The 142,301-nt window shown below is 34.9% G+C and overlaps 14 protein-coding genes and 2 pseudogenes across 20 annotated transcripts; 7 read left to right on the forward strand and 9 right to left on the reverse strand.

The window, feature by feature from the left end:
• Positions 1-4,308: 4,308 nt before the first annotated feature.
• LOC110696043 (photosystem II 5 kDa protein, chloroplastic-like) lies at positions 4,309-4,856 on the reverse strand. Its single transcript, XM_021873309.1, has one exon. It carries the CDS (start codon positions 4,747-4,749, stop codon positions 4,441-4,443), a length of 309 nt encoding a protein of 102 aa, XP_021729001.1. The 5' UTR covers positions 4,750-4,856; the 3' UTR covers positions 4,309-4,440.
• A 24,231-nt stretch (positions 4,857-29,087) lies between these two features.
• LOC110696044 (myosin-11-like) lies at positions 29,088-33,627 on the forward strand. The gene is made up of 5 exons (XM_021873310.1): positions 29,088-30,729; positions 31,171-31,485; positions 31,860-32,042; positions 32,340-32,558; positions 32,758-33,627. Exons 1-5 carry the CDS (start codon positions 30,307-30,309, stop codon positions 33,160-33,162), a joined length of 1,545 nt encoding a protein of 514 aa, XP_021729002.1. The 5' UTR covers positions 29,088-30,306; the 3' UTR covers positions 33,163-33,627.
• Positions 33,628-33,719: 92 nt separating this feature from the next.
• On the reverse strand, positions 33,720-36,358 carry LOC110696045. The gene is made up of 6 exons (XM_021873311.1): positions 36,227-36,358; positions 36,093-36,129; positions 34,744-34,804; positions 34,509-34,652; positions 34,321-34,394; positions 33,720-34,238 (listed from the first exon to the last, which is right to left on the reverse strand). Exons 3-6 carry the CDS (start codon positions 34,789-34,791, stop codon positions 34,103-34,105), a joined length of 402 nt encoding a protein of 133 aa, XP_021729003.1. The 5' UTR covers positions 34,792-34,804; positions 36,093-36,129; positions 36,227-36,358; the 3' UTR covers positions 33,720-34,102.
• A 1,810-nt stretch (positions 36,359-38,168) lies between these two features.
• On the forward strand, positions 38,169-44,754 carry LOC110696046 (protein OBERON 4-like). Of its 2 annotated transcripts, XM_021873313.1 has the most exons (3): positions 38,169-38,471; positions 38,963-42,212; positions 43,816-44,754. In XM_021873313.1, exons 2-3 carry the CDS (start codon positions 38,993-38,995, stop codon positions 44,385-44,387), a joined length of 3,792 nt encoding a protein of 1,263 aa, XP_021729005.1. In that variant the 5' UTR covers positions 38,169-38,471; positions 38,963-38,992; the 3' UTR covers positions 44,388-44,754. The 2 variants fall into 2 exon arrangements, with proteins under 2 accessions (XP_021729005.1, XP_021729004.1); XM_021873312.1 differs by having other exon boundaries at positions 38,170-42,212.
• A 596-nt stretch (positions 44,755-45,350) lies between these two features.
• LOC110696048 lies at positions 45,351-46,216 on the forward strand. 2 transcript variants are annotated; one of them, XM_021873314.1, is made up of 3 exons: positions 45,351-45,480; positions 45,655-45,763; positions 45,876-46,216. In XM_021873314.1, the coding sequence occupies exons 2-3, from the start codon at positions 45,670-45,672 to the stop codon at positions 46,019-46,021; spliced, it is 240 nt and encodes a 79-aa protein (XP_021729006.1). In that variant the 5' UTR covers positions 45,351-45,480; positions 45,655-45,669; the 3' UTR covers positions 46,022-46,216. The 2 variants fall into 2 exon arrangements, with proteins under 2 accessions (XP_021729006.1, XP_021729007.1); XM_021873315.1 differs by having other exon boundaries at positions 45,382-45,480; positions 45,608-45,763.
• Positions 46,217-52,031: 5,815 nt separating this feature from the next.
• On the reverse strand, positions 52,032-55,488 carry LOC110696051 (cinnamoyl-CoA reductase 1-like). The gene is made up of 6 exons (XM_021873319.1): positions 55,184-55,488; positions 53,329-53,498; positions 53,002-53,196; positions 52,743-52,905; positions 52,440-52,626; positions 52,032-52,355 (listed from the first exon to the last, which is right to left on the reverse strand). Exons 1-6 carry the CDS (start codon positions 55,308-55,310, stop codon positions 52,211-52,213), a joined length of 987 nt encoding a protein of 328 aa, XP_021729011.1. The 5' UTR covers positions 55,311-55,488; the 3' UTR covers positions 52,032-52,210.
• Positions 55,489-56,863: 1,375 nt separating this feature from the next.
• LOC110696049 lies at positions 56,864-59,641 on the reverse strand (annotated as a pseudogene).
• A 6,005-nt stretch (positions 59,642-65,646) lies between these two features.
• Positions 65,647-71,795, reverse strand: LOC110696050 (tetraketide alpha-pyrone reductase 1-like). 2 transcript variants are annotated; one of them, XM_021873318.1, is made up of 6 exons: positions 71,411-71,795; positions 67,648-67,817; positions 67,277-67,471; positions 66,657-66,819; positions 66,174-66,342; positions 65,647-65,962 (listed from the first exon to the last, which is right to left on the reverse strand). In XM_021873318.1, the coding sequence occupies exons 1-6, from the start codon at positions 71,532-71,534 to the stop codon at positions 65,815-65,817; spliced, it is 969 nt and encodes a 322-aa protein (XP_021729010.1). In that variant the 5' UTR covers positions 71,535-71,795; the 3' UTR covers positions 65,647-65,814. The 2 variants fall into 2 exon arrangements, with proteins under 2 accessions (XP_021729010.1, XP_021729009.1); XM_021873317.1 differs by having other exon boundaries at positions 66,174-66,360; positions 71,411-71,791.
• A 699-nt stretch (positions 71,796-72,494) lies between these two features.
• LOC110696170 lies at positions 72,495-79,367 on the reverse strand. Its single transcript, XM_021873458.1, has 13 exons — positions 79,134-79,367; positions 78,057-78,101; positions 77,494-77,663; positions 76,747-76,938; positions 76,204-76,363; positions 75,919-76,105; positions 75,663-75,804; positions 74,433-74,604; positions 74,071-74,240; positions 73,411-73,602; positions 73,047-73,209; positions 72,755-72,944; positions 72,495-72,639 (listed from the first exon to the last, which is right to left on the reverse strand). The coding sequence occupies exons 1-13, from the start codon at positions 79,249-79,251 to the stop codon at positions 72,495-72,497; spliced, it is 2,046 nt and encodes a 681-aa protein (XP_021729150.1). The 5' UTR covers positions 79,252-79,367.
• Positions 79,368-80,218: 851 nt separating this feature from the next.
• Positions 80,219-82,314, reverse strand: LOC110696052 (annotated as a pseudogene).
• A 952-nt stretch (positions 82,315-83,266) lies between these two features.
• Positions 83,267-84,858, forward strand: LOC110696197 (lamin-like protein). Its single transcript, XM_021873481.1, has 2 exons — positions 83,267-83,428; positions 84,364-84,858. The coding sequence occupies exons 1-2, from the start codon at positions 83,284-83,286 to the stop codon at positions 84,693-84,695; spliced, it is 477 nt and encodes a 158-aa protein (XP_021729173.1). The 5' UTR covers positions 83,267-83,283; the 3' UTR covers positions 84,696-84,858.
• Positions 84,859-85,640: 782 nt separating this feature from the next.
• Positions 85,641-96,976, forward strand: LOC110696053 (phospholipase A1-Igamma3, chloroplastic-like). 3 transcript variants are annotated; one of them, XM_021873322.1, is made up of 5 exons: positions 85,641-85,735; positions 86,800-86,860; positions 87,886-87,959; positions 94,607-95,087; positions 95,538-96,976. In XM_021873322.1, exons 4-5 carry the CDS (start codon positions 94,609-94,611, stop codon positions 96,628-96,630), a joined length of 1,572 nt encoding a protein of 523 aa, XP_021729014.1. In that variant the 5' UTR covers positions 85,641-85,735; positions 86,800-86,860; positions 87,886-87,959; positions 94,607-94,608; the 3' UTR covers positions 96,631-96,976. The 3 variants fall into 3 exon arrangements, with proteins under 3 accessions (XP_021729014.1, XP_021729013.1, XP_021729012.1); XM_021873321.1 differs by lacking the exons at positions 85,641-85,735; positions 86,800-86,860; positions 87,886-87,959 and adding an exon at positions 93,265-93,289; XM_021873320.1 differs by lacking the exons at positions 85,641-85,735; positions 86,800-86,860; positions 87,886-87,959 and having other exon boundaries at positions 94,418-95,087.
• A 3,867-nt stretch (positions 96,977-100,843) lies between these two features.
• Positions 100,844-105,701, forward strand: LOC110696054 (protein RETICULATA-RELATED 4, chloroplastic-like). The gene is made up of 9 exons (XM_021873323.1): positions 100,844-101,553; positions 102,840-102,908; positions 103,459-103,590; positions 103,670-103,723; positions 103,839-103,883; positions 104,345-104,484; positions 104,767-104,892; positions 105,018-105,141; positions 105,238-105,701. The coding sequence occupies exons 1-8, from the start codon at positions 101,002-101,004 to the stop codon at positions 105,076-105,078; spliced, it is 1,179 nt and encodes a 392-aa protein (XP_021729015.1). The 5' UTR covers positions 100,844-101,001; the 3' UTR covers positions 105,079-105,141; positions 105,238-105,701.
• Positions 105,702-113,474: 7,773 nt separating this feature from the next.
• Positions 113,475-119,556, reverse strand: LOC110696056 (NAD(H) kinase 1-like). 2 transcript variants are annotated; one of them, XM_021873325.1, is made up of 11 exons: positions 119,342-119,556; positions 118,246-118,396; positions 118,016-118,135; positions 117,246-117,439; positions 116,918-117,031; positions 116,546-116,640; positions 116,265-116,371; positions 115,946-116,016; positions 115,301-115,379; positions 114,195-114,502; positions 113,475-114,026 (listed from the first exon to the last, which is right to left on the reverse strand). In XM_021873325.1, exons 1-11 carry the CDS (start codon positions 119,357-119,359, stop codon positions 113,715-113,717), a joined length of 1,569 nt encoding a protein of 522 aa, XP_021729017.1. In that variant the 5' UTR covers positions 119,360-119,556; the 3' UTR covers positions 113,475-113,714. The 2 variants fall into 2 exon arrangements, with proteins under 2 accessions (XP_021729017.1, XP_021729016.1); XM_021873324.1 differs by having other exon boundaries at positions 117,246-117,442.
• A 9,123-nt stretch (positions 119,557-128,679) lies between these two features.
• Positions 128,680-132,229, forward strand: LOC110696057 (protein TRAUCO-like). Its single transcript, XM_021873326.1, has 2 exons — positions 128,680-129,941; positions 131,764-132,229. The coding sequence occupies exons 1-2, from the start codon at positions 128,798-128,800 to the stop codon at positions 132,027-132,029; spliced, it is 1,410 nt and encodes a 469-aa protein (XP_021729018.1). The 5' UTR covers positions 128,680-128,797; the 3' UTR covers positions 132,030-132,229.
• A 1,424-nt stretch (positions 132,230-133,653) lies between these two features.
• Positions 133,654-139,207, reverse strand: LOC110696058 (ABC transporter G family member 15-like). Its single transcript, XM_021873327.1, has 9 exons — positions 138,554-139,207; positions 136,578-136,657; positions 136,028-136,492; positions 135,797-135,919; positions 135,564-135,695; positions 135,138-135,422; positions 134,782-135,054; positions 134,591-134,698; positions 133,654-134,399 (listed from the first exon to the last, which is right to left on the reverse strand). The coding sequence occupies exons 1-9, from the start codon at positions 138,900-138,902 to the stop codon at positions 134,046-134,048; spliced, it is 2,169 nt and encodes a 722-aa protein (XP_021729019.1). The 5' UTR covers positions 138,903-139,207; the 3' UTR covers positions 133,654-134,045.
• Between the last annotated feature and the right edge of the window lie 3,094 nt (positions 139,208-142,301).

Raw genomic sequence — 142,301 nt, forward strand, 5'->3', positions numbered from 1 at the left:
AAAATTGCTGAAATTTTTACCATGTTCCCTAATACCTTCCGAGAGTCCAATTGGGGTGGTGGAACCATCCTATTTGCCTTTAAATTGCCAATTTACTAATTTACAACTTGCACCGATTTCATTAATTCAAGTCTACCACGAACATTTGTGAAAACATATAATGATTATATATGGTTCCAAATGGCATTATATGACCCCAAGATGTATCCCCTAAAATCTCGAGTCTTTTCGATGACGGGCCTCGAAACCTACAAAATTTCTCAAAAAACGTGGATATTAGACTTCAATTTTGTAATTTTTTTACTTTTTTCGCCTGAAAATAAAAATTGAAGAAATGTTTATCATGGTCCCCAATACTCTCTGAGAGTCCAATTGGGTGGGTGGAACCATCTAATTTGCCTTTAAACGACCAATTTACCGGTTTACAACTTGCACCGATTTCATTAACTCAAGACTACCACAAACATTTATGACAACAAATAATGATAATATATGGTTCCAAACGGCATTAAATGACCCTGAGATATATCCCGTAGAATTTAAAGACTTTTCGACAGCGGGCCCAAAACCTCCAAAATTTCTCAAAAAGTGTGGATATTAGCCTTCAATTTTTGAATTTTTTGACTTTTTTTCACCGAAAATAAAAATTGCCGAATTGTTTACCATGGTCTCTAATACCCTCGGGAGTCCAATTAAGTTGATGGAACCATCCAATTTGTCTTTAAACGACCAATTTACCGGTATACAAATTGCATCGATTTCATTAATTCAATCCTGCCACGAACATTTATGACAACATATAATGATTATATATGATTATAAACGGAATTATATAACCCCGAGATGTATTCCTTAAATTTTCGAGGCTTTTTGACTCCGGGACTCGAAATCTCCAAAATTTCTCAAAAAGCGTGGATAGCCTTCAATTTTGGATTTTTTCAACTTTTTTCGCCGAAAATAAAACTTGCCAAAATGTTTACCATGGTCACTAATACCTTCCGGGAGTCCAATTGGGTGAGTGGAACCATCCAATTTGCCTTTAAAGGGCCAATTTATCGATTTACAACTTGCACTAATTTCATTAACTCAAGCCTACCACGAACATTATGACAACATATAATGATCATATATGGTTCCAAACGTCATTATATGACCCCGAAATGTATTCTCTAAAATCTCAAGACTTTTTGACACCGTGACCCGAAACCTCAAAAATTTCTAAAAAAGCGTGGATATTAGCGTTCAATTTTTGAATTTTTGACTTTTTTTCGCCCGCAAATAAAAACTGTCGAAATTTTTAATATGGTTCCGAATACCCTCCAGGAGTCCAATTGGGTGGGTTGAACTATTCAATTTGCCTTTAAACAACCAATTTACTGGTTTACAACTTGCACCGATTTCATTAAATTAAGCTTACCACGAACATTTATGACAACATATAATGATCATAAATGGTTCCGAACGACATTATATGAGCCTGAGATATATCCCCTAAAATTTAAAGGCTTTTCGACATCGGGCCTCGAAAGTTGCAAAATTTCTGAAAAACGTGGATATAGCCTTCAATTTTGGAATTTTTTGATTTTTTTTTCGTCCGGAAATAAAAATTGCCGAAATGTTTACCATGATCCCTAATATATTTCAGGAGTCCTATTGGGTGTGTGGAACCATCCAATTTGTTGTTAAACGACCAATTTACCGATTTACAACTCGCACCGATTTCATTAATTCAAGCCTACCACGAACATTTATGGCAACAAATAATGATCATATATGGTTCTAAATGGCATTATATGACCCCGAGATGTATCCCATAGAATTTCAAGACTTTTCGACACCGGGCCCTGAAACCTCCAAAATTTCTCAAAAAGCGTGGATAGGGGTGAAAGTAGTTTGGATAAAAACCGAAAACCGAACCAAACCGAACCGAATAAGCAATTCGGTTCGGTTTTATTCGGTTTTCGGTTTGGATCGGTTTGAGAAAATGAAAACCGAATTATATCGGTTTGGATTCGGTTTTGGGATTTTAAAAACCGAAAATCGAACACCGAACCGAAATTTATAAGCCCAATTATCTCAGCCCATTTTCCTACATATATATACCCAAACCCTAAATAATTTCCCTCTTTTCCCTTTTCCCTTTCAGAGTTTCAGTCAGCCGTTTCTCTTTCCCTCACTAAAACCCTAGATTTTCCCTCATCTCTCCCTCTCACCACCTCGCTCCGTTCGTCCACCACCACCAATCCACCACCTCACTACTTCCTGCTTTCCTACTTACCACCTGTGTTCCGTTCGAGTGTTCCAACGCCGGCCGCCGCTGACCACCTGTTCGAGTGTTCCGGTATGCTTTAATTTCAATATTTCATATTTCACTTCTCTTTTCCTGCTCGAATTGCATGTTTTCTTTGTTATTTTGAATTTCAGATTTCACTTGCACTTCTCTTTTCCTGCTCGAATTGCATGTTTTCTTTGTTATTTTCGAATTGGTGATAGATTGTTTTCTTTGAATAGTTATTATGCTCGAATTGTATTATGCTCGAATTGCTGATATTCCTTCAGAGTTCAGAATATATGTTGTTCTATTATAGTATTATGCTCGAATTGCATGTTTTCTTTTTGATAGATTGATTGTTTTTCATAGATTTGCATAAAAATTGTTGGTTATTGAGTGTAATCCAAACCGAATACCGAATTTTCACCCCTAAGCGTGGATATTAGCCTTCAATTTTGGAATTTTTTGACTTTTGTCCGGAAATAAAAATTACCGAAATGTTAACCATGGTCCTTAATACCCTAGAGTCCAATTAGGTGTGTGAAACCATCCAAATTGCTGTTAAACGGCCAATTTACCGGTTTACAACTTGTACCGATTTACCGGTTTATAACGGCCAATTTAATTAACTTGCACCGAACCCGACTTGTACTGAAATTGACCCTAACCCATTTTAACCCGTTAAAACCCGAATTTAATCCGACTTGTTACTAACCTGCCCAGAATTCAGCCCGACCCGTTTCTAACCCGACCTGAACTTAACCCAACTTGTTACCAACCGGACCGAATCAACCCGACTTGTTGTTGACCTGACCCAAATTCTACCCGACTTGTTGTTAACCCGACCCGAATTTTACCAGACTTATTACTTATCCGACCCAAAAATTCAACCCGATTTGTTACTAACCCGACTCGAAATTAACACGACTTGTTATTGACCCGACCTAAATTCAACCCAAATTGTTCTTGTCTAGATTTCAAATCACCTTAAATGCAATTTAGACCACTTTATTATTGTTGATCAAGCATTATGTCTAGGGAGACCAATTCGGTCTAGGCTAGCAAGAGAAAGGAGCATTCATCATCCTCAAATTTATGAGTTAAATATAGTACATATTTGTCGTATGGTCAAAGGAGATAATTATCTTCCTAAATTATAGACTATAGTTCCCTAGTCTATTGTCATAAATATTATAGTCAAAGGAAATAATTAGCTTGATAAAAATGATAATTATCTATTTATAGTTAGATGAACCCGAATATGACGTGACTTGGAAATGACCTGACCTAATTGTAACCTGCAAATTATTGCCTTGAACATAGATCGACTTGTATCCGAGAATGACCCAACCTGATTATAACCCGCAAATTATTGACTTAAACCCGAACCCGACTTGAACCCGAGAATGACCCGACTTGATTATAATCCGCAAATTATTGACTTGAACCGAACCCGATTCAAACCGAGAATGATCCGACCTGATTCTAACCCGCACATTATTGACTTGAACCGAACCCAACTCGAACCCGAGAATTACCCTAACCTGTATTAAACCCAACCTATTGTTCACCCGACCCGAATGTAACCTAACCTTTTATTAAACCGACCTATACCCAATAAGAAGTATGACCCGGCGTTTCCCGACTCAAGCATGACCCAACCCAAACCCGACCCGCATAGGTTATGGAATTAATCCGAATCAACCCGACCCGAGTTGACCCGACCCGAACCCGACCTGTTTATCCAAATTGATAGCTCTAGTTATATGCAAACTACTGCTAAATTATGTCAATTCCCTTTTATGAAGGGGGGACACACGAAAAAGAAAGAATTGAGCTAATTCCTCCTTTCTTTTTTGAAAAGCCAAATGGCCTCTAATCTTCATTTTCTCGTCTCAACTACTGTAATTAAGGTCTAGCAAAAGACAGGCTTAGTCTTCATAGCTGCTAAACCTGTGTAATTAAATGTAGAACTAAAATGGCGAAGTATGTAACCATTGATTTCTCATCGATCGTTCTTTCAAACAAACAGTAGATTAGGAAAAAGATGAACTGTTTGCAAAAATAAAAGATAACTATAGCATTAAGGTAGCATAAGTTTTACAGAAGATTACAATTATAATATTAACATAGTTTAGCTTTTGCTACAGATGAAATAACAGAACTCCTCACTTGTAACAGATCTTCGCTGTTGGCATAGTGACACAGATGGGTGCATACTTCTTCTTAGCTTCTGGTGTTCCTCGTTTTGGTTCCTCTTCTGCCATGGCAATTTTTGCAATGGAGCATGCCGCGGCAGCTGCAGCAGCAAACACCAAGTCCCTTCTCTTTGAATTGGTATCTTCCTTGGTGGTGTTGCAGTTTTCCGACCCCCTCATGGCCTTGGCCATCACGACACCACGACGGGCATGGGTGGAAGACTGTTTCGACATGGTGTTAGTGCCGAGGAATGAAGCTGTCATAGTTATGGAAGCCATGGCTCACTCTGTCTTTCCTCTGCTGTTTGTTTCACCTGCACAAAAGTTGGTTAGTCTTGCATGCCAAGTTTAGAAAGGGAAGAACTTTTTATGTTGTACTGCTAATACAACAAAAGGTGATGATTGTATAACACAATATCCATTTTCTTATCCCAACAAAAAGATGTGGCCAAATGGGTGATTACCACGTGTTCACATTTTATCTTTTTCTAGGAATTGGTGGCTCCCAAGCTCTTGGCCAGAATAAGCTATAAACTTTCTTTGGCCTTCAGTGAATGTGGCTTATTCTCAGTTGCTATGAAATCAATTGTACTTGGCTATTTTTCCAGGATCTGATACTACCAATTAAATGTTAAAACCAATACTCTGTGTCTTTACTTCATAAAACCTCCGAAATTATACAAAGTATTCGTAAATGGTAGCTATAATAAAGAGCGCGTTCTCCACAATTTTGGTGACTTATGAGTAAACAGATTGGAGGAGGGAAAGATTAACGACAGCTTTACCCTCAGCCCAAAATTTTAAAATTACCTTTCATTTATTTCCAATGCCAAGCCTGCATCAAAAAAGGAGTGTTGCAGTAGTCAGTAGGTAGTCTACACTCTACGGCCAGCATAAAACTTTGTCCAGTCTTCCTGCATTGACTGAGAAATTAGCCGAACCTGTCGTCATGGATTCTACTCTGATATTGTTGTTGATATGATCATTCTGCACGCAAACTAAATTAAATAAAATTATTAGCTGCCTTATCGAACACCATAAAAGGGTGTTCTACTAACCATAGATTAAGGTGAAATGGGCCTAGACTGGCCTATGCAGAACTCTTTTTCCCTATCCAACACACTATATCACTAGAGCTCCCTCTATTTTCCAGATCTTTTAAAACAGAGGGATAGGAAAGATCACACTTTGCCCAGAAAAATCCTGTCTCACTATATTACATACAGGTTGAATACCATGGAGAAGCCAGAACAAAGGAATATCATTTGAATAAAATTCGTCTATTATGATGTTCCACACACTAATGCAAACATACTATCAATGACAAAACAGTACATGGAGCTCATGTAAAAGATATGAGTGAGAGGACATCTGTCATAAGCGATTAGTACAACATAATGCGTGAATTTTAAAATCAAACTTTTACAATACTAAGAATGTCGTGGATCTCAAAAGACACCAAATGAACCATCAGGTTGGACACAAGACTCTTGCATTCAGCCTTTCTTTTTTTTTTTAGCCAAGCATCAGATGCACTATCTATTATCTCCAGTAACTGCAAAATAAATGCTTCCAACAAATATAGTCGCTACTATACAGGAGAAAACAACTTAACCTATGATTTATCTAACTCCTATGAGCAGCTACACAAGCCAACAAGAACAAACACGAATGTTCACTGAGTAAACATTACATGGAAGTTTCAAGCTAATTTATAAGTTCCAATTCAGTCTATGGCTTCCTGGGACCAGTCACATAAACAACTTAAATCAAATGCACATTCCTATTGAGTTTCATACAAAACCATTCAACAGCATAAATGATGCCAACTGCAAATGCCACCAAATGATGATATGAATCACCATTTCAGCTTTTTGATGGAGTTGGAGAAATTACAAGAATAAATAAAACATACATATTGTCTTACTCTGGTAATAGCAAGGTAGTTGATTGCAATAAACCCCATTAAAAAATATACAAACAATCCTAGGCAGTAACTAAACAACTACAACAACAACAAAAAAAAAAGGACAGATTTTCCTTATTATTCGATAATCCATAACGAGCTGCATTACCCCCCCCCCCCCCCCGCGCCGCTTCACTGACATAACACCGTCTCCAAAGAAGGCAGGGTAGAAAGATTATTACACTTAGTAACTTGAAACCTTTACAGGAACAAGCAATCTCATGAAAATATATAAGCAGCCCTTAGCTTAATTTAAACATGGTTATGAAGCCACTGTTGTAAGCTTGTGATCACTACAAGAACAAAGATAGTGCAACACACCAACCTCCCAAGCCACCTATCCTGCACACGTACAGCAGAAGAGGACAGCCACAGAGGGGCGTTCACAAGCCACCAGACAGCCAACAACAATCTCAAGCAAGGGCAGGGGACAACTAAAGTACTTTTCAGCAATTCTCTTGGCAGCTTATGGCATGAAGACAAAAGTAGTTATGATAGTAATTAAAGCTAAGTCACATGTAGTGAATTATAAGAAGTTAAATAGTAAGTTTGTAGGAAGAAAAGATCATTCAGAAAGTTTGTGATAGCTTAGTAGCCTTAGTTGTGTAGTTTACTCTCTAAGCCTTTCAGCTATATCAATTCAATCAACCGTCTTCTGCCCTATTTCTCTTCTCTTTTGCTTGAATTTGCTGTGTTAGTGCGCTGTCCGTTGCAAGTGGTATCAGAGCAGGCATGGCTCCGGCACCGAACACTCAGCGAATTGAAGCCCTTGAGGGTCACGTGTTGGACATGGTCTCAAAGGTGGGTGACGGAGAAAACTCCAATCAGGCCATCCTGACCAAAACCATCACGGAGAGCATGGAGGCACTCCAGAAATCCTTGACAGAGCAGTTTAACAAGCAGCAGAACACCGAGGCTCAGCCTATTGAGGGGAGGATCGACCGATTCCGGGATGACCACACCCAACAAGTCGCCTTGGTGAGGCACGACCAGGATAACTTTTTTGAGGAAATGCGTGGAGCCATTGAGTCCTTACGTGCTGGACAGAAACCACCGGTTCCATTGGAGGACGAGGCGGCAGCGTTCGGCGCCGGTGGGTCTCCCCGGAGGCCATTTGGTCTGAACAACGGCGACAACCAGAACAGAGAACCGCCCTTTCAGACGTTTAGGGGGTATGATCAGGGTGACAATTACAGAAGCCGAGGTAATTGGAAGTTTCGGAAGTTGGACATGCCCATTTTTTCCGGCAACGACCCAGATGGGTGGTTGTTGAGGGCGGAGCAATATTTTCAATTTTTATCAATTATCAGAGCAGCTTCAAGCCGCTATGGTGTCAATGGAGGGAGACGGGTTGAAATGGTACCAATGGGAGAATCGTCGGCGGCCATTGCGGGGGTGGGAGGATCTGAAGCACCGCATACTCACTCAGTTTCGGCCGACCAACGTGGAGTCACTGCACGAGCAGTGGTTGGAGGTTGAACACACCTCTACAGTGGCGGAGTACCGGAGGGAATTTATCGAGAAGGCCGCGCCGCTTTCCGATGTGCCGGGCCGGAGAGTCTAATGAAGGGGAAGTTTTTGAATGGACTGAAGGAGGACATACGAGCTGAAGTACGGATGTTAAACCCGTTTACCTTGGAGCAGGCTATGGACTTGGCCACTAGGGTGGAGGAAAGAAATCGGGTCCATGGGTAAAAAAAATCGAATGGGGCTTTCTCCAAACCCAGCCCATACTCGTACTTTAACAAGAGCCCATCCAACACCATTTTAGGAGGAGGTGGGCCGGCCCAATCCTCTTCTTTTCAACACAGCCCGTCAGGAAGTAAGGCTCCCCAAAGTTCAGTTGGATCTATTGGGTCCACTGGTTCAACCCCAAGCAAAATCACTCCTAGCTATTCTCGTTTTACTGGTGGAGTAAGGAGATTGACAGAAAGGGAGATTCAAAACAAGAAGGCTAAAGGCCTTTGTTTCAAGCGTGATGGGAAGTGGGACTTCAACCATCTGTGCTAAGGAGTTTAGTGTGTTACTAGTAGACGAAGAGGACGAGGAAGATGAAGGGCATGAGTTTGCTGCCATCGAAGCTCCTCTAAGTGAAAGTGTCGAGGTTCCTCCTTCAATTTCGATGAATTCATTAGTAGGGATTACTAATCCTAAGACACTGAAGTTAATCGGTGAGATTAACGGTGAAAAGGTGGTAGTGATGATAGACCCGGGTGCTACGCATAATTTTATTTCCTTGCATACGGCAGAGAAGTTGGGAATTGTGATAGAAGGGAATGGTACTTTTGGCGTTTCGATAGGAAATGGCGAGACGGTAAGGGGGCAAGGCTTGTGTATGGGCGTACACCTCAAGTTGGGCGACAAGGTGGAGATAGTGGAGGACTTTCTACCCCTTCAATTGAGGAACTACGAGGTAATCCTTGGCGTCCAATGGCTTCGGAGAAATTGGGAACGGTTCTCACAAATTGGAAGACTCAACAGATGAGCTTCACGGTGAATGGCCAAACCACGTGTGTTAAGGGAGACCCATCCTTAGCACGCACCGAAGTTACTCTCAAAGCCATGGTAAAGTCGTTGCGCAAGGAGAAGGGCGGCTTCTTGGTGGAATTTAGCCACATGGAGGGCGTGAGCAGTGAGTTAGGAGAGGAAATTCCAGATTTTCTAAGGTCCGAAATTGAGCAGTTTGCGAGGGTTTTCGAGAGCCCTAAGGGGTTACCTCCAAGTCGTGGGCGTGATCATACCATTGTTCTTTGGTCAAGAACAAAGATGGCTCTTGGTGGTTTTGCATGGATTATAGGGCATTTAACAAAGAAACCGTGCCACATAAATACCCTATCCCGGTCATCGATGAACTCCTTGATGAGTTATATGGGGCACAAGTGTTCTCCAAACTTGATCTCAAAGCCGGCTATCACCAAATTTTGGTGAAACCCGATGACACTCACAAGACGTCGTTTCGCACTCACGAGGGTCACTATGAATTTTAGGTTATGCCATTCGGCCTAACTAATGCTCCTGCGACCTTCCAATCGCTCATTAATGAGGTAGTTCTAGTAAGGAAGCTCATGTCAAGCATTTGCAAGTGGTCTTAGCTACGTTGAGGGATCACATATTGTATGCCAATAAGAAAAAATGTGAGTTTGGAAAAGAAGAAGTTGCTTACTTGGGCCATATAATTTCTAAGCATGGGGTGGCAGTGGACCAAGAAAAGGTAAGGTCCATGCTCACTTGGCCCATTCCCAAGACCTTAAGAGAGCTGAGAGGTTTTTTGGGCCTAACGGGCTATTATAGAAAGTTTATATATCGATATGCACATATTGCCCATCCCCTCACAGACCAACTTAAAAAAGACAACTTTAAGTGGTCAGTGGAGGCGACTCACGCATTTGAGAAGCTCAAGCAAGCCATGGCTGAAGCTCCAGTATTAGCTATGCCCGACTTCCACAAGGTATTCATTGTGGAAACCAATGCCTCGGGGTTTGGCCTCGGGGCCGTTTTATGCAAGAGGGCCGACCAATTGCGTTCTACAGCAAGGTTCTAGGGCCTACGAGTCGCGGAAAATCAGTGTACGAAAAGGAGTTGATGGCGGTTTGCCTAGCGGTGCAAAAATGGAAACATTATCTCTTGGGCCGTCGATTTGTGGTGCGAAGTGAGTGGCAGAGTTTGAGATTCATCACCCAACAGCATGAAGTGGCCATGGAATACCAAAAGTGGCTCCGCAAATTAATTGGGTTTGATTTTGACTTGCAATATAAACCCGGCACGGCAAATCGGGTTGCAAATGCCCTTTCAAGGCGTGGTGAAGATGAGGTGGAGTTCCGTGCTCTAGGTAGTACGCAAGGGGTGAATTGGGATTCTCTAGAAGCCGAAGTCGAGGGAGATGCAGTACTGAAATCGATTAAAGGCACAATTTTAGAAGGAACAGGGGTTGCGGGTTACTGTATTGAAGGCGAGAGGCTGCTGTACAGAGGAAGGGTGGTGATACCCAAAAATTCCGGCATAAAAATCTCCTTATTACGGGCTTATCATGACTCCGTGGAAGGGGGACACGCAGGGGAGACGAAAACATTCTTGAGGATGGCGGGGGAATGGTTTTGGCAAGGGATGAGGTGTGACGTCGCAAAGTACGTGAGGGCTTGTGATGTCTACCAAAGAAACAAACTATCACCACAGAATCTGGGCAGATTATTGCAACCATTACCGATTCCGAGTGCGGTTTGGGAAGACATAACCATGGACTTCATAGAGGGCCTTCCGCGCTCTAAGGGATCGATACAATTTTGGTGGTGGTGGACCGATTGTCCAAGTATGCGCATTTCATTGGGTTGCGCCACCCATTCTTGAGCGTGGCGGAAGCATTTGTGAGGGAGGTGGTTAGGCTGCATGGGTTTCCGGGAAGTATTGTGTCGGATAGGGACAGGGTGTTCTTGAGTTCGTTTGGAGGGAGTTATTCCGGTTACAGGGGACTGACTTGAAAAGGAGTATCTCGTACCACCCCCAAACGGACGGTCAAACGGAGGTGGTCAACAAGGGGCTTGAAACTTATCTCCGATATTTCGTTGGGGATCATCCGAAAGCATGGGCTAATTGGCTACCTTGGGCCGAATTCTCATATAATATGGCTGTCCACTCTTCCACCCAGATGTCGCCCTTTCAGGTGTTGTATGGTAGGGATCCGCCTAAGTTAATTAAGGTGGGCACGAGTTGTTCTTATGTAGAGTCGTTAGATGAATTATTCAGGAGCGTGATTTAATGCTAGACGAGCTCAAGCTGAATTTCATTCGAGCTCAGCTGAAAATGAAAAAGAATGTGGATGCTAAGCGGAGGGATGAAGAGATCCAGGTGGGGGATTTTGTGTTCCTGAAATTGAGACCATATTGGCAACGCTCTCTAGCTAAGAAGCCCTTTGAGAAACTCGTTGCACGTTTCTATAGGCCATATGAAGTCGTGCAATGCGTGGGTAAGGTGGCCTATAAATTGGCGCTACCAGATGAGTGCTGCATTCATCCAGTCTTCCATGTGTCTCAACTCAAGAGGGTCGTGGGCAATTTGCCAAGTTCACCCACCATTCCGAATCAGATTACCCTGGAGTTGGAATTGGTGGTGGAACCAGAGACGGTGCTGGACAGCCGGATCATTCAAGGGAAATCCACCGTTCAAGAAGTCTTAGTTAAGTGGCGTGGGCTGCCCGAGTTCGAAGCCACTTGGGAGGAGGATACCTCGATCTTAAGCCGCTTTCCTGAGTTCCACCTTGAGGACAAGGTGGTGCTTTTGGGGGGAGTATTGCAACACACCAACCTCCCAAGCCACCTATCCGGCACACGTACAGCAGAAGAGGACAGCCACAGAGGGGCGTTCACAAGCCACCAGACAGCCAACAACAATCTCAAGCAAGGGCAGGGGACAACTAAAGTACTTTTCAGCAATTCTCTTGGCAGCTTATGGCATGAAGACAAAAGTAGTTATGATAGTAATTAAAGCTAAGTCACATGTAGTGAATTGTAAGAAGTTAAATAGTAAGTTTGTAGGAAGAAAAGATCATTCAGAAAGTTTGTGATAGCTTAGTAGCCTTAGTTGTGTAGTTTACTCTCTAAGCCTTTTGGCTATATCAATTCAATCAACCGTCTTCTGCCCTATTTCTCTTCTCTTTTGCTTGAATTTGCTGTGTTAGCGCTGTCCGTTGCAGATAGCAACTACACCTTCATGGCCAAGAGAATATACAATGCCAAATCATCAACTCCAAAACAACACCAGTGCTATGATGCTTCTCTTGTTTCTACTATAGATGCATAACATGTGCATCAAAGATTGAAAAAACCATAGAACTTCACATGAGTAATGCATCAACAGCCGAAAAGCTTAAATGATCATTATGCAACAAACTACAGCAAAGTCAATGTGTTACTGATAAATTCAAGCTGTAAACATAAATCTAGGTTACAATGAGGATAAATTCAAAGTAAGCTCTAACATAATATTCAAATTTCACTCAATCTGATTTTGTGTATAAACACCCTATTCAACAATTAATAAAAAGATCACATATATTAGTCTACAGACTACAATAAAGCAATTATGAAAATACAACAGAATTAATATCACAGAGTATATATTGATGAGTGAATTATTATAAGATGTGGCTTAATAAAACGGATAAACATAATCCTGGATCCTAAGGTTTTTCTAGTTGCTAAAGATCGGAGCGCTCTGACTGTATCTTCTTACAGACCCCACATATGGCGAAGCTAATTAAGGGAAACCCATATTGGAAGCAAGGATCTCATAACACCAATTACTTTGCGGACAAAGTCCTGAACTTTTCAATAACTGGATCAAGTTGTTCAGGGTTGCTAGATGAGATTAGAAAGTCTGCAATGGATAAATTGGCTTCACTTTCAACAGAATTGTTGTGGGAATAACCAGAAGAAACCCCATGACATTCGGCATTCTTGACTTCAACAGGCTGAAGGCCAAAACTTTTCTGATAGTTCATGAGAACATCAACATTTGGTTTGACAGAAGAATGACCAAAAGAATTATCTGTAAGCCCCAAGAAAAATGGTTCCACAAGCGGAATTGACAGCTTGCTCATCACTTCAGATATGCAGGAATCATCAAGTATAGCAGTGGGGTATGGCTCTAGTTCTATTTTGTCAGAAACGTTAGGATAGACAGCAAAATCTTCCAACAACCGCGGGCTAGATAGGTCAGGGAGTATAAATTCTTTCCCAGGAAGGCCAAGATCTTCAAAAAAACTGTCATCAAGTGGCTGTGAATCATCAGCCATGGGGAGAACAAAAAAAATGCAGGAGAAAAAAAAGGGCTTTTAGAGTTGATTAGCTGGGACAAATGCTCTTGGGTTATAAGATGAGGTTCTGTGGAAGGACTGGACCTCCTTCAAATTTACACAAGAATTATTAAAATTACCAAAAAAAACTTTGTCAAATGATTCTAGGCGCGGGATAAGAATGGTGACACAGCAGCGAATAATTAAATACAATGTTTTTGCAGATACGCTCTCCTGTAATGAAAACCTTTCCTACATTGAAGAGATTTGCCAAATCCCAAAGCATTCGATCAAACTGCCACGTTGTTTCCAATCAATTCATTTTTGGCTTTCAATATTCACTTATGCCCTTAACTTGTAGCTCAAAATCACCAATTGGATACTGGTATAAGGAACTATAGAACTAATGAAAGGCAATGGATATGCCATCATCATCTAATGCTAAAGAAACACATTCTGGCTATTTGAAATCTATAAATATATTTTCCTAATTACCGTTCCTAGGTTAAAAATATGAATTAGGGTCTGTTCTGTTCACCTTATTTTCACTTAATTCAGGTTTAATAAGTTCAGATAAGTTCAGATAAGGGTTAATAAGTTCAGGGTTAATAAGTTCTAAATTAACGTTCTCCTCACCTTATTTCCACTTATTATATTTATATAGAGTTATTACTAATCAAGATTGCTTTTCACTTTTTTTTTGTAAAATTTTATGTGTTTTATTATCATGATTTCATATAAGAATAAAGTAACATTTGCATAAAAAATAAAATTAAAGTAACGTTATACTCATAAGTTATTACAACATACACTTTTGCTTGTTTCAGTGTTTATTTTTTTTAATATTTGAAATCATCAAAATGCTAATATTTTCATATTTTATTGCTTTTATTTTAATATATTGTTATATATATACTCATATTACCAATATGTTACACAATATGTTTCAAGAATGACAAATAAAGTCTTATAAGTGTTAATAAGGTTTAATAAGGTCAAATAAGTGAAAATAAGTGTTAATAAGGTGTAATAAGTTCAGATAAGGGTTGATAAGTTCAGATAAGTAAAAATCAGGTGAATAGAACACACCCTTACATGAAAAATCACACCAATATATTGTAAATAATCACATAACATATCATGACCATTCTGATTTACAGAAACATGCACAGTACTGTATTATGTAGCAACTATTTTCTATTTTATTTAAATTATTTTCAACATAAATGCATACGTGTAAATGTCGGTAAAGTTTCCTTACCTTCAAAGATGCGCACCCTCGGTTTACCAGTTTTGCCCATAAAAAACAATCCTAGTAATCTTACTAGAAAACTCCTCCACCAAAGGGCAAAAGACAAAGGTCATTTACAAGTGCAAAGTGCAAATTGTCCAGGAGATATGACCAACTTCCTCTTTTCTTTTTCGGTTGCAACATATCCTACTTCAGAAGTTTATATCAACAGCAATATATCTTATTTTGGTAGTTTTTGACTCCTGAAGTTACTTTCTTGAGTATCTTGACCTTACTACCTATACTCTCCCGACTCCCCACATGGATCAAAGGAATCACTCCCATCCCTTTTCCTTAATAGCACAAATGTTGCAACAAATAAAGAACAAAGGAAGTACATTATATCATAATGCAACAATAGACAACTGAAAGAAAATCATTATCTGTGAATCTCGTGAAGAATCAAAACGAAATGAAAAAACATAGTGGAGCAGTTCTATATTGTAAATATCAAAGGAAAATCAGGCTTAGATGCTAAATAATTGCATTACATAAAGTCAATAAATGTTGCCAGCCTCCTCTAATTGCTACAACAACAGGGAAAAAAAAGTATCAATACTAGACATGTGACAACAGAATGAACAGATATCAATAAGTGCATTTAGGAAGCAGATTTCCATCCTAGCAGTCTATTGCTGATATGCCATGCATAAATGCAGAATGAAACAGTGTACAAACAAAATCAAACTAATTTGTCTTTCACAAGCTATGCTATTTAGTAACAGGTAATTCTATATTTCTATGGCCATAAAGAGGGAAAAGGAAAGATATAAAGCCATTTCCATGATCCAGAATCCTGATAATTGAATGTTAAGTATAATTTACTGGAAATGGCATTGGCAACTATACTCCAGTGTACTCACAGAAAGCATCCTCAAACTTTCCATGCCAGTAAGTTAACATTTAAACACAACATAATTACCACTATTTCATCATTGATCTCCTTACAATAGAGGAAGAAGATTAAGCCAATGAAACTTAAAAAAAAAACATCCACACCCCACCATATACTCTGCGACCTCCCCACATATCAAAGCAATATCATTCTACAAAGAAAACATGTCTGTGCAAATGACTTAGAACAGAAAAACAATTCAAAAACTGCAAACTGGGAGCTTCATTAATAGGAGGAAGACATGTACATTCATTGCACAAAAAATGTAACAAAACACCCAACAGCATGAGAGAGTTACAGTTTTCTATTTAGAAAATAACATATGGTACATACCTCATAAATGACAATGGGTTCGAGATCGACCAAGGTGGCATGGGGGACATGCGTTCCTGCACTGATCTCGCAAAAGAATGTGTAAAAGCAATATGTCCAACTCCAATTATGCTGTCACTGGTATAACAAATTAATAAATACTGGCCCTGTAATTTAAATCACAATTTACAATTAGTATGCTTCACACTAGATTACCAAATGGGTGGGTGCCTGGGTGGAAAAAATATCATACTTTTAAAAAATAAATTTTAAATAAGAAAAGAAAAGAATAGTTTTGATCACTCGGGAAATGAACTTAAGTCAGATTCAATAAAATAGGTAAGCCCTACTCAAAATAGCCAAAAGAAGACCACAGGGAACAAAGGAAAGGATATCATTTGTGACATAAATTATTTAAACACCAATGATAAAGCACTAATTTGTTTTCATATGAAAGGGTTGAGAGTTATGAGGCAATCTCTACTGTAAGCAAAACCACGACACAATGCATAACCATAACCAACTTTCATACCAAAAGTCTTACAATACCAGCAATGGTGTGATCACCAAAGATACCATATAAGAAGATTTTGTATTTAGCCTTTTTTGAACATGAATATATTGACTACCATACTAGCAGTAGAAAACAACTTAGCCTTTTAATTATTATCTAATACAATCTTTAAGCAACTCCAATAACCCCCAAACACCCCCCCCCAAAAAAAAAAAAAAAAAAAAAAAAAAAAAAAAAAAAAAAAAAAAAAAAAAAAAAAAACTGCTACACAAGCAAAACAGAACAAATAATGATATATCCAATAAAGCCTATGGTCTCCAATAAACGACTACAATTAGAATGCACAATCCCTGTAAGCATTCATATGAAGCAGCTAACTGATAGCTCTCTGCAAAGGTGAAGTTCCTAAGCTGCCAACATTGACTTGTGAAGAGATTGAAGCTCACCTTACAATACCAATAAAGATGTCAAACTCTAAATGGTACCCATGAGGCCATAATCCACCACCACTTCACCTTTTTTTTTTTTTTTTTTGTGGGGGGGGGGGGGGGGGTGGAGAAGTACAGAGATAAGATACATGCACATTATTAATACCATAGCAAAAGTTGTAGCTTACAATAAACCTTGAAAATATAACTATCTTTTTTTTTTATCTGAAGGGTGTGGGGGGTGGGGGTGGGGGGAGCTGCCCATTAACTCAATACTTAGCAACAGATTAAAACACACACACACACACAACAACAACAACAACTTTGATAGGTTTTTCTTCCACTTATTAGAGAATTACAGTCATAACAAATTGGATTAACCTTCTAACACAATCATCATCAGCAAGACAAGCAATAAACATTACTCCAATATCTCCAAAAAGTGACAGGATTTAAGGGGGCTTTGATGAGCCTTATTTACTTGCTATAACAGCAATATTAAATGCTTTCGATTCACATCCTAAGACTCAATAACTGATTCACGGATGCACTTTCACCATGTAAAATTCATTAAATAAATATATGTGGGCCGAAAAACCAGAAAAGTACCAAAAGAAGGCGAACCTCATATTAGTTGAAGCATAATGGTAAGTGAGAATATACTTTGACATAGAAATTTGAGTTTACATTCTTAACAGAAAAACAAAGAGCATGCGTAAATGAATATTATTTTTAACCAACAACTTCTCATTAAGGTCATTTATATATCCCCTTAAGAGCTTTCATATGCTACAATAGCCATTAACTCTTACAATCTATACTTCGCTAGACAACCCATCTTCAATCATGGAAAAGGTGAATAAGGCTGCTAGGATTTGAATAATGACATGCAGTCAATGAAACGAAGAACAAAATTATGAAGCACAACTGCACAATCAACATTGATCATACAGCACTTCTAGTGCACAAATAAGCAGGAAGAAGGTGAATCTCAATAAAAAGAAAGTGCATCATAAAGGTACTGATAAGCATTCAGTAGCTTTAAGACCATAAAATTAAGAAATCTCATGAAAATATAAAAACAGTTCTTCACTCTATCTAAAAGAGATGTAAAGCAAGCCACAGTTGTGACCACCTAAAACACGGAAAATAGAAACAAGACCTAAATGGAAAAGAGGATACACTCTATTCTACTCCAAAACACCACCAGTGTTACAAGTATTTTTCCTGCATTCCCTTTTTTTTTAAGAACATTTTTCCTGCATTCCTTATGACATGGAAAGCAAAGAATTAAAATTTCAAAAACCACGTTCACTTTAATAAACAAAGTAACCTAGATGGATAAAAAGCTTCAATTATCACTATGCAATAAAAAGAGAAATCAATGCATCAATGGTGAGTCGAAAACATAAACAATTTAACACAAACAATGGTGTCGGGGATGGAACAAGACGATAAATCTTTTGGGTGCACTTGACAAGAGATTCATGCAATTTGACCAAAGGTACAGCTGAAATTTCCAATATCACCAAGAACGTATTTTTCTATTGTTAAGAAGAACAATCATAAATATCATATTCTCATTAAAGGAACAAGAAAATAAATATTAAGTAAAATCTAATAAAAGATTCGGACAATTGGAATAAAAGCTACCATTTAAATTATAAAAAAAAAAAAAAAAAAAAAAAAAAAAAAAAAAAAAAAAAAATTAAAAATAAAACTTCTCCCTTATTCAATAGAAAAACCAGTCTATAGTTGAAAGACTCTACACTAGAGCAAGATTGACAATAATACTATTTAAATTTACTGATCATAAGCATTCCTTAAACTAGGATGCACTTCTATGTGGATATAATAGGATGTACTACAATGTGGATCTCTATTATATATGGCTTAATAAAACAGAAAAACCTAGACTCGATTCCTAAGGTTTCTCTAGTATGCTAGAGAACAGAGCATTACATCATAACGAACAAGAAGACCTCTCCATTACATCGATTACTTTGCTGACAGTCGTCAATTGTTCAATACCTGTCCACCTGGCACTGGTAATCGATCATTCACTAAGGATGGCTGAGGGTTGGTAGATGAGAATTGTGAATCTGGAGTGGATGCATTGGCATCACTTTGAGCAGTCTGGTTTTTGGAGGAATCGGCAGAAAATTGAAAACATTCTTCATTCTCAATTCTGACAGGCGGAAGGCCATGACTTTCCTGATCGTTCAAAGGAGCATCATCATTTGGTTCGACAGGAGAACGACCAAAAGGGTTATCTATCTTCCCCAAAAAAAAAATGCTTCCACTGATTTCACAAGTGGAATTGATGGCTTGATCATGACTTCAAATACACAGGAATCATCAAGTATAGTATTAGGGTATGTCTCCTGTTTCATCTGGTTAGAAACATCAGGATAGACAACAAATTCTTTCGACAATGATGGAGAGGAGGTGTTTGGGAGGTTGAATTCTTTCCCCTGCAGCTTGAGACGAAAAAATGCTCTGTCAATATGTCTACGTTTGCTACGAGCACGTCTCTGAGGTATAGGGGCCATGAAAAGAGCCAAGGGTTTTTGTGCAGAAGAAAACAAAAGGCTTTTTAGAGTTAATTAGATTTGGAAAAGAAATTCTTTAGGATTGATAGATGAGGTTATGCTACAGGACTGGACCCTTCTTTTTAATATATATATAAAAAAAATAAAATAAAAAAATAAAATAAAATTAATGTTTTCAAAATGACTCTAGGTGCTGGATAATATTGATGACACAGCACCAAATAACCAAATACAGTGTCTTAACAGATGCTGCTATCCTGAATGGAGACCTTTCCATATGTGTTTAGGTGCAAATGCAACCTACATTAAAGATATTAAGTAAAATAAAATCCCAAATCATATGGTCAACTTGCCAGATCTTTTCTGATTACCTCAGCCTTGATTGTAATAATTCAATCATCGTATCACAATTGGAATACAGAATCACTAGTTTGATAGTGGTATAAGGAGGTGTAAGCATAATAGATAACAATAATTTGGTTATGTATCCCAATTTCCAAAGAAACAAATTTTGGATATTTGAAATCCACAAGGATATATCCCACAAATACAATCCCTTGATTAGATATATGCAATATGAGTAATATTTGTACACATAGTCATGAGTAAACCATGTTGATCCATTGTACAAAAATCACATAAGATAATACTCATGACCACTAAGATTTGTGGTACCATGCACCATACTGTATTATACTACAATTATAATTTTAATTCTATTCTAGAAGTTTCAGTAAACCATATGCAGTCTCAGGAGTCAGAAAACATTCATCCCCTTCACAGATCCTCACCCTAAGTTACCTTTTATAAAGATATATTACTCTATATGTTCCCCTAGACCCTAGTAATCTTCCAAGAATATTCTTTCACCAGTGGCAAAATAGAGGGAAATTCTTGTAAGTGCAAAGTGGAAACTGCTCTGGCTGTAGAATATACATGAAAGAAATTAATTATCCCTGAACCTCATGAAGTTGCAAAAGGCATTCTTAATATGTAATATGTTTTACCAGACCCTTTTTCCACATAAGAAAACCAAAAATACAAACAAGGACCAGCTAAATATAGTTTTTAATTGTCATTATCAAAGGGAAAACGAACTTATAAGCTGAAAAATAACACCGTAAATTCAAGAAAGTGTTGGTAACCTCCTCTAATTGATACAAGAGCAGGAAGAAAAAAATAACAAATGGGCACTTCTCATGTAAGAAGTTGACAACTGATGCCTAGCAGTGCAAGCAAGAAAAAGCTGGAAACAGAACTCCATCCTTACAATCTATTCCTGACATTTACAATTTACATGCACAACAGAATGCACCAAAGAAAAAAAAAACACACACACACACTAACATCCCTCCCATGATCAGCTCTTCAGTAACAGACAAATTTACGAACATAAAGTTTGCGTAGGAAAGATTAAGTTTAGTATAATTAATCTTCAGGGAGATGAACAGGTAACTAGGTAAGTGGCATTGGCAACTTAGATTCCGGTGTGACCAATGAAAATATTTTACAACTTTACAACCAAAATGAACTAACAATCAAATAACATGTAAGTATCACTATTCCATCAATAAAAAGAAAAACAAGGGTAGTTTGAGAACAATCATGACCACCCTGCCTACCTCCCACCACTTCCTCACAGGCCAGTATTTTCCCATTCTACAAAAAAGTTTCTGCAAAATACTCAGAACAGAAATCCAATTCAACGACTGTAACCTGAAAGCTTAGTCAAAAGCATAAAGCTAAAAGCATAGATACACATTGCACACCAAAGATACCATATCACCATATGTGAGCGCACACAAACACACACGAGTTCAAATCACTAAACATAGACCAGTATGAATCCCATGGAAAAATAATCACAAATCGACATTCCAATTATATGACTCAGTTATAGTTACTGATATCAACACATTATAAAACAAATAACATCATGCCAAAGCAATATATGAGTCAATCTAATAACTTGGGTTATAATTATAATACATTCTTCATTATACTGAAGCTTTAATAAAATAAACAACACAATCACAATATATATCTATATATTCATCATAATTTACCTGTAATTAGAAACAGTTGATTCACATTTTAATCAGGTAGCTTAATTTCTGATCCTCGTTGTAGAGTTCACCTGAAAAAGAAACTAAGTGCGCATTAATAATGAGGAGGTTTAAAAAGGAAGAAATAAGAAATTGAGGATTAAGCTGGAATCAAAAACCAAAAATTAAAACGGATTTTTGTTTTGTTTTTGGCTTTTTTTTTCTTGGATTAATATAAAAATCAAACAATGAAGCTCAAAGTACGCAGAAAGTAATAAAGAAACATCTACACGGCTTACTACCACTATATAACAATGATTATTGCCATAAAAAAAAAAATTTGTGACTTTCGGAAAATACAATTTCGAATGCTAATTACTTGAATGAACTCAAATTACAATACCAAAGAATAAGATAGCAACGGTGGCAGCGGCGGCAACAACCAAAGGTGGTAATTTTGAGTGTTGGCAAAAAGAAATTTACATAAAGGAAGGTAAATTAGATTTGGAAAACAACTAACATCATCTCATTTAGAAAATATGGGTCAACCTGTTAATAATTATCATAAATATAATTCATGCTTCATAATACTGTATCTTTAACAAAAATTAAACAACGAAATCATAGCATATAACTATATGTTCATCTTGATTTACTTGTATATTATTAAAACTAGTTTAAAATATGGATCAATCTGATAATAATTAATAATTACCATAATTATAATACATACTTCATAATATTGTAACTTTAACAAAAATTAAACAAACGAAATCATAGTATATAACTATATATTCATCTTATTTACCTGTATATCATTAAAACTAGTTTAAAATATGGATCAATCTAATAATAATTAACAGTTATCATACTTATAATACATGCTTCATAATATTGTAACTTAAACAAAAATTAAACAACGAAATCATAGTATATAGCTATATATTCATCTTAATTTACCTGTTTGTAAACAATGAATTCACATGCTTAACTTCAGATTCTTCGTAGTAGAATTCACCTGAAATAGAAATAAATTGCACATTAAATAATAATTTTTTTGAAGAAAAATACAGAAAATGGAGATTGAGATGAATCAAATACCTAAATCTTTGCAATGCATTGATAAATTTCGCTCCATTAATCGAAAAAATAATTTAAGAAATTGATTTTCTGGAATTTGATTGTGAATTTTTAGTATGTGGTTGATTGGTTGTGGCAGAAATTAATGGAAATTTTGGACGATTTTAACGTTCGGCACTAGACGGTGTCGGTTCACAATTTGATCAGTAGTATGGGCCTGGGCCTTAGCCCAAGGAATTAGCTAAACTTCATTTTGGGCTTTATAGTCTAGTTGGAGCGTAACATCAAACTCATGAATTTACTTCATAGTTCATAATTTCAGTAGCCGTTTGGTTCGCACGGGGTAATCGGAATGGAATGAAAATACCTAAAATTTGGGGTGTTGTTTGTTTTAAAAACAAAGAGAATGAGACCCACCTATCCCACCACCACACAACCACCAGTAACATTCATTCTCTAACATTCTAACCACCGAACCACCACCAAACCAGTCGCCGCACCTCCCTCACCCTTCGCCTCCCTTCTCCTGCCATCCCCGCCCCTCGCAAAACCTTCCATGGCCCCGAAAAAACCCTAATCGAAAAAAACCTAGATCGACGAGGGGTTTAGGAAGTGGCGGAGGAATGCTTTTGCGGGGAAGGGGACAGGTGGCGAGGCTCGGGGAAGGGTCGGCGATGGTGGTGGGAGGGCTGGGCGGCGGTTTTACGGGGATAGGGAGGGGTTTTGCGGGGGTTGTGGGATATTTTGCGGGGTAGGGGAAGGCGGCGAGGGTCGGGGGAGGGACAGCGGTGGTCGGGGGGAGGGGGGCGGTGGTCGGGGTAGTGTCGGCGGTGGTAAGGTGGGCTGGTTTCCGGTGGTGTTGGTAGGTGTGAAGGTGGTGATGTGGTGGTGTGAAGGTGGGTAGGGAATGGAATGGAAATACCTAGGGGGGGTGGGGAATGGAGTTAGAGGGATTTGGGGGGAATGAAGGGGGTAAAGGAAATGAAAGAAAGTGCTTAACAAACAACAACAAAGGGAATCGGGGTGATTGATTCCAATTCCCTTTCCTGAATACCCCCAACGAAACGGCCCCTCATATCTTATAGAGTCATAGTGGTCATTGTTAGGCGCACTTTGGGGCGGAGATTCCTTGTTCTTCTCCTCACTTTTAAAGTGTATAATCTATTATTTGGAATGTATTTTCAAGATACTGTTATATGTTGGTAAATTGATATTGCTAACACAAAAAAAATGTGTTTTTCAATTCAATTTTGTAGTATGTTGCACAAACGAACTAATGACTTAATGAGTAGTTCGTATAGTTATATGTCACTTGGTAGTTTGTAGTCCTTAATAGTCATGGACTAATGGTAATAGTAGTAGTAAGTAGTAAGACTAGTAACACTGGTTGGTTTAAGTGTTAAATATGGAGTCATTTGTATAGTTGTATACTTCTATGTAGTATTTCCGTAAGGCAACTTGTATTTTGTTGTTTTCTTAGACAAACTATAAATCAAAATTTTAATTTGAACTTTAATAATATAATGTTGTTAACTGTGCTTTTTATTTGAAAAGAAATCTACGTAGTAGATGTACAAGTAGTTTGCTAGTCAAATGACATTCTCTCGGTAGAAATATATACACAATATAAACTAAGGCTAATAATTTTCTCATAAATCTAAACTATCATCAAAATAATAATATTTTTCCGAATGAAAAGTATTCAAATATGAATATACTTTATAGCACCACTTAAATAACAAAAATAACCTTGATATGATATAGTCCAATATAAAATACCTAATGGCTAATAAAAAAGTATATAATGTCTCCATTTTAATTAATCCATTTTAAACCTTCAATTTGACATTTAAAAAACCTCCACGTGTGTTGCATTAAGCTAAGTACGTACAATCACATACGGCCAAATCATTTCTTTAGATTAGGTGGAATCATAATCATAATCTACATACCTAAGGTCAAGCAATAGCTCCCATCATATAAGTCACTACCATATTTTATCCTTCCATTATTAAAAAAAATCAATTTGATGAGTACTTTAATTTTTGTTTTGTACCTTGACTTATTGACTTAATACTCCTTCCGTCCCTAAATTACATTCCTCTTTCTCTTTATTATGTGAGGAATAAATGTTAGAAAGAGGAATGTAATTTAGGGATGGAGGGAGTAATATTTACAAAGTTTTCCCCTTAAAAACAATTTTTGATTTATTTTATTTTTACTATTTTATTGCCAAATTAAATTATAAATTAAGGAAATAAAGTAAAAATAGATTTAAAATTACCAAAATTTTAGGAGCATTAAAAAAAGGTCATGGGAAATTGTAGTACATGAAATTCACCTACCTAGCAAGTGAGTGGGACCCAAAAAACGGTAAATTCTTTAAAATGATGATGATTGGGGTGTAAAGAAATTAACCTAACCTAATATTGTCCTTTTAACTGGTTGTTGTGCTAGAACTTGAGTCGTCTGCTTTCACTTGGTAAGTAGTGTAGCTAGCTAATAAGTAGCTAGGACATTTTTGTTGCTAGCAACTTAACATTATGCCATTATGTTGTGCCTATTATTGGTATAGCATTTACCACTATAGATCTTGATTAGTTGTACTATGGAATAAGTTTTTATGTTTGTATGCTAAGTGGCCCATCGTTGACTGCGACCGTAGCTAGCTAGTTATTTTGAAAACTCTTGCATTCCACGGAGTATAGCGTTAATGATACTTCAATTCGTATTTGTACTACGGAGTTTATAAGTAGCTAAGATTAAATACGGAGTATAGTTAAATACAGTATACGATGTATCTCAAATCACTGTACCTTTTACTCTTTTATGCATTGTTCTTTTCGCTACAAAGAAATATGGTATTTGGGTTTGAATTTTCTGAAGGTTGGATTGGTCTGAGTTCTTTCTCATCTGGTTTGATTTTATTGAACATAAACGTTATCGACTTATCGATTGTATACTACTCCCTTCGTTTTTAAATACTTGCTCCATTTCTATTGGACACGCATGCCGATGCTAATTTTTGATTATTGATATATTTAATTATCAATAGGTATAACTTCTAACAATTGAAAATTAATAATCTATTCATTGAGATGATTCCAACAGGTACCCACACGACTATATTTTTTCTTATGTATAAATCACAAACATTAGTCAAAGTAGGATAAATGAATAGTGCAAAAGATAGAAATAGAGCAAGTATTTAAAAACAAAGAGAGTAGTACATAAGGAAAGACATAAATTATCATGTGATATCTTATTAAATTCGCCTTATTAGCTATTTTTCGAATAAGATGGAAAGAGCAAATTTGGGTTGATATTATGTGGATTATTAGTACATATATAGTCGGGTATATGGCTCATGCATGTATGAGTTAGCTAAGGCATATGAACTTGCCAATAAGTTGGTTAGTACATGTTTTTTTAAGCTAACAATTACACTAGTACACTACTTTTATAAGAGATATTAAATTATAATCTTACAAAATCCTTTTTAGTTTAATAATATTGAAAAAATTCTACTGAATTAATAATTTAAGTTGATTTTGGAAGAAGTACATCTATCAATTTGAATTTCAAAAGAAAGAAGAAAGGTATTATCGATCACGATTGATCCATGCATGTGCGCGGTGCGGACATGCAGTAGAAGTCCATTGCTTCGTTTGTTACCAAATCACCAAGCATAGCATGATAGCATGGACCACGGCACATTAATGAAATACAGTGTATGGTACGATTTATCCCCAGCCTATTCATAACTCATAAATTAAACTACTTATCTATCTTAGTATGGACCATAATTCTTTTTGAAATTTTCATTTATGATATACTCCTAAATTATTACTCGTATATAGTATCAGATGTATTATGTATACGCTTGTAATGTGAATATTAACGTCGACTAACTCATAGAGCCATAGTATATTCTATTAAGTAAAATTAGTTATATATGTACACAGTGGCGGATCCAGGATTTCTAATCTATAAGGTCGGGGGGGGGGGAAAGAGTTATATATTCTATAAATTATTACTTTTGTTTGTACTCCGTATTTACTACTCATAAGGTTAAAAACTACGAAGTATATGGTAATTTGTACGGGTATATTATAAATATAAAGATATTATTACTGATATAAAATTAAACTGAATGAGAATAAATATATTACGACTTATCAAACATGTGCATTGAAAAGTGCAATTAAAATGAGAAAAATTTCTTCTAATGTAAATAGTATTAAATAAAAAGATATCATTACTCATTTTTCTATTTTTATCTTTATATTTAATTGGTACTCGTATCATGTACGATATTTAGAAAATGGTTAAAGTTTGAATATAAATTTATATTTACAAGTATTATTATTTAAAAATCATAGATTCTACTTAAATGAGAGACTTTAGGAGAAAAATAGATGAATACAAATTAATAATGCACATGCACACATCAAAACATACAACTATATAAGTAGAAGAAAAAGTATAAAAAATAGTCAAAAGAAAATGTTTAAAAAAAATAACCTAAGAAACCTGTTTTTATACATAAGTACATAACAGGTCTTTAAAAGAGGAGCAGCGCAGGTTAGTATTAGTTTGCTATGGCGTCATCAAAGAGACCAGTTATTTCAAAAAACAGGTCTCTTTGGATTACCTTTTTTTTTCTTTTTTTTTTTTTTTTCTTCCTTCAGGGGTAGCAAGTGCTGCCCCTTGTGACTATGTAGGTCCGCCACTGTATGTACACATATTCGAGTATTAACATTGAAATTGTTTATAACAGCTTATTATATTACCACTAAGCTATATGAAAATTTTACAAAATTAATTCTGCATCCGTCTAGATAATATGACTTTTCTTAAGTAAGAATGCGAATGTATCATATGTAGTTCAGTTTTATAAGGATATATACGGTGATACCATACAGAGTATATTAATTCGATTAATACGAATGATTACACGCGTACGTGGGCCAAGAAATTCAAACATGTATTACTCTACAAACCATGCATAGTTAGTTAGCTAGCAAGCTAGCTATTTTTCATCATGTGGTACTTTACCCTACAATTAATAAAATTTATGTCTTGTTGTATGCAGTGAATACATAATATATTCATTTATAGCATTAAAATGTTGCACCCCAAGTGTTATGTGATTTTGTTGCAGCCTCAAAAAATGGAAATAGCATCACAAATTGGACGTGATTGACCAATATTTAAAGAGATTCCTCACCCCATTCATATTTAAAGAGAGAGAAAGTAAGAGGATTGGGGAATGATTAGTAGTTGTATTTGCCAGATTATAAAAATGCATGTGGTCTGCAAATAATTAATTTAAATACCACTAATATAATTGTGTATTACTATATGTCAAATTAAATGTGTGACATAATAATTATAATAGTTAGAATGTGCTTCTACGGCACGTACATTTTGATTATGAAGTCTCAATTAATGTATTAATTAGCTCTAATTTGTAATCAATGTTGTAGAAAAAATCACTGAAAGATAGAGGACAGATTTAGAGCACCACCTTGTCAACCATGAGCTTAGATATACGTATCTAAGCTACAAGGATTAAATCTTTCAATGCACCGGCAAAATACTAAATTATCATACGGAGCATAATTTAAAATGTTAACTGTATAAGATATACGAGTATTAATCGCAGAAAAAAGTTCAATGCGACAATCAATCTTGTGTGAAAGTGTGGAAGTATACATATAAAAGGATTAACTATCTTGATAAAATATGTGATACTGCTTGACTACTTGTATGACTTTGCCTTAACTTACCATGACATTTGAGTCCATCACAAGTCATAGATGGAAATCATAAATCATAAAGTAAACATGTGAATAGTATTTATTTCTTATTCTTGTGTCCATACAAATTTTTTAGTAAAAACCAACATAAATTTAGAATTTTTCTGAAAAGTAATAAACCAAATAATATAAAATGAAAGATAATACAAGTATGCTTCAAAGCCTCATACTTAATTACAATAATTATTTATCAAACGTCAAATTAGACATTATCACTAATATATGTAATTACTTTAAATTATCTCAACACAAAATTTTATGATTGAAAATCTTCGAGTAGAATTGAATTGTTTGCATATGTCCCTCAAAGCCCCTTATCCATAAGCATTACAACACACATTTTGTGTCGTCGTAGCAAGGCTAGCTATAGTAATAATTTTAATGTATGTAAAAGGTTTTGATGAGACTTGCCTACAACAAACACACATTGTTAAATGCTACTCGTATTAAATACGAGTATTTACTTTCATTCTACTAATTGTAAGGTTAATACCTTAATATCAAATCATTTTTTCAAACATAACTTTAAACTCACCCCATTATTATAAATCAATTAGTGTCAACTATCAATACTTAAAGTTGCTTAATATAGTATTGACTTCCAAACTCCAAAGTAAAGAAGTAGACAGAGCATAGAACTAAAGTTACCCAAAATTGGGTAGGGGTGTGTTGGGGCAGGGTCTTACAAAAAAGCATCATCGAACACCAAAATCTAGGAAGAACAAAGATCTAGGTACTCTTCTTCTAATTATTATAAATTCAATTATTTTTATTATTACAAAAAAATAAAATAAAAAATAAAATAAAATTGAAGGGAATCCATTTATTGCATTGCTTGCATTTCAAATCTCTGTTCTTTCGTGGAATCGAGGCTGCACGCCTCTCACTCATTTTTTGCGTTATTTTTTGAAATTTTGAGGGGAAAATGTGTAGTTGTGGACTAAAAAACAAATTGAATGTCTAGTAATTATATTGATCATTAGTACTAAAATAAGTACTAGCTTGATATATTAATTTCTAATGGGTGATTATTACGAGAATTTGTTTTCCTAATCAAGGATGTAATAATATTAGCCAGCTAGGTCAGTCATATGTTTGATTTTTATAACACAATACTAAGAATTGCATAGATAATAGAGATTTGAATGTATATAAGATATACAAGTAATGCATGGATTTTTTTTTAATATTTCTTTTTTGACGAAAATGTATGAATTAATCTACATAATATTTAATCATAAAATTTGAGTAACTCGTTAAAATAAAGTTTGAAAAAAAATCATGTTACATCCCTAACTATTCAAGACATATCAAATCTATTGTGATTTTGTAATAGTCTACTTGTCCATTATAATTCATGCAAGTGGTTCAAAATCACACTATCATAATTTGCTTATTGGCATATAGCCAATATCTTTACCTAGGGTCAATACTCAATTATAACTTAATAAGTACACCACTATACAAGATCAATATAATTATATAATTCAAGCTTATAAATCATAATAATAAAAATAAAATAAAAATAAAAACAAAAGATATCAAATTGAATTAATATAAAATGTTACGAACCTTACAGTATCTAAATATATTTTAAAAATTTTAAACTCTACCTACATAAACTAACTCGACACAAAATTAAAATTCAAAGTTCATGTCAATGAATTTACAACTAAAATGCCCGCAAAACCACCAATAAATTACAAAGTATGATTCTTGATTTGAAGTAACTTGACATTTTGACAATAGATTATAATTCAAAGTTCATGTCAATTAATTTATAACTACAGTACCCATAAATCCGACCATCAATAAATTACGAAGTATGATTCTAGATTTGAACTAGCTCGAGGCTCAACTCGTAGTCATACGTAGTATATGGTTCGTTAAAACTCTCTCAGCTATTACTCTAATACTGCATGCACTGCAGCTTGTACATTCGCTAACCCTCCCCTTTCATATGTTCGTTATGGCCCATCATTCGTAAAGTGGACCCCACTTTCCCGTACCGTTATATCCCTTCTTTTCAAATTTTTCTCTCTCCTCAATTTTCACCCACACTACAAAAACGGGGCACTAAACACAACACAACAAAAGCCTCAAAATAAAATCAAACAAAACAAAAACAGAGGAAAAGAGAACACATGACCACGGTGAGGCGACCAAAATGGCACCCACAACCACCGCAAACACCTAGAATCCTCCACCTTCCACGGCGGACTACTCGCCGGAAAATACCCACAAAAAACGTCCCTGTTAAATCGACTTCCGATGTAAGCTCGTCATTTCTCAGACGATCACAAAAGGGTAAACTAGAGAATTTATTTGACCAAGAAAGGTCATTTTCTTACACCATTCCTCCGGTTGTTTTACTGAACTCTAGCGAGAGGGGTAAATACGATAATGTACCCGAGAGCGAGGAGGAGAAATGGAGGTTTCAAGCTGATATGTTGAGGGCAGAGTGTAATTTCTTGAGGATGGAGAGAGAAATTGCTGTTAAGAAGTTGGAGAAAGAAAGGGTAGTTTTGGAAAAGAGTTTGAAGTCTGCTGTTCATACCCTTCTCTCTGTTAGTTCCTTAATCTCCTTTTTTTTATTGAAATTGATTCATTTTTAGTTCAGTATTAAGGATAATTACCTTATTATTAGCTTACAAAACAGAAATTTATTTGTCTTACAAACATTTTGCTTTAATACCAATATGACAAAAAATATACTCCGTACATTTATTTGAATTTATGTCAATATTACAATGAAAGTAAAACTTTGTAAGATGAAATTAATTTCATTTGTCTTATATTATTGGTAATATGTTTAGTTGTCCTATTATGCACTGTACTTTTAATCACTTGGTATTTGAAAGGACATGTTTTTTTTTTTTTTTGAAAATTGATTGTCTTTTCCTGCAATGCTACTGTTTCTGTCATTCTGTTTGTTTTAGCCTAATTCATAGTTTCACTAATTTGAGTATTAATTTTTAATTATTGGATTAATTATTGATCAATGATAGGGAAAGAAGAAAATCCGGGAGGGCGAAAGCGGAAATCCAACGTTAGAGGAGGAGATTGAGGAGTTAGCAAAGAAGCTTGTAGAGCTACAAAGGAACTCAAAGTTGAAAACCCCTGAAATTCATAATTGCAACTGTAACTTTGATAAGCAAGCGTCTTTGCTTCAGAAACAACTCGAAAAATACAGTGAAATACAGGATGAATGTTGTGTGAAGGAGATATCAGAAGTAACTTCTGTTAGCCTTCCAATCAATTCTTCAAAGGATGCAAACATCAAAGGGCATGGTTCCTGTCGTCGGTCCACCAGGTTTACTGATGTAAGAGCTATTCTTTGCTTGTTTTTATCGTGATTTTTTTATAGATTTTGTGCTAAGCTATCATCTACCTTGCACAAGAGGGCTCTAGAAGTTGGTACATTATTGAATTGTGTTGAAATTTAGTTACCTTGTACAAGATTTTTCGCTTATATAGGAAGACTTTTGATTCTTGCTTAAGTAGATTTAGAGAACATGCTACAATGTTGATATGTATGTTATAACATAATTCCCTTGCAATAATAGTATGGAACTTAGTTTGATCTACATTGTTAGCTAGAATGAACCAATGAAGTGTAAATTTTCATTACTGTTGTATAGTAAATTTGAATTTTTGAGCAATGAAGATAATTATGGAGTGAATATATGATTTGCAGGTGGAGACTTTGAGAAGAAAAATGGAGGGGTTATCAAAGGGAAAATTACTTAAGAGAATGGAAGAAGAGTATGGATACATGTTGTCAGCAACAACTAACTATTCTGTCCCCAGTTCAGCTTCTACTTCAAAACGACATGACCTAGCCGAATCATCTTCCTTTCCATTTCAACAATCCTCACAGGTATGTTCATTCCTCTTCGGTGATCGCCAATAGCCAGACCTTAAATTTGTGTATAAGCTTCTGAATTCCCTCATATGTTGTTTACTTGTTATTCTATACTAGTACTGATCTTTGTTCAGTGGATCAGAGTTTTGAGGCTGTGTTTGGTTCGAAGAAAAACACTCTGAATGAAACTATATTTTCTTAAGAATAGATTCCTACATAAATCAACTAGACCTGTGTTTTTTACCTGAAACTTTTAGTGTACTTGTTTCATTGGATAGCTTACTAGTTTTGTGCTAAAAAAATGATCTCCAGGAGGCAAAATCAGGGGAGGTAAAAATGTGCTCAGGTCGTTGTAAAGCTATAGTAAGGAGGATTATGGAACAGGTAAAGGCTGAGACAGAACAATGGTCTCAGATGCAAGAAATGCTAGGGAAAGTAAGGGAAGAGATGGAAGAAGTGCAGGCTTCTCGCAATTTCTGGGAAGAGCAAGCACTTGAATCTGAGCACAAAATCCACAAACTAGATTCTGAGGTAAGGCTTTTAACCAATGTTCATCTTCTCCAAAGTCCTTCAGTTTTGACAAGGATAACTTAAAAAGACAGTCTGATCTAATAATCTAATATTGCCTGTTATGTAGGATGAAAAGAGCATAGTTTAGATGTATGCTGACATGCTGTTGCATTCTTTGGATATAGATTAGTGCTGATGAATTTGAAATGCTTATGATTAGGTTGAAGAATGGAAACAGAAGACAGTTTCTCTTGAGAAGAAGGAAAATCAGCTGCAAAAACAGGTACAAGAACTGCAGCAGGAGCTTGAAAAATTCAAGGTTGAAAAAAGATGTGAGTATGATGTGAAAGCGAGTAAAGATATAGCACCAGTATCACTTGGAGCTCAGCTTGCAAGAGAAAAGCGAATGCTAATGTGTCGTGTTAAAGGAAGCAATCAAACAAATGAAAATGCTGAGAACAAAGAGATTGATTTCAGTGACGCAAAGAAAACAGAGCAGAAAACTAGTAGCAGACTAGGATCGTTGAATCGACATCCATTCAAGGAAATAAGTAATTTGTCATCACCTCTTGTGAGGCAGAACAGTAGAAGATATGTATACCCTTTGCATAGTCCTAACTCCTAACTCCTAAAAATTTCTCAGGTAGACCTTTGAGAATGTTACTAATGAGGCTTAGAAATAAAGTCTTTTTTCTCATGATAAAAAGAGTGAAGTTTGGTCATTTGAATGTGATCAATTTTGTCTAGACTGTCAACAATGGCTTAGGAATAAGCTTTAGGCCTATTTATGGCAATTTAAGTACGAAACACCAAAATTATTGCATTACATGATCAAGAATGAAAATACGCAAATTTTATCACTAATAAATCCATATAAATTGTCCACTTTATTATTAAGGATTGAGAACATAATATGTTATACAGAGTAGTATTTATAAAACATGAGACGACCCCATTAATCACCTTGATAATTGGTGTTGGCTTATTGGGTAAGGACAACCTTTGTGATGGAGAAATATTTGCCTCTTTTATTCAAATTGGGCTCGATCTAGGCCCAATTCAAAATCCTTTTTTCAAGGGGGTGATTTTAGGCTCAAAAGCCCAAATTTACATGGCCTAATTACACATTAAAAACAAAAACAAAACAAAACAAAAAAAAAAAAAACCAATATGGACATCAGATTTTGGATTTGTGCAGTTCAATCTCTCGGCTTGCAATTACACATTTAAGTCAACATGATTCTTCAAAGTGAAGTACTAACTCCATTCCAGGAAAAAAAAAAATTGTATATTGAAGAGGTAGCAGACTCGCAGTTATGAGAACAGGATTACCCATACTTCTTTATCGGTAATCTAAGGTGGAGCAACTATAACTAGATCAACCTTTACAATAAAAGCGGTCTTTCAATTAATGATGCATATATATATAGAAGTAAGAGAGTGCACAAAATTTGGCAGATATACCTGCACTTGTAAACAGCTTTGGTTGTCCTCAGGCAAATCCATGATTCACAGCAGAAAAAGCAACGGATCAAGGTCTAATTAGCAGTTGAAATGCTGAATCTTCATTGGCCGATAGGAACAGTTTGAAGTAGGCATTTGACATTATTAAGGCGATCATTCATTTCCTCATTAGTTGCATCGATCACCCTCAGCTCCTTCATCTCTTCCTGCCATTTCTCAATCTGCTCCTTGTGGATCCTATAACAACCAATATATTAGGGGAACAATGTAAGCTTCCCATCTGTATGTAATCAAGTAATATTCGCATTTAATAGCTTACATGAGAACTCGCTCTTCATAATCCTGGCTTAGCTTGTTGAACAGTGACTTTCCAGATTCCAGCATCTCAGAAACCTGAAAGAATTGTCAAATTATTTACTTCTGATTTTCTGAATACTTGAACAGTGAACTTGGGCACTATAACTCTACAAATGCAAGGGATGCATAACATTATTCTAGCATGATTACCAGTTGATTATATGCCTCAACTTTCTCATGAAGGCGAGCAATGCCAAGCCTCATTTCTTCTGATCCAGAGAAGTTCATCTCACTCTCTTCTTCCCCATTTTCTTCATTTAATTCACCTCTGTCCTCACTTCTTTCATGCTCCATCTAGCGAAAGTTGATGAGATATTAGCTGAATGTAAAGAATTAATCTAACAGCTAACAAAATTGTATTACTTATTAATCTTCTACTGCATACATCATTTATCTTGCGCTTTCTGGCTATTTGGGTGTCTTGCTCTTCCATGTTGATTACTATTCTGCATCCACATGTACAGAATTAATTATAAGAGAGCCCAATTTTCAGGCACAAATCAGGCAAGTCTTCGAGCAGGACGCTATAAGAGCAAGAACAAAAGAAACCAGTGTACAACATGTTAAGGTCGAAACTAAGTTACTAACACATGAACATATAGTATCATGCTAGATTGCTGGTTCAAGACATCAGACAGCATAAAGCATGGAGGCCACAAAATAAGACCATTTATTGCCTGATAAAGATTTCAGAACAGATTTCTATGAAGGAAACAGTTGCTGTCCACGTAAAACCCGAAGATAAAAGGTAATCAATAATCATGTTTGGTTGATCAACCTCTCGAACATGCCATTTTCATACATGCGCACAAGAGCTGTTATGGAACATGCACAGCACAGCCGCACACTGACACCAGGTAATGATCATGAATGCAGAGAAGTCCTAATATCAATTAACAGCCAACCATACAAGTATATTGTAAAGACACTTAATAGTTAATACTCGCACAAAAGATTAATTACCCTAAAAATTGTCAATAACATTACTGGCACATTTTTTTTGCTGTTTTGCATTCAATAATTTGTTATTGCACAAGGACAACAATCAAATTCATTCTACACCATAATTTAGAGTTCAAATTTCAGATGAGCACGAAACACGAGTAAAACGGTCTTCTCGAACTTGATCTCCATTTTAGACAATAAACGCATTTGTATAAGAAACAGGTTTTCTTGAATTAACACTGAATTCAAAAAGGAATCAAAGCAATTAGGTCACATAAGCAAGCGATGAAAATTTCAGTACCAAAGATCGCCATTAACAATTCCTTCATTAAGTGAAAACTAAATTCCTTCCATCAACTATCATCGTATCATGCTAGCTAATGATTTTTATAAATAAAAATATATGGCATAAATTTCGCACCAAACATTTAAAAATTTGAGCTCAACTAGGAATTTATCGCCAAACTTTTGACACTTAATGAAATTACCAAATTAAATCAAGCATTTCATGATAACTGCAATCGATTTCATACTTTGATTATGAGCAACAATCACAAACAAGCTGAAGTGAAAATCATGAACCTAAATCAGTTGAACATCGATTTGAAGACGTATCCAAAACCACAATTTAGCAATTCGACAAATAGAGCAAAAATAATAATCAAATATTCTATCAAACTAGGTTTTCCTTTAATTGATAATTTAACATGATCAAATAGATAATTCAAAACAATAACCTAAAATCCAGATATTCGAGAGTTTAAATTGCTTGAGTAAGTATGAATTTACCTTCAATTGCACTGAATTGAGCCTTAGAATTCAACAGCTGCAGAAAAATGCATCAGAAAATCGAGATTAGCGAAATCATGTATTAGAAATGGCGAATTTAGGGGATGATAATAGAGAAATTGTAGAGAGAGAACCTGTTGTTTGCTGATGTTGGGAGCGCGAAATTTGAATCAGAGAAAGTAGCAGTGTTGGTTTCGGGAATTTGAGGTTTATATGGGTTGGACGCCTTGCCTTATAAGGCTCAAGGTTATCATCAAACCAAAGCCAAAGGTCCAAATAGACCCACAACCGCACTCATATAGTCATATGGTTCGTTTTTCTGAGGGTTAAAGTCGTGATAGGTGGAACCCAAAAAATATGACGTAAAATTATAGGTTCGTTAATATGATGTGTTGTACAGGACTAAAGGCAATTTAATGAGGCATTAGACTTCCTTGCTATGTCATTTGCTAGTGGCATGATTTTACTAAGCTCGACATAACATGGTGATTAAGGACACAATATACTTGCCACTATTAGGAACTTAGCGTACACTCATTATTTAGACTATATACACAGTGACATCATATAGCATACTCCATAATTAAAATAATGTGAACTACAACCATCTAATCTGTTGTAATGACCATGCTTACTTTTTATTACTGGGATGATTGAAGCATTATGGTAAATTAGGAACTATGTTTCTTCTTTAAATCTCCATTATGATACCTACAAACAAAATCAAGGTGAGTTATACATCTTAGAAATAGCTTATTTCCAATTAACTCTTTGATTGCGGTTTGGCCATCTTATTTGTTGTTTTTGCTACTTGAGATAACTTCATGTGAACTTGCTTGGGATTAAATGGTGATGAGAAGGAATCACTACATGACCTGCATAGAGATACAGTATGATGTGTTTCACATCTTAGTGCTATCTCATTGTTTTCGAATAGGATATCTCAATATCACTCCGCTTAGAACCCTTTTTGACCTGCTTATTTCCATGAGGTGTTAGTGATGACACTAGCCCACTCACTATGTTGCTTTTGGTCAATTATGACTGGTCAAATTTAGTCACAGATTGCGTTGCCATTTAAAATCCAACATAACTACATGTATTTCATGCTCAACAACCATAGTGTTCCATATAACACATTTCGAGCATATAATTTGAACATTTAAACACGATAGCATATATGACTATTATGTTACCGGAACTATCAAGTAATAACCCCGACCCAAGAACAACCCAATCAAATCCAAAACTAAATAAACAGAATGCAATTTAAATCAGTGCAGTGATATAAAATAACTTATACTCCGTATCCAAAATGGCTTGACCTAACCCGACTATTCTAGATCAAACTCAACCCCCCCCCCACACGTTAACTTAAAAAAAAAGGTACTCTCCTCTTCCCTCGCACTAGAGATGGCAATGGATCGGATTCGGATCGGGTGGAGCTTCACCCGCATCCATCCATTACTCTAATCGCTCCATCCACATCCATCCATCATCCGCTTCACCCATCATCTTATCCATCCGTCCATCATCCGCGGATGAAACGGGTGGAGCGGATGACTAATGGATGAGTATTAAAGTTGAAAAAAACTCACATAACTTTAATTTTCGGTTATTTGTACAATAGTTTTATTAATTTTATTAATTAAAAAGGAAACAATAACAATATATTGTTTGAAAAATTAATTTGCAACAAAAAAATACATATAATTTTCTTGCACATTTCAGATTTTATTATTAAAATTCTTAGATTAAAAAATTAATATATGTTAAACGGGTGGGTGGATGATTAGCGGGTGAAAAAAGTATCATCCATATCCGATCTAATCCATCATCCGCTTCATCCGTCACCCGCTTTTCATCCATTTAATTCGGGTTTTCATCCATTTATTTATTGCGGGTGGAGCGGGTTAGTGGATATCCACTTAATATTGACATCCCTACCTCGCACCCTCCTATCTCTTTCAACATTCGTCAATAGTCAACGACTCTGCATAAAAGTAAAGTAACCCCTCACCCACTATACGCATTTATCAGTCTAATTCCTCCATACTCCACGTGTCAACATCACATGCGTTTTTCACACGTACCACTCCCTGATAATTTTTCTATCTTACGTCTACTCACGTGCACCACACACCAGTTTTCAAACCCTCACCACTTGGCGTTGACTGTTGTAACTCTCTTTTCTTCTTCGCTAATCTCACCTCCTGTCACCTTTTCTGCGTCACCGATTCCTTCCTATTGGCTCAAATTATGGTCCCCCACTAAGCTGTGACTCTTTTTCACAGAGATTGATTCAACCAAACCTTCTCTTCTTCCCATGTTTTCCCCATTTTCTCTCGAATGGATTGCAGTCGCCCAGATTTGTAGTCGGTAATTTTTTCCGCTTAATTCATTTTTTTTTTTTTTATAATTACTAAGCTCTTATTTCTGTAAATTATCTGTTAATTTTTCAGAAATTAAGGTGTTATAGATTTAGAAAAGAGGGGAATACAAATCGAGGGTTTATAATTTTATATGTCAAATTTATACTATTGATTATATTTTGTGGGGGTTGTTCACTTGTTGTACTTCTTTAATCATCAATATCTTTAATTCCGTGTTATTGGGTTTTTTTAGAAAGTTATTGTTTGTATAAATTGAGACGAGTCTAAAAAGATCTCACACGGGTATGTAATTTGTTGCATGTTGGTTAGAATTCGTGGCCAATGCTAGTAGAGAGTATGATGAGCTTAGAGTGTGGATTGAGGAGTTTCCTCCTAGTGTAGCTGCTGCCATTGCTTTTGATGTACCTTAATTTTTCTATTAAAAAAAAATTAACTGATATAATTGTGTTTGGGTACATTATTTGGAAACGGAGGCAGTATGTGTAATTAGAAATAAAGGGTTAGATAATGAAGAGGTTAAGATCGTATGGTGATGATTTGGGGTCGGTTGGGGAGAAGGAGGTTGACCGAACGACACTGGGATGGTCATCGCATCATCGGAGATATTACTCTAAAGGGACAGAAAATGGTTGGAGTAGACCGTCTCCGGTGATTGATGATGATAGAGAGCGAGAGGGGTCAATGTCGAGGTGGGTTAGTTTGAGGAAGAGGGTGGATCATGATTTCGATGGGTTTGATGAGTGGGAGGGTTCAAGAGGGTTTAGGAAGAGAGGGGAGCATGAGTTTTCTGGGGGTTTTGAAGAGAGGGAGGGATTTAGAGGGGTGAGGAAGAGATTGGAGCATGAGAATGATGGATTTGATAGGAGAAAAGGGTTTGATAGGTATAGGGATCGAGATGGGATGGTGGGTTCATCGATGGTGTCTCCACGAGGTAGTGGGTATGTGCCGGAGAGGGATAGGGAGAGAGATATAGATAGAGATAGAGATAGGGATAGGGATAGGGAAAAGGAGAGGATTCATCGGTCCGAGAGCTTTTGTGTTTCGAGGAGGGATCATCCGAAAGGGTTTAGGTCGGCGAGGCATTGGTCAAGGAGGGAGGATGGGGGTTCGTCTTCCTGGAGGAGGTTTGATAGTAGGGGCAAGAAGGATGTTGAGGAAGATGTTAAGAGTTCACCGGTTGAAAAGGGTGGGAGCAGTAGTAGTAAAGGTGGGAGAGCGGATAGTGGTGGTGTTAGCAGTAGCAAAGAGAATATGAGGTATCCTCGAGGAATTAAAGATGTCAAGTCACCCACCTGGTCCAAAGATTCAATGAAAGATTCAAAGAAGTCAATCGGCGATGAGCCCTTGAAGAACACCAAGAAGAAAGAGAGTATGGTAGCAGATAGTGGTGGATTTGCTAGTGCCATTGGAAGTGGAACTGAGATGGAGGAAGGAGAGCTTCAACCAGAATCGAATCAGATTCAAGCACCGGAAGATTACGTTGTTTCTGAGCCAAAGGTGGAAAATGTCAATCAACATGCTAAGGATCCTCAAGTAGACAGAGATGTTGGGAATAAGCTACATGAGCTTGAAATTAGTGAAGTGGTCAAGTTCAGAGTTGCTGATTCAGTTGTCACTGACAGAAATTTGGCTCTAGTAGACGAACAAGCATCAGGTGTAGGCGCTGCTGACAGGAAACAGATGACTGGTAAAAAATTAGCAATCAACGAGACCGTGGAAGGATTAGAAATGTGCTCAACTATCCAAAATGATTATGTGAATAAGGTTTCTGTTTCTGAAGAAACTAAACCTACAGTGTGTACAGGTATTGTTCTTGCTAATGATGAAAGATTGAGAGAAAATCAATTTGAGCTGTCTGCCCCTGGAAACAGCAGCCTTGATAGTCAGGTAAATGTGGAAGATCATAATTCTAGAAGTGTGGAAAAGCCATCACCGGTGAATAAGAATTCGAAAAATAATTTTAACCTCGATTTTGGTTTGGGTGAGTCAAATAAAGCAATTGTAGAAGTTCCTAAAGAGCCCAAACCATCTGTCCCTGTCCTGAAAGACAAAGGGAAAGGTGTGGCTGTCAGCTCTTCTTGTGAGGATAGTCTTAGAGAAAATAGTTTGCTGGTCGAAAGGAATTTCATTGCTTGCCAAGATGATGCCATGGAAGGCCCTAGTGTGAGAGGCTTTGAGCTCCTTTCTAGCTCTGCTGGAGTCAAAGTGATGTGTGTCAACAGTAATGGATCTAAATCTGAAGCTGAGAAGCTAAAGTTGGAACCTCTAGATCTCTCTCTTGGCCTGCCTAATGTTTCAGTTCCTGCTACTTCCCACAGTGCTGCTGCACCCCCAATCTCCCCTCCACGTGCAAGGAGTGTTCAATCATTTGGCACCACTCTCAGAACTGGTTCAGATTGTTTCACGACATCAATTTCATTCTCTGGGTTGCAGTTCATTCATAATCCGAGTTGTTCACTGACTCATAATTCAGTTGATTATGACTTTGAGCAATCTGTCAAAAGTCGTCCTTTATTTCAAGGTGTTAATTGGCAGGCATTAAGTGCTAATGATTCTCTGCCTAAGGAAATACTTGTGAATTCTAAATCAGTTTCAAACGGTCATGTTAACGGGTCTCTACATTTTACGAAGTCATCCCAAGGCATTTTGAATGGTCGAGCTATACAACAACAAGCAGTGCCTGTTCGAGTGGATCGTTCTGACAGTCTTCAGAAACAGCCCTCTGGAAAGATACGATATCAAGACGATTTTAGGTCTCCTGCTCAGAGTGCTGGATCTCATGATAATAGATCGGAATTTGGGAAAAGTGAGAGGCGGGTGACCAGGGAAGAAAGTGTAGGAAGGCTCTTCAGGAGCAGCAGTCAAAGAGAGATGGAACAGGGACTTGCTGGAGAAAGAGATCTTGTGGAGAGGCTAATTTATTTAATTGCTTCAGAACACATCCAAACCATGGCTCAGAGGCTTAATGAAATGCCAGAGCGTTTAATTGCTTTCTTGAAGGACAGTGTATGTGAAGTTATTTTGAAAGAAGACAATCATAGAAAGCTACGTGTCCTTCAGGATGTGCTGCGAAAAAGGCCTGATCTTAATTTGGAGACTCTGTTAAAGTGTCATCGTGTTCAGTTGCAGACTTTGGTGGCTCTTAAGACTGGTCTTCCAGATTTTATCCAGCGAACTGACAGTATTTCTTCTAGTGATCTGGCAGAGATATTTCTGAGTCTGAAGTGTAGAAATGTTAATTGTCGTAGTGCATTGCCTGTGGATGAGTGTGATTGTAAATTTTGCTCCAAGAAAGATGGTTATTGTAGTTCTTGTATGTGTCTTGTTTGTTCCAAGTTTGATACTGCCTCCAACACATGTGGTTGGGTTGGGTGTGATGTTTGCAACCATTGGTGCCATACTGATTGTGGTTCGCTGAAATCTTATATTAGAAATGGTCGAAGTACGGTTGGGGCTCAGGGGGTATCTGAAATGCAATTTTATTGTCTTGCCTGTGATCATCCATCTGAAATGTTTGGCTTCGTGAAGGATGTTTTCAAAACTTGTGCTACCGAATGGAAAGCTGAGACATTTCTCAGGGAACTTGAGTATGTGAGGAGGATATTTAGTGCGAGCAATGATTACAGAGGAAAAGTATTGCATGATGCTGCTAAGCAGCTGATTGGTAGGTTGCAAAGTGGGGCCAAAACTGTGGAGATCTGTAATCAAATAATGGCGTTCCTAAATGGTAAGTCATACAAAAAAATTTCCTCTCAACAGATTGTTATTTAGGATTAATTGTTTGCTGCATGGTTTCCTTATAACTTTTGTTTCTCTACTCATCATAAATTGAGGATGTTATTATCTGTTTATAATTGTAGAATGGAAACCAATACTAAAATATTTCTTTTTCTAATAATATAAACTAGAAACTTTAGGTGATTTACTTTCATGTAGTTACTACTTTGCTATAATTATACAAGGACTTGAATGGATAAAGAGTAGTATATTTTGTGATTGCTGTAGCAGATGTCTTGGCCTAGTCATGAAATGTCATCGGCTGTAATTCACTCAACTCAGTTCACAAGGTCTCTTTGATGTGGTTTGTATGATTTATCTTCTTAAGACAATAGTTTTCTTGTCTGATGACCTTATTTCAGTTCAAAAAGGGATGCATTTGAACAATGTCTCTGCAGGCATTGGTTCTCCGGAGACATTGTGTTCCCAAACATCCATGTAGACATAGTATTTGTCTCATTTAAGAAACAAAGTGAATTTTGCACAGAGCGCCTTTACTCTTATCACTTTATAGATTTTGTCATCTGATTGATCTGAGGTTTGCAGAGTGGCTAAGCCTCATCTGCCACAGGCTTGTCATGGTAAAAATACTTTGGCACAAGATTTTTTTGTAGATGATATCCAACTCCAGTTTGATTACTTCTCTTAGTTGCTTGTTAATATTTGAACTCTTCACACAGTCATTAGAACTTCTTGGCTATAAGGATGGTGTTTTTGGGCAGCTCTATAATTCTCTTGGTGCATTTTTTTTTGGTGGTCATATGAATATTTAACTACTCGTTGCTTGCAGTCTTGTCATGTCTGCAAAGTATTCTAATGCTAATATTCCTTATATTTTGTTGCGGGTTTGGGGTGGGGGGAAGGGAGAAGATTTTAGTAAACTTTCTATTGCCCTCTCATAAAAGTATTAATTTATGCTTTTAATCATAGGCGAGGGTGAATTAGAAAGAGAGATTCATTTATGTGTGTAGTAGCTACTACTGGCCTGTTGCTGTTTTTGTTGAGAAAATTTGTGTTGCTATCTTTTTAACTCTAAAATGTAGAATGCGATGGATCAGATGACCACTTGTCTGTCTTGCTACTATAAATTTCTCAGTAATCTAACCATGAGATAAATATATTTGTATTTGTTGGCATTGTATCATACTACTTCACTATTCACAGCACAACCTGTTTCTGTTGAGAAATATTCTACGTAGTATTATCTTTCTGACTTTAAAATGCAGAATGTGATGAATAAGATGAAGCACATTTCTGTCTCGCACTCTCGCTACTATCACATTCTCAGTAATTTAACCATGAGATGATTATACTTTTGTTGGCATTGTATCATACCACTTATAGAGCACACTTCGCAGCACCACCTGTTCTTAATTCTTATGTTAGGCATAGTATTTATTTTCTGCAGCTTCATTTTATGTATTAAGGGAATAATACAAACCATTTGATTGCTGGCCTATTCCATTTGCTTTTCTGTCTTTTTTTGGTTTTCACTTTTGCAATGTTCATTTTTATCCTGATGGCCTGACACTTGAGTGTGTCCGGTATTGCAGAGGGTGATGCTAAGCTTGCCAATGCAGTAGGATCTTCTGGAAGAGATCAAGTCCAACCTAAGCCTCTTGAGAATAACGTCCAAGATGGGGCAAATGTACTCGGTCATGAACCTATTTGGTCAAAATCCAATTCTGCCAAGGAATTCTCCCAAATGCAAAATATTGGAAATACCCTTCCAAGTATTGAAGGGAGATCAGTTGGTGGTGGTTCGTTGAGTACTGAGATGCTGATGGGCATGAGCTCCAAGACTGGAGATGAGCTAGATATTGTTAAGCTTAAGCTAGCAGAAGCTCAGTTATTCCAAAAACGCGCTGATGCTGCTCGTGCAGAGGCTGAAGGCCTTCAACGCATAGCGATCGCCAAGAATGAAAAAGCGGAAGAAGAGTATATGAGCAGGATTGCAAAATTGCGCCTGTCAGAGGTAGAGGAGAGGCGCAGGCTTAAGCATGAAGAACTGCAAATGCTGGAAAGAAGTCATCGTGAATACTTTCACATGAAAACTAGGATGGAAACCGACATCAAGGATTTATTGATTAAAATGGAAGCAACAAGACGGAATCTCAGTACCTAATATACTTTCTAAAGATGATTGTTATGTAGATAATTACCAAGGCAGCTTAGTTTTTGTCGATGTTGCCTCACACCTGTATTCATAAACCACGAGCACTGATATTGGCAGATAGTGATGGTAGTATAGAGGTGTATGTATTTTTCAATTGGCTTACTGATCTCAGTTAATTATAAATTTAAGGTTGAGATCTTTAAGAGCCTTGTTCCGTAGAAACTGGCTTACTAATCTCAGTTAATTATTAACTAGAGCATGTACAGAAATAGCTTCTAGCTTCACCCTCCTGTCACAAACTGTTGGCAACTATTAATCTCTACTGAAGGAGTTCTCTCTTTCCAATGTATTGCATCTGTCACAAATATTTGGCATATAATTGACTTTTGTATACTTCCTATAACATAAGCTAGTAAGCTACAATATTGTTATTCGAACTACATGATTCACAGTGATTGATTTTACTTACAAAATAAGTATACTTTGATTTGGGTTATACAAGTACTGATTTGAAAATGCCTTGTGTTTGTACAATGTTAAAGTTAACAAGGAGGAAAAGATTTATACAAGTAGTATCCTTTATTTCCAAAAAATTTAGTTTTGCCATGTATAATTATTTATTTTCCAAATTAAACAACTGTTACACCAAACTTAATACAAGTATATATATATATAAACACAATGCTCTGTAGCTAGAAAAACAGGTTAGAAGTCGGGTTCGTGTATCTTCTCATGTTAATTTTGGGTTGTTTTCTAAACATATAAAAAAAAAGTGTGTAAAAATTAATATAATTGTATAATATGACAATTTTTTATTTTTATTTTTGGCGAGAACAAAATAATCTATTTGTTTGGTTTAATATTATTTCGTGTACATATCATGTCGTATTTGAAATTCTAATGTAACTTTGAGTCGGGTTCTTGTCGTGTTTGGGATCGCCAGGCCTAGCACTATCATTGATCCATTATAGCCCAAAATTGACCTTTATCATGAGAAGTGAGAAGCCCAGTAACGCGCTCTTGTTCATCGCACGGTAGCACCTGAACCCCCCTTTCTCCCTCTCTCTCTAGAAAGTTGCCCTACCTTACTTCTCTCTCTTCGGTAAGTTTCTCTCTCCTCTAAATTCATCAATTTCCCTTTCAATTCGATTTTTCAGATGATTGAATTCATAATCTGCGTTTAATTTCGAGCTGAATCGCCTCTCAATTTCTTCACAATTTTTTTTCAGATCGATCTAAAATTTAATTTCTCTAATTTTCGACGCATTTTTTCCAGCTTTGAAGGTCAACAATGGCGGGTAAATACATCGTCGGCTCACTCGTTGGATCCTTTTTCGTTGCTTATGCTTGCGATTACATAATGTCTGATCAGAAGATTTTCGGAGGTAAAATTTCTCAAAAAATTCACAAATTTATTTCCAGTTTTTATTGAATTAATTAATTTTTTTCGATCCAGAGAAAATTGCATAAAATTAATTCGAAATTTGAATATTGTAGGAAGTACGCCATCAACTGTATCAAACAAAGAATGGTTCCAGGAAACTGACAAAAGAATGCAGGCATGGCCTCGTACTGCTGGACCTCCAGTGGTGATGAACCCTATCAGTCGTCAGAACTTCATCATCAAGACTACTGAATCTTGAAGGTTCTTAGTTTCATGATTTGATTTACGTTTTTTTTTGTCGATTGTTATTATCTTTAATTGGAACAACAACAGGATGAAAATTGTATTGATGTTTTGATTAGTAGAGTGGAACTCGTTCTAATGGATTTGAAAATAATAATGTTATGAAACCAAACATGTTCTTACTTAAGAGATTCTATTGCCTTTGTTTTCTGCCGGTTTTCGGAAGTGGATTTGTTGTTAATATGGCGATTGTTTTTGTTATCTGTGTGAAATTTGGTTGTTATGCTGGAAATTTGAGTCTGTTGTTTGATTGGATGTTCGATTGTTGTGAATCAGTGAATGGAAAGTAGGGTGAATAGAATTTGTGTTTTGTGAAATGGTGTATTCTTGTAGGTGGTGATGATTTGTATGTGGCAGCTGTTGACGTTTATGTGAATTTTGCTGGTTGGTTTGAAGTTTTGTTGTTTGATTGGAGTTGAATGGAATCGTAGGTGAATTCTGTATGCAGTGTCATGTCGAATGGTGGTTTTCTTGTAATTTATATGTTGCTAGTATTTTGGAAGCTGGAATGAATGAATGCTAGGATGAGTTATATTTGAAGTTGGATGTGATTCTGTGTTTGGGTTTTGGATTATTTGCTATCACTTGTATGGAAATATGGAAAGGTGTGGTGAGTTTTTGGACAGTTTTATTATGTGTTTGGAACCCTATTAGTATTAGTCATCCGAGCTTCATTTCAAGTCGATGGAATTAGAAGGTTCTTCTTTGTTTTATGTTATTCTCTTTTTTTGATTGCTATCATAAGTGAACAAAAAGGTACCAAGTAGGAATATGTATTGATGTTTTGGTGGGTAGCATGGTTTTCTCTCTATTAGATATGAATTAACAATGTAATGAAACATGTTTTCTATGTTTATGTGAATCTTGGTTGTTAGTTTGAAATTTATTTTGTTGATTGATAAAAATTGAGTTAAAGCTAGGATTATCTTTGTTTAGGGCCATGTGGTATGGTGATCTTCTAGCAAATTTTACTTAGTATATCAGTACCGTTGGTGTTTCTATGTGAATCTTGGTAGTTTGCTTGAAATTTGATTATGTTGTTTGACTTGAAGTTTAAGTGGAATTGTGGAAATGAATGGATGCCTTGATGAGTTGCATATGAGTCGGGCTGTGACATTGTGTTTGGTTTTTGGATTATTTGAAATGTCCCTGATCAAATGATAATAGAAGTTGTGTCTGTTGAACATCTTATCATCCTTGTGTACTGTGTTAATATGGTTATCTTCTTCGTCGCAATGAGTTTCTGAATATAAATTGTGCCTGTGGACGTATCAGAAAGTCTGCATCATACCTTAGATGATCTAAACAATAGAAATGTGAGTTTTATGCTTTTGATATTTGATAGAAAGCCATGAGATTTGGCGAAGTAGAGGAGAGTTTATTGGCAGACTGAGATAAGGGCAAGCTAAGTATGAGTGTATAATGTGTTTGGATAGGAAGATTTGGAGGGAAAGTGAGGGATACAATTTCCCTTGTTAAAATAAGAATAGGGCAAGAGAAGAGAAATGGATGGGTGGGATCGATTTTCCTTTTCCTTTTATGAACCAAATCCTCCCTCCCTACCCTTTAATAATCAAAATTCTTCTATGTTAAAGAAATTTAAAAGGGAAAAAAAAAGTCACTCCTTCGCTTCCCTCCCCTCACTTCCTTCCCTTTATCTTCCATCCTTTTCCTTCCCCTCTCTTTCTCTTACCCAAACATAGTTGGCATAGGATATCACCTACGAGTTGAAATTTCACGCAACCATTTTAACAGTACCTATGTAACTCCATTAGTTGCATATAACTAGATCATTTTAACCTTTTGCATTAATTTTATATCAATTTTGATTGTGTCTTCTTACTAATTTGCATAGACAAATGTTATTATATGAATGCTGTTATGCAATGAAAAATGTTGAATTGGTTTTATTTCCAAGTTCAAGTTATAATCTTTTTAAAATTTACTAATAAATAATTAAAGACTGAAAAAAAGGTGCAACTTATTTAAAAATAGAGGAAATAGTTATATAGAAAAAGCTAACGAGCGCCCATAGTTAAGAGAAAAAGGAGGGGAAGGTAGGGAAGGGAAAGGGAAGTGATGGAGGGAGGAGGAGACCTTCCATTTTCCTTCCTAAAATTTCCAACAATGGAGGGCCCTTTATTAAAAGGGGAAAGAAAATGGATCTTTCCAATTTCCTCCTCTTCCCTCCTTGCATTAGATAACCAAATAAAAAATGATGCATATCCCTTATTAAGTATTCTCTTCTCTTCCTTCCCTCCATTTCTTTCTATCCAAACATAATGAAGCTACAAAGTCGGGGTTTCATTTTATAGTTAGTTTTAAAATGGGCTTAAAGAAATATTATTTCCATTTTCCAACTTGCTGACGTAAAGTTGCACAAGCCCTGGATACATCTTCCCTCCAAAGCCTTTGAAAAAAAGGGACCTAAACCCTGATAATACTCCATTGGATGCCATTGTACAACCTAAATTGTGATTGGAGGCAACAATCTTTTTAAAGGTAAAAGATAAGGGTAAGAAACCCACTTGTCATGCATCTTTATTAGTAGACACATGTTATGCATTGACCGTTTCTGTTGATTTGTACTTAAGAATCAACATAGTTATGTGGATCTAATTAGATGTGTTATATAACATGCTCTGTACTTTTTAAATATCAATATTTTTTTTATCTTTAACTTCTTGATGTTTAGTATTATTATGGTTAAAGCTAAACATTAACAAATGTTAAAGTATAAAGGTTGTAACTAGAAAGGAGAAATTATCTCCCAACTTAAATGTTACAGTCTTGGGATGGCCCATTTGCTATGACTTATGAGGTCTTCCCTCATTATATTCCTAACTTGTCACATGGGCCATGACCATTATAAAAGTAACCATTACTTAGCTTTCCTCTTACAATCCTTCCAATTTGCATAGCTCCATTCTAATCACAACCCTCTTTCTCTCCCTTCTTCTTCTACTTTTCATTACACCATCTCTTTTATGGGGAAATTTTTTGTTAGAAGACTTGTAGGCTGCTTTTGGTGTGATGCCTGTTGGCAAGGGTATACACTATATGGTTGATTTGTTGAGTATCATGTTACATACCTTCCTTGGGATGGGGGGTCTTGGGAATTTAACTTTGAGCTATCTTATATATGGGACATCATAACTTCTGATAGAACCTAATGTGGTTCACTCGGAGGTTAGCTGGTTTTCCTATGTAGTTTTGGATGGCTCAAGGGTACATATTAAATTTTTTTTTTATTTTAAGTGATGGGATACAAGATGCAAAATGCATGACTTGATGCAATATATTCTTAAAAGTATATTGCAAAATGCACGATTTAGTGCATGATCTTGTAATTCCATCACATGAAATGCACTATTTAGTGTAAGATATGCTGGTGTATGCAGTGTAAAATGCATGATTTGATTCAATACCTTCAAATTTATAGCATGAAATACACGATTCAAGCATATGTAAAATTTATGTTCTCATATAAGGTCATCTTCTTATTATTAGGACGTGTAACGTGTGTGATCTGATCTAATCCAAGAGATTTTATGTTCATTGATATTTTTCATTATGAGATTATTGTTAAATGTAAATGTAATCTGATTGTTGTACGGAAATTTGTATTTTTAATCAAATAATCACACTTTGATTATTTAAGTCTTCTGGTGTTGTTTAAAAGTCATGAATGCATGATCTGTGGCTGGATATAAATTTGCTCCAAGGGATATGTAATTCAGTTCTTTTACTTGGGAGTGGTATATCTGCCGTTCTTGATTAAACCCTTGGCTAAAAGCAACCTGTGAAGCTAGCCATAAGCCAATATATCAATAATACAACTCCCACTTGTTAATTGCTATACTCTATGTCCGACATTGACACGTGTAAAGTGACTGGCTAAATCAATAATGCCACACATTACATGAAATTACTAGAGTGCTACACAATGTGTTGTGTGGTGTGGTGTGGTGTGGTGAGAAATATGTGGCTAAAGTTTCACATGCATTGCAATCACCACTGTAAAGTATTGGACCCATTCCAATTGAGAGGGACTAATGCCTTGTGCTTTTATTTCAAAATATTCTTGGTTTATAAGTTTATAATTGTAGGGAGTACGTTGTAACATGAGCCTATTTGAGGGCCAATTTTGGAATTTAATTTTCGTTGAACATAATTTTTCATATTTTTTACATATTTAAAACCAATATATGTATACACTTCACGTATATATTACATGATGATGGAGATTGAATCAGTATTGAGTATCGACTCCTTAGCGATATTATTTATAACCCTTATTGTTATCACAAAAATTTAAGACATAATAGCGACTTTGTTTAAAGGGATAAGGGGTTTGGATACCAAATACTATTCTAAAAACTGAACATGTTTCTTACTTTTATTTGTGGGATTGAAATGAGGATTAAAGTCCAATTTATCAAACCAAAGTAAAGGTGTAGACGTAGACCAATTTGTGTGGACTATGATTCTATGAACAAGAGTTTATACCACTAGATTCAATTATGTACCAAAAGAACACATTTGTCTATTATTAAAAAGTCATGTCTTGATAAAATAACATGAGATTTTCGAAGCTTTAAATTTTGTTTCCTTCGTAGTATGATCGATTAGAAATGAAATACATATTTTAAACATAACTCGTGTTCTATTATTATAATTTTATGTTATTAAATCGAATCATTTGTGTTCTTTTTGGGTGCACACACAATGCAATCATGTCAAAAATGACTATACCTACTCTAGAGTTATGTATGTTACTAAATCAGGTCAATAAGGCAGGTGAAGAATCCAAAACAATGGGATGAAAAGTCTAATAGTGTGAAGAAGAAGATATCCAAAAACATGAATAGTGTATATACACGTGTAATTGGGTAGTAGTGGGCAACCAACTGAAACCCTAGCTGAACATGAAGTGGAGTATATATTAATCTCCTCAAACTGCAGCCGCAACATTCCATTTCATTTTTGGGAGTAATTCATGAGAGTCATCTTTGTTGATCAGTTTCTTAAATGCTTTGTTATTTTGTTTGAATCTTTCCATTTGGTATGAGGGATCTTGGGAATGCGGCCACTGGGTTGTTGACAACTATGGTCGCTTGCTAGCGCACATGGCAATCAGAATTATCGAAAACTCGATATAAATGAAGCTACGATACATTGTTCAATTATATGTTACATGTTTATGCCTTTGATTAAGAGGTATCTTAAATGTTTAGATATCGTCTTTTAATGTGGTATTTGTTTGACTGATTTTAGTTCTGGGTTAAGTAGGAGGTTGTTCGTAGTGGAATGAATTTTTATTTTAGCATAATTATGCTCTTCACTAAGAATTTGATCTCTGAGCAACTATGTGTTCTATCTGGTTATTAGCTTGACATTGTTACATAAAACACTAACCCGTGCACGGGCGAATGCATTATCTCAAGGTTAATTTGCAAACAGTACCATCTCTTCGTGGCATTTAGCGTAATTTTTTCACTAGAGACTGAGTTGGTCTCTAAAGGGATAATTTTGGGAGAGCTGTAGAAGGGCGTAACATTCAAATCTCCATGATTAAAGGAAACAAAATGTTCGTAAACCATTAACTTTATGAAAGATTGTTGCAAAAAAGCAAATGTAGCAACATGGCCAATAAAGTTGTTGCTAAATGAAGGATAACATGTAGACCTTTTTTTACCTCTTCTGGCATGAAAAACCTTTACAAAGATTTTAGCCTTAAAAAAGAAATAAAGATGACCACTCTTTTTTCTTTTTGGCGTTTTGAGACATTCTAGTCATTCTACACTAACATTACAAATGAAAGATAGTTGTAAAGTATTATCAAGTTTCTACACCAAGCGTCACAAGTAATAACAAAGTACTTTGTATTTTTTCGTCTTCAGATGATTTTTGGTAAATGGAATTCGAAGTTGATTTTGATAAGCTTTGTGTTCAGCTCTCTTTACTTCTAAAAACTCCTTCAGATGTCAATATATATAGAGGAAATCTGGGATATAAGGCATTAATACAAATTGCAGTTGCTACATTATATATAGACGCGATTGTAGATGTAATACATAAAAAATATGACAGTAGATTAGATGATCAGATTTACTCATTTACAGAACAGCTTAAAATGGCAGAATCAAACACTAATGAACTTCTTTTCGATCAAGCATTCAACAGTGTCTTTGAGGCTGGTTTTCAGGGGAGTGTATTTGATGCCTAAGCTTTCAACCTTTTTCTTACAAACCTTGTATGTTGGATCAAAAGGCTTGTCATCTGCAGGCCTGAAATCGTTCACAGGGTTTTTTTAGCAGTGAATAATGAGGGATACTAAGCTCTGAAATACGTAGAAGAATGAACAAACTTACTTGGTTGGGAGTTTGAGATCAGGGTAAAGCTCTTTTAAGATTTTTACAACTTCTGAAACATGATTAACACTTTCGTTTAACAGATATCTCCCATTTGCTGAAGGAACCTCGAAAGCTAGAATATGTGCTTCAGCTACATCTTTGACATGAACCCATCCAAAGGTTACATTCTGGTAGGTTTCTGATCCTGAAATAACTCAAAAACAGTTGAATATATTCCAATAAGTTTCATACAAGAGCTATTCAAGTCCAATTAAGTTCAAAGTGTAAAGCTTTTCATGCCAATAAACGAGATGGTCATACCGTTTACCAAGATTAACACAGCAAAAGAACTAGCATTAACTGTTGGCTGCAGCAAAGGGCCTATTACGACTGCAGGGTTTATCGACACCATATCGAGGCCATATTCTTTGGCAAAGTTCCACGCAGCTTCTTCTGCCAATGTCTTTGACAGAAGATACCACTTCTGCATAATAAAACCAAGTTTCAGTTGGTCATTTTCCATCTTCTATACCAATTAGAATATAAATTCTGATCAGAATTTTATGGTGAGTATGCAAACCATTTGTAGTTTCTCGCAGACTTCTGGGACAGAAAACCATGTTTCATCAACTACAGTTTCAGGAGTCAGAGGTCTACCAGTGAGCAGAACAGCAGCCATTGAAGATGTTAAAACAACGCGTTTAATGGTTGGAATCCTAGCACAGGTTTCTAGAACATTCAGTGTTCCATTTAATGCTGGATCAATTAGTTCAGCCTGAAAAAAGATCAGGAATAATAATGGTTCCTTAGAACTGCTAATTGCTATAGTTTATGCATTTCAAGTTTTGTAAACAAAGACAGATGGTATTATCAAAGTGAAGCAAGCTCCAAGTGATTAAGGGATTACTTGAGGATTCGGAACATCAAGTTTAACAGGAGATGCAGTATGGAAAACACCGTCACATCCATGAATGGCAGCATCAAAGGAGCCTTCCTCCAAGAGATTAGCCTCGAATAAGTTAAGTCTATCCTTTGCTCCATCCAATGCAATCAAGTGATCTACCTTCTTTGGATCATCTGTACATTAGAACAAAACAATGGTAGAATTAGGATAAAACTACTTGTATATACTACTACACTATGTAACGAGGGATACCCAGTCAATTCCCCAGATAAACAAAAGGGGTATAATTGTCTTTTCAAGTAGCAGTGGAGGGGTATATGCGTCTTTTCATGTACTAGTTGAGGGGGTACATGTGAAATTTCCTCACCAAACAGTAAAAGCAAAAAGCAAAAAGCAAACATTATTTGGACAGCTCATCAAAAGTACTGAATAAATGACCCTGCTTTTTCAATATATTTACAAAAATGCCATCAGATTAACAAAAATTCGTTTATTTGGCAGATTAACTTATATTTTCCCCTATATAACTAAGACTTGGAAACAACACATCTCAATCAAACATGGGATTCAGGGTTCATGTCCAAGTATCATATTCGATTATTTTATAGTAAAAAATATGCTTTTTTGGTCCAAATTTAGTGTCACATAACCAAAGTTGATGACATTTAATGGCTGAAGTTTATGCATACAGGTAATTCAGAATGTATCATGCATCTGTCTAGCTCTGGCAAAATTTATTCATATTGAAAACTTTGGATCTTGAACACAATAACTTAATCATGAAATTGGAAATTAAAATAACAAGAAATTAAACAACTAACTGAAAATGGTTGACATGTCTTTAACCCAATGCTTAAACAACAGCTGAACTAAACCCGACCTGATCGAGTGATCGACCAATTTGACAAGTCTAGCTAGCTATATATGTCTCATGACACTCAATTCTAAACCAAAACACTTAGATTGTTAGATACATCGTATTCATTCGATGCTGAACCACTTGTGAAAAATAAAATCGACAAATTGTAGATATTTTTGCTAGTGATTGTCAAATTCAATCCATTTTTGAACACCCATTAGGCAATTATTTTCCTCTGTCCATAACCAAGGTAAGAAAAGTTCGTTACAACAAGTAAATTTCCAGCTAGAAACTTCTTGGGATCATCAATCAATTAACAAAAGAAAGATGATTATTGCCATAAAATACCACTATACTCAACCAAAATTCCAAAAAAATGAAACAATACTATATATATTATATACTAATTAAATTCAACAAATTATATTTGAACTACTTCAGTTGTAACAAATTATATTTGAACTACGTACCGCACGAGGAGTGTTTTCTTTTTTTTTTTTTAGAGGATCCTCTTCGATTAGTGAACCATCTAATTAATTACGAGATGATGAAGAGATTAAGACTTAAAAAGAAAAGTCCGTATATTCCTAAAATTTCACTTTTAAAATTGGATGGTCTAGTAGTTGATGAGCTAATGAGCATATAAAATTAAAATAATAAAAGAATCTCGTTTTTTTTAACGAGCATATTAAATTCATAACTCATGTCTCAAATTTAACCCTTCAATCCTTGATCACCACAATATATATCAAATGTACAAAAAGACACTTAGCCTATAGGGAAAACATCTAAAAATATTTTTACACACGAAAAAAAAAGGAAATAGATACCAATGTAACATACTCCCTCCGTTACATATTACTCGCAACAAAGGGGTATTATTTGTGAGACATAAAATATTCTTTTGTTGCAAGTAATATGTAACAGAGGGAGTACATTTATTGATTCTACTTCTACCTACCAAACGGACCGTAAGAGTAAATTAACATACGTACTTACTTAAACTACGAACAGTGGCATTAACTGAGTAACCGCGATCAAGCAAGAGTTTGACAATCCAAGAAGCAATGTAGCCTGAAGCACCTGTAACACATACTTTCTTCCCTTCTCCTGATTTAGAATTCATGATTAATTGATTTAACAAGCAATTATCTTCAATTTAATTATTTTTCTCCTCACTTTATAAACCTTTTTTTTCCCTTTTAATGTGAAGTATGAAAACACGAGTTTATGTATAAACAAAAGAAGGAGAAGAAGACGTTTGTTTATATAGGAAAAATCGAAAAGGTTGTATTGAAATATTATACGTACCAAAAAAAGAGAAATAATATTCGTACTATGCATGCACCCAACTACTAAAAGGTATCAAGCATTGAATAATTTTCTAACAAATAACGGCGTTTAAAATTTGATAACTGCGTCGAAATTGATGGAATTCATGTATTGAAATGATATTTGTACTATGAATGGGAAGGAGTTGAAAATTTGAGAGTGACATGGGATTAATGAGAAAAAAAGGAACATCTTTTGAATAGGAAAACATACTTTTTTCGTCTTAAATTTACCTTGTATTTCTTTTGTTGGGTACGATAATAATAATAACATAAACACATGTTTTTTTTTTTGTTTATTAATCGATACATTAATGCATGATCTGTACAGCCGAGTGCACCATGCACATGAGTATTACGAAGTATTTGACAATCTTAATCTTGTTTAAAAAATATTTGATTCAATTGTTAAAAAAATAAAAAAAATATAAAAAATCAACTGATTTTTTCTTTCAAATTTGATCTCTATTGTATATGTTGTATGAGTTAATTAATAAAATAAATTTACAATTGTTCAAATAGACTTCGTTTTATATAACAGGATGTACGTATTAAGAGATAGGTACACCCAAAAAGTTTTTTAACACTACAGACGAAGTTTTCTTCAAAGTAACACATCTTGGGTAAATTAATTCTACTATTAAGACTCATAAACACTTGTATTATAAACAATGAATAATGCTCCATAACTCCCTTCAGCACTTAATCTGTATTATTATTATTATTATTATTATATTATTATTATTATTATTATTATTATTATTATTACAGAATTATTTTTTGACAAGCACTTATTATGGTGATATAGACAATGAATGTGACACCTTTATTTTATTAAAGAAAAGTTAGGAAAAATTAGTGGATTTTTTCGTAGAGTCGTGTAATGCTGGTAGAAAGCCAAGAAAGGTGATATCTGAAACAAGTAGGTTTGCGTGCACTTTCAAACTCACAGAGTAACAGAAGCTTTTAATGTATTACGATGATTAACAAATACACACCAAAAAAAAAAAAAAAAAAAAACAAAATAAAATACTAGTACATTTTTTTTTTTTTTTTTCCAAAAACTGCAATGATTTTACAACTCTTCCCTCTTCAGAGTTGAGTTCTGCCACAATATAAAGGTCCAAGTACTAAACACGAGATTCTTGTTTATCTTTTTTTTAGTTGCACGGCATCTTAACACAAGTACTACAAGGTGCGAGTAATCTTTTCAGGAGTTCCAATAAGCCACAAGAGCAATTACACATTATTAATCCGTGAATTAAAATAGAGGACATTCAAACTTGTAACATTAATGGTATAAGCAGGTTTAACGGAATCTCATGTCACTAAAGTAAAGATGATAAGGAGTAACGAAAGACAACAAACAACTTAAAACTTTTCAATTATTGTCCATACTACTAGCGTTTTCTTCGTGCATTAGCCTTTTCCCGGGCTCGCTTCAGATCTTGACACTAGTACTCATCTTATTGGCTAGAAGTATAAGCAAAATTATCATATAGAGTAATTATAGCAAGTATGCTTTTATGTTCTAAGGCCCAAAATTCAATCATTGAATTTAATTACCATTCTCAAACAATCAGGCCCATCTCACATTATTACAGTAGATAATATCACTATCATAGCTACCAATTTTACAATCAATTATAACAACACTAAGAAAGGCACTCCTTTATTGTTGCAAAAACCATTCACCCTCAGCTGTGGTTGTAATGTTGAACTTCTCCTTTAAGCACTCGACGGTCTCCTTGAGCGCGATTTTTAAGGGAATGAACTCAATCCCTAAGGTTTTAACTTTTTCATTCGAAATCTTGTAAGTCGCCTCAAGTGGCTCATCGTCTGCACACCTGAAAACAAGAAATGTAGGTTCATATTGCACAAACTAATTAACCTCAGGATAACAATTGTGCTTGTTATTTGGATTATAACCGAGCAAGCTCTTTACTTTATCTTTCAATATAGGACAATTAATTCGATAACTCACTCATATTTGTACCTAGCAAGTGACAGCACTAGTCACAAAATTTGAGGAAAACATGAACTTACTTGTTAGGGAGTTTAAGATTTGGGTATAGCTCGCGTAACAACTTGACTAAATCTGCAAAATGTGCAACAGTTTCGCTCAATATGTACCTCCCATTAGCAGTAGGGATCTCAAAGGCTCGAATATGTGCTTCAGCAACATCCTTGACATGAACCCACCCAAAAGTAGCATTTGAATATGTTTCCGACCCTGAATCAACTATAATATTAGAAGCAATCTAACATTGAATCAAAGTTCTTACAACACAAACTCAGAAAATGACACTTAAATAGCAAGGTAAAGAAGTTATCATACCATTAATCAAGCTAAAAACAAAGAAAAAGGTAGTAATATTTGTGGTTGGCTGCAACATTGGGCCGATAACAGCTGCAGGGTTCATTGATACCATGTCAATGCCATTCTCTTTGGCGAATGTCCATGCTGCATCCTCGGCTAAGGTTTTAGAGAGTAAATAACATTCCTGTAAACGACGATTAAAGAAGTACATCAGAATAAGTTCCTAGCAAATTATAATGTGTAACAGAATCATACATACCCCATTTTTGCCTTTGCAGCACTCAGGAGAAGAAAACCATGTTTCATCAACTACGGTTTCATTGGTAAGAGGTGTACCCGTGTGTGCTATTGCTGCAGTAGAAGATGTTAAGATCACTCGTTTGATAGACGGAGATTTTGCACAAGAAGCAAGAACATTAAGAGTTCCTTTCACAGCAGGATCAATCACTTCTGCCTGAAATTAATATCAGAAATCTCTTGCTAAAGAACATTCTCAACGCGTAACAAATTAACGATTACATGTTCATTAATCAAATGAAACAATAGTGACAACCACAAAGAAATTACAGGAATTACTTCTGCCTGAAATATCAGAAATTACAGAATCAAAACAGAAATAATTCTGCTTATTACTAGTAATAAATTTGTAAGTATTGTTGGTTGTGCAACATGTTTACTTGCAAAATAACATTCTCAACGCGTTCCATGTAACACTGATCAGTGTTACATGGAAATGGAACAATACTAACAAAGTAACAAGTACTCCTAAAAAAAAACTACTCATATTTTGTTAGCAATACAAAAACCAGCAATTAAGTGACTTATATCAGTGAAATTAGGAAGTAACAAGAACATGATTAAAGGCTATAGTTGAACTTGAACCTCAGGGTTTTCCGAAATAAATTTAATGGGAGTTGCAGTATGAAAAACACCGTCACATCCATATATTGCAGAATTAAAGGAACCTTCCTCGATGAGGTCTGCTTCAAACAGATGCAGCCTATGTTTAGCACCATCCAATGCAAGCAAGTGGTCCGTTTTCGTGGGATCATCTGTATGTCCAACCCCAACAACATTAAAACTTGCAACATACACATATAGTTTGGAAACTCAGCTTTCATATAATCTAACCAAATGCGTGACTTTGGGTATTTTCTGTGAGATATAAAATATTTCAAAATTTCAAAAAATATGAAATGAAGTTAATATATTTTTTATTTTTTGATGCAATTTTGAACACCAATGAATAAGGATCAACTTCTCAACACTTTATCATAGTCCTTTAATGTTTTATTAAACTCTAAATTCGAATGCAAATAAAAGTGAAAAATAATATAGCAACGATTTTCTGAAGTGGCAAAATAGCATTACACTAGTAATAGCAACAAACCCATTTTCACAGAAATAATGTCCGTCTATAAAACCTTAGCAGTACATCCTACTAATAATAATACAATAATTATTGTCAAGTAATTTTTCCTAGCTAGTTATATTTACTCGTAATAACTAAATCCGAACAGAGGTAGTCAATCAATCAAAGCCTTAATCCCATAATGGGGTCGGCTACATGAACCAAAAGTGATTATTCCGAAAAGAGGTAGTACGCACTAAAAATCAGAGAAAGGGGAAGGATAAATACTTAAATTGCGAACAGTGGCATAGGACAATATAACCTCGTTGAAGCAAGAGCTTGACAATCCAGGAAGCTATGTAACCTGAAGCACCAGTTACACACACTTTCTTTCCTTCTCCGCTCATAATTTTTTCCATTCAGATTTTTTTATTTTGTTTGTTTTATTTGGAATTTTTGGCTTTTAAAGAGCTGTTTTTTCTCCTTATCCTCATATCGCCTAGTTGTGACTTGTGATAGATGATAAGTATCGTTATTTTTAATATCAATTCATAGTTTGTAGTTTTGTACTGAGTATTAATAAACCCTTTTTATTTTTTTATTTTTTTTTTTACTAATAAAAATGTTGATCGTGTTTTTTACTACAGTAGTTATTATAATAATTTATTACTCTGTATTTAATATTGCGTTATTTTTTTTTTGTAATATATCAATATAGTAAGTGGAGTCTGGAGAAATAACTGCTTCATACTAATTTGTGGACATGACACACTAACACTAACATCAGTATCCATAGTCCATACCTATATAATTACACCATATAATACTGCACACTAAAACTTATGGAAAATCCTCTCAACCAAGGAACTTCTCTGGAAGAACGAGACCAACTGGTTCGTTCCAATAGAAAATCTAAACGGAAAATTACACATCTAATCTTCAATAATGAGAAATCAGCTTCTCAACAATTGAATCAACACAAACCGACACCCCAATTCCAACAACCTAACACCATTTCGTTTAGAGACATAATGAGATCAGATCAGATGCAGGAGAATCCCCATGCCCAGCCTATTGAACAGGAGAGTATCCATACCCAGCCTATTGATCAGATTGAAGAAGAGGAATGCTCAGATGATGATGAACCACCTGAGGGGGTAGAGGATGACCCTCATTGTCCTGTTATCCTGCTCACTAAGGAGGAAAAAATGCGAATGCGAAAGCCTTGGAAGCATACCCTCATTATCAAAATGTTCGATAGCAAATTTGGTTACATGGCCTTAATGAAAAGACTGAAGAAAAAGTGGGAATTAAAGGGTGGTCTGGTGCTCACAGATATTGGACACGATTATTTCATCGCTCGTTTCTCTTGTTTCGATGATTACAATCATGTTCTTACTCAAGGGCCATGGATGCTAGACGATAACTACCTTACCATTAGAAAATGGATTCCCAACTTCATCCCTGATGATGCCCCGCTAAGGTACCTTACTGCCTGGGTTCGTATTCCCTACCTCTCAGTGGAATACTTCGATAAGGAATTCTTGCACAAGATTGGAAACAAAATTGGTAAGGTTGTTAGAATTGATAATAACACTGCCATGGCACAAAGAGGCCAATTCACTAGGTTGAGTGTTGAATTAGATTTAACCAAGCCACTACTATCAAAGTTTTGGCTTAAAGGAAGAATCTGGCAAGTGCAATATGAGGGACTTCGACTCATATGCTTCAAATGTGGTAAGATTGGACATCAAGCTGAGAAGTGTCCTAGCCATATTAACCAAGACATGGATCAGGATTCTGAGATTGTACCTCCACACAATCAAGAGAAAACTGCCCCAAGAGTTGAAGTGGAAGACTTTGGTTCTTGGATGATGGTGAAAAAACCACCACCAAGAAAACGAACCATTAGGGTGGAGAAACCTCAAGAGGGAAACAAGCAACACCACACAGCTCTCCCCAGGCAACCCTGGCCCTGGCCCGGCAAAGCCCGTGGGTAATTCAAAAGCAAATCAACAAGGATTGTGGTTTTCAATTTTGGGTGAGGAAAATCAGGAACAAATATCCCATTTAAAGTGGGAAGTTATCACGAGAATCAAGGCCAAAAGATTGCTTTCTCTAAGAAAGGAAAAGAATAAAAAAAAAACAGAATTCTCAAGGATATTCTATCCTTAAGGATATCACTAATATCCAGTCAAAAGATCCTAGCCCAATCCTGAATCAAACACCCAAGACTCCCAGGCCTGCACCCGTGTTTCAAGCACAAAAAGAAGCCCCTACCAAGCCATCTCAAGCTATACCAGAAGAACCTTTTACAGCAACACAAAATTCCATCTCCCTAAGCCATGTCTCTGCTACTCCCATCACCGATGTTACTCCAAATCCCCCCGGACAAAATCATCTGTGCAACAGACAGATGGAGGATCCGTACATGGGGATTGCAGACCCCCTGACCCACAAATTGGAAGTGGAGATACATTCATGGTCTGTGACGAGCCAAATGATGATAGAGTTGATGGTGACCCTCAAGTTGCCCAATGAAATCAAGCAAGCCTTAAAACATCTCTTTGATGCTTACAATGCCACACATCCACAGTCTATGATGTCTATGAATAATCACAACCTTGTCACATCCAAATTCCCTATCACTTGTATGATATGGAATACTCAGGGGACTGGGAGTAGAGAGTTTATCACTGTGCTTAAAGAAATAATCAGAGTTAATAAACCTTGTGTCTTAGCACTGGTTGAGACGCACATGGGGGGTGATCAGTTACAATGGCCACACGAGAGTGGACACTCTTGGTTATAGTGGTGGTATTTGGATTTTTTGGAAACCGGAATTGGTGAATGTGGAACCGATTGTGAAACACAATCAATACATCACTATGGTAATAACAAGAACAGGTGAAGTCCCATGGTACTTCACTGCAATTTATGCAAGCCCAGATCCCTCGAAAAGAACAGAACTGTGGACTGAGTTGAGTAATTTTGCAGCAAATAATAACCAACCTTGGCTCCTTGCTGGCGATTTTAACGAGACAAGGTATAATTGGGAGAGATCTTCTAGTTGCTCTGAAACCTCTAGAAGAAGTGAGCGCTTTAATGCGTGGGTGGAGAATAATCAACTTCTAGAGATCGAGTTCTCAGGCCCCTCTCACACGTGAGCGAGAGGAAAGTCGAGTGATACTATTTACAGTGCTAGGCTTGACAGAGCCCTTTGTAACTCTGAGTGGGGGCTACGGTTTGATACATCAAGAGTAAAACACCTTCCTGCACTCCAATCAGACCACACTCCCTTATTTATCTCTCCAAGCGGGTTTGCTCCTCTGGCTGCCATTAATAAACCATTCCGCTTTCAAGCAGCTTGGTTAACTCACGAAAAGTTTGAAGAATTCATAAGGGATAAGTGGTACTTCTCCTTCTATGAGAGTATTATGTAATGGAGAAAAAACAGAGGCCTTTCATCCAACAAGAGGTATCCGTCAAGGCGATCCGCTTTCACCTTACCTATTTGTACTATGTATGGAAAGGTTAAACCAAACAATCGAAGAAGCAGTCCTTTGTGATAGGTGGAAACCGATATTTGCAAGTAGGGGTGGACCAAGTTTGTCCAACTTATTCTTTGCCGACGACATCATGCTCTTTGCTGAAGCTTCAATTGACCAGGCTGTGGTGATCCGTGACTGTCTCGACAGATTTTGTGCGGCTTCAGGGGAGAAAGTGAGCCTCCAAAAATCCCGTGTCTACTATTCGAAGAATGTTAATGCAGAACAGGGTGATCTAATCAGTGAAGCCTTGGGAATGGAATCAACCGATGATCTGGGAACATATCTTGGCATGCCAGTTCTCTCATCTAGAGTTACCAAAGAGACATTCGCTCATCTTTGTGAGAAAATTGACAGGCGTCTAACGGGATGGAAATCCAAATATTTATCCCTTGCGGGTAGAATTACTCTGACCAAATCTACTGTCACTTCCTTAGCTACTTACTCAATGCAAACCGCAAAAAATCCCAAGATCAATTTGTGACTCCATTGACAAAAAAGTCCGTAGATTTCTCTGGGGTGGTAGTGAGGAAAAAGCAAAAATCCATTTACTCTCATGGGATACGGTTCAACTCCCTCGAGACAAAAGTGGATTGGGTATAAGGTCTGCTCGTCAATCAAATTCTGCATTTCTCACAAAGTTAGGCTGGAGGGTATTAGCTGAACCTTCTGCCTTATGGTCACGGGTTATTAGAGCAAAATATTGTCGAGGCCGTTGTGACATTGACATGTTCACTCCAACTTCGAGCATGTCTAATGTATGGCGTGGCATTGTTGATAATGCTAGTTTGATAAAAAAAAGGTTCGATGGTGGCAATTGGGAATGGACAGCGTACTCTCTTTTGGGACCACTGTTGGGTCACTAACCCACCATTACGAGATCTAGCTATCCTGCCTATTCCAAATGAAATTGAAGGCGCAATTGTAAGCGAATTCTGGGATGCTGAGGCTGGATGGAAATGGGATGAGTTTGCTCATCTCTTGCCTTCAAGTGTACTTGAATTGATTGCTTCACTCAAGATAGCAGCCAACCCAGAGATAGCTGATTTAAGGTACTGGAAAGGCTCGACCACCGGAAGATTCTCTGTCAAACAGGCCATGATGCTGCTCAAAGAGAATGATTCAACCCCTAAAAACCCCAAATGGGATCTGGTATGGACTACCTTAGCTCAGCAGAGAGTGCGAGTCTTTCTCTGGCTCGTACTACATAATCGAGTTTTATGCAATGTGAATCGCCTTAGACGAGGACTTACTGATGACCCAAGGTGCTCTAGATGTAATGCTAATGCTGATGAAGATCTCATTCACACTCTAAGGGACTGCCCTGCAGCTACAGCAATCTGGAAGAGTGTAGGAGGTGCTACTAACCATCCCAGCTTTTGGTCTTCTGATTTAGAGAATTGGATGATTCAAAATCTAGAAGCTAATGGTAATTTTTATGCTGAAAACTGGGCCACTTGCTTTGCCATGACTGTTTGGTGGCAATGGAGATGGCGAAATTCTGTTACCTTTGGTAGGGAAAGCGATATCCCTGTGCATACAGGGGAGTTCATCAAAGGCCAAGTTGATGAAGTCTGGAGTGCGTTTCATGACCCTAAACGCATTATTTGTGTCAATAAATTCCAGCCTCAACCCAGAAGAGAAATTTATGTGAGATGGAAGGCTCCCCCTGCGGATTGGATTGTTCTAAATACTGATGGGGCTTCCAAAGGCTCACCAGGTCAGGCAGGTGGTGGTGGTCTGCTGAGGGACAGCTCTGGGGTCTTTTTGTGCGGATTTACTGCCAAGTTTGGAGTTTGTACTGCCTATAAAGCAGAGTTATTAGCAGCTGAACTGGGATTAGAAATGGCCATGAAGAAGTCAGTCACTAAGCTTAACTCCAGATGAACAATCAAGCGTGCATCGAGGCTTTAAAAAATCCAGATATTCAAGGAGGAGAGTGTTTTCATGTTTTAAATAATTGTCGTGAGTTGTTAAATTCTTCTAGGTGGTCAGTTCATGTTGTTCATTGTTATAGGGAGGGGAATAAAGTAGCGGATAGTCTAGCTAATTTAGGAGTCATCCAAAGGGAGAAGGTGAGCTATTTCGATGTTGCACCATTGGAAATCACCTCCCTTCTTCATGAGGATATCGTTGGGGTGGCTTTGCCACGTTTAGTTGGTTAAGTTTGCTTCTTGTATAGGTTCTTCCCTCTTTCGCATCAAAAAAAAAAAAAAAAAACACACTAACACATACTCCTTTTGATGGTAAATTGGTAATGGATAGAAGAGGTTATCATTTTATTTGTTTATTTATTTATTTTTTACTCTTACTCCTAGTAAATTTTAAATCAAATTTTCTTCACAAAAAAAAAAGTTCAAATTTTGGTCTTTTTCCCGAAAACAGGACAAATGCAAAATAATCGGTCCAATCAATTTGATCCATTTCTAGCCAATCTTCAATCTACAGGGGCTCCAGGTGAAAGCTTGAACTAGTAGGTCCAGTCTACTAGCTAACAAACCTCTATTGTTAGGAAAGATATGACTACACTAGTACTCTCTTTGTTTCAATCTTCGTAGTAATTTAATTGGAATATTAGTTAAGGTATAACTTTGACTAATAATATATCAAATTAATATCCGTCAAAAAATAAATATATATATATATATTAAATTAATATATATGAATTATAAGAAGTTGGTATTCGAAAACTATATATTGAGACTATTTCGTCGGATGTATGTAAATAGTGTAAAAGTCAAAGTAAGACATTTATTTTAAAATGGAGGGAGCATAAAAGAGTGTTCCTTCGATATTTTAGAAAATCTAATTCAAAGTTCAATTACAATATATTTTTTTCTTCGATATACTCTAGGTCTTAAAATAGGCTAAAAATCCTTTTTTTTTTTTTTTTTTTTTGCATACAATCGACATGAAGATAATAACATCTTGCATCGATACATTATATTTATAAATTATGTAGTAACATACATAGTCAAAGCTAATAAATGAATAAATAGTTCTAAATTCAAGCTATACAATTAGAAGAAAATAGAAGTAGCATAATTTATAATTGGCATCATTAATTGAAGTTTAACAAACTAAACAAATTTCAACTCCTTCAGATTTTCCACAGTCTCTTTAAGGCTTACTTCGAAAGGTATATACTCAATAATGCCCAAACTTTTGACTTTAACGTTTGAAAGTTGATAAATTGTTTTTGGTAAAGCGTCACCAACATCCACACACCTGAAAATAGTTCCAAAATTTCAAATCACATAATCTAAAAATCTAAAAATTTTAGCATCTAACCTTTAGACAAGAGGTGGTGTCTTAACAAAGCTAAAACACCCTTTTCTTGTCTAAACATTAGAATATTAGACATACAAAATTACTAAAAGTGAATAAATTTTTGAAAGATTGAAAGAATTAGGGAGTAATAAATAAATAAAAATCTCACTTATTAGGAAGCTTTATAGAGGGATAGAGCTCATGCAATATCTTCTTAACATCAGAAAAATGTAACACCCTTCCACCTAAATTATATCGTCCCTTAGCTGAAGGAATTTCAAATGCACGTATATGAGCTTCCGCGACATCTTTAACGTGTACCCATGGACATGCTAAGTCTGGATAATAATCAGACCCTTGATAATTGTCAAAAAAAAACCAATGAAAATGAGATGAAAAACTATGTCACATACATGTTTACCTTTCGATAAAATGTAAAAGTATCAATACCGATGAAATGTACAAAGAAATTAAATCCTATATGAATTTGCCTATAAGAATTTTTTTAAATACCTAAGAAATTCCAATTAGAAAGAAGGTAATTTTTCTCTTTTATCAACCAAACAACACAGGATATCGAACTTCATGCTATCTACGAGTATTTACATGTAACCATCACTTAATTAAAGAGTAGAGAGAGAGACTAACATACCATTAATTAAGTTTAATATTGAAGCTACACTATCATTAATAGTTGGCTTCAACATAGGCCCAATGACCATGGAAGGATTGATAGACACCATGTCAATGTCATTCTCTTTGGCATATTTCCAAGCCGCTTCTTCGGCTAATACTTTTGAGAGTACATAATACATCTGTACACAAAAACCAATAAGGTGGCGAAACATGATTACGAAGGGTGCAAATCATGAGACAATGAATGAATTAGATGGTTCTAATTAATTACCAAATAGGCCTCCATACCCTAAGGACCATGGTCTTATGGAAAGCATAAGAAGGATCGGACCTTGATGCCTATTTATCGGATTAAAAATGTTTTTCATAAAGGTTATAAATACATGAAATAAGACACGTTATAATGATTTTTGGGACATAACGTCAAAAAATTAAAGCATTGGTGGAAATGCATCTAGGAGTAATAAATGTTGTTTGGAACCACATACGCCAACTAGTTGCTAGCCCTGGCCAGTGACAGGGGGGGCATCTCCATGATTGGTTAAATGTTACATGCAACTTTGGTAACAGAGGTAGTATATTGATGGATTGTAGAAATAATGCACCTAAAAACAGATACAAAGGAGATAGGCTTACCATATCTGAACCCTTGCATAATTCAGGATCAGAAAACCAAGTTTCATCAACCACCACATCAGGAGTTAAGGGTCTACTAGTAAAAGTAGATGTTGCCATAGATGAAGTTAAAACCACTCGTCTTACGGCTGGAAACTTCTTACAAGATGCTAGAATATTAAGTGTTCCCTTGATGGCCGGGTCAAGTAAATCGACCTGTATAAAATTTGATCAAAATATGTTATACTCCCTCCGTCTGAAAGTAGTTGTTACGTTACAAGTTTAACATGACTATCGATCTGATTCCGAACATACTAGAGGGAGGTAAAATGCAAGTAATATATGGAGAGGAGTAGAAAATGAAAAAAAAAAAAAAAAAAAAAAAAAAGGACCTGGGGATCTTTGGGACTAAAAACAACTGGGGAAGCAGTGTGAAAAACACCTTCACATCCAACAATAGCGGAGTCAAAGGAGCCTTCTTCAATTAGATTTGCTTTGAAAAAATGTAACCTTTCTTTTGCACCTTCCAATTTCAGCAAATGCTCTGTTTTATCGGAATCATCTAAATTGGAAAGCCAAAAAAGTCAACCATACATAATGAACTAACCAAACATATTCGACATCTTGTCTAACAACCACTTATTAGCTCGTGTATGTGATTTTGTTTATAAGACAAATAAGATTTTTGTTATGTCAATAAGTGATCAAAATGTTTTGACACTTAGCTTAAAAATTGATTACTAACAATCTAACATAATATTTGCTAACGAAGGGGGCGTTGGATAAACATTTAAAATATTGTCTAAAATGCTACGGAGTATTAATTTGAAAGCATCACAAAATCACGCGTCAATCGGTGTAATTAATGTTCATTTTAATTTAATTTTTCTACTTTTAGTTTGATATATATATATATATATATATATATATATAGGGGAGGGATCATGTGAGAACCAAGGCTTATATGAGAACCCTCTTAAAATAAGAACCAATCTTGCACCATCAATTATGAGATTATGGATGACTGAGATTAATTATCACTTTCCCATGCATTTTCTTGGGAACACGCATTTCAGTCATTGGTACATGCTTTTTAATTTTTTTTCCTTATTTTCTGCATTGAAACAACGATTTATGTACTATAAAACCAAGAGATTCAGCCATTGAAGAGAGAGAAAATGGAAAATCTGGTTTCATTTTAATTTAGCCATTGAAGAGAGAGAAATGAAGGCAGATTTTAAATGAAGATTTCTCTCTCATAAAGAAAGCTTTTGAAGCGTTTTTTTTAATTTGATTATTTTTTTGTGTAGAATAAGCATACAAAATTTCATAATTTTTTGAGTTCGTTTGATATTTTTTTGGGTAGAATTTTCGAAGTAGTGCAAAAAAGGAGCAAATCTGGAAAGACAGATTTCAAATGAAGATTTATCTCTAAAAAAAACCCTTTGAAGCAATTCTTTTTTTGAATCTGCTTATTTTTTTGTGTAGAATAAGCATATAAAATTTCAGAATTTTTGGAGTTCGTTTGATTTTTTTTGGTAGAATTTTCGAAGCAGTGCAAAAAAAGAGCAAATTTGTATGTGGAATATCATCCAATTGGAACAGTATTAATTACTTATTTTATTGTATTAAAGGAATAATTTTTGAGATGTTTCAAAAGATATTATTGTTTCAAAAAAACTTGTCGCTGTTTCAATTAAAAAATGTAATGTTACATTGAATTGTGTTGTCAACGTTATGTTAAAATGTAGTTGAAGTGTACGTTAATGATGTTTCATAAAATATATTAAGTGTTTCAATTTATAATATTAATGTTTCATATATATTATTGCTTGTTTCATATAGTTGGGCTCTATATGAACTCGATTTACTGTGATTTCTTATACCTTATTGATGTGTCAAAAAACATACCTTATGTTTCATTTTATACTATTTATGATCCATAAAATATTTGTATTGTTTCATATACTAATGATATTGTTTTATACATAAAAATCATTGATGTTTCATATAATATTTCATTCGAATTTTATTTATATTGTTCCAGAAATATGAACAATTGTCCCATAAATATTATACATTGTTCATACATAAGAATTAATATGGTGAGACATATCATGTAATTGGAACTATGAGCATATCATGTAATTGGAACACTAGTTCTTATAAATGAAACAATATATAATATTTATGGGACAATAGTTCATATTTATTGAACAATATAGTTATTATTTGACAATAATGAGCATATCATCCAATTGGAACACTAGTTCATGGCTATGGAACAATAGACCATATGTGTGGTACATTATTTCAAATTTATGGAACAATGTATAATATTTATGGGACAATAGTTCATATTTTTGAAACAAAATAAATAATATTCGAATGAAATATTATATGAAACATCAATGATTTTTATGTATAAAACAATATCATTAGTATATGAAACAATACATATATTTTATGGAACATTAGTAGTATAAAATGAAACATAAGGTATGTTTTTTGAAACATCAATAAGGTATAAGAAATCACAGTAAACCTAGTTCATATAGAGCTCAACTATATGAAACAAGCAATAATATATATGAAACATTAATATTATAAATTGAAACACTTGATATATTTTACGAAATATCATTAACGTACACCAACTACACATAATGGATGGCTGAGATTAATTATCACTTTCCCATGCATTTTCTTGGGAACACGCATTTCAGTCATTGATACATGCTTTTTAATTTTCTTGGGAACACGCATTTCAGTCGTTGGTATATTTCACACATATGGTATGGAACAATGTATAATATTTATGGGACAATAGTTCTTATTTGTGGAACAATATAAATAATATTCGAATGAAATATTATATGAAACATCAATGATTTTTATGTATAAAACAATATCATTAGTATATGAAACAATACATATATTTTATGGAATATAAATAGTATAAAATGAAACATAAGGTATGTTTTTTGAAACATCAATAAGGTATAAGAAATCACTGTAAACCTAGTTCATATAGAGCCCAACTATATGAAACAAGCAATAATATATATGAAACATTAATATTATAAATTGAAACACTTGATATATTTTACGAAACATCATTAACGTACACCAACTACACTTAATGGATGGCTGAGATTAATTATCACTTTCCCAAACATTTTCTTGGGAACACGCATTTCAGTCATTGATACATGCTTTTTAATTTTCTTGGGAACATGCATTTCAGTCATTAGTACATTCACACATATGGTATGGAATAATGTATAATATTTATGGGACAATAGTTCTTATTTGTGGAACAATATAAATAATATTCGAATGAAATATTATATGAAACATCAATGATTTTTATGTATAAAACAATATCATTAGTATATGAAACAGTACATATATTTTATGGAACATAAACACTATAAGATGAAACATAAGGTATATTTTTTGAAACATCAGATAAGATATAAGAAATTACAGTACACCTAGTTCATATAGAGCCTAACTGTATGAAACAAGCAATAATATATATGAAACATTAATATTATAAATTGAAACACTTGATATATTTTACGAAACATCATTAACGACGTACACTTCAACTACATGTTAACGTAACGTGTTTCAATGCAATAAATAATAAAAAGCATGTAATAATGACAGCTTTTGGCAGATTTTGTGTCCCAATGCACAAAAATTAAAAAAAAATACAAACAATCATTATAATTAATGAAGGTGGCCTACGTGAATTCCCACTAATGAAACAATAAATCTGAATCATTCATCTAATAAAAATGAATGGTGTTAGATGAGTTCTCATTTTAAAATTGTTCTCACCTAAGCAATGGGTTCTCACATGATCCCATTTCTATATATATATATAGATATATATATATATATATAGTACTAATAGTTAATTAAGTGGGAGTCTCAATTAATCACGCATTTTTTTTTCTGTACCACTTTAATATTTTACTTTTATGATTTAGAAAATAAAACCAAAACAATATACTAGTATATGGGAGGAGATATATTTCCATACTTGAATTTTCCAGTTATTTTTTTTTTTTTTTTTTTGAATAGAATTTTCCCGTTAATTAATTATCGAAATTAAGAAAGAAAAGAAAAGGATGAAGGACATACTTGGGTTACGAACAGTAGCATTGACAGTATAACCACGTTGAAGCAATAATTTGACAAGCCATGAAGCTATGTAACCAGATGCTCCTGTTACACACACCTTCTTTTCTTTTGCAATTTCATCCATCTTCTTCTTGTTTTTATTAAATAGAAACAAGATACTGAATAGAAAGAAGATAGAGAAAAATAGATAGGCTAGCTTTTTATTTTGAACAATGTTAACCAGTTGTTTTTTTTGAGGACATTTTTTTTTTCTTTTAAAGACACTAAAAAAAAACTGTTAACCAAAAATTTTGAAGAGTGCGATGTCAGTATATCACTTCCACACGTAATTCTGGTGGTAGTCTCTGGTAGATGGTAAAGTATTAATTAAACATTTAAATTATTGTATGGTACTCCCTCCGTCTCTTAATTATATGCCTATTTCTCTCTATTATAAGTAATAAATGAAAGAAAAGACATGTAAATAATTAAGGGATGGAGGGATTACATATTTTTCCCGAGTACATATATACTACTCCCTTTGTTTTTTAAGGGGATGTTTTGCAAATGACTCTTGGCCATTTGGGTAGCTATTTCATCAACTTTTGGCTTTTTATCTTGGTCAAAAAAAAAAAAAAAAAAAAAAAAAAAAAAAACCGTTTGGTAAATGACTTTTTATTAATTAAAGGCTTTTTCAACCAAAAATTTAAAAGCTTACTACTCGTAGCTTTTACTCTGTAATATTGATTTTTGGCTTTTCACCTTTAAAATAACTTTTTGCAAGATTTACATAATCTATTTTGATACTTGTTGGAATCGTCTTACTGATTAATTTCCTAATATCAACTTTATATAACTTATATACTTATTTAGAGTTAAATGAAAGGTTTCATTGTATGCTTATAATGACTAAGGTTTTATACAAGTGTAAATAAGAAGACCCTTCTTTTCTAAACATGATGGAAATGCTTATTACTCTTCTTTGAATATTTAAAAGTAGTCATACATAAAGCAAAATGACTCATACCAATACAAAATCTTAACTAAAACTATTGGTTTTTAGTAACAATCAAAAGTACTTTTTCAAAACTAGTTATTGATCGACTTAAATGCTGATAAACCCCTTCTCCTTCAGGCTTTCAACAGTCTCCTTAAGGCTTGTTTTAAGAGGAATATAATCGATGCCCAAACTTCGAGTTTTCTCCTTTGAAACCTGGTAAACAGGCTTCAATGGACTGTCATCTTTGCACCTGAAATTATTTGGCAGCTCAAAATGTTACCAATAAGGAAATAGCTTGTTCTCATGTCTCTGAAGAGAAGGTAGGATGCCTAATAGAAAGAATACTGAAGACAGAAACAACTTACTTTGAAAAGAGTACCGCCTTTGGATAAAGCTCTTTTAACACCTTAACAATATCTGAATCATAATGTGCAACACTTTCGACTAAACAATACCTTCCTTTAGCTGAAGGGACTTCAAATGCCAGGATATGTGCCATGGCAACATCTTTAACATGTACCCAACCAAAAGTCATGTTATTAAATGTCTCGGAACCTGCATTATTGCAATAAGCATACATGTTAATTGCTGTAGTTTAAAAGGCTAGCACAAATCGTCTTGCAAAAGACAACAGAAATTTCTCACAATGACACGTACCATCAAATAAGCTCACTATTATAGCAGCGCTTGTGTTGAGTGTTGGCTGCAGCAATGGTCCGATAACCACTGCAGGATTAATAGTCACCATATCAATACCCTTTTCTTTCACAAACTTCCAAGCAGCTTCCTCGGCTAAAATCTTAGAGAGCACGTACCACATCTGTACCAACTCAAAAGACTTACAATTCTGAAGATTTATATGATGTTTAGATAATTAAACACTATTAACCATCTTAACACTGAATGCAGGCAATCAGCTGGCATTGGTTCATAGTTTCTATAATCCCTTTTCCAGGGTCACTTAAATTAGTGACGAAAGTAAAGAACATAAGTTTGATTACAGGTTCAAAAAATTGCACACCTTTGATTCCCTAACGAGATTTGGGTCAGTAAACCAGGTTTCATCAACCACCACTTCTGGAGTTAGAGGTCTACCATTGTGTGTAACCGCGGCCATTGAAGATGTTAGAACTACTCTTTTAATTGATGGGAATTTTGCACAGGATTTGAGGACATTAAGTGTTCCTTTCACAGCAGGATCAAGCAATTCAGCCTGGTATGAAGAAGTCATGAAAAACAGGTCAAGAAGGAAATATCAACTATAAACCAAAATAACCACAAACATCACTGCTTAACATAAAAACATGTAAGCACAAAAATCAGCTGCCAATGCTACAATAATACAAGTAACAATGAATAAAGCCGTAAAAACAAACATGTACAGCTACAATTCACCAAAAAAACCAATGCAGGTCAGTTTTATACAACGCAACAGAACAGAAATTTTATTTCATGAACCCCTACGAACACACCCCTGCAACAGACTGGTATATATCCGAGTATTCTAAATGACCAGGTTTACAAAGAACTACTTGAAATAGAAACAGATGTACACTCGATCATGTAGTCCATAGGTCATTCGTGAATTACAGAACACAGTTATACACGAAAGTGTCACCACGTGTACTATGCAATAGCATGGAAGGAATAAGAAAAGAAATGTGTAAAGGAAGAGTTGAACCTCTGGATCTTTAATATTGAGAAAGAAGGGAGAAGCAGTGTGAAAAACACCTTCACACCCTTCTAATGCAGCATCAAAAGATCCATCCTCCAACAGGTTCGCTGTAAACAAGTGAAGTCGGTCCTTAGCTCCATCTAGTGAACGTAAATGCTCAACTTTCTTAGGATCATCTGCAAGAAAAAGCAATATTTGTCCATAACAAAGCTATTAAAAAGAACGAGAGAGAGACCAATGTTTCTTTGCAAGCACCAAGCAGTTTACATATCATATACTTTGTAAATAAGAAACAAACATACAAAGACTCAACAACCGATTAAAACAAAAGATTATTTAAGAGAAAGAAAAGAGAGAAAGAAACAAACTGAGATCACGAACGGTGGCATTGACAAAGTAACCCCGTTGAAGAAGAAGCTTAACCAGCCATGAAGCTATGTAACCGGATGCTCCGGTCACACACACCATCTTCCCTGCTCCGCTCATTCTCTCTCTCTCCTCTCGCTTGCTGCTACTTTGTTGAGTGACTTTATGAGATGATCAACCTTCCATTGTTCCATTTATCGGTTGTTTATTTAAAAGAATAAAAATACAGAGTACATGTCTAACTATAACATCATTAGTGACGTGCTTATTTATCACTACCCATATTCATTGGAGGTCACTGATGACGTGTTAATAAGGAGTTTAATTTGATTGTCATACTATATAAAATTCATGATTACAAAGGGAGTGTGCAATTTCAAGTCAATGCATGATATTGACAGAAATTACATGATAAGATAAATAATAATGGATGAATTTACCATTTTCCAGGACACATTTTTTCCTTCCTACAACAAGATAAATTATTGTGTCCAAAACATGTCAAGGGATCCACAATTGACCATTCCACTTCACCAGTGACAATTTTTTTGAAAAATAAATGTGAAATCACAAGGGAGCCCCGGTTTATCACCTTAAAAACCGTAAATAAATCAACAAACATGTCAAATATTAAAATATGTACTTGGTCAGCAAATAATTTTATAATTAAAATATGCACTACAATGCTAGAGCTATGTATCTAGAATTATTTGGAAATTAAACAAACACATAATTAATTTTTTTTTTTTTTTTTTTTTTTTGTGAAGGAGAGGGGCTAAAGTCCCATTAAATCACCTACTTAATGTGCACTTCATATAATAAAATGTCAACTATAAAATACGGGCCTGTTCTCTCAGCCCAGCCCAGCCCAGCCCAGCTCAGCTCAATGAAAACAGGCCCTACAAGTACTAATAGAAATTACAGAAAAAGGACATAATTGGATCGCAAACAGTAGCATTGACTAGCCATGAAGCTACTCCGAATATATATATATATATATAACCAGATGCCATACATCCATGATCTGTGTATGGTGAGGATGTTAAGACAATTATGAAGTAATGTAGAGTAACCCTTATTATAAATGCATAAAAAGTTTTAAGACAAGTTTTGAGAATAATATCCAGGGGTACTTGCTAAAGTCATGCATAAGCAACATGACACACCAACACATACAAAGATCAATCAAAAGCCCCTTATTAAAACCAGCCATTGATTTCATGTGTAACTTAAATGCTGACAAACCCCTTCTCCTTCAGGCTTTCAACAGTCTCCTTGACGCTTGTTTTGAGAGGAATATAGTTGATGCCCAAACTCTGAGTTTTCTTCTTCGAGACTTGGTATAATGGCTTCAAAGGACTGTCATCTTCACACCTGAAGTAATTTGGAGGTTCAGAAAGTTAGCAATATGGAAACAAACACTCTCCCCTATCTGACCATAAGATAGGGCACCTAACAGCAGGGATACTGAAGATGGAAATAACTTACTTTTCAGGTAGTTTGGCATTTGGATAAAGCTCTTTCAAAATCTTCACAATATCTGCATAATGGGCAGTGCTTTCGACTAAGCAGTATCTTCCTTCAGCTGAAGACACTTCAAGTGCCAGAATATGTGCCATGGCAACATCTTTAACATGTACCCAACCAAGAGTCATGTTTTTATAAGTTTCAGAACCTGCAAGATTGGGAATAAAAAAATTATCAAAAACAGCTGTAGTTTAAAAAGGATCAGCTTGTCTTGATAGGAACAAAATAATTTCTCAAGACACATACCAAATAATTTCGCTATTGCAGCAGCACTTGTGTTGAGTGTTGGCTGCAACAGTGGTCCAATAACCATTGCCGGATTGATAGTCACCATATCAATGCCCTTCTCTTTCACAATTTTCCATGCTGCTTCTTCAGCCAAAGTTTTAGAGAGCATATACCACATCTGTATAAGCTCAAAAGATTTAGAAGTTTGAATATGATATTTTTAGACAAGAGGCTTGGAATGTATGTGTCAACAAACTGAGAGAATAAGCATCATAGGCCATAAACATCACAGTAAGAAATGCACACAGCAAAAATATATGGGATTTGATCCAAATCCAAAGCCCTCTTAAATTAAAAAGTTGGCATGCACAACCAGTGTTAACTATCCTAAGTTCCTGGTTTCAAAAATAAAAACTATCCTAAGTTCCTAACGTTGATTACAGCTTCAGTCCCTACACATTGAAGACACAACAAAGCAGCTGGCATCGGTTAACTTAATTCTATGATCCCTTCCCAAGTCACATTTAAAAGTGAAGCAGCAATAGTTTGACATTTACGCACCTTTGATTCCCTGCAGAGATTTGCATCAGTAAACCAGGTTTCATCAACCACCACCTCCGGAGTTCGAGGTCTGCTATTGTAAGCAACCGCTGCCATTGAAGATGTCAGCACCACCCTTTTTATTGATGGGACTTTTGCACAGGCATTGAGAACATTAAGCGTTCCCTTAACAGCAGGATCAAGCAATTCAGCCTAATAAGAAGTGAAGAAAACAGGTCAAGAAGGAAAAAATCATCTATAAACCAAATAAACATTAACATAACTGCTTAGCATGGTGCACTAACAAACTATATACATGCTACTTGCCAGCTCTGTTTACCTAGTAATCTAGTAAGGCACACAAAGCAATACAATATTAATAGAAAAATTATACATCATAAAAATGACGATGGTACAGAGATGGTTCCCCACAAAAATGATGTGGGTACCAGGTTTATATTTGTACAAGGCAGCAAAACAACAATGTTAGGTGGTCTCATCTTGTAAGTACTACTTGCAATTACATGAAACCCTCTCTCCCCACAACAATGACCACAACAGAACTGTGTATTCTCAAAATTACGGTAGTGTCAAATGAGCAGGCTTACAAAGAACCAGTCTAACTGGTAACAGATATATAGTCCAAAGGTCACTAGTACACAGAACATATCGTGATTCTATATATCAAAGGCCCACAACCAATATGCCATATGTAATGAACAGCATGCAAGGAAAGAACAAAGAAAATGAGCAAAGGAAAAGTTGAACCTCTGGGTCTTTAACATCATGGTAGAAAGGAGAAGCAGTGTGAAAAACACCATCACAACCCTCTACAGCAGCATCAAAAGATCCCTCCTGCAACAGGTTTGCAGTAAACAAGTGAAGTCGCTCCTTAGCTCCATTTAGAGAAAGTAAGTGCTCAACTTTCTTCGGATTATCTGCAACAAGAAGCAACTCCTCCATAAAAAAAGCTATCCAACTACAAAATTGAATAAAAAAAAAAGACCATTACATCTTTTCAAAAAGTTGCTGAGCTGATAGAGAACAAGAGAAGATAATCAGGTTTGGGCATATCACACAACAATATAAAAAAATTAGCAATATAATGTGATCTATTCTTTCAAAAAAATGATGCCAATGTAATCCCCAGTCTGCTAGATATATAGAAAGCCTGGAATACTTTATTACAACTTCGTTCTTCCCTCTCCAGCACCTCCCCAGTCTATACTACTTCAGTGTAGGGAGTGTATGACTAAATGAAAAGCCAATGCAAATGTATTTGCTCTCTCAAAGCACACTCTTTGCATAGACTTATCTGATTTAATACTTACATTCACGAATAGACAATGGTTTGCAGAAACTTCCATTTGCAGTTCCTGCACATCGACACCAGAAACACTTACATACTACTTCCCATTTCCCAATACCCACAAACCCAAGTAATCATAAGACAAGTCTACATTTGAACTCTGTCCACTTAAGGGTAGTATAGTATTAAGTAGATTGAAATAACTGTTGAGATACTTTAGTAGCACCCTAACTGAATTGGGTATTTGGGTGTAATATGAAGCGGAAAAGCTAGTTAGTGATGGTGACCAAAAATATATAAACAAAGAGCTGGAGGAAAAGCAAATTCTAGGGTGTGCTGATTTTGCAAAAAGGGGCAAACAATAATTAGTATAAAATAGGATAGGGAAGTGCATAATTCCTTTTTTCTTTCCCTTTTTCCTTTGCTCTTTTTGTAGACCACAATAAGTGACAAGGGATGATACAGTTCAATTACAAGCTTAGATAATTTTCGGGGTTGTGTAAAACAAAAATCGATTGAATCAGATTGCATACGATCTAATCAAGTTCAGGTTGATCAAATTTTTCTTTTTTATAGTTTCTTTAATGGCCAAGTCGGTCCAGAAATCAGCATCTCTCTAATCCAAACCAAATGGTGACCAAAAAATCCTTTGTATAGGACTATATACAAATCAACCTCGATTTAATCTTCGACAACAATCAGTCTTATCTTCAATTCTCCAACATTTTTCCTAAATTAATCTTATACTATCTCCCACAACCCAAAACAATTTGATAAACGCAATCAGAAATGAATGCAGAAAGTTAAAAAAAAACCCTAAAATCATCCACGAAATTCAACAAAAATAACTCTAACAAACACAAAACTAACCCCAAATTACGAAAAATTACACACCAAAATTCAGCAAATGCAAAACATCAAACGCAATCATCACCAAAATCCCTCAACACAATTCCAACCACAACCCAACCAAATTTTATAATTCAATTACATCATCAATTATAAATACGAAACAAACCCACCAAAATTCAATAATCGAAAAAAAAAACAACGAAATTCTTTTTAAAAAAGAGAGAGAGAGAGAGAGAAAGAAACAAACTGGGATCACGAACTGTGGCTCGAACAGAGTAACCGCGCTGAAGAAGAAGCTTAACTAGCCATGAAGCGATGTAACCGGATGCACCGGTGACACACACCGTCTTCCCTGCTCCGCTCATTTTCTCTCTCCTCGCTCTTTCTCTCTCTTACTCGCTGCTACTGTGAAAGTGTGAACTGTGAACTGTGAAGTTTGTTGAGATGAAACTATTCACCTTCTAATTTTCAGTTATTTTCTTACTATAAATAAATAAATACGACGGAATTAATTGCGATTACGACCAATAAAATAAATAAATAAATATGTGTCGGTCAAAGATGGAATGTAACACATAAATGTTAAGAGTAAGACCACATCATTAGTGACGTGAGTGTTTCGATAATTATGGTGAGTTGGTGAGGTTAAGACGTCGTGGTTAATATAGACAACCACTCCAATTTGATTTTTGGCTTATGTGATGCACCGGAGAGAATCCGGATGTATTACGGTGTTCATCCAAATGTATTCCGTATCACCTTAAAAAAATTATATATTAATGAAAATCAGTAAATAATAATATCAGTTTAGAAAAAATAATTTCGGTTTATTAAAGTTAAGGTGAAGTGAACGGGGGTCTAACTATTAGATGGAGTCATGGTGCAAAAGTGCACAGATAAATTCAGGGCTCATCCGAATGTACCCTACATTAATAATTGTCCGATGCAAAGGACATTCGTAGCAGATTTTTTAAGGAAGTAAATAATTATGCTTAGGGATTAGGCATAATTATGAGTTTGGAAAAATTAAAAACTCAATATGTATTGATTTATTTGTAGATAAGGAGAAAGTGACTTATCAAACAATCTCTCACGAGTCAATTCAGTTCGGATTAGCGAGAAAGGTACTTTGAAGAGGTTTGAGAAAATGTAGGGAATCTCCGTCTCAAGTTGCCCCTCGAGTTTATTTATACGATTCTTATCAATTGTTTGATCAAATATGTATGTAATAAAAAAAAATTAAAAAAAAAAATAATAATAATAATAATAATAATAAAGATTAAAATTGATAGTACTTTATACTACGTATGTGAGAATGTGACACTATCACACTAGTGGTTTAAATTTTTATTATGTCTAGTTGATCCATTAATAACATCAAAACTCAGCAATAATAAGCACTTGATCTATGATAATTTCAACTCAATATCCAAACTGACACTCCTAGTATGCCTTTGATGCACAGCAATATCCAAACTAGCACTCACCAATGCAGCATACAGATACAATCACTCATAAATTACATTAGTTCAACATAAACTCGAGCACTTTCATATACTAGCTTAACATCTTCAAATGAATTTCAGAAGCTGATAAACCCCTTCTCTCTGAGGCTTTCAACAGTCTCCTTGAGACTTGTTTTAAATGGGATATAGTCGACACCCAAACTGCGAGCTTTCTCCTGCGAAACCTGAAATGCCGGCTCCAAAGGACCATCATCTGCACACCTGTACAAATTTGGTCCCTCAGATAAGTATCAGGAACAAGCAGAATATAGGACACCTGACAGAAGAAGGAAACAGCTTACTTTTCAGGGAGTACGGCGTCAGGGTAGAGCTCTCTTAGTATCCTCACTGTTTCTGAGAAATGGGAGACAGTTTCAGCTAAATTATATCTTCCATTAGCAGAAGGTACCTCGAGTGCCAGGATATGAGCATTGGCTACATCTTTGACATGAACCCAACTGAATGTTATGTTAGGATAAGTTTCTGATCCTGCAGAAATCGCAGAATTAGTAATCAGTCATTTGTCAGTAATAACAACATGATTCTCCAAGCATCAGACAGACTTATCAGTCCAATACCGGGGCAATTTCCTGATGAAATCGGGGAGATTGAAACAAGTGAGGTTACTTTGGGAGACTTAAACACAATGCTTACCACTGAATAGTTGTGCAAATGCAGCAGAACTTGTGTTAAGCGTTGGCTGTAATAATGGTCCGATAACAACTGATGGATTTATCGTAACCATGTCAATACCCTTGTCTTTCGCAAACTTCCAAGCAGTATCTTCAGCCAATACTTTTGAGAGAGCATACCACTCCTGCAGAATAACCAGAGCACTCTGTCACATGTATACTCGCAGTTTGATCAAGCTTCAACCGGACTAGTTAAGGATCGGTTTTTTAAAAGATCAGTAATATTAAGTACAAAGTAGATGATATTATGATAAGCACCTTTGATTTTCTACAGAAATCGGGATCAGAAAACCAGCTTTCGTCAACCACCACCTCAGGACTTAAAGGTTTGCCATTGTATACAACTGCTGCTATTGAAGATGTCAGAATTACTCTCTTTATTGATGGAAATTTTGCACGAGTTAAGAACATTAAGTGTTCCCTTCACTGCAGGATCAAGCAACTCAGCCTGATATAATCCGAAAAATCAGGAAGATAATTTATAAAAGAATGAAAGAAACAAAAGAATCAAGCTTAATCATACACTACACAAAGTTTACTACACAATTCAGCTACCATCAAACATGTTGCTTTCTCCATAGATAGCCTAATCGACGATTAATGGACTGTTTTAGGATCTTGAGAAGGTAATATAAAGCGAAAGATATGTGACTTGATACCTGTGGATCTTTAAAACTGTAGGTTAAAGGGGATGCAGTGTGAAAAACACCTTCACAACATTCGACAGCAGCATCAAAAGAACCCTCCTCCAACAGATTTGCAGGAAATAAGCAAAGCCGTTCATTTGCTCCGTCTAGAGAACGCAAATGCTCTACTTTCTTAGGATCATCTACAGTAATACACAATTTGTTACAAACAGTCAATGCTAACAGCCAGTCAAACCAGCCAAATTAAACTGTCAGCAGCCAACAGCCAATTGCCAAACAAGGCTAATATGTTAGATCGTTCTTTATGAGAATTTGCACATTGTGGGAAAATTTAATAAAATTTAGGATATAATGAAAGAAAGAAAAGGGAGGAGGAGGAAACATACTAGGATCGCGAACTGTGGCTTTCACGGTGTAACCACGTTGAAGAAGGAGCTTCACTAGCCATGAAGCAATGTAACCGGACGCTCCGGTGACACAGACTACCTTACCTTCTCTACTCATTTTTCTCTTCTAGCTTGCTGCAGTATTAGGAGTTCAATTAATGTTGTATAAGCAAGAAATTCAAAGGCTAATATAAACAAATGACGTATATTTAGGTGACATGTATGACTTTTCTTAGACAGGGTGCAATTTTTGACTTATGAGAGTTGTAGTAAGTGTGAGTTGGTGCACAAATTCTAAACAGGATTTTAATATTTTTAAAGAACAAAATACATGATACTTCACTGATTAAAGAGGAATTTTTTTTACTAAGAACGCCTAGTCCAGTCCATGGTGGAAATCCAAGGCCCAAAACTGGTAGAATCACTAGGCCCAACAAAGGCATGAGATAGTCAAATAATCATTATCTATTATAAAAAAATCGACGCGAGCTTGGTATAACACAACTTTTTCTTAATTAGGGTGCGCGTTATAGGTATTTATGTCTAAAAAGTCTTTCAATTTGACCTTATATTACATCACAAATTTAGTTGTGGTAAAATATGTAAACAAATATTTCTACCGGTATAAATATTTTTACACAATTCTTAAAAGTTATAACAAAAAAATAATTTACATCAAATATGGAAAATATGTAAATAAACATTTTACAAGTTATAATTGTTCAAACGCTATTTATAAGAGTTATTTTAAACCGTTTTATAAAGATAGTGATTTGTCACATGCATAACTCATTTAAGCACAAAACACACAACGCGTAAAATTACACTGCAAAGCTCAAGCCCAAGCCCAGCTTTTAAGACATCCCATTTCATAGCTGTCATAAATGAGAAATTCTAAAAGGAGATGAATCATGCACAAAAAGGTAAGTAATTATACAATGTGAATATGTGATATCTCACAAATGGCAAGAAATGGTGTAAATCTTATTTGATAGTGCATTATGATTTTACACTCAACTAAGGAAACAAATCACTATCATAAGTAGTAACATATCAATCTTGATTCATATCATTCATTTATAACTTAACATATTATTGCACCCAAATAAAAAAAATATTAGAGTTTAATTAAAAATCATGATATTTTCAGGGGAGAAGTTGGTGATAATGTGGGTGGTGGTGTTGGTAACGCTAATGTTTGGTGGTGTAAACGGAGAGCTAGTGACTGTCGGAGGAAACGCAGGATGGAATCAAGGCATCAACTACACGTATTGGGTCTCTCAACAAACCTTTTACATTGGAGAATGGCTATGTAATTCTTTCTCTCTATATTAATTTATCTTGGTCTTTTACGAGTTTTGCTTTCTTCAATTTTATGTATTTGTTTTGAATATTGATGCTTTAAAGTGCACCTAGAATTGCGATTTGAAATTTTTATCAAACTGAGGTTATTAAAAAAAGTTAAATCAAACCCGGTTGCAAACATTAAATACTACATAACTATTACGGAGTATTATTTAAGTTTATGAATATGTATAAAATGTAAAATCTTAAAATACATTAGCATTATTTTGATTATACGAGTATAAAAATGTACTTGCAATCATAATTGATATGGAGCGCTATGATTAAAAAAAAAACCTAATTTATATACTATTATTTTGTATATTTTTTTGTGCGTGAATTGTGACACGGCTTTTACTGGGAAAACTTTCTTTCAATCTAGTTGACCATTTTGAGTTTTCATCAAAATTGTAAATTTAATGGAAATTCATGTTATTAGATACCTTAATGACTCAAACTATTAGAGGTAGAGAATTAATTAATCAAATTATTATACGAGTAAAAGTTAGAGGTAGAGAATTGATGTATCAAATTCTTTGCATCTTAGCTTGAGTCATTAATGACTAATAATGTTTGTTGGTTTAAAATGCTCACTATAGGAAATGAGGCGGAAAAAAAGCTAGCTCATTGAAAAGTTGAACCATCACATATGGTATATACAATCAACAATAATGACCTTTTGCCCAATGTAGGCTTTAGGCACGATAATTTTATTGAGTGTAACATTTTATATTGTCAAAGGTCATGAACTGTGGAGTATGGTTGTGTTTCGTGCAAAACTAAAAGTCTAAAATATTACACATTTACACTTTTAAGTTTTTTTTTTTTTTTTTTTAATTTATTTTTTTTGCAATCTACCAAACATTTTTGGGTTTTTTTTTTCCCCCTTTTTTCTTTGATCAGTATTCAGGTTTGACAAGAACTATTTTGATGTACTAGAGGTGAACCAAACAAGTTATGAGCATTGTAATTCTGAGAATTTTATTGCAAATATAACCAAAGGTGGTAGAGATGTTTTCCAGCTCACAGAGGCTAGACCATATTATTTCATTACCAGCAAAGGGTATTGTTGGGGTGGCATGAAACTCGCAATCGACGTCAAGAACTTGCCTCCTCCTCCTGCTCCTCCTCCTCAAGAAAACTACGCGGTTGGTCAATCCATGTATGCAGGAAGCATGAATGTCATGCCTGTTTTGGTTTTAGCAATTTCAGTGTTTGTTATTTTGTTTGGTTAAATTGAAATTGTAACTTAGTCATCAATTAGTTTGCGTTAGATGATCACTCTATAAACGTTTCAAAATGATCATTGTTGATTCATATGATCCTTGGTTAAGCTGATAATTGAAAGTCTGCTAATTATATATATATGGGACTTTTTGCTAGATCATTTGGATAAGGAATAGTTTAAACATGCATAATTAGGCCTAATATACAGTCCGTCTTTTCAAAATGAGGTTATAGTGTGGAAAAAAAAAACTAAAAAAACAAAATTAAGGAATAACAAATTTCACTACTTTTAAAAAGTAAACAATAAGATGCAAGTAAAAAATAGTTTTGATTAGTAAACCAAAATCATTTCAGATTTGTAAAAATCAAGTAAAGAAAATTAATTTTAAAAGAGAGACTTTGAGAATGTCCAACAAATGTTTTTAAAATAGATCATAATACCATATGAACTATGAAGTGTATGAATGATGAATCTAAGCATTCAAAATGAAGTATGTATCAAAGCTTGACAAACTGAGTAATTGACAAAGTGATAAGCGTGAACAATGTTGAATATGCTATCTCTACATCCAAATAATCAAATTGATCTATAGAATTAATCACGAGGTAGGATTTAAATGAGACAGACAATTTACTTAATTTAATTAGCACAAGTTGAGCATGTCTAGGATCTCAATAAATCTGAATACCGCATTGCAACTTTGCAAGCATTAACATTATGCCTATTGCCTAATCCCAATCAAAATTAATCGGACCATTGATGATCAACTCTACTTAGGACCTATTATAATTTAGTGAATTAAGTTGAACTAAACTGGAACTGTTTATAAGAATTAGAAATTAGCTTAGCTATAAGTTGTAGAGAATATGTCCTTAATACGGTAGTCCAAAACTCTGGATACTATGATTACCTAGTACTCCCGCTATGGTCCCACTCCGTATAAGATTCATGACTTCGCGCGATACTCAATTGCTCAAAATATGAGAGACAGAGAGAGAGAGCCGCTCTCGCAATTCGCAAGAGTCAACTGTTACGCCGGCAATTGAGGTAATTCATCTTCAATTGATGATTTTTTTTTATTCCTTCGATTTTTTATTGCAATGTTAAATTCGTCTGATTTAGCTTATTTATTTAGTAAATCAATGAATATTAATGTCGTCTGTAATGTTTACTTCGATTCACTGATTATCACCTGAAATTTGGCGCCAACATTGTTAGGGTTTTTTCAATCAAATCTTCAATTGTGACTGATTGAAATTTGCTGTAATTTGAATTGGCTCTACAATGGTGAATTGTTTAATTTTGCTTAACTATGATAGGGCGGAAGCAATGTAATGTTACTTCGGAGTTGTTAAAAAAAAAAAAAAAATTCTTAGATCAATTTGGTGTAATTGATGTTTCTCAAAATTCATGAATTGCTAACAAAATCATACGGAATACAATTGAATTTGTTTTTTTATTTAGATCAATTTGGTGTAAGTGATGTTTCTCAAAATTCATGAATTGCTGACGGTATCAAATGGAGTACTATTGAATTTGTGTTTTTATTTAGATCAAATTTTTTTTTTTTTTTTTGACGATTATTTAGATCAATTTGGTGTAATTGATGTTTCTCAAAATTAATGAATTGCTAACAGTATCAAATGGAGTACTATTGAATTTGTGTTTTTATTTAGATCAATTTGGTGTAATTGATGTTTCTCAAAATTAATGAATTGCCAACAGTATCAAATGGAGTACTATTGAATTTGTGTTTTTATTACCCTCATTTTATGCTATTTGATGATATATAGCCTAGGTAAAACATTTTTTTAAGGTGGTGTGTTTTCTTGTCCAATACGACATATATATCTCGTGCATGTTGCACGTATTTAAAGTTTACTATAGAAGGAATGAAACAAGTAATTGAAACATTCAAATATAGAAAATGAGGCAAGTAATTTGAGACGATGAGAGCAATTTTTTTTAAAAAAATGTCCCTATCATATGTATACTTGTATCTATATCAATTTCAAACAATATGTACACATGCGATCCTAATGTGTAACCTTTTTGCTCACGATGTTTGTTAAAGGAATATAATGTTTGTTACGTGCATTCAATTATTCTAGGACAAGGATCAGCAAGCACAAGCTTAGTGCGGATTAAAGGCTTAAATGCTGCTAATTTCAGGTAAGCATTTGTACTGTGGTAGTAGTGTTCTTCAATATTGGTGCTTGAGCTTCATATTTGGTTTGGATCTAGATACCAAAATGTATTGTAGGTTTTTGGCATTGGGGAATTAGGATTGTCCGTTTGTGTTGAATGTCTTTGCTGATTGGTGGTCTTTTACTCTGAATTTTAAATTCAAAAGCACATACAAAAGTTACAAAACAAATATGTACATTTAGTGAAACAACTGATTAAGTTATACATTACTTCTTTTGTTTTAGAGGAGTGGCCTTGGTTCAATTCCGCAATCCTTAATGCACCCGGCCCCTGTCCAAAATTAGTTACTCGTATCAACTTGTCAATCGCAACACTGTCCAAAATTAGTGATTCATTATATGACACGAGCTCTTTAATATACCCTCATCACTTAATCTGAGTAAGAGCAAAAGTTTTCTTAATCAACAATACAGTTCATCACATCAGTGTTCTTGCACACATTTATGTCCAATTCATAGTTTCCATATCTAAAATTTAAGCTCTAGTGTATCAGACCCTTGGATAGTTTAGACGACGCTACTCGTACTCAAGTGGTTGTGTCCATACTCCATGTAACAAGTATCCACATTTCTGTACTTTGTCCATGATTTCTTTCTCAAGGATGGCTCAACTAGGTATCCAATGATACCCTACTACCCTTTCAGTTTTAGCATAATCTATGTTTAGTGTGTTGCAGTGTTATTTTGATTTAGTAATTGTGTTAAGTTGAGCTTGAAACTTTGATAGGGACACCAAAAGGTTGAATTACGTTTTTAGGAATTAATGATTTCAAAAAAGAACTGAAGAATAAATCGTTTGTTCCATCTTTTTTAATGCTCAACAACCTTAGCTTACAATCAGCCAATCAGGGGTTGGTGGAATCTTAAGCTAAAAGTAATATGTTAATGCAATCATGGCACTAGTTTCACTTATAATTTTTTATTAAAAAAGAAGTGCAATTTGTTTTGATGTAATACATATTGTGATAATGAAATTTGAATGGATATCAGGCAATGATGTGCTGAATCTGCTGATCATACAACATCAGGGAAGCATGGCTTGAAAGCTTCTCTTTTTAAAAAAGGTACGCTCCACTTGTTTTCTTTTTAAAGCTTACAGGCAAATTTTGACTTTTACAGAATAAAACTAAAATGCACTCACATGATATTAGGGTAAGCTTGAGATCATCATAACATCATTGTCCTGCGCTGACATTAGAATGGCAAAACCTTTTCAAGTTATGAACGCATATAAAAAACTTACTCATAACTTGGAAATTGTTTTAAACTATTTGTGAGTGGTTTCTTGTGGGAATTATTGTTAGCCAATCTCAAACTTTTAGGACTATGGCTTTGTTGTTGCATTATGGTAGGGTATTTACATAGTGAAAAGAGAAAGATGAGAAAACATTAGGTAGAATAATTAAAGTATTGCAATGTAAAGTGTATTAATTGAGAATACATACGAATTTTCTTAGCTAGTATAGCCAAACTGAAGGTTGGTGGAAGAATTTTGTAGTGCTACAATTAATGATGACAGTGCAACATGGTAGACATACAATTGTTGATGGAATATAGGTGGTCCGGATGGAAGCATTTGCACCTATGTGTATGGTTTTAGCGATCATGAGATTGGTTGATTTTCTTTAGTGTTATCAAAGTATAGATAGAGATTTAGTGATGTTTATGGTGTTCATTGATAAATTTAGGTCAAACTATTAAATTGGGAATTTTCTCTTTAAGCATGATTTAAATGCAAAGATTTGAGTTTTTTTATTTTTTATTTATTTAAAATAAAAATTAAATATATATTTTTTTATTGATTGTTTACCCCCTTCCGGTGTTCCTTGAAGGTCATTGTGCTAGTTTTTGAGGTCAGGATCATATTGACCATAGAGACATGCGTTGCATAAAAAAAAAAAGGAGAGTAAAGGCCTTAATATCTTTAACTAAAGCAAAAACTTTTGTAAAATACACCACTACTCTTTTATGTTTATGTGGGATATAAATTGGTAATACCAGTAATACAAACAAGATTTGACTATAAACCCTAAAAACCACTTAGATTTTACCAAGCAAGTTAGCATTTGCAAAAGAGTTATCTGTAACGTCAATCCTTTTCGATTTCACTTTCTTTCCCTAATAACTACCAATAGGCAACAGCTAGAGTTACATTCCCATTTTAAACTCTGTTGGCTGTTTGGAATCTTTGGATGGATGATCATGAAATGCAATAAGGACTTCATGTAAAGGTAATTGCTGGGGCCAACTAGATTGTAACTTGGTGAGAGGCCTCTTCATTACGCGTGAATTATGGATTTTCCAAATCTGAGCACTGTACCATATGAAGTCCTAGTAAAATCTGACTTGTATGCTCAAAAAAATTTAGCATGTGAAGTTTGATTTACTTAGAATTAGCAAGTCTCTTTTTTGGTACAGATGGTAGCATTTTGTAAATTTTTGTTGAGATTTTGGACCATTGTTGAAGTAGATTGGAAATCGTTGTTTGGGTCAGTAACAAAACATGCTGTAATCAAGAATAAATCCAAGATTTCAAAGAATCATTAAATGAAAACATGTGATCAAGATGCAAAGGCTTGATTATTACGTGCTAAACTTGTGCAATGCAAATGTTTTGAATCACCATAATATATTCTTGGAAGTCAAAATAAACGATTTGCAAGAAGATTCAGTTTATTTCTTCACATTCAAAAAAATTTGGAGGCCATCTCATATAAGATGGTTTTCACACCAAATTACCATTAATTCCAGAACACTAGATAACTTATTTTCCCCTATTTTAAGGGCAACATCTTCCTTACATTAATCATCGTAAAATAACTTCTTAAATATTTCATTCAACTATATGAGCCCCAGATGAGTCCAGTACATTAAGTAGATTGGGGCTTGTGTACGTCACTCTAAAAACCTGATATGAATCACACATAGTGACGTTAACACAAATATCTCTAAAATAGGCATTTAAACAAAAAGTTCTAATGCATATTCTTAAAGGGGAAGAGATGGGTTCATGCAATACAAAGTAATAGATTGTTTTTGCTGTTTGTATGCATCTGTATTATGGTATCTATCTATCTGCACGATGTGTTTAAACACAATTCATTCATTAGAAAACTTTGGTGTTCCACCCTTATCTCTTACGTGGTACTGTCCACATCCTTCCTACTGTACATTAATACTAATAAATATCTTTGGGAATTAATTTACCTTTTGGATCTTTTAACAACCCTGGTGCTTTCTTCCTCAGTAAACCATAATGTCTCACCATCATGCTTATGCGCTAAAATATACTTCTTCCAAGATGATGACATCTAATTCCTTTTTTCATGTACATCTCAAATTAGGTGCAATATTCATTTACAACCCTTTTGAGAGGTAATAGATGAAGGTAATGAGAATGAGTGTGTTGTTATGCAAGAGGAGTCATATGTTAATGTCTATGATAATGCTAATTCATCTCAAGCATCTCATTTTATTCATTTTTGTCCATTATCACTTGAGAAGTGTTATGAGGTGGGATATAAGTTTGAGGATGAGATGATATTACCATGAATATATTTATGTTACTTTTCTTGCAAAGTTACACTCGAATTGATTCCCATTAGTGTCATTTTTATCAATTACTAAACAAGATGTTAGTAAACTTTTGCTTTCGTGTTACTACCTTTAATTTGTTACAATAGACGTTAAAAGTTCAATGCAAAGAACAAGCAAAAACTCACATAATGGTTCACTATTTACTTTTACGGGCTTTGAGAGATTTTTAGTGATCTTGAGGATAAAATAGATTAATAGATTCAAGGCATATTCTAACAAACCCCAATCTCCAATTTTCAATATTAGTGTTGATATAAATTATTTTGGATGGTACTAGTGTTATGTTTCATTTGTAATTCTTTGCAAATAACATCAGATTTCAGATTACAAAGATGTGATCATAGTGAGTTCCTTATATCTAAGGGGTAGTCCATTGTTTTTTTGCATTTTGCTAACATTGAACGTGAAGAATTATTATTCTACATGTTTTTGTGTTGTTAACATCGACGAACATGTCTATGTTAACTTTGATTGTTACTTTAAAGATTTTTTGTCATAAACTACCTAAGCTAATAAAAACTAAATTTTGTGAGAAACTACCTAATAAAAAAAAATATTTAAGAAAACTACCTAATAAAAGGTAAATGTTTGTAGAAAATTGCCTTTGGCCGAACTTTCACAGTTGACCTCATTTTATAGCGTTGTCCTACCTCAAAACACCCTCAAAATCACCGTGGGGGTTGGTTTTAAGGTAGTAAGGTTATTTTCGGGGAGGTTACAGGATATTCCGAGTTGGTGAGGGTGGTTTTGTGCTTCATGATGGTGGTTTTTGGGGTTAGAGGTTCTGGTTTAGGGGTAGGAGGTGATTTCGGTGTGGTGGAGGCAATTTCAAGCAGGCTGTGCTATTTTGGAGATGAAAGTAGTGGTTTCGAGGGTATTTTGAAGTGGGTCAATGGTAGAAGTCCAGCAGAGGTAGTATTTACAACATTATTATCTTTTATTGGATAGTTTCTCACGAATTTTAGGTTTTATTAGATAGTTTCTGATAAAAAATTCTTACTTTTTAAACTTGGTAAAGATGAAAAACATATAGCCACCCATTTGTTGGATAATAACTTACTAAATACGGAGTATATATGAAAGTATAGTTTGTCTAAATTTATTCATATTTTACCATGGTCGAGATAAGAGGAATTGAATGTTGTCATTTTTGGTATTGTAACCAATTCCTAGTTTCCTACCATAGTACCATCTTACTTGAATTGTTTGAAGCTTCAATAATGGACGTACCTTACACATATAGGCCAGACCAAGTGAAGACAACTTAAGAGTTGGCATTCATTGTATTTGGTTGTTAGGGTACTCCTAAAAAGCAAATGAAATTGGACCGTTTTCCTTGTTCACATGACCATTCTTATTAGTGACACTTTGACTTTTCATACGTTTTCATTCTATCTTTCATAACCTAGAATATGATATGGTCTTAAATTATGCTAACATGATTTCCTGTAATTTCACTTAATTTAAAACGTGACTTTTTAAAAAACATCGTATATGTTGTTTGGCTTAAAGTTTGTCATGAATTAAAATAATCATTTCTGGGACTATCAGTAGTTTTTACATACTCTGTATGATTTTTATCAATCAAACCTCATTATTTTACTCCACCTTTAATTGTATTCATCTGTCTTTGATAGTGTGTCTTGGTCTTTTATTAGGCGTAATGGTAATAAAGTAGCGCATGAGTTAGCCCATCTCCAACCTTGGAGTATTGGTAAACGAGTGTGGAGCGACGAAGTGCCACATTGTATTTCGGACTATGCTGCTAATGATATGATAGTCTAAGCCCGTCTTTGGGTTTCTTCAAAAAAAAAAAAAAAAAAAAAAATTGTATTCATCTGTAACCAACCAGATCAAACTCAACTTTCTTCTTTTTTGATGCATCTTTAATCAATTTAACTTAACTACTCTGTATTTAATTCACCTATCTAAACATGTTTTTTTTTTTTTTTTTATTTGCCTATCTATAAATGTGTAAACATGACTTATATTTGAAGAAAGATGAAATGTTATTTTTAAAAATCAAGAAAACTTTTCAAAGTTTTTATAATGATATATGTGACAATTATTCGCTATGAAAGTAGCAAGTGTTTATTACTACAACAATTCGGATGGATTCATAAGCTTTGTTTTACTGTAATTGTTAAGCATTACTTCCTTTGCCTCTATTTAATTGTTCCCTATCCTCATAATAAGATTTGGGTTAAAAAAAGCTGTATCATGTATTTGAATTGGTCTTTCCGTGCACATAAGGAGAGAGAGAGAGAGCTAGTAGGAAACATACTAAAAAATACGAAGCAATAATATACATGACAATCTTTAAGAGATATCAATTGTATATCATGTTAAATTTTGTGGATCTCAATTAAACAGTATTACCAAATACCAAGAGTACCAGGCTGAACCATCAAAATCTCTGCCCCAAACTCCGAGTCATAAACTGACACATTTAACACGAGGATCACATTTTCATGTAGGTAAATTTCTACTTCTAATACCCCACTAAAAACTCATTTTCTAAGTGGTAATATTTAGAGCAGGTAAAATAATGAAAGGAAAACGAAACAATCATGGATTCATAGTACAGTAATAGATTAGTTTTTTTTTTTTTTTTTTTTTTTTCTTTTTGCAAGAATCAGGTGAAAATAATTTTAGAAATTAGCTTCGCTAATTTAAGAACTATGCAGGACCTTATATTAAACATCTACTGTATAATTCAAAAGTGGACTGGTTTATGTAGGTAAGGCTTGATATATACAAGTAGCAATTTTATCTGTCTACATAGAGATGATTACTGGTTAGTACTTATAACCCTTTCTCATAAGTTTTGTGCATACTGCATACTTGTCATATACTAGGCAATGTGTTGTTTGGCTGAATGATTGAGCTTTTTTGTGTAGCCTGGCCAAAAAGCATTTGTCCATTTTTTTTTTTTTTTTATTCTTTGGTCTGCTCGGCCCAGATCGTTTAATTTAGATGAGTTCCAACCCATAATCAACTCTACTTAGTTATCACTTCCTTCGTAAATGGTTTCAAACTTATAAGACTAGGATGTGCGCCCTTCTAAATTATTTTTCTTGTATTGTAACCTTGTAGGCTATGATATGCCTCTGAATGTCTGGTTCATGAGACACTTATTCCACTCTCCAAAACAATATTGAAATTCAATAAAAATGTTACTAACTTGAAACTTCTTGGAAATGGACTTGACTAAAATGTGATGGCGTTTGAAGATTAAGAGATGTTTTAGTTAGAGGTTACAAAAGTTTGTTTTTTCTTTGTATATTTTATTGTGCCTTGAAGAACTAGTATAGTATTGTATTTCAGTTCTATAGAGAATTACCCTAATTATCATCCAAAGTGCCATCACAATTATATTAATTTAATTTGTGATTAATCAAATTAGATATCATTTTCACAATTCTAGATGCCATCATGGGTAAATAAATTTCTACTCCATATTGTTTGGCAACATTTTAGAAAAGGAGAAAGAAAAAAAAAAAGGATAGTGAAAAATCTTTTGATAAGACATTACTATTATGGGTAGTAGTATTTTTTTCCTTTCTATTTTTTGGATCTCCTTATCTCATTGAGTGGCTAGATTTTAAAGATTTCTCACTAAAATCAACTTGAATCATTTATTATGTAACCCTACCATGCTAAAGTTTTCTTCAAGAAATTTCCTCAACTCATTGTGAAGTTATGCAGTATTTTGTACTCCGTATAATTATATGTTGTCCTTTCTTATTTCGTGTATCACATTTTTTTGTCTAGAAATATTTACTGCACATATTTACCTTAATAATAAGGATCCTAATAATAATGATAGTGTGAGATATTATTATGTTGCTATCAATGTTGGACCACTTTTCTTGACATGTGGCACTCTTTCGGTCTTTCCTCTCCATCTTATATAATAGGCCAAAATTTCATAATTTAACGTTAGAGGTGCAATTAAGCTACACCGTGTAGTATTTGTACAACATTATTACAGCTCTTAGCTATATTATAAAACACTAGTTTAAGCTAGTATAAACTCACATATTTTCCTATTCTTTATCTATATTTTATCCTTTCATGGCTTGTCTAATATCCTCTCCTAATCTTGTTCAAGGCATGCTAGTAGAACAACCTTCCCACAATCAATTATTCTCCCATGCATGGAACCTAAACAAAACCTCAAATCATGCCTTGTTTTCTAAAAGATGCCGCTTGCCAGGACACCGTTCCTCTAAGTCTAGTAGAATGGTAAGAAGTGCATTAGTCGAAAGGTTACAGGGATCATCTTCTGTAGAGGAAGAAATAGAGAGTGAGTTTATTCGCGAGCTGAAGCAAGACCTTCAAGCAGAGGAAGATCCTAGGCTTTTGCGAGAAATATGGAGGGAAGTTCAAGGACTCAACGATTGGGAGGGGCTACTAGACCCCATGAACTCCAATCTCCGGCAAGAGATACTGCGATATGGGGAGTTTGCTCAATCTTCCTATGACTCCTTCGACTTTGACCCTCACTCCAAGTATTGTGGGTCTTGCAAGTATGGACGTGCAGAGTTCTTTGAGAAGATGGACATGGCACATTATGGCTATCACATCTGCCGGTATGTGTAAGAAACTCTTTGACATAAATAGGTAAAAATTGTTTTATTTTAGTACTTGTTTTAAACTAAAAATCATCTCAAGAATATTTTGCACATAAATATGGCGTAATTCTCTACCTGCATCAATCTTTCAAATTATTACAGTATCCGTAAAACATATATACTAATAACTCTTTTTCCTTGAGATGTTGGTTGTCTGTCAATTGAAATTATAATAGGGTTGAATTATTGTTACGAGTTTTGGAAGGTTGTATGAAATTATTATTGTAGGTTGTCTTAAGGGTAAATTATAATTATGTGTAGAAGGTGCAGTGGTTGCAACTTAATTTTTATTTTAGCTAAGCATGTTGATTAATATGTTGGTTCCTGTTTCATCTTGTTTATAAATGAATAAAATGATTTTGTGGATGTCATATAGTTCTAACCTCCAAACTTTTTTGCAACAAACAGATACCTTTACGCAACCTCAAACATCAACTTAGAGAAATTTTTCCGAAGATCATCAAGCATCAGGAGCATATGGAGCCCCCATGCAAACTGGATGGGGTATGTCGCAGTCACCAGTGATGAAGAGGAGATCAAGAGGCTTGGGCGCAGAGACATACTCATCGTGTGGCGGGGCACAGTCACGTACCTAGAGTGGATCCATGATCTGAAGAACATACTCCGCCCTGCCCACTTTAGAGATAACCCACATGTCCAAATTGAATCCGGATTTTATGATCTATACACCACCAAGGAGGAAAATTGTAAATTTTGCTCATTTTCAGCTCGTGAGCAAGTCCTTGCAGAGGTAAAGCGGCTTGTAGAGCGATTCAAAGGTGAGAAGCTCAGCATAACAGTGACAGGGCACAGCTTAGGGGGAGCCCTCGCGCTACTAAGTGCATATGACATAGCCGAGATGAGGCTCAACATCGTTCGAGATGAGAAGAAAAAAACCAAGAAAATACCAGTCACGGTATATTCCTTTGCAAGCCCTAGAGTTGGAAACCTTAAGTTCAAGGAAAGGTGTGATGAGCTAGAAGTTAAACAATTGAGAGTCGTCAATGTCCATGATAAAGTCCCTACTATGCCTGGCCTCATTGCCAATGAGAAGAACAAGCTACAAAAATATTTAGAGGACACGGTCCATTTCCCTTGGAGCTATGCTCATGTTGGGACCGAGCTCGCCTTAGACCATGCCCATTCACCTTTCCTCAAGCCCACCGCGGACCTAAGTTGCGCCCACAACCTTGAGGCGCACCTGCACCTTGTTGATGGCTACCGTGGAAAGGGAAGGAAATTTAGCCTGGCCAACAAGAGGGATATTGCCCTTGTTAACAAAGACTCCGACTTTCTAAAGAGCGAGTATGGAGTCCCACCTAGATGGAGACAAGATCACAACAAGGGAATGGTGAGGAACAGTGAAGGCCGGTGGGTAGTGCCTGATCGAGCCAGGGTCGAGCACCACCCACCCGATACAGCCCATCACTTTGCCCTTGCCATGAAGGTTGCCCATGACCCACAATTCAACGTCTTAAGGGGCCAACAACATGGTGTATAATGCATGCTAATTTGGTCTTACACCTCATATATGGTTTGTGGTTATTATTATATGGACAAAATGTTACATTGGTGATGGACATGCTACCTACTGAATGAAATACTGACAAACTTTGGCTTCGGAATTTCTGATGTATAGATATAATAAAACTAATAACGTTGTCAAATGTCAAGTTGTATTGCTTTGATGGTCCTTAATTTTGAAATGCTGCCAAACAGCTTTGGAACTGTGCATATGTGTGTAATGTACAAAGTAGAGATTCCTCAGCTTTCTACTCAGTTGGATGTAGATGCTGAAAAATGAAAATAACAATTTCAATAAATGTTTTCAGGTACAGTTGTATACTCCATCCATCCCTTTAATATTGTCCTATTGTCTATGAATGTTTTTTTTTTTTTTTTCGCCTCATCTATATCTATACTTCTATACTTAAAAACACAAACCACATATTTTTCACATGACACGTGTCATCACAAGTCACTCATTATCCCATATGTCGCCTCCCTTAATTTTTTTGTTCAAGTCTTTATGCATTCTATAACTTGAAAATTCAAGAAAGAAAATAAAGTGTTTCATTTCTACCATAATTTGTACATATTACATAAAATATATGAATTATAATCAAAATTGTCTTTTCATCTCCTACACTTAAAATATAACTTAAACTAATATGTCATTTCATATTCCACAATCTTCATGTATATATACCTAATCCATCATCTTCTTTCAAAGTTCTACTCTAACCATTTTTTTTTAAGTTTTAGCAATGAAACTATTACTTCGCATACTATATCAAAAGTTTCAACTTATGAAAAGTATACCTTTATTTGAAAATAATTTATCCAAGTAACAATCCGTGCATCGAACGGGTCAAAAGGCTAGTTATAAATAAATATAGGAAGCCAATATTTTATTTTGATAAATTATAGAAAATTTTGCAAATAACCTCCTTATATAAATTTTATTTTATTATTTTTTTTTAAATAACCTCCATATAATTATTTTTATTTTTTTGCAAAATCATACTTTTATGTTGGAAAATGGGATTTGATCCTTTTATTCGGCGTTGATTACCCCAATCCATCCACGAAACCACCTCCCCAGCCCTACCCAAAAAACCACCCTTTTCACGACGTTGGTGGGGATGAGGAGGGGAGGCGGTTTCGTGGGTAGAGCTAACGGGGTAATTTTGTGGATGGGGTTGGGGAGGGGGATTTTGTGAGTGACGTTTGGGCCTTTGGGGATTGGGGGTAGTCAACACCAGAAAATAGGGTTTGACTTTGAAAAAAAAAACTTTGATTAACGTATGACTTTGCAAATAAGAATTTATAAGGAGGTTTTTTTTTGTAAAATTTCATAAATTATATTATGGTCCCTTTATCTTCTCAACCAATTCACATGTTTTACCTTTGTCGTCTTCCTAAAAAGAGTACATAGGCCATAGGGTCATGAGGCTATTGTTTAGGACAGAGAGAGTACATGGCACTACTTATTGCTAATTTGCTATATTGCCTATATACATACGTCAATGACCATATCGATGATGATGTTTGTGAATAGAGACGTGTGCTATCTTTACAAAGATCTGAAAATAAGTTGCAATGAGCAATCAATTCGACATGAATAGATATAACTTTGTTAATTTTGTCTTATCTTTTGTTATCACTATTGGAGATGTTTCATACTCCATGATAACACTTTGAACCTTGAACCTAAGGTGGTGATCAATATAATGATTCAACCACTGACCTTTTTAGTGTTTGAAATTAAAATGCCACGGAGTACCATATATTTTTATTTGTCAATCTCATCTGAATCATAACACATGAATTTGGTTTTTTTTTTTTTTTTTTTTTTTTTTTTTTTAATTTTTGTATATTTAAATTTTCCTTTCTTTATTTATTGCTTGTGAAAATACCCATTTGTCATAACTAATCTTTTTAAATTCTTAAATCATTCTCCCTTTGGTCCATGCTACCCTTTTTATAAACTACCCTATATGTTACAGCCTGCACTAAGGGTTTGTTCTGGTTTACTGAATTGAGCTGAACTGAACTGATTGGAACTGAAGAGAACTGAACTGAATATTTTATGAGAAGGAAATTAGGAACTGATATGAGCTGAGCTAAACTGAACTGAATTGAAAATAAGCTGAAGAGAACAGACCCTAAGAAAAAAAAATGATATCACAGCAAAAATTGTCAAGTTCGTGAAAACAAAAGTGATACATGTAAAAAAACACTGAAGAAAGTATTATTACTTATAATGTGGTCAAGAAAAATTGTGTGATATATGGCTGTGATGCATGTTTACACTCTCATGAAGTAGAGTTCGATTGCTCACTGTTGGTGATGATGCTAAGAGAGCAGAACTGTAGAAGAGAAAGATCTTGTGCACAACTACAGAACTACTTATAGCGGGTTACATTTTGCTCATGCTTCATCCATCTCTTCCAACTTCCATTGAACTTCTCCTAAATCCATTTTGGTAACCAATAATAAATTGCATTAACGGTAATAGGTGATATGTGTAATATAGTATGGTAAGAAAAAAAAACTATAATATTCGTGAGAACACAATCTCATCTCTACATATGTGTTTTCTTCACGTTTTCTATAACCACTCATAACCACCTGAGAGGTGGTATTAAATAAGAACGGAAATTCATGAAAAAAAATAAACAATTTGGTGTCATCTCGAGTGCATTCAATCTTTAGTAGAATCTCAAGTGATCATGAGATTGGACATGGATTTCTTCTAAATTTATACAAGTATATAAATTTATTCTCATTACCATATCATCTTTTGTAACCGTTACCAAACAATAAGTCATTTCATATCTTGGCTCTTGGAATGGGTCAAGTGATTGTTGATGGACCATTAATTTTATAATATTAGCATTTGGCATGGTGCACAACTGAAGTGTATTGACTTGAACCACATATTTGATTAATGTGACCCATGTCAAGTGTTATGTTCTATCATTAGTGTATGGTTTGTTATCTTAATATCTTGGTGGGTGAGTGTGTAATAGACATGATTTTGGATGTATTTCATGATTTGCCTATCAGTGTGGTTTATTGCTTGTTTTATTTATATATTTTTAAAAAATTAAGAAGATAAATAATTGGGAAAAAATAATGTCATTAATCCTATTTATGGGCATATTTCTTTAAAAGGTCTCAATTATCAATTGAAGAGTCCTTATTAAAATAATTTAATTTCTAGCTTATTATGATCGGACAAATCACATGTTGAATTTTTAATGGTTAGTTTTACTAAATATTATTGTTTTATGGTGAAAAGAACCGAGCTTAAAGAAAGGGATAGATGTTTAGAGTGATAAAAGGTTTTTTTTTTAAAGTACGCCTAACAAAAACAAGATACGAGATAGGATTAACTGTTAAAAACTTAAAACCTAAAAATCTGTTAGAAACCACTTTGTGAATGAACCCTCTAAAACTAAGATCGTCTTGTATTAATAGTTAGTTGAGATCTTTTAAAGAAGACCGACAAGGTTACAGTAGTTGAGATTTGGAATTACTGGTATCAATTTTTCCAAAACTATTTAGATTGTGGACTGGATGGGACTACTCTAGAGATTGAAAATTTGGGCCTAAAATGCTTTTGGACTTGCAGTGGTATGTATGGGCCATATTCATCACACTACTTAGGAGTAAAGTAAAGTCCATCCCAAATCGATTACTGCTTTCGAGCCCATAGACCAGAAGTCCATAACTAGTGGGCTACGAAATTTGGTTAATATTACTATCGCCATTTTTTTTTTTTTTGGTTAGTATCACCATTTCTTTGATCACCTCATAGGCTCTCACACACATAAAAACTAAAAAATTAAAACTTAAAATTCTAAAAGGGCAAATATATTTTTGTCTTAGAATTTGCTAGAAAATTTAGATTTAAGACAAACTACTCGTATAATTTAGGTCATTTCTAACTACCTATTCACCCATTTTTTCGATAATTATGTAAGAAAATCCTGATGTCAAAGATTGTTTTTGCGACAAAAAATATAACTTATACATAAACTAGAAACTATAAAAAGCTAGACAAAATAGTTGAAGGAATGAGCTAACTAGCAACTACTTCTACTCCAAAAAATTTCTTAAACAAGTAAAGAGAGTCTCACCTAATAACACACCTAATTTAGAGGAACTTTAATTCCAAACTTTAAACCACCCTCAAAATAGTAAGTGCGTTAATCAAACGACTTAAGAATCCTCAAAGTTTGACTTTAATTTACTTTTATTTTTCCATTAAAATTGGAGCTAAAAATTTTAGACCTAAAAAACAAACAAAACCACCTTTCGTTTTCTCTCTCCAAAATTCAAAAACCTTGAAAAAAACTCAACAATGGCGATCGCCGCCATGTCGTTTTCTCTCTCCTCTTCACCTTCCAACCTCAACCTTCACCATCGCCGGAATCTCTCTCCTCCGCTTCTTCCGCCGCCATTAACGCTTTCTTTCTCCTCAAAACAACTCACTCCTCTTTCCGTCTCCTCCAACCTTCTTCGCCGTTCTCCTTCTCACATTCGCCGACTTCTCCCTCTCGGTTACTCCGGCGGTGTTTCCGGCGACGGCGGATTCTCCGGTGGCGGAGGCGGAGGCGGTGGTGGTGGTGGAGGTGGTGATGACGATGATTCCGGTGATAGTAAGAATAAGAAGGATGCATTTTTGATGTTGTCGGAGATCGGACGATCGGTTGATAGTTTGCCGAAGGATTTGGCGACTGCGATTGAAGAAGGTAGGATTCCGGTGGAGATTGTGAGGAAGTATCTAGAACTCGAGAAATCGGCGTTTTTGCGATGGTTGCTTCAATTCGGAGGGTTTAGGGAAAGATTGTTGGCTGATGATCTGTTTTTGGCCAAAGTTGGTATGGAATGTGGTGTTGGTGTCTTCACTAAGGTTTGTTCTTCTTGCATTTGATTTCTTCGTCAATTCTTAATTTATTTTATTGAGACATGAATAAATTTGATGAATAAATTTTATACTTATGAATAAATTTGATGACAATGTACTATTGTTTTCCCCTGATATATCTGATTTTGACAGAGTATAGGATTGTTAGAAGCATGGCATTGATCATTATGTTATGTTGAAATGTTGAATGTATTGGTAGTTATTATTTTGTTAATGGATTATCTTCGTTGGTTTTCGCGGTGGTTGAAGCTTTTTTTCTACCTTAGAGCTGAATGCTGGGGAATATATTCCTTTAGAATGTTGTAATATAATTTTGAGAGTGTGGAAGTGTACATTTATGATTGTGGGGAGGTTTACTTTTTTAGTGTGATGATATCTTTTTGGGGAATAAATTCATTTAGTGCGTGAAAATTAAGTACTTGGACATTTTTGGTGTGGAAAGAGGTGCTTTAGGTATCCAAATATGGTATGAGGAGATCAAGCACACTTTTTTTTAGATGTATGGCGTACGGGGATGAGTAAAACGAGGACTCAGGGAGTATATCAAGTTATCAATGGCGTAAATAAGGAAGCATCTTTAGTATTTGTGTCCATGATATCACTTTAAGGAGAAAATTGTGTTAAGCTCTTGAGATTAGTAATCCCAGGAATGTCTGGTCAATTCATAATATATGTTGAATCGGAAAATTTGAGTAGTTCGATAATTGTCATTGGAGCCCAGCCAGAGTCTGCTATTCTAATTTCATAATTTGTAACCACCAATGGTTTTGACAAAAACAGAGGGTATCAGTTTTCCTTAATAAAATGCTTTTTCATTCTTGGTAATCTGACTTGCATGAGGATGAGGTTTTGGATCGTAAGGGTTGGAGGAGAAAGATTTTTGTGGACGACCACACGGAATAATCAAATTTGGTTCATGTAGCTGACCCCACTTATGGGATTAAGGCTTTGATTGTTGATTGATTCTCGGTAATCTGTTTATGCGGCTGTAAAGTTTTGTCAATGTTTGATTTCATATTATTGTGTCCTGCTTTCATCATAATTAATTACGCTTGACTTTTTAATCCTAAATTCCTAATATTATACTACTAAGTAAAGAGGTGATCCTTAGTTTATAAAAGCTTACTGGTTCTTGTGATCTTCTTTCTTGTTATTGATGCACTTATCTCTTCATCTTCTTCTTTGGTCTCTATGTTTTGAGTACCTTGTGAACTACCATGTGACACATTTGAACAATCAATAATTGTGTTTAATTTTGTTTTTGGGTTCAGACTGCTGCAGAATATGAGAAGAGAAAGGAGAATTTCTTCAACGAATTGGAAGTTGTTTTTGCAGATGTGGTATGTTATTTGCAATATGCTACAATTGATTGTGTTCACTGTTGCTTGTCATTCAGCCATTGGTTTAACTTGATGTATCATGCTCATCTCTATTGTTTATGCTTCTTCTTTCTCAAGTGATTACCTGATAGTATATCTAGAAAATGGGATGTGTAATAAAGATTCCCTGGCTTCATCCATTTGTATACATGGATGGAATCGTATAAAATGATCCTACTAATTCAGTAGTCTCATTGCTAATCTCATCTTGTACTCCATATTCTTTGATATCTGAACATTGGAATAGCCATTGGAAACAGCTGGTCAAGTTATTTACCAGTGTAAATCAAGTTATTTACCAGTCTAATCAGCTCCCCTCACCCTACTAAGTGAGGTGCCAAGGCTAGGGTTATAGACAGGATAGGTAATGAATGCCAGATGAGCTCTCAGCTCTATGTCAAATTGTGATGCTAATTGAATACTCATGTTCATCATGGACTCACAGTTTTGAATTTGCATGCAAGTGTTTTATTGATACTAGTTTTTGATAACTTCATTGCTTCTATAAAAGGTTATGGCCGTCATTGCGGATTTCATGCTCGTCTATCTTCCTGCTCCAGCTGTAGCCCTCCGGCAACCTCTTGCATTGAATGCTGGACCTATTACAAAGTTCTTCCACAGCTGTCCTGATAATGCTTTCCAGGTCTTTAGTTGGTGCAAAATTACTTGTGTTTGATTATTGTACTACTTGTCAGATTTGATGTAAATATCTCTATTTCTAGATTGCTCTTGGCGGTGCTTCGTATTCATTTATACAAAGGATGGGAGCTATTTTGGTAAGTTCATTGTTTGTATTATCTTACTTTAACTTTTTGAGCATTGAAATATGTTGACAAAAGAGTTTCATGCTGAAGCTATATTTGATACATTTTGATGTATCTCTTTTTGCAGCGTAATGGGGCAAAGCTTTTTGCTGTTGGCACTACATCCTCTTTGGTATGCTATTGAATTTTGTGCTTATTCAGATAAACCTAGCACGTTCTCTAACTACAGAAATATTGCTTGGATTTAATATTTGGCAATATATATCTAAATCATTGGTAACTTAAAATCATTCTCAACTAACTATGAGCTCATCTTCTTTATAGGAAGTATGGGATTTGGGCTATGGTTTATTCTTGATATCTAAGCTTTTTTGTCACCATTGAAACTTTTCATTTAACTTTTTTGGAAGGGATAAAACTGCAAATTTCACCATTCTTGACTTTCACATGTCATTCTTCATAAAGCATGCTGTTGTATTATAGTCTATAATACATGATTTATGTTTATATGTCCTCTTGTAAATCCTCTCCAATGCCCCTACATGTTATTGTTCGGATTGGTGATTTTATTGCCTTACAGAGATCACCGAATGTCTGAAGCTACAAGCTTGATGATGGGTTTATTTTTTACAGGTTGGTACAACCATAACAAATGCCGTGATCAACGCACGTAAAGCTGTTGATAAGTCAGCTGCTGATGAAGTGGAGACTGTTCCTATACTATCCACTAGTGTGGGTTATGGTGTGTATATGGCAGTTTCAAGCAACCTGAGGTACGTTCAAGTATTGGCTTGGAATTTTTTTTTTCTTTTTTTTTTTTGCTGTGAAATCTTTCTGTCTGTTTACATCTGGCGGAACAAGGAAAGGGGGGCTGCTGCACACACAAAATATTATACCCCGTATGTCCTTGTAGGTTTTTAGCAGGACATATCTGTTTCTATTAACTTTGTGATTATGTATTGTTGTGGGTATCACAAATTCATTTACTCCGTAGGTTCAACTGGTGATATTTTTAATTGGCTGTTGCGCCTGTTACTGATGTTTCTTTTATGCAGGTATCAATTTTTAGCTGGTATTGTTGAACAACGGATACTGGAACCAATGTTCCATAACCAGAAACTTGTGCTAAGTGCTCTTTGCTTTGCTGTACGGACGGGCAACACATTCTTGGGTTCATTATTGTAAGTGTACTCTATGCTTTCATGAATATATCTTTATCCTCCTTTTCACTTCACATCCCTGCTCTATAATTCATCTTGCCTTATCTGGCTGCCTCATTTTCTGCTATGTTTACTGTATCTGTTAGGTGGGTGGACTATGCACGCTGGATCGGAATTCAGAAAGCTCATGATGAAAATCATGCTTAGGAGTAGATTCGCTTTGCATTTCCATCACACAGAACGTAGATCAACTGATTTGTCGTACAAGAGGTTGGTGCTTCATGTTACAATGTTGTGTTTAATCTGCATACGGGAATGGAGCCAGTTGCATATGTTGATATACCCCTTTTGTTTTTCTCTATGTAGTATTTTTCCACATTGATGTCTTGAAAGTGAGGTGCTCTAGAAGACTAAATATATTTATAAGGTAGGTCGGATGGCATTTGCTGTTACATTTTCATTTCGGGGCCAGGAAGGGAGACCTTTCCTTTTGCTTCAAGCTAGATGGTTCTTTGGGACTTCACAAGGATCGCCAACAGTGTTTGAAGCTGCCTCTTGATTCAAAAATTATTTCAGTTGTGCGTTTGATTTGAGCTGTGAGCAATTTCAACAGACTTTGGAGATGCCTTTTGGTTAATTATTGCAATTATGCGCTTAATTAGAGTTGAGCATTTTCTCCTTTCTATTTTCTGTCTAAGGGAGGGGAATACCTAAATGCAATTGTGTTATATATGATGATGATATGTTAATATTCAAAATTTGCCAATAATGTTAAAGATGTTTATGATATTATTGTGATATGGAAGTGTTTTTAAGGATTTTTTTTCTTACAGTTGGGAGGTTTTGTTTCTACTTTAGAATTGAGGTGTGTGAAATGTAATTCGTTCAAAATATTGTACACAATATTAGTGAGAACGGAGAAGTTTAGGGAGCATATGAACTACTCTATGCATACTCTATGCCTATATGGTAGAGTATGGAAACTATTTGCTAGACATATTTACAATCGAGCCAAAGGTTGTATAGCCACACCATGTGGCCCTTAAGGTCTACACTACACGTCGACACAGACAGTTATCTTTGATAGATACTTCGTATGCGCTATTAGCAGGTTAGATCATGGTGCAGGACTTTAAACCCAATGAGGTTGTACAGAGGTAAGGAGACCATTTAGCAGATTTGTAGTTTCTTTTTCAAGAATTTAGATATCTTCAAGGGAATTACATGTATGACTTGCTATTTCTTGCTTGAGTTAAATAGTTAACCGTTGAGTTTAGGATCTTTCCAAATCTCACCAGCTAATGGATAACCTTTGGACACAGGCGCCCATCCAACCCCGGAAGACAGTAAGAATGCTTAGCTTGAATGTTGTGTTAAAATGTAGTGCTTGCACTTTGAGTAATGGTATACATCTAGGGGTGGGACTTCGGTCTGGCGGTTCGGTTTGACCTCGGTTTGAGTCGGTTTCGGTTTGGAGCGGTTCGGATTGAAACGGTTTAGTTTAGCTGGCGGGTCGGTTTGGTTCGGTTTGGGTTAGTCACGGCTCGGTTTGGTTTCGGTTTATTTCTTTGCGGTTCAAATTCGGTTTGGGTCATAAGCGGGTCGGTTTATAAACGATTCGGATTATGTCGGTTCGGTTTGATACGGGTCGGTTTAGGGGGCGGGTTTACCCGGGTCAATGTCAGTTCGGTTTACAAACGGTTTGGATCAAGCCGGTTTGGTTTGAAATGGGTCGGTTTAGGGCGGGTTTACCCGGGTCAATATCGGTTCGGTTTATAAACGGTGCGAATCATGTCGGTTCAGTTTGAAATGGGCCGGTTTAGTGGAGGGTTTACATAGTTCAATTGGTTCGGTTTGGATCATGTCGGTTCGGTTTATAAGCGGTTTGGGTCATGAATTCATGATTGTTTTAAAGATCGCGTCATGACCATGATTTAATGAGTTGATACTTATAATACGATAAATCGATAATTAAGAATGTACAAGTATTCAATTAGATTGATCAACAAGTGTTTTAAACTTTTAAGTTTTAATAATCAGATATGTAAATATGTTTATCGATTGTAGTACATACCAATAATTCAATGAGGCAATGATACTTATGATAGTATGATAATGATACCAACCGTACATTCGTACGATATGATATACATAATAATTAATCTATAATTACATATACATTAACAATATCGTATTGAATCAATTTCCATTTCCAAACATTGCATTTCTTATAAATTATAACTTACACGAGATTAAATGGATTCGTTATTTAGTTTGTTACTTTATTTAGATTACTAACTCAAACAACTTAATAAGTTAAATGGACGAAATCACGAAATCACTAATTAAAGTGGTGATGAAATCATTATGCAATACTAATGTACGAATAGTCAAATATACAACGGTTAGATTGAATGCCCATGAAAAACAATGGTTAGATTTTCATTACTTTATTAGTTATTACTTATTAAGTTATTATTAGTTTATTATATATACTGATATACAGTCACAGACTCACATATATATATAATATACATATAGAGATGTCAGATATTGATGTGCATTAACTCATTAAGTCATTAACTATGTCGTATTGAATCAATTTCAATTTTGAAACATTTGCGTTTCTTACAATTTATAACTTATAAGTAATAAACTAATAATAATAATAATAATAATAATAATAATAATAATAAAAATAATAATAATAATAGTAATAATAATTATAATAATACTATAATAGTAGTATTGTAGTAGTAAACTAGTAATAATAATAATATTAGCAAATAATTATACTAACAATAATAATAATAATCTTTCAAAATAATAATAATAATAATAAATAATTAAAAAAAAACGGTCAAAAAGACCTAGAAAAGCACAAAGAAAAATCTAGACCGTTAGATCTAGATGAAAATTCTGGAATCTACAAAAAAAAAATAAAAAAAAAATGAACGGTTAGATGTTGAGAATCCTTGAGATTGAATATGGACGGTTGATCAAATGAACAAGTAAAACCTAAACCTAGAATCTCAAGCCCACTCTATCAGCCATTCAGCCGTTTTACTCACTCTCAGTTTCTCTCTCTAACTTTTCAGTTTCTCAGTTCTCATCTCACTCATTCGTTCTGAAATTCTCAAGAATCTCAAGCTCAACTTCTCAACTTTTAAAAATCCTAATTAGGGTTTTTGTTTTCGTTTCATTTGTGTTTTGGATCTACATTTCTGATTTCTCGCTTTACATTCTCGTTTTTTTTGTTTTTTCAAATCTTCCTCTCCTTCAATTTGAAGGCTTCAAGCCGTCAAAAGTTCAAAACTCAAGGTAATTTTTTGTTAATTTTTGTTGTTTTCGTTTTGATTTTTTTCGTTTTTGTTTCGGTTTGTTTATTTAGGGTTTTTGTTTTCGTTTCATTTTTGTTTTGGATCTAAGTTCTAATTTCTGACTTTTTCATTGTCGTTTTTTTTGTTTTTGTCTTCCTCTCCTTCAAGCCGTCAAACCTCAAGGTAATTTTTTGTTAATTTTTGTTGTTTTCGTTTTGATTTTTTTCGTTTTCGTTTCGGTTTTTTACTTTTTTTTATTTAGGGTATTTATTTTCGTTTCATTTTTGTTTTGGATCTAAACTTCTTATTTCTGACTTTTCCATTCTCGTTTTTTTTTTTCAATTCTTCCTCTCCTTCAAGCCGTCAAACCTCAAGGTAATTTTGTTGTTAATTTTTTCGATTTTTTTCGTTTTCGTTTCGGTTTTTTTTTTTACTTCAAGTTCTTGATTTTTTCTTTTGATCTCCAGTTCAGGCAGTTCTCCATCTTCAAATCTCCTTCAAGCCGTCAAAGACTACTCAAAGGTAATTACTTTTTCCTTTTCGTTTTTTTTTTAATACAGTTTTTCTGTTTTTGTATTTGATTATTGTTGTTGTTGTTGTTCTAGTCTATGTTTGAGTTTACTTCTTATAAATCTTCATAGAGATTGCATATTTCCTTTGCTTTATATCTTCTATGAGAACTAGCTAAAGCCATTTGCCTCTCTTATTTGCTTGTCTGTGGTGTCAAATTCATTTGATTGTCTAAGGTCCCAAAGTGATTGAGACCTTTCTTTTTTCTGTTTTCTTGTAGAGAGTCAATAGCAGTTATAAGCTGCAGGTATCTAGAACCAATAATGTACTGCATTTTCATGTATGCAACATGCATCTTGCTTGCAATGAGACATTAAGCCGTTTGTTTTCACACTCCAAGCTAGCTATCTTCTTATAGCAGCTGATCTGTACAATTACTTGGATCAGTGGGGGTCTGTCCTGATGTTGTCTAAAAGCACTTGCATGTTTCTTATCTGAGTTTCAGAAAGCAAGGGTGGACTTTTGATGGTCTGTATTTTGGCTATCTTGTGGATATATGATTGGTGAAGAATGATAGAATCTTCAGTAACTGGATACCTAGTCAAACTGTGCGGGAAAGTCTAGTTAACTTATGCATTCCTTGTTCACTTCACCGAGCTTGCCCTGGAATGTTTATGTCAATAATTCATTTTTGACTGCTTTGATTAGAATGGAATGTTTATGTCAAGAATTCTTTTAGTTGGGCTTAAAGTTAGTACTTAAAATGTACACATATGTTAGTCACATGAGACAATGCATGCTTAATTGCTCACTATTAGTAGAATCTGTCACTTAATTTGGTACTTATAAATGCTGTTTTTTTTTTTTTTTGTTTCAGTCATGTCTCGAGAGTATGATGAATTTGACTATGAGAGGCAATCAAATTTTGATACTATTAGCTCTCAAGCTGCCTCTGTCCCGCTTGATGATGCTAGTAATACCGGCACTATCAATCCTTCTGTTAATAAACGTCAAAGAACCGCAGGTATATGGAAGCATTACACTTTTTTTGAAAAGACGATAGGTAATGAAAAGGTAGATTATGCTCGTTGTAATTTGTGTGGCAAAGAATATAAAGCACCTGGTAGAGCGGGTACTTCAACTTGTAGAGCTCATATTAATGCATGTTTGGAAAAGCATGGTGTCCAGTCCGGTAACGAATCACAATTTGATCAAAAAACTTATTTACAAAAGTTTGCTAAAGCTATAATCTGCCATGCATATCCTTTAAATATTGTAGAGCATGAATATCTTAGAGAACTTCATGCATATTTGAATCCTAAGGTGCAGCATGTTTGTAGAAAAACTATGTTAAAGTATGTTATTGCTGAGCATGATAAATATAAATCCTTGTTGCATGAGTCTTTGGCTAATGTTTCTGGTAGAGTTAGCTTTACATGTGACTTGTGGACTGCATGTACTAACCGAGGCTATCTCACTTTGACTGCTCATTATGTTGATAACAGTTGGTCTCTTAGGTCTAAAATTTTAAATTTTAGATATTGTGGCCCTCCCCATACTGGTGTTGAGGTTGGAAAGTTTGTGTTTAAACTGATTAAAGAGTGGAACCTTGAAGGTAAGGCTTTTTCAATGACTGTTGATAATGCTCGTTCTATGGATGTTATGGTTGAATATTTGAAAAAAGAATTAATGCAATGCTCTCCTCTTCCTTGTAATGGGAAATTCTTTCATGTTCGATGTTCAGCTCATGTTTTAAATCTTATTGTTCAAAGAGGTTTAAAAGAAGTTCATGAAAGTGTTGAAAAATTGCGTGAGGTTGTTAAATATATTGATGCTTCTGATTCTATATTAACTCAATTTGAGAATGCTTTGTCTGAGTTAGACTCTGTTTTTAATGGCAAGTTATGTCTTGATGTTGTGACTCGTTGGAATGCCACTTATACAATGCTCCGAAAAGCCTAAGAAGCTAAGGATGCCTTGATTCTATATACTAGTAGGTTTTTGGGTATTTCTTATAGACTTGATGCTGATGAATGGGATACCATTCAAAAAATTTGTGATTTCCTTCAGCCATTTAATGATATAACTGTGTTATTTTCTGGTACCGAATATCCCACTTCTAATTTGTATTTTGTTAGTGTTTTAAAAATTGAGTACGCTATTACTCAAGCCTTTAAAGACCCTAAACTTGCACCCATGGCAGCAGTTATGCTTGAGAAGTTTGAGAGTTATTGGGAGGATTATAGTTTGATTACTTTCAGTTGCTATTGCTCTTTATCCTCGTTATAAGTTGTTTCGAGTGAGACATATGTTGAACTCGTTGTATAATGATGAGGCATGCGACGAAAAGATTATGATGATTAAGGAAGCTTTTTATGACCTTTATAAATTTTATTCTACTGCATCTAATACAAGCTGCAGAAATCCTGCCTCTTCAAACACAGCTCAATCTGAAAATTCTAATCGCACGTTGAGATCTCAAAATATTTTCACGGTATTTATGTTATACAATATACTCAATATTAATGGTAGTCTTCTATTTTTATTTGTAATGTCATAATTTAACTTTTATAATAAAAAATCTGTTTCAGTTGCGTGAGGTTGATGACGAATGTGATGATTCAACTAGATGCCCTCTGGCTGATCTTGAGGCATATTTGAATGGACCTCGTTCGCGATTAATTCAAGGGGAACATTTTGATGTTCTCAAGTATTGGGAATCTCAAGCTTCTTCTCTTCCTATTTTAGCTAATATGGCAAGGGATGTTTTGGCCATTCCTATTACATCGGTGGCCTCTGAATCTTCTTTTAGTTTGGGTGGTCGTATTTTGAACAAATATAGGGGTAAACTTTTGCCAAAGAATGTTGAGGCATTGGTTACCACCCAAAATTGGTGTCGTGGTTATCAAGCGGATGTTGAGGAAGACGTCCTCCTTATTGGTAAAGAGATTGAAGCCGAAAGTGCTTCATCTGCATAACTGGTATTTGTGTCTCATTGTGGTTTATTTTATCTTGAAAAATCGTTGCCCTTGTCTTTTATTTTCAGACTTGTTGGCAGCATTTTTCAAGACTTTTAAAATCGTTGCCCTTGTCATTTATTTTCAGACTTGCTGGCAGCATTTTTCACGACTTTTAAAATCGTTGCCCTTGTCATTTATGTTGAGACTTAAATAGTTAAATGTATTTTGGTACTTGCTGGCAGCATTTCTCAAGTTTTTGTTAAAACAACCATTGCTCAGTGATGTAATTTTGAAGTTGCTTGAACTTGTTATGAGCTGCTGCCTGCTGGTAGTGCTTTTGCCTTTTGGTTGATGTCTCTGCTGAGTTGTTGCTGCTGCTATTTCTTATGCTTGCTACTGTTTCTTATGCTTGCTGTTTTAATTTTTCTTGAATCATCGTTGCCCTTGTCATTTATGTTGAGACTTCAATGTATATGTACTTGCTGGCAGCATTTTTCAAGTTTTAAGTTAAAACAGCCATTGCTCAGTGATGATACGATAAACGTAAATCTGAGAGCAATTTTGAAAAACAAAAATAAGTTCCTGCTGAGTCCCTTCTGCTTATTGTTCCTTGCTTCTGATAAGTTGTTGATCTGTTATTGCGTAAGCTGGTTCCTGCTTGTTGCTGCTATTTCCTCTGCTCTTGGGTGCTGTGCTGCTGCTTCAAGATTCTGTTGCCTTTTGTTTTTAGGATATAGTAGTATACTAGTATTCTAGTATGTTAGCTTTCCTTTTACCGTCTGTTAGGGGTGTAAAATTTTTGATCATGTAAAGGAAGGGAAAGTTTCCCATTTTCTTCTACCATAAATTTCAAATCTAGACATCTAGTTATTCTCATGCAGTTTTATAAACATTTTAGTCCTCCCCCTTTACAAAATACTTGTATAAGAAAGTTTTATAAAGTGATAATGTGAATGATTGTACATTTGTACGCCTTATTGACTAGTACAGTAATATTCTAATGCTTATGCCACTTTTGTAACGCAATCTCATACATCTCCAATCTTATGTTACCTTTGAGTGTTATTGGATGATCATGAATATCTTTATGAAGGAACAATGAAGATAATTTGGGTGGACTAGCATTATTACTGGAATGAAAATGGTACAAATGATATATCTTGTAATTAAAATAAATAAGTAATCTAAAACGATATTAATAATGTCGTTGGACTAGATCTAGGTGATATAAACCTTTGTATAAACCTAAGTCGTTTAATTAGATCTACATTTATTAACATTAATTGTATTTACTATTTAGCCATTTAGGTTGTAAATAATTCAATTTGAATTAAGCAGTTTGTAATCGGATCAGTTTAAACAGGTTGCGATTCGAAAACAGTTCGATTTTAACGGTTTAACGGGTTATGGCAGTTCAGTTTAGACGGTTAGCGGATTATAACAGTTCGGTTTATATAGTTTTTCCAGCGGTTTAAACGGTTTCGGTTCATAAACGGGTCGGTTTAAACGGTTAGCGGGTTACAAATGGTTCGATTTAAACGGTTTTTTTTACGGTTTAAACGGTTTCGGTTTATAAACGGTTCAGGTCATTAACGGGTTTATAGACCATTCGGTTCGGTTTTGTTTCGGTTCGGATTTGAGCAGTTTGGTTTGTTATCGGTTTACGGTCCGTAACGGGTTGACATTGAGCGGTTCGATTCGGTTTCGATTTGATATTGAACGGTTCAGTTCGGTTTTCGGTTTAAATTTATCGGTTTATAAACGGATCGGTCCGTGATGGTTCGGTTCGGTAACGGCCGGTTTCACGGTTCGGTTTGAAAAGTCCCACCCCTAATACATCATACTTGTAAGATTAATACATTTTATGGCTGGTCCATCTTTCATGATCATCAATTCTATAGATTACAGTCAATACACCATTGGTCACCTACATACAGTGGCATGAAGAAAGATGAAACCAGCCATTCATGTTGACGAATCTCTCACCTAGATCTGTGAAATGAAAAACCGCATATATGGCAAACTAAACACTTGCAGACTATTATGTTGAGTATTATGTGTTTGAAGTAGGACCATCAGAGTTCTGTATCTTTCTCAGATTCCAGTGCAGCCCCTCGTGGATGCTGCGCAAGAAATCACTGGTAGAATCAACTTGACATGCAGTTGGCACAGGCCAAGGAGCCATGCTGCATATAAGTGTATCACCAGGACCCAACTCTTTTCTGTCTTTCCCATCGAATGATGCATATGCAGGACTTCTGCTGTTATATGGTACTTGCACTCTCACTGTTACATGCTCTGGCAGTATAAGGGGTCGAAAGGACAGAGAGTGGGGGCAGATTGGTGTGAATAAAATGCCAGGAACCTGTCAATAGAATCATAGTCAGAAAGCTATGAAGTGTTCATTTGCGTTGGGCATGTGTACATGAAATTCTACTTTGTAAAATAATCACTTAAAAAGAACAGTATAGAGGGATCAATAGTGAACGACAGTTAAAGTGTGTACAATCAACAATTATAACAAAGATCAAACCTGTGGATGGACCATAGATCCTCCAGCTGCCAATGAATATGCCGTACTTCCAGATGTGGTGGATAAAATTAATCCATCTCCTTGAACACACGTCATGAAATTGTTGTCACAATAGCATTCAAGATTTGTGAGAAATGGGGATATCCCTCGATCAATTGTAACTTCATTCAAAACAAGAATTGGCTCCTCTGCATCGAACTCATGTTTTGCCTCCTCTCGAATGACATGGCACATCAACCTGTGTCGCAATGTGATGCAAACAGGACCTCGAAGCACCGAATCAAGTGATTCCTTGTATTGCTCCCTATCTAAGATGTGTTAAAGAACAACTCTAAAAAAATAAAAGAATTATTAGGGTTCTTGCATTTATTTTTCTTTGAAGGAAAGGGTTCTAGCATGTTGATCATCGTAAGTTACCATATCTATTCAAAATCCATGTTATTTAAGTGTATAGCATACCAACAATGAAATCCCTAATCCTAATGGAAGCGTGTGATTACCCTGTGACTGCTCCCAATAAAAGTTTCATTGGGAATAGCTTTAAGAGGTGAGGATTGGAATGTTTGGCTAACCCTTTTAGACAAACTTCATGAGAAGAAAACATCATAATTGCACAAGTTTAGAGAGAGAACTAACATACCATTAAACTTTTTCATAAACAAAACAAAGTTTTCTCTCTATCATGAATCATTCCCAGAGCATTAAGTTAAACTTGTTGAAAACACATTAACACTTTGTTTGGATAGGAAGAAATGGAAGGAAAAGAAGAGAAGAGAAATGGAGGGGGACAAAATCTCTTGTTTGGGTAAAAGATTGGGGGGAAGGAAGGGGAAGGAGAGGGAGGGATCCATTTTCCCTTTCTCTATAATAACCATAATCTCTCCAAAATTGGAGAGATTTAGAGGGAAAATGAAGCTCACCTCCCCCTCCCTTTCTTTTCCCTTCCCTTCCTCCATTTTCCCTCCCCTTCTTTTCCTTCCTTCTTTGCTATCCAAACAAAGCGTAAATGCTTATTTGGTTTCCTAAAGTGACTTTTACTTTAAAACAAATACTTGTTTATATGAGCCAAGAGCCCAAAAGAGCAATATGGAAAGCACAAAGGATACGAAATGCAGTCATGAAGCCCAGAGATCCCATAGAAAGTGGAACTACAGGAGGAACTGGTCCTTTGAATAATGAAGCAGCCTGCAGCAAGAGAGTAGAAATTAGCCTAGGATTGCAAGAAATGAGTAACATTAAATCAAGCCAGCTGCTAGCATTTACGAGTATATAACTTCCTAAAAGATATACAAGTATGTCAATAATCTAAGCGAACCCTGCCGATGGCTGAGTTAGGGGAGGTCATGATGTATAGTTGTATATATCTAAATCAAACAAAGCAAAAAAATAGCAAAACAGGCTAACTCTGAAAGACTCAAAAGACCTGAATGTTCAGATTTTGGAAGGGAATAGTAGAAAGAACCACTGCAAAAGCCTCGTGTTTCTAAGCTGTCAAGAGCTCTTTCATGAAAATGACTAAATGATTCTTTTTTATTTTTTAATCATGAATTTCATTATTGAATTTGGCCGACATCATAGAACTCTATATTCTGAAGACAGCAATTTCTGGAGATAAACAACTTTCGCATGTATATGAGCAATTAAGTGTATGAATTATTTTAGTGCAGCTCAAGCTAATCCTTCTCATGTATCTAACCTCTTTTTGTCATTTGCAATCCAATAAATAAAATATAAAGGGGAATGAAACATACCCAAATTACAGTTCCATCCCCACCAAGAGTCACGACCAGATCAACTTTTTTATGCAAGTGCAAGATCTCATCTGTCAATTAAATTAAAAAAAAAAAGAAATAGATTTTATAAAATAGTAAAGCATAGACTGCGTGAAGTAAATTGTGTTCCTCATTTCGTCATCCATAAAAGAACTAACATAAAAAACAAAAGCTAAAGAATGTCAAGGCTACTATGAGTTAATCAAAAATTCAAAAACTACATAAAGTGACAAGAAGCACAAGTTTAAAAATAGGTACTGGAAATATTAAGTTAAAGTACTAGATCTTTCAATCCTACCATCCTTCCAGGTCTGGACAAAGTTGAAGAAAGATGATTCCTTTGTGAGATCAGATTGAACTCGTGGTTCCACATAAATGTTTAGATTCTTCTGTTCCTTCAACCATCTGCAAAAATTGAAAGTATATCTGGGGTTACTTGAACCTACAGTAGCTTCTCAGATTGAGGGCACAAACAACTTCCTTAAAGAATTCAAATAGAATACAGGTATTGGATCCAAAAAGAACTTCATCAGAGCAGAGCATTGATATACTGGCACATTAATAGTTAGCATTGTTTACCTGACTAGTTCGGAGCATAGAAGTTTCACAGAATCTGATTTTGGCTTGGTCAAAATAAGAACAGTTTGGGGATTACTGTCCCACTTGAGATATATCTGAAACATGGAACAAATAATCACTCAATTGAGGAAAAGAGAGGCTAAACATAGAAGAACACAATTCCTTAGCCACTGGAAAACCTTAGCATTGAGTTCTAAGCATGCAACAAGCAATCATTCGTGAAAGAAGAGTTATTCTACACAGACATCATTAACTATTAGAATCTGCAAACTAGATCGTTTATTTATATTAGTTTGCAAGTTATGCAATACAGACGTAATAACTGTGATCCACTCACTATTAGCAGCAAGCAGCAGTGTTGTGCATGTATACCTGTTTGCTACTGCGCTCTGTAGTTTTTATGTTTCCACTTTCAAAAGAGACTACATCATGCTTATACCGATTTCCCTTTGAACGGTTTCTATTCCATGAAAGTTTGAATGATGCCTGCATAAAAACAAACAAGTAATTGGAGAGGGTACCATTAACAAGGGAATTTCAATGCCCAACATAATGAGGAAAGAATTTAAATATTGATGGTCAATAAAATTGAAATGGATATTATGATTGCGAAGGATGAGTCTCTCAATTTCAGATCATTTCGATTGGACAAGAAACTGCAAGCTAAATCACATCCAAAGATGGTACAATTAACTATTACCTTCTTCACCATCTTTTTGTCCACAGACTCAGAATCTGATGTTGGTTCCCCATCAAGCACCTCATGATTGCAGATTCCATTTGCCCCACAGCAATGCCCATTTTTCCCATTTTCCGGGAGACACTTTTCTGGTTGGTCAGGCAAGTCAGCTGGTCTCTTATCAGGGAGATCACAACCCGAATTAACAGATGATGCTGCTGCAATGAAAGATCAACTCATCACAACACTTCTAGATACCACAGGTTTTGTCCTTTTAAAGGCTAATCATTGACAGCAATGTTGGGAGCCTCTGGCAGAGTGGCAGATATACTGAATAAGGAAATACAATCTGAACATAATGAAGCATTTGACAAGGAATAACAAAATCTGCCCAACAGAAGACCTTCATAACAACCATGGATCTTCATCTTAGACCACCCAGCATAACTAACAATTTTTTGAGCACTTTAAATGTCTGAAGGTCCATCAGTTCCTTCAACCTAGTCATTGAAAAGTGTTTGGGTTTCTGAAGCTATGTTTTTCCTACAATTTAGTTCATTACCCGTATAAACGTGAATGCAAACTTCTATTGCTTTGATGATTGAACTACAGAAAGGGACTGCAAAAGAATTCATTCTATGTATATAACTATATACATTAATGAATGAACTACGGAAAGAACTGCAAGAAATCATTCTATAATTAATATAACTCAGTACACCCAACCAAAGCTGCAAGCAAAGGAAGTCATAAGCAAAATAATATAAGTTGTCCATGTATATATAGGAGACCTTTGCGTTCTAGTTGGAGAGTCTTTGCCTTCTCCAGCTCAAACATTCGCTTCCATTCAGCTGCCTCAGCTTGAGCAGAAGTTTTTCCTTCTGCAGCGCGCCTCAGTGCCTTTGCAACAGCTAAAGCAGCAGACAAATCCGTAAGCATTTTATCATAGGTTGAACGTAAGAATACTGAAAAATAAGACTACTGTAATTTAGATATACTACCAGGATTTGACTAATCTTACTTCTCATAGCTTCAGAAAACTCTACAAGATTATTGTCTAATCCCTCGAGAGGTAGCTGAAGCATCTCTTGTATTGCCTTTTCCGAATAAGCCAGGGGAACCATTTCTGAAGTTCCATTTTCATGATATGAACTGGAAACCCTTCCATTTTCCTACATGCAAGAAGCAAGAATGGTAAGTGTAGCCCAAGCTTTAATCAGACCAAAAAGCACTTCAATGTCTACATTAAATTAAAAATTATACTGATGCCTAGATGACAAAAAAAAAAAAAAAACAAAAAACAAAAAACAAAAAAAAAAAACCACACACTTTCCAAACCAATTTATTCAACAAAACAATCAGTAATGTTCCAAATAAAACAGGGAAAAACAAATTAAATAACTTAGACTAGATTTTGAAATTTTTACCCTCTTAAGTAAATCTATCTAATATTAAGGCATCATCTGACATTTCTACTCCTTTTTCAATATGATTCCACCCCAATTTTATACAAGTCCAGCCTGGTCAAACCTAAGCACCCTAAGCCAAGACACCGAAGCATAAACCTCAAGTCCATCAGACAATCACCACAAAACTCCTAAAGCACTAATCAAAGCGGTCACCGGGGTTCGGAACTTGGTCTTAATGATGGAATGCCTATGATCACCTACTTAACCAAGTTGGGTTACACCAAAATTTAGTACTTATTTTCATGAGAATGCTAATCAGTTATCTTGCCAGCTTTTAGCATAAACCTAACTAATAATACCCATTTTAATACAGCATTCAAGCTAAGCATTCATTACCATTTCAAAATAAACCCAACTGATAATTCCCATTTCTAACATTAATATAAAATTAATTGCTTTAAATTCAATCAATATCACCAAATTCATCAAACTTTCTGAAACCAAATCAGCATTCACGATCACACATTGAAAACAATCCAAATAATTAACTTTAAAGACACGAACTTGCAGCTTAACCCACAATTCTTACAGTAAACTGAAGTAAAATAACAGCAAAAAAAATCAAACAGAAACCCTAAACCCAACTAAATTGTGCAAAAAAAAAATCCAAACTTTGAACTATAAAATAGTAGAGATGATTAAAATTACCAGTTCAGGAGTCGTCATGGTCAAATGCAACCCAAAAAACCAATCAAATTGTGAAAAGAATAGAGAAAAATTGAAGTGATTTGAATGAAAATCAACTGCAACTTGAACTTTCTCTCTCAATGATTAGAAATCAGCAAGAAATAAATACAGGAGTTGGTAAGTTCTTCAATATTTGTTGGAGGGTAGAAAAAAAAGTGGGGTTTTCTTGGTTTATTTATAACGAACGAGATTTTGACGACTCTCAAGTCTCAAGACTTGAGTAAAGAGATTAGGAGGTCCCCACTATGGGGCGGGGAGACTTTTGATCAATTCTTTGGAAGAGAAGAGTAGATGAGATCATGATTTCGGACAACGAGATTTGTTGACTCTTTTCCGTGTTAGCAATTTTGATAGTGATTGAGACTGTACTTGATAGAATAGGTATTGATGCATAACGTTTAGGTACCAATGAACACAAATAGGATGACGTTTTTGTAAACAATAGGAACATGAGAAAAAAGCAGTACATTAAAGGTTTGTTCACATTTACTGAATTGAACTGATTGGAGCTGAACTAAACTAAACTGAATAGAGCTGAAATGAATATTGTATGAGAATATGAAATTAGGAGTTGAACTGAATTGAACTAATTGAAGCTGAACTGACCCGAAATTAAGCTGAAGTGAACACACCTTAAATGTATCACTGTTCCATTAAGAGAGACAAAAAAAATCCTGAAGTAATAAAAATCCTAGATTACCCTCTTATGTGCATGTAAAACACATAAACCTTATGCGCTAGATGCACTCTACTTGGTATGGTAAAGGCTTATTAGTTATTTCAAATCTAATGTGGAGTATAATTATATTTCCTATTTTGATTTCTAAACAATTAAATGTATATCTACAATAATACTTTGTTTGGTTTGGTATTAAATTTTACAATACATGTGAATATCACTATGGGCCTATTGACTTCAGCATTGTCTTCAGCTTAATTTCAGTTCAGTTCAACTCCAATCAATTCAGTTCAATTCAGCTCTTAATTTCCTTCTCTCATAAAATATTCATTTCAGCTTCAATCAGTTTAGTTCAGCTCAGTAAATGACAGGCTCTATCTAACATCATTTGAACATATCTCACATCATTTGAACATAATTATCACGGATAAAAAGCATTAGAAATCTATTTATTTATTTATTTATTTATTTTTATATCTTCCAATATTTTGTTAAACGTAGTGTCCTTCTTCCACACACACACACACAAAAAAAAGCATTTTGCTTAATGAATAGGCAAAAGCTAACGAGCGCCCCCGGGGCGTTAGATAAGAAAATTAAAAGTGGAAATATTAAAGTAAAACTAACATTAATTACACCGAACGACGCGTGATTTTGTCATGCATTCCTAACTTAATATTCTTTCAACCAATAAAATTTTTCCTTAACTAACGCCCCGGGACGCTCATTAGCAAGATCCGAATGAATACGTACCTATAAATTTTTAATTTTTAATCCATGGAATGAGTCACGTATTTGGACGGATCGGGTTATGCGAAAATGAGATAGAATATTAGAAAGGATTTAAAAATAAAATAAAAGAGGAGACTTGTGTAGTTGTGTTGTGTTGCTATGAAAAGAGAATGAGGAAACTTTAGTTCGATGAATTATTTAAAAAATATATTTCAGTTATAAATTTGACATTATAATACAAAGTAATTTATTATTGTAATATTATAGCCATTATCCAAACTTGACTAATAATATAGAATTACTTTGTATTTTTATATGATTATAATATATTATAGAAAAATACATATGAGGTGTATTGATGTATTTATTATTTTTTTAATTAAAAAGGAACACAATGTTGGAAAGTCTTATCTAAAGATTATAATATGAGGTGTATTGAAATCTATTCTTTTTAGCTATCTCAATCGCCTTAAAATCAAATGTCAGATTTTCAATAATCTGAATTTAAGTTGGGTAAGGCTTCCCTTATTGGAAGATAGATCTCCACATTTTTATGTCTCGTATTCGATTCAAGCTCATTTAATAACATTAATATGATTAACTTAGAAATGATATAGTTCGTATAAAACATATTCATGGGCTTTTACGTTAAATAAATAAATTGTATGATTAATGGAAGCGGTGGAAATGATTATTGAAATCAAACTATGTATAATGTATGTATTGTCAAGATGTGAGTCGTTCATTAATCATTATAATGTTTTGGTCTAAGATTTTAATTGGAATCTTACTTGCAAATGATAGTTTTGTTCTAGAAGAAACGACAACACAACAAATGAAATTTTCCTCTGTTTCTTTATTTGATTACAAGCAAACAAAAAATAAATACGAAAGTATATTTTAACTACATAAAATAAAATTAAAGAATTTTGAAAGATTTGCAAAGATGTATGAAAAATTGAAAACGATAGGAAAGATACCCCCGCGTAAGACGACTACTAGTTTGGGAGTTGGTACTTTGATAGCCACATTCATGGAACTCTTTTTTTAGGTGGACATTGATAGGGCCGGCAAACCCTGACCCGACCCGAACCCGACTCGAAGTTACTGAGAGAGACCCGAACCCGACCTGAACCGAACCCGAACAACCCGAATTCGACCCGATTTGACCCAAATTTCATATTTCGTAATAATAGTAAGTTTTACACTATTTTTAATAGTTTCTAAGCATAACCCGAAATCAACCCGAAATCTGACCCGAACCCGACCTGCTAACCCGAATTGCCACCCCTAGACATTGATTGACCAAAAAAAACTAAGGCCCTATTTGGTAGTAAACTTATTGGGAGTATATTAGCTTATTTGACTAACTTTAGCTGATTGACTAGTCAAACAAGCTAATACAAGTGTTTGGTATTAAGCTTATTGAAAGAGTTTATTCCACTAAATAAGCTCTTTTTGAAAAAACTCATTTTAGGAGCTTTTTCAATTAGCTTATTCATTAATTATTGTGAAATGACACTTATAACCTCATTTAATTTAAAATCCTATCTAAACTACCTACCCCACAATTAGCTTATTGGTCATTTCACATACTTAATCACCTCTAAGCTATCAGTTATTTACTTAACACTTTTATATAATCAGTTAATACAATAAATTAGTCAAATCAGTTAATAAAATCAGCTAACTCAATCAGCTTTAGCTTTCAGCTTTCTCCCAAACAGGGCCTAAATAAGGCGGTTTGCGTTAATTTTATTTCAAGACGGTCAATCTAAAAGTAATTATTATAATTTTTTTGAGAACCTTAATCGTTAATCCCTTCAATAGTGAATTTTAATTTCTACTGTAATGAATTTGAGTGTAATTTAATCAAAAAAAATGTGTTGGTCGAATTGTCAAATGCTAAGGTGACTAAATATTTGCACAACTCTTCCATAAAATTAAATTATTTCATAAATCACCTTACAAAATGTAGGCCTTGTTTGGTAGTTAGCTTATTGGGGCTATATTAGTTTATTTGACCAACTTTAGCTGATTGACTAGTCAAATAAGTTAATACAAGTGTTTGGTAGTAAGCTTATTGAATAAGCTTATTTACCTCAATAAGTTGTTTTCCAAAACGTTGGGTAACCCAACGTTTTCAAAGAGCTGATTTGCTTAACTTGTATTTTTTTCTTCCTTAATTTCTTTGTTTTGATTATTGTTTTCCAGTTTATTTTATTATATTTGTCATGCATTTTTTTTGTTAAAAGAAATTATCAATTTTAATCCAAATTTTAGCAATCCTTATCTCCTCCCCAAAAATTATCTCATGTTAACAAAAATTCGAAATCCTTGTTAGTTGTTACACAGAACAATTCTGTTTTTTTTTTTTAATTTTTAATTAGACTATATATGTGCCTTATTAACTGTTTTGGTTTTTAATTATGTGATTTTTTTTCTTTTGAATTATATATAAGTTTATTTATTTTTTTAATCTGAATTATATATGTATTATATCAGGAAAAAAAATTATACATCGGATGGCAAATAGGCAATCCAGAAGACGACGACGTATTTCTTAGACATAGATTTTTTTTAATTTAATAGACATTCTCATTTTCCAATATCAAAAGGTTGTTTGCATCGTAACATTACAAAGTTCAGCTTGTAATATTTTTTTTTCGATTTCAATGATGTTCTGCATTCACTATTGTTAATATAAAATTATCCTTGCAATGTTCATATAAAAAATGATCTTCTTTCAAAAAAAAAAAAAAATATAAAAAATGATCTTACAACTTCATAAAATGAATTATGTACAAAAATTATCTCATAATATCATTGATAAAATTATATGCCCAATTATATCTACCATGTAAATTTGTTAACAATAAATACATATATCATTTATGAAATAACTACTTCTTCAAAGTTAAATATGCTAATGTCCTTATTGGTCATTTTGCAAACTCAAACAACTTTAAGTAATCAGGTATTTACCAAACACTTTTATACAATCAGCTAACACAATAAGTTAGTCAAATCAGTTAATAAAATCAGGTAGTCAAAATCAGCTAACTTAATCAGCTTCAGCTTTCTCCCAAACAAGGCCGTAGGTTTTTTTTAATCCTTATTTTATCTTATATTCTCATGCATAAAATCTTATATATGGCTGACCTCACGGTGTGATCAGCTATCAAAGGGTTTATTTCGTTAGTGTAATAGGGATTACTTGGTCAGTGTCAAAGGGGTTACTTTGTCAGTGTTATAGGGTTACTTGATCAGTGTTATGGAGATTGCTTTGTCAGTATTACAAGAGTTAATTGATTAATGTTATAGGGATTACTTTGTTATTTTATAAGTGGTCATATCTGACCGGGCCAGCCACACATAACAGTAAGACGAGCTGATTCTAATGCCATGTATCACATCTATAAACTATATTTGAAAGCTTTACTAATGCTGTAGAAAACAACAATGAATTTTATAAAAAATTTAAAAAGTTTAACTGATACCATAAAAGGCTATGTTTTTTTTAAATAAAAAAACCAGTACAAGTAACGGTACAAGCCTTTAGTTTTTATCATAAGACCAAGACCTGATTAATAATAACTTAAATACTGTAATTGATATAAAAAAATTAACTGAAAGACAAAAGCTTGAACAATATTCCATCTATATCAACATAATTCCTTTCACTTGCATTATTCCATCTATATATCAACTCCTTTCACTCATCATTCCATTTATACATAAGAAAATAAGATATTTCATTGTATTTTTTTGTACTATCTTTTGATTTTAAATCTATACCTTTGTATGGTTTGCTATAAATATCATCGTATTATTCATATTTCCATCAACCAATTGTAATACGAATACTGTTGAAGAATAAACCTCTCAAGTGTCGTCATATGTAAGTGTCTCACATTGGTTGAAGAAGAGAGAATTAAACACTTTATAAGGCTAAGGGGCTACTCCTCTTATTGCCATATGGTTTTGGGATGAAACCTCCTCAAATTTGTGAAGTGGACTCTTTCTCTTGGTTTGCGGTGCGGCCCAAACCCGCGTTTAATAAATACATAAGAAACCGTCATTGTTAAGATAGAATATATCTTGTTATATGATAGGAAAGAAATATTTCATAACATACCGTGAATGGAAATCGGGAATTTGAGCTCAATTTGACAGGCATATATGGGAATTTTATTGGTATGTCCCATGCTACGATGCCAACCTTCACTAATATCCTATATTTATTGGAATATAATTAATAATTTTTTACAAAAATTATATTACCACAACTGGCTAGCAATTAAAAAAAAAATTATATGAGTAAATTATTTAATATGACACTCAAACTACGTACAAAAGTTTTTTTTTTTTTTTTGGACAAGCTACCGACTTATTAAAAAAATGAGAATGCTTTTTCTGAAGGCAAAATTTATTTTTCTCCCTCCACGTCTTTATGATTTTAACATTATCAAGATAATAATAGATTTATGAATTTATTTTAGTTTTTATTGCACTTGGTATATCAAGACTTTCGAGAGTATATTATAGAAGTTCAATCAATATATATTTTTTTTCAAGTTTTACTATTTGTTTTAAAATAAGAGAATTTTACATGACACCATATAACTTTATTAATTTGACAGATTCAATCCCTTAGTATTTTATATATATATATATATATATATATATATATATATATATATATATATATATATATATATAAATACAAAGCATATTACTTGTATTTACAAATTCAACTCTTCCCTCAAGGAAAAAAATAAAAATAAAAAATCATCTGTAACTTGTTCCCCCCACGGCCCCACCAAACTCCAATTATTGACCAAAGAATTGTTATTGACTTTTCTCACATAAACAAAAGAGACTCCACAATTGACTTGCCTCCAAATTTTGTAAAAATAAAAAATCAAACAAAAAACGACTATTATTGAAATAGACCATTCCAATTATTCAACACCATACACTAAACACTTTCTTAATAATATGGTGGTTTCCGCCTAAATGACTAGAACCGAAAGTAAAATTCCTAAAAATAGAAAAAGACTTGCTAAGTGAATAAACCAAAATGTTGACGTAAAAACCACTTAATTTCGGACAAGATATCAAGGAAGGTACTCCCTTGGGTGTTTTTGTTTTAAAAAAACTTCCTGCGTATTAAATAAGTGCTTCAATTACGTGTTTAGAGAATTGAAACACTTTTTAAATCAGAAAGAGAGTGAATTAAAGGCATCACTTGTATTTACATACACATAGTTTTATATCAATAGTTTCAATACAACTCAACAAGTAGTGTATTGAGACTATTGACTATAGAGGCAAAATTAATGGGAGAAAGTGAAAAAACCCTTAATAATACTTCTATTTAAAGGTCGGGTTGAGATTAAAATTCAATTATTGTGTCTGTTTACATTTATTTTCTGGTTATCCGTACACATGTACATTGAAAAATATAATCACTGAAGATCGCTCGAGTCTATTTTTAAGTAATAAACAATTTTGAACATTTAGACCTATTTTTTTTGTTGCTAATAATAATGACTTATTATATTAAAGATGCATGATCAAAGCTTCCCTCCTTAAATATAAACCTTAATATATATAATGTTGTACGTAGTTACGTACGTAGCACAAAAACAAGCTAGTAAGATATCTAATTTAAGAATTATAAAGCAATAAGTTGGACAACTAACATTACATTGAGAAAGAAAATCAGTTGAGTTTAATATAATAAAATCTAATTAAGAAAATAACTAAACATAAGATCGATTAATTAGAACATAGTCCTCAAAGATAAAGTTATCTCACCCATAGCCATCACAGTAGCAGTAGCAGCAGCAGCATCACACAAAAAAAAAAAAAACCCAAAATAAAAAAAAAACACCAATATTCCAATACACAGTGCATTAATTTAGCAAATAAAACTTTCTATGTACAACCTATATTAAAGGGGTTTATCTCAACCCTATATACTTTGTATATGGTACCTAAAGGTTTGAGATTAAAAACCAATTATTATATATGTAGTAGCCTCGATTAGGGCTTGTTCTCATTAACTGAACAGCTAAATTGAAAATAAGTTGAAGAGAACATACTCTGACTTTTAATTATTTTGTTATCCATACATTAATAAATATAGAAGATCGATCAAGCTCAATTTTAAGAAATACCCCGTAAATATTTTCATGTATTAGACAAAATTCTCTCTACTGATACTAAATTACTAATAATGAATCATTAAATTAAAGATGATCAAAACTTCACTTGTAAATATAAAACCTTAATACATACATAATGTTGTACACTTGTAGGACGTACCACAAAACAAGCTAATATATCTAACTTAAGAAAACAACTAAACATGAGATTGATTAATTTAAAACGTAATGAAAGATAAACCCAACATACCCATAACAATATCATCACCAGAATCATATTTAGGTTTCTTCCTCTTAGGTGGCGGAGGCAGTTTTTGGTAAGGGGTCACGTTAACCCTGGTGTTGATCCACCCACCATGCACTAGTCCCGCCTCGGCCTCAGCCTCGCCCTTAACTGCCGGACGTTTAACTTCTAGCTAGGTTGCAAACATAACCTGCCGTTTAACTTCTAGTTAGGTTGCAAACATAACCTGCAGGTTGTTCATCATCGGGCATGGCCTGAACCTCTAAGGAGGTTGTACCAATGAGCCGATTTTTCATCATTAACCCGACTGCAACGGAATATATTTCTATGTTTATCTTATACTTTTTTCATCCGGTTCTTCACTCAAAAGTGGAACTTGAGTTCCAATTAGGGTTTGAACCACCGTGCTTATCAATCCGGGTGAAAAGCTTTTGAGCCGGGTCAATCCACACCACGACGTATGTATGCATTCGCCGACCAAGTCTTAGTCTCCGGGATCTAGGTTGAGCTTCTAGGTCTTTGCCTGACTCCAAGGTTAACTTTATAACACAACGACTTTGGCTCTTTGTTTTGTTTTGGTTCATCATGTTACGTTGTAGTTTAACAATAATTTTCTCAATTTTTTTGTGAAAGAGTCTATTCCATTGGTTGTATTTAAAAAATAGTTTTTTCTCTCAAAAGAATGGTTACAAAGATGTAGTGGTGTTAGGAATTCTGACAAAATATGGATATATTTCCGTAAAATCTAATCTGATATTTTTGCTTATCTTATCACTATTAAAAAAGTCGTGTCTTCATCAAATTTAGGATAAAATAATATTTTAGAGCTTTGATGTATCCCATAATTGGGTTACTCTTGAATTTAATGGGCTTTTTCCTACTCTTTATTATAGCCCGTGGGCTAAGTTAGAGACCATATACTACCTCCATTAATTATTATGTGCAACTTTGAAATATTATTTGTGAGTTATAAAATATTCTAAAATTGCACATAATAATTAATGGAGGTAGTATATTAAATTGGCAATTTAGCCACCTCCATGCTATAAAAATGTAACAAAACTCCGAGATACATAGTCAATCTAAGAATATTATATCTAGTAATAAAAAAATTGCATATAAAACGTTTAGGTATATCACTAGTCATAATTCATTGATTCAAATAAAGAATGCTTTCATACAACCTATGATCATTGAGTAAATATTGCACACTGAAATATTGCATTCGAATTTGTATTATTCTTGTAATTTGATTTCGAATTTATATTATTCTTGTAATTTGATTCATTTGACCGATACTGTATTTGAAAAATTGATAAATTTTGTAATTTCAAATAAGTTAATTTTATTCAAATAAGCTATTTACCAAACACCACCCTTAATTTTAAAAAGATATTTAGCATCATGTTCAAATTAAATCTCGCTTGCAAAAGCTTTTTTTTGTCTTTAACTTCTACCGTTAGATTAACAATTTAACACTTCGATAAACCCTTAAATCAGTAAATCACCCCTCTTTTAATTTTCCCTCGCAATTCCATAAACCCTAAATTATCTTCCCCTTTTCTCGCTCCCTCTCTCTCTCCTCTACAATGGATACTTTGCAAAATACTTACAAAGACGATGAAGATGAAGAACCAGAAAACAACCCACCTCAAATTTCCCCAAATCAAAACGACCCAATTCCTGAATCTACTACAAACCACACTGATGAACTCAGTACAATTGAAAACAACGACATTGTTGTTCCAAACCCTAACCCAAATCCACCTTCAAGCCCGAAAATCGCTACAATTGAACCCGAATTACAGCCCGAGTCAATGGCTGTGGAATCGGCGGAGAATTCGACCCAATTGGCGTTGAAGTCCGAAACTTTAGGGTCGGAAGATATTTCTTCTGAATCAATATCTGAAGATGAGCAAAACCCGGAAAAGAAATCATTAGGTTTGGGGGAAGATGAAGAAGAATTAGACCCACCTTCGAAGAAGCAGAAATCGCTTTCCAATTTTGAAATTGAACAATTGGATTTGGATTCACAATCTGCGATGAAATCGACACCGGTTAGTGGGAATGGAGGTGGGAGTATCAAGAAATCGTCGAAGAAGAAGAGCAAGGGGAACAATGTGTGGACGAAGACGACGTCGAGGAAAGGGAAGAAGAAGTCTAAGAACAACAACAATAACAGTAATCACAATCACAATGCCGTTCCCCCGAAATCGGAAGATACTGTGTTGATCACTCCGATTCCGAGGTTTCCTGATAAGAATGATGATTCCCCTGAATCGAAGATATGTCTTTCCAAGGTTTATAAGGCAGAAAAGGTGGAATTGAGCGAGGATCGAATGAGTGCCGGGAGTTGTAAAGGGTATAGAATGGTGAGGGCGACGAGAGGGGTGAGTGATGGCGCTTGGTATTTTGAGATTAAGTTGGTTAGTTTAGGAGAGACAGGGCATACACGGTTGGGGTGGTCGACGGAGAAAGGGGACTTGCAAGCTCCGGTGGGGTACGACGCGAATAGTTTCGGATATAGGGATATTGATGGGAGTAAGATACATAAGGCATTGAGGGAAAAGTATGGGGATGAAGGGTATAAAGAAGGTGATGTTATTGGGTTTTATATCAATTTGCCTGAAGGGAATTTGTATGCTCCGAAACCGCCTCAATTAATTTGGTATAAGGGGCAGAAGTATGTTTGTGCCCCGGACCCGAAGGAGGATCCCCCAAAGATCATTCCCGGTGAGTTGCTTTTTTCCTGTCCAACTTTTGTTGTTCTTGTTTATTAGCCTGCAAAAGTTTATAAGTATAGATATCTTGTTTGTTGGTCGGTTTTGTTTAAGCAACATTTTGGGGTTATGTTATGATTGTGTTTGTGCAAAGTGTAGGTTAAAATGAAGTGGTAATGATGTTTGTGCGAATTCGAATGCTGTTTTACTTTGCTTTCAAGTAATGCAAAGGGGGGTTGCTATTGTAGTTTGAGTCAAAGTTTAATTCCAATACTTAGTTAACAACTTATACTAGTGATTGAACTTTAGTGCATCAGTTTGTTGAGTACTTCCACCAAAGCAATAAGGCATATGTTTAATGTATGTTATAACAAACAAAACAGGTATGTTAACATAGCTGCATCCTAGTTTCACTTAATAACCCGCTTTCCTCAATATGGGTTAGCTTTACCTCCAATTTATGACGATTGGTGACTACCTAAGAACCTTAACCGTGGCAACATACTTGTAAACAGCATTATGTTTTCTGCCTAGTTGGAACAATGAATCCAACAAGTATACATGATGAGTGATTCCCACCTAACTTGGATCGTAAAAAGTTGGCCTTTGGCATCTATGTGTATCATTATTCTTTACCAGCAAGCTCTGGTCTCAATTATTATTGATCCCCACGAGATTCTCCACCCAAAGGCTTTAGTACACAACATCATGTCTCACAGAAGATGTTAAGCTTCTGATATTTTTAGTTTAGATCATGTTTGCTAAAGATATGAAGCTGATGCAAGGAAATTTAGCATGTGTATCTTGTATCTATTTCATGGAAGGTTGTGGTTATGTGGATGTTAAGTCTCTTATTGGATGTGCTCTGATGGTTTTCATATCATGCTGTTGACTTTCATGATAAAGATTGATCTTGTTTTTGGGCGGGATGTTGTGGAAAGAAAGAAGACATAGTTAGATGCCAATGTCATGAGTAGGCAAATGGCCAAATGTGTCAGATTATGGTGACTTTGAAATCCTATTGAAGAAAGTGTTTCTAGAGGAGTATTGGGTGGTTGACAAGCTAAAGGGAAGCTTCTGTTGGTTGATGGATGATATGTGTATTTTGGTCACTAAGGCTGAATTTTATTATGTATGCAGCATCTTCTCATAGAGTCTTAGGATATGAGAACTTCTATTACATATCTGAGTTATGCAATGAACAGCAATTGCTTGCATGTGTGAGAAGGAAAAGTTGTGAATATAAATCAACTTGACGGAGTATTAGGAGCCTAGGAGGCTTGCTACCTTTGATAGGGTGATTAACTGATTACTGAGAAGTATAGTAGGACTAATACTCTCAAGTTGTACACTTGTAGGGCTGTACTAGACCTAGTAGGATAACATTACTAGATCATATAATTTGAATTCTTGGAACCTTAGTACACCAGAAGCAAGGCACCTGAATTTTGACCCTCCTGAAATTGATCCAATCTGACCTGAAAATAATTAATTGAATTTTCTGCAGAAACTGACTAGCTGCAGACTCCAAATCTTACTTGACCCAAAATAACCTAAATGATAACCATATGTATCATAACTCATAACCCAAATATGATGTGAATTGTCAGTTTGAAGTCTTGAACCATCTTTTTCTCAGGTCTAGAGGACTGTAATTTTGTTCCTTTTCATAGTTGTGTATGTATGTATGTGAAATGTGGCAATTGGACTATTGGAATTATAATGCCTTTGTGTCTTTTATTCTGTTGAGTTTATCTGTAAGATATTGTGATCTACTAACAAACATTTATGTTGATTGTAATTAAGAATTTTTCCTTATCCAATTTGCAATGCAGGAAGTGAAATATCCTTCTATAAGAATGGCATTTGTCAGGGAGTTGCTTTTAAAGATCTTTTTGGTGGACGCTACTTCCCCGCTGCATCAATGTATACCCTTCCTAATCAACCCAATTGTGTGGTGAAGTTCAACTTTGGTCCTGATTTTGAATTTTTTCCCACGAAATTTGAAGGCCGTCCGGTTCCAAAGCCCATGATCGAAGTTCCGTATCATGGATTTGACAATCGAGTTGAAAATGGTGTATTAGATGAGGACAAGCAGTAGGATGTTTTCTTATAGTGTTGTATGAAATATCTGGTGCTAGGGATCCTTGTCCTTTTCTTTGCTTATTTGCTTTGAAAGAAAAAAAGATAATCCTCCTAGGAGTGCCCTCATGCTACAGAGAATGAATTTGTACTATGATTAATGATTTATCTGATATGTTCTCTTGGTGAATACAAATGGTTATTTTTATTCGTTGCATTCTAAGCAAAAAAGTTCATCTTTATTCTTTTTGTTTGATGATTTCTCATTCCTGCTATGCTGTTACTTTGAAGTATCTATGATTTCACTTAAAGTTTTATTTGGGAAAGTTTGTTTGTGAAGTGATGAATGCTATTTCTAATACTATCGGTTGAAATCTGATGCTTTAGAGCTATCACAAGTGTGTGTTTTTTCAGTTTTCTATTTTGATTTTACACCATTGAAGTATAAAATTGATTGCCTGAGTATCTGCATGGACCTTGACTATTTTGTATCTACTTCAATTGAAAATATTAATTGAATGTATCTATTTTGTATCTATTTTGTATCTACTTCAGTTTTCAGTTTTCTATTTTGTATCTATTTTGTATCTAGTGTGATATGGCTGTCTTTTATTATTATCTTTACAATGATGCTACCTCTTACTGGCAGGTGTAGCACACTAGTACCTGCACCTGCAGAATGTCAGACATTTTAACATTTCTCAGGTGACTCAACTGTATAATTCATGGCGTTCTTCTTATCATCTTCAGGCAGGCTTCCATGAGATAAAGTGAACTCAGCATGAAGGAAATTCACTCTGACTGCAACGTAGCCAATGCGGCTGATTTGAGGATGATGGTCACCAAGGTAAGAATTATTTTAGTTTTCTAATTTGGTTTTTAACTAATCTTTTTGCTGTAGTATTTTAATCGAATATGTTTCTCTAATATGCATCAATGACCATAACTAGACATTTTACCAATTGTTGCATTTTAACTGAAGTTGTTATTAATCCTAATCCTCTGATTGTCCTGCACTGGGTTTACATCCCTTCTGGCATTCCTGGAATGACAACAAGGGCCAATGGGTGAATTTTTTTTATAACTTGCCTGCTCCCTTTCGCCCTAACTGCTAAAAATATCTAAAAATCTCTCATACTTTCTGCTTAGATGCTATGGGAAGGGCTTTTGCAAGTGTTCAACATATAAGTATGTGACTATATTTTACCTTCCCTCTTTTGCCGTGTTAGTTGCTAGGACCTTTGCCAATAATTATTTTAAACTCTGTCCACTATACACAGCAAAATTTTATTGTCGAGAGCTTATGTTTCCATGGTATCTCAATCTCACCCTTGTTCTCTGCATAATACTAGTTCAGCATACTCATTTTTTCCTTCCCCATTTTTCAATAAAAATCTCATCAAAATGAGATTTTATCCATTAGGAAGTATTGTAAGTGTTGGAACTGTTGATGATACTATCTAACTATTCATTTCTTGTCAATGTGTCTTTCAACTCTTTCATGATCTATGATGGCTGACACTGCTTCTGTACCGTAGTCTGTAACTCTGTAAAACTAGCTTATTTTTTACAATCAGAGCATCATTATTGGTTGATTCTGTGTTGCTGTATAAAGTAGATGGTGCAAGTGTGCAAAAGAGAGGTTGAGAGGGAAGAGCCTGGGGACATGGAATATTATTTGGATCATATTCATATATCAGTGAATGGCTATAAGCCTATAATTGTCCGTGACCTATAAAAACAAACAATCTTTCTTCTACATCACGTGTCTTCTTGGTTCAACATGTATTCTGTATAGAGTTGCATTTCTGTTACAGAAAAACTTTGTAACTTGATTTGTTTCCTATATATTAGGATAATTCGTACTGCTCTTCAATTTGAAATTTGCTCCAATGGGCCTAACACCATCTTTGTGTTGAAGGTCTTGAGGGATGTAAATCATAGGTAAAATGCACAATGATAGAACTCTCCTATGAACAATAAGCTTACGGAATTGACACTGTAGATACACTTGAAAAATTTACTATAGCTTCTTCTAGGGGATTGGAGAACTAAGCCCTTCTTGATATGACAATGGATATTGAGGTTGATATCTCCTGGAAGGAAAAGCTGTCCTCCTGAAAGAGGGTCTCTTCTTTAGATGGTTCAGAGTCTTCTTTCTGTAAAATGTCTGAAACATTGGTGTTGCTTTCTCTCTGATCTTGAAGACAACCAAAAAGAGTAGCCTGTAAGTTAAGATGAGCAGGAAAATTCCACCCAAGTCCCACCACTTGGACCGGTCCAAGGGAACCCCAAACATTTTTGTGACAATATAACTTCCTGTTAATTTGGGATCACCAGGTATAAGTGGATCAAACGTGAGACCAACAAGATCGTTTTTGTATCCACCCTGCATATACCAAACTTTGAATTAGTGAAAGTCTACATTTAATATGAAGGTGGTATGATTTTTGAACCCTCTAACCTGCTTGTTAAATGATCTGAACTTAGTGCCAACATTAATATGTGTTAAAAGTGTAACTTATGTTTACTCTTTAGTATAATTTGGCATGCATAGTAGCATACATTGATAATTATTACCTGTATTGCCCAGGATCCAAAACTAAGGTATGAAATAGGATAGCGCCAAAACACCTTAGGAAGATCAGGTAGTAGACGGAAAAAGCCTGAGGTCATCATCATTATTCCCTGCATAATAACAATTTGTGATCAGAAAAGACTTGTATTGTAAGTACGTGAAGATTAGTCATGAAACAATTAGTTCGTCTTACAATGACTCCAGCCCCTGTGACGAGTCCCATTAAAAAGTTGGGAACTAGTGAAGCCACCACCATCATACAGCTCTCTACTGCTGAAATGCTTGCAAAAAGACTGAGGCAGTAGTATACGTAGTGAGAGAATTCTGGACGGAATTTCACCATGTACCAAGTTATAGTCCCTGAAGCTGTTGCTATTGCTACCAGGTATGGGAATGAAGAGAGAAAGTTTGATAGAATATAAACTACAACTCCATAGTACCCACTGAGCCTCTCGCGATAAAAGATCTGCAATAGAAAGAAACTTAGACTCATGGCATCGTGATTTAAAACAACAGTCCTTTCCTAAGAATTTAGAATTCAATGCTTGCCTTCATTTCTTCGATGAAGGATGGAAAACCTCCAATAGACATAAAAGTCATGAAACCTGATACGAATCCACCACACGCTCCTCTGGCCAAGATTGCACTGTAACCAGTGCCAACATCATAATAGATGGTACCCACACATATAGATACTACAATGTAGACAACTATCCGTAGCCAATAGTATCCGATGTCTCGGGACATATTTACAAAAGACCTCCTAGTCAGTGTAGTTAACTGCTTCCACCAGCTGGCTTGGCTACCCTTTGGTGCTTCTGTTGGTAGTCCTGCCTGCAAATAGATGGTTATCATTTAGGATTGACAAAAGTTGCAGGGTTTTTTTTTTTTTTTTTTTCCTTTTCTTTTTTACTTTCATGTTTAGATGAATTTTAGATTACATTGACTTAGCAAGCTTGTGTCTAGGATGCTTACAATTGATGTTATTTCTTGGATCCTTGCTCGGGTCCGTTCTGCATACTCTGACCGCCTATACTTCTCAATAAGCATTGCTTTTATCTGTGCTGTTTCCATTTCCATCATAGGATCTGATAACGTTGTGATTTGCTGCAGAAATTGGACAAGGAAAAGGGGAAAAACAATATTAGATTGAGAAATAATTTAGTTTGAAAATCTTAGGATAACATGATCTTAATTTGTGCACATACTCGGGCTTGGTAGGATCCCTTCAGTGTAGCTGTAACCTTATCAAAGTCTGAGTTGATACAGCGCAGAAAATGGTCTGAGGGATTCCTTTTACTTGGGCATGGGAATCCAGCTTGTGCAAAGAACTGTAATTGTTAATTATAGATTATATATTTTTTTATCTTTATAAATCTAGAATAGAAATCAATATTAATTTTTTGCATTTAACATAGTATTCGTGTTCATTTCCATACCAGAACACCCTTTTTAGCATCGCCAAAGTAGACCAGTTCACCAGAAGACAGTAGGCAAAGGTCATCAAACAAAGTGAAAACTTCACTGCTAGGCTGGTGAATTGAAGAAACGACTGTCCTACCCCCATCTCGTGCCACACTCCTAAGGGCCTGGACTACAAAGAAAGCTGAAGCACTATCAAGCCCAGTGGTTGGCTCATCAAGAAACAAGAGACGAGGTCGTGTGAGTATTTCAAGGGCAATGCTTAATCTCTTTTGCTCTCCACCACTTATGCCCCTCAGATGCCAATTGCCAATTATCGTATCTGCACACTCTTGGAGACCCATTTCCATTATGGCCCCTTCTACAATCCCTTCGATCTCTTCTTTCGCCAAGTTTGGTGGAAGCCTCAAATATGCTGAATAAGTGAGTGTCTCTCTTACTGTTAGAGTTCCAAGGAGTACATTTTCTTGCGTCACATATGCCTGAAGTTACAGTTAAGTCAACAAGTTTATTCTTTCGTTGTATATTTATGTATTTTATGTCCAAAATTTCATATTAACTACTTACCACTCCACCATATTGCAGTCCTTTCTTCTTGCCATTGAGTAGAATATTTCCGGTCATGACAACATTTGCTGAGAGTCTGCCTGCAGAAGGGACAGTCGGAGAAACCAGATGCTATCAAACTTGTATATACAAAGCAGATTTGCTGGTAAGCAATAAAACTCCAACTTCGTAATTCAATTCTTGCATCTTAGCTTACATGTTAATTTAAGTTTTAGAAAGCTGTGTTCTTTTTTATACTACTGAACTATTATCTTCCCTTAATTCCTTACTGTCAGTTTAGCTCTGTTTTAAGCTAGTGTGGCCAAACATAGCCGAATTCCTTGTTATGATTATGAATTTACATTCAACAAATCAACCATGTAAATGAGTGATCCATGAATTTGCTTAATATCCAATACTTAATTATCTTTAATACATAATCTCTCCCTCCTACTATCAAGTTTTAAGGTGCTAGTTTCTGCACCGACACTTAAAAACTGACAAGTAATATCGCATTATTATCTTAACCAAACAAATAATATTGCACTATATTTAATTTAAAACATCGTTAAATGGTCAAATATTGCAGAACAAAGGGAGTACTGTATAAATTTTCAACCACCATTTGAGTTACAATTGACTTGTATGGGACACATTAACTGCTGAAGCTCAAAGTTGAGCAGTAAAATGGACACAAATTTAGAGAAAAAATTCTAAGTTTTTGGCATACCCTACATTGGTTAGCTGTTAATGAAGCTGGCAGTGAGTTTGGTGGAAGCATTAAAACTGAGTTTATGGAGGGTAGTTGAAGTTCAGTTATCTCTTTACAACTTATTTAAGAGAGAAAGAGAAATGTCCCTTTTTTGCAGTTAGATAGATCTTAATGCTCTTGTTTCCCGGGCTGGTGCACTCCTTTAATTTAGGATGCTTAAAATTCCACCAGTTGTATGTAGACGAGATTAGTACTCATATCTTGACTACACTCGTTATATTCCAGCTGTTTCGTTTTTATAGGCGTATTACGAAATTTATATAGTTATTCTTTAGAATAAAGAGTAGATTGTTATATTTTGTGACCAAAATTGAGTTAATTGCTCTTAATTTTGGATATGGTCCACCAAAATGGTCCATTCAATGCAATCTAGATATACCTCTAAAAATTGCACCAAATAATTAATCAACATGTGCTCTTTAATGATTTGATTTATTGTTTACAAAAGGACCACTTAACGTTAAGATTAGTCACCCAAATTCAAGAAAAGATAAAAATGTGAATACATCAAAATGAAGCTCCACAAAAAAAAAAAAAAAAAAAAAAATTACCTTCTCAAGAAGGAAATGATGCTTTAAATTGAGACATAAATGTAAAAACACTATACACCTAGAATACAAGATTTCCAAAACCCATTTTTGGGGTTTCTTTTCTTTATCAATTTATTTGCATATGATTTGTTCATGTACTTATTCCTATTTTAAGCACACAATCAATGTCTCTTCCTTTTGAACTTAAGCAAAAAAATTGATAGAGTTAATAAAGTTAAAAAAGATTCAAATCTTCAATATTACTATTATCATTATGGACAAACAATTGGCTAATCATCTAACATTAACTCTTAAAATACCCATCAAAAAGATAATAATTAAATCACAAAGTTGAATATTCAATTTATTTATAGATCTAACTCCTAAACACAAATGGTGAATTATTATAGTGGTTTCCCAAATCCTACCATATAATAATTGCTCTTATAACACCTATTTCCTTGTTTCCTTTTGAGTTTTTTAATGAATGTTTTTACATAGTTTGTAATATTTTTATTGTTTATTGAGCATATATATGTTTTAAAAAATAGATAAAAATTGCAGATAAAGTTATTTTAGCTGGTTTAATCTTCTAGTTTGGCAATCTGTGAGATTGAATATCGCTTACATCAATTATATTCGAGTGATGAGAAAAAAAAATAATCAAGTGAAGTAGGAAGATAAGAAAGAAAAACCTGCCAATGAATCAAGAAGAGTAGATTTGCCAGAACCAGAAGGACCCATAATAGCCATAATCCTACCAGGCTCAGCATAACCATTTATCCCTTGAAGTATCCTCTTTGTTGGCTTATTCCCAAAACTTGGTAGCACCACCGTTAGGTCTTCCCATACTAGATACGCCACTGCTGCACCACCAATACCACCGCTTCCTCCACCGCTTGTCTCCGAATCATCGTCGTCTTCATAGACGGCGTTTTTGTAATTCCTGTGTGAACCACCTGGTTCATTTGTTGCTAATGCTGTTGCTGCCTCGATCTCCATACTACTATTACTATTACGATTACTATTATTATTATTATACATAGCTGCTCATATAAACCCTCTCAAAAGAATAGCTAAGTATGTAGTATACGATCATATAACTTATAAGACTTAACTCCTAAGAGTCCAACTGCCAACAATGTAACACTAGTTTTCTTTTGTATGATGTGATATAACATTAATAGTGATAATAATGTATTAATTATGATAATGTGGTGTAGTTGAAGTATACTAGTCTTTGATGTTTTGCACTAGAACTAGTAGTACAAATTCTAATTTACATAAGTTTTTTAGAGAGAGAAAGAGAGCAGTGAGTTAAAAAGGTTTAAAAACACACGTAATGTGATATATGGGTGGCAAGTGGAGAGAGAATTTAATGCAAACAACGCTGTTTTTAGGTAGAGGGAAGGAGTATGAATTTGTTACACCGCTACAAAATAAAAATTAAATTGAATGTGGTTTTCACATTCTTGCTATTTATGGCTTCATCTACTATCTAATTCTTTCTTATTGTTGAGAGTTGTCAATTTGTTATGGGTCTACTTGAAACAATCAAATACTATCTTCATTCGTTTTGGTGGGTGCATTATGTATTTTGATTTGTTGAATATTGATACGTGATTTAATGATTGTAGTCTGTTTTTGAGCTGTTTGTGGTGATGTTGGTTTGGGATCGATAAAGGTTGTGATCGAGTAGGTTTGAATGTACCAATCAAATGAAGTTATTGAGTTGTGGTTATCAGTATTAATACATATTAAGGGTCTGTTCTCTTACGTTGAAATTCAGTTCAGTTCAGTTCAATTCAGTCAATGAGAACAGGCCCTAACTAATATGATAGTACTTAAAAGTATCTCTAAATACTACTAGCATAATAAGGTTAAAAGTGTAAAAATATTATTGCGTATTTGCGTGAAAGAAGGATATATTAGTTAGAGTTCGTGATCAAGTTACTCCAAGGTCGATGATTTAAGTTACAGTTAAGGGACCTAAAAGAGCTTGGTTTTGAATTCGAGTATGTAATGAGAATTAAAATGTGGGTAAAAGGGACAATTCCTATAGCATATTCTCATAGGTCGGTAGTCGAGACATGAGCTTTAAAAAAGATGCGGAATACTAGAGACCATTTTTCTATCAATGAAAGGGACGTGGAGTAAATATTTTTTACACTACACAAACAATGGAGTTGCAGAATTTTATTTTCATGAATTCTCTACATCCAAATATCTAATACTAAGTACAACGTAATTACATGATGACAATTGACAAATAGCCATATGCACACATCATGGGTAGTGTACTAGTGCGGTAGTAGTGTGATATTGTCCCTCATTAAATTTGGCCTTATCAAGGCCCAATACCACAATGATCAAGGCCCAATACACAGTTATTGGGCCCTGAAAATCTAGAAGTCATTAGACCCACTAGGCCACTAGAATCATGGGTCTTGAACTATGTCAGACAGACAGACAGACACTTAGAATGTTGGACCTTGAATACTTTTATTAGGGTCCATGTCAATTGTTTTTAGTATAATTAATGTGAATTGAACTCTGTTAAGGTGTTTGGGTTGAGCTTATATGAGCACAGTTTGTTAATCAACATTGCATCAACATGGTTAATCCTGTATTACACTCCATAGAATTCTAGAGTTACAGGGTGTGGCATGATTTGATCATTGTGATCTGAAGAACTCAGTTCTTTAAGCTTGTAAATTGCATCATGTATTCATGTGTAATTAACCTTAAACCATCCTTCGTTTTGGCCTTTGCTATATGGCAGTGACTAAGGAATCACTAATTCTGCAATGTTCTTGATGAGGTTGAGCAGTCAGGCCATGTTACGATCATTAAGGTCGTCGAACTGCTCCTTTTCACCAATTTATGTTATGTTGATAACTTGATATGTTTATGCTCTACCATGTAATGGAGCATATATGGTGCTTTATGCTTGATTCATGATATGTCTGTTTATAATTTTGTTATGTTTTGATCCTTTTGCTGGATGTATTTTTCGCCAGCAAATTCATGTATGATTTGAATGTTGTCATAATTTCATGAAACTAAAGCAAAACTTTCTGGCTTACATAAGTTTCGCATTGCATACATATTGAACTATGCCAAATTGCTGAATCTTTTTTGGTTTTGCGTATGCAATCGCTCCTTACATGTGTAAATGTAAATCTTACAGTTGAACTTCGTCTTCTAGGATTGAGCTGATGAAGTGCATAATAAGGTTGGAGATAAGACAGGCAGACACCCCTTGGTCTAAGATATATGCCTTTTTGTAAGTACTTTACTTTGCTGATTGTAGAAGCGTTTTGTTTTTGCTTTCGGGCTTGGAAAAGCTATCAGTAAGAAGAGCCTTATGTAAGGCAGTGTTTCCCACTTTTCACCCGGACCACTGCACCACTCTTAAATGTTGCAATGCAACATCACAATTGATACATCAATTGTTTGAATGTTGTTATGCAGTGCATTTCACCTCCTGTATCCGCGTTGGACCCTCAATACATATGAACACTTGACAGTTCATATGTTTTCAGTTAAAACAGGTTATTACACACTTGGACACGAGTCTGTGTTTAGAAAGTGTACACACTTCTGAAGTAGAGGAATATCTGAATACATTTGCTGGTTTTGGTGAAATTAATTTCTTTTTCTGCATGTAAGAGGATGACCTAAGGACGTTTAATAATCGTTTAGAAGATCAGAATCATTACAGGTCAACATGTAGACGCGATTGCAAAAAGTTGTTAGCTAGCCATTATAAATCTTGAATCATAACAATCATTAAGGTGTACATTAGTACATAGTAAGAATGATTATCAATTTATCACCATATTAGCGAAATTCATTCTATTAGGACTTAACTGTTTTGTATTTTTGGTTTTTCCAAAACCCAAATCTACAATATCTACGAGTTCTCTTACTCCCTTCGTTTCAGACTAATCGAAATACAAAGTAGTAGACTTGCCCCTATATGGACCAACAAGGGGATTTGCATTCTTAAACAAAAGGAGTTATGTTTGTATCAAAACCAAACATTCCTTCTTACTCCACAAACTGCTAATTCAACGGCCACGTGTCTTTACCTTACTAACTAAACAACCTTTTTCCAATAACGCAGGTTTTACTTTCATTTCATAACCGATCTTCCACTCCACCTCCCTTCCTCCATTTTCACCTGCTTTCCACAAATCCTAGCCGTAGATTCTTCCATCTCATCTCCATTCTCCACGTGTCCCTATTAACACGTGTCATCATATCAACGCCCAACCTATTTATCCGAAAATCCCATCAAGATTCCTATTTAAACACCCCCCACTTTCACTTTCCATTTTTCAATCTCTACTTCATCCCAAAAAAAAAAAGAAAAATCAAAATTATTTATTTACATTTATTACTTTTTGAGATCTTCAAATTTGAATTAAATTCAGTCCT

Source organism: Chenopodium quinoa, unplaced genomic scaffold (genome assembly GCF_001683475.1).
Source record: "Chenopodium quinoa cultivar QQ74 unplaced genomic scaffold, ASM168347v1, whole genome shotgun sequence".
Taxonomy (NCBI): domain Eukaryota; kingdom Viridiplantae; phylum Streptophyta; class Magnoliopsida; order Caryophyllales; family Amaranthaceae; genus Chenopodium; species Chenopodium quinoa.

Excerpts from the sequence above, each read along its gene's own strand:
- LOC110696043 (XM_021873309.1), bottom strand. The coding sequence starts at position 4,749 with ATGGCTTCCATAACTATGACAGCTTCATTCCTCGGCACTAACACCATG.
- LOC110696044 (XM_021873310.1), top strand. The coding sequence starts at position 30,307 with ATGACCACGGTGAGGCGACCAAAATGGCACCCACAACCACCGCAAACA. Across the intron at positions 31,486-31,859 it reads GGTCCACCAGGTTTACTGAT|GTGGAGACTTTGAGAAGAAA; the intron begins GTAAGAGCTATT and ends TATGATTTGCAG. Across the intron at positions 32,559-32,757 it reads TCCACAAACTAGATTCTGAG|GTTGAAGAATGGAAACAGAA; the intron begins GTAAGGCTTTTA and ends GCTTATGATTAG.
- LOC110696045 (XM_021873311.1), bottom strand. The coding sequence starts at position 34,791 with ATGGAAGAGCAAGACACCCAAATAGCCAGAAAGCGCAAGATAAATGAT. Across the intron at positions 34,395-34,508 it reads TTGAGGCATATAATCAACTG|GTTTCTGAGATGCTGGAATC; the intron begins GTAATCATGCTA and ends CAATTCTTTCAG. Across the intron at positions 34,239-34,320 it reads TATGAAGAGCGAGTTCTCAT|GATCCACAAGGAGCAGATTG; the intron begins GTAAGCTATTAA and ends TGGTTGTTATAG.
- LOC110696046 (XM_021873313.1), top strand. The coding sequence starts at position 38,993 with ATGAAGAGGTTAAGATCGTATGGTGATGATTTGGGGTCGGTTGGGGAG. Across the intron at positions 42,213-43,815 it reads AATAATGGCGTTCCTAAATG|AGGGTGATGCTAAGCTTGCC; the intron begins GTAAGTCATACA and ends CCGGTATTGCAG.
- LOC110696048 (XM_021873314.1), top strand. The coding sequence starts at position 45,670 with ATGGCGGGTAAATACATCGTCGGCTCACTCGTTGGATCCTTTTTCGTT. Across the intron at positions 45,764-45,875 it reads TGATCAGAAGATTTTCGGAG|GAAGTACGCCATCAACTGTA; the intron begins GTAAAATTTCTC and ends TGAATATTGTAG.
- LOC110696051 (XM_021873319.1), bottom strand. The coding sequence starts at position 55,310 with ATGAATTCTAAATCAGGAGAAGGGAAGAAAGTATGTGTTACAGGTGCT. Across the intron at positions 52,627-52,742 it reads TGTGTTAATCTTGGTAAACG|GATCAGAAACCTACCAGAAT; the intron begins GTATGACCATCT and ends GAGTTATTTCAG. Across the intron at positions 52,356-52,439 it reads GATCTCAAACTCCCAACCAA|GCCTGCAGATGACAAGCCTT; the intron begins GTAAGTTTGTTC and ends GAACGATTTCAG.
- LOC110696050 (XM_021873317.1), bottom strand. The coding sequence starts at position 71,534 with ATGGATGAAATTGCAAAAGAAAAGAAGGTGTGTGTAACAGGAGCATCT. Across the intron at positions 66,820-67,276 it reads TATGCAAGGGTTCAGATATG|ATGTATTATGTACTCTCAAA; the intron begins GTAAGCCTATCT and ends TTTTGTGTACAG. Across the intron at positions 65,963-66,173 it reads TCTATAAAGCTTCCTAATAA|GTGTGTGGATGTTGGTGACG; the intron begins GTGAGATTTTTA and ends AACTATTTTCAG.
- LOC110696170 (XM_021873458.1), bottom strand. The coding sequence starts at position 79,251 with ATGAGCGGAGCAGGGAAGACGGTGTGTGTCACCGGTGCATCCGGTTAC. Across the intron at positions 76,106-76,203 it reads TGCAATAGCGAAATTATTTG|GTTCTGAAACTTATAAAAAC; the intron begins GTATGTGTCTTG and ends CCAATCTTGCAG. Across the intron at positions 74,605-75,662 it reads AGAAGGGGTTTGTCAGCATT|TCATCTCATAAAGTCACTCA; the intron begins TAAGTTACACAT and ends ATGGAAGGTTGA.
- LOC110696197 (XM_021873481.1), top strand. The coding sequence starts at position 83,284 with ATGTGGGTGGTGGTGTTGGTAACGCTAATGTTTGGTGGTGTAAACGGA. Across the intron at positions 83,429-84,363 it reads TTACATTGGAGAATGGCTAT|TATTCAGGTTTGACAAGAAC; the intron begins GTAATTCTTTCT and ends TTCTTTGATCAG.
- LOC110696053 (XM_021873320.1), top strand. The coding sequence starts at position 94,570 with ATGGCTTGTCTAATATCCTCTCCTAATCTTGTTCAAGGCATGCTAGTA. Across the intron at positions 95,088-95,537 it reads TATGGCTATCACATCTGCCG|ATACCTTTACGCAACCTCAA; the intron begins GTATGTGTAAGA and ends TGCAACAAACAG.
- LOC110696054 (XM_021873323.1), top strand. The coding sequence starts at position 101,002 with ATGGCGATCGCCGCCATGTCGTTTTCTCTCTCCTCTTCACCTTCCAAC. Across the intron at positions 101,554-102,839 it reads GTGTTGGTGTCTTCACTAAG|ACTGCTGCAGAATATGAGAA; the intron begins GTTTGTTCTTCT and ends TTTTGGGTTCAG. Across the intron at positions 103,884-104,344 it reads TTGGCACTACATCCTCTTTG|GTTGGTACAACCATAACAAA; the intron begins GTATGCTATTGA and ends TATTTTTTACAG.
- LOC110696056 (XM_021873324.1), bottom strand. Across the intron at positions 116,641-116,917 it reads CAGAGCGCAGTAGCAAACAG|ATATATCTCAAGTGGGACAG; the intron begins GTATACATGCAC and ends TCCATGTTTCAG. Across the intron at positions 114,027-114,194 it reads GATCTATGGTCCATCCACAG|GTTCCTGGCATTTTATTCAC; the intron begins GTTTGATCTTTG and ends TTCTATTGACAG.
- LOC110696057 (XM_021873326.1), top strand. The coding sequence starts at position 128,798 with ATGGATACTTTGCAAAATACTTACAAAGACGATGAAGATGAAGAACCA. Across the intron at positions 129,942-131,763 it reads TCCCCCAAAGATCATTCCCG|GAAGTGAAATATCCTTCTAT; the intron begins GTGAGTTGCTTT and ends TTTGCAATGCAG.
- LOC110696058 (XM_021873327.1), bottom strand. The coding sequence starts at position 138,902 with ATGTATAATAATAATAATAGTAATCGTAATAGTAATAGTAGTATGGAG. Across the intron at positions 135,423-135,563 it reads TCCAAGAAATAACATCAATT|GCAGGACTACCAACAGAAGC; the intron begins GTAAGCATCCTA and ends ATCTATTTGCAG. Across the intron at positions 134,699-134,781 it reads TCACAGGGGCTGGAGTCATT|GGAATAATGATGATGACCTC; the intron begins GTAAGACGAACT and ends GTTATTATGCAG.